Source organism: Zingiber officinale, chromosome 4B (genome assembly GCF_018446385.1).
Source record: "Zingiber officinale cultivar Zhangliang chromosome 4B, Zo_v1.1, whole genome shotgun sequence".
Classification (NCBI taxonomy): Eukaryota; Viridiplantae; Streptophyta; class Magnoliopsida; order Zingiberales; family Zingiberaceae; genus Zingiber; species Zingiber officinale.
This window is the reverse complement of record NC_055993.1, coordinates 119759041-119902444: the sequence shown is the minus strand read 5'-3', so window position 1 is coordinate 119902444 and position 143404 is coordinate 119759041. Positions and strand designations below refer to the sequence as shown.

The 143404-nt window shown below is 38.1% G+C and overlaps 10 protein-coding genes, 1 long non-coding RNA gene and 1 pseudogene across 15 annotated transcripts; 8 read left to right on the top strand and 4 right to left on the bottom strand.

Moving 5' to 3' along the window:
* Positions 1–38264: 38264 nt before the first annotated feature.
* LOC121976270 (NADPH--cytochrome P450 reductase 3-like) lies at positions 38265–48750 on the top strand. Its single transcript, XM_042528366.1, has 18 exons — positions 38265–38684; positions 38776–38835; positions 38918–38994; positions 39068–39125; positions 39220–39303; positions 39401–39437; positions 40745–40814; positions 40938–41132; positions 41220–41312; positions 43438–43666; positions 43749–43832; positions 45794–45945; positions 46017–46113; positions 47349–47498; positions 47601–47678; positions 47772–47894; positions 48041–48154; positions 48424–48750. Exons 1-18 carry the CDS (start codon positions 38391–38393, stop codon positions 48502–48504), a joined length of 2076 nt encoding a protein of 691 aa, XP_042384300.1. The 5' UTR covers positions 38265–38390; the 3' UTR covers positions 48505–48750.
* Positions 48751–50425: 1675 nt separating this feature from the next.
* On the top strand, positions 50426–53307 carry LOC121976269 (ubiquitin-like). 2 transcript variants are annotated; one of them, XM_042528365.1, is made up of 4 exons: positions 50426–50573; positions 51640–51825; positions 51953–51995; positions 53060–53307. In XM_042528365.1, the coding sequence occupies exons 2-4, from the start codon at positions 51643–51645 to the stop codon at positions 53119–53121; spliced, it is 288 nt and encodes a 95-aa protein (XP_042384299.1). In that variant the 5' UTR covers positions 50426–50573; positions 51640–51642; the 3' UTR covers positions 53122–53307. The 2 variants fall into 2 exon arrangements, with proteins under 2 accessions (XP_042384299.1, XP_042384298.1); XM_042528364.1 differs by having other exon boundaries at positions 53057–53307.
* Positions 53308–55210: 1903 nt separating this feature from the next.
* Positions 55211–63205, top strand: LOC121976268 (sorting nexin 2A-like). 3 transcript variants are annotated; one of them, XR_006110585.1, is made up of 6 exons: positions 55211–56170; positions 58002–58211; positions 58307–58561; positions 59732–59823; positions 62013–62099; positions 62764–63039. XR_006110585.1 is itself a non-coding variant. In XM_042528363.1 (5 exons), exons 1-5 carry the CDS (start codon positions 55241–55243, stop codon positions 62845–62847), a joined length of 1566 nt encoding a protein of 521 aa, XP_042384297.1. In that variant the 5' UTR covers positions 55212–55240; the 3' UTR covers positions 62848–63039. The 3 variants fall into 3 exon arrangements, 1 of the variants encoding a protein (XP_042384297.1); XR_006110584.1 differs by lacking the exon at positions 59732–59823 and adding an exon at positions 63076–63205 and having other exon boundaries at positions 55212–56170; positions 62764–62924; XM_042528363.1 differs by lacking the exon at positions 59732–59823 and having other exon boundaries at positions 55212–56170.
* A 1433-nt stretch (positions 63206–64638) lies between these two features.
* Positions 64639–68946, bottom strand: LOC121976267 (selT-like protein). Its single transcript, XM_042528362.1, has 4 exons — positions 68692–68946; positions 68525–68595; positions 67526–67841; positions 64639–64902 (listed from the first exon to the last, which is right to left on the bottom strand). Exons 1-4 carry the CDS (start codon positions 68875–68877, stop codon positions 64786–64788), a joined length of 690 nt encoding a protein of 229 aa, XP_042384296.1. The 5' UTR covers positions 68878–68946; the 3' UTR covers positions 64639–64785.
* Positions 68947–70007: 1061 nt separating this feature from the next.
* Positions 70008–70392, bottom strand: LOC121976266. Its single transcript, XR_006110582.1, has 2 exons — positions 70348–70392; positions 70008–70277 (listed from the first exon to the last, which is right to left on the bottom strand). It is a non-coding gene; the product is annotated as an uncharacterized LOC121976266 (long non-coding RNA).
* A 1333-nt stretch (positions 70393–71725) lies between these two features.
* On the top strand, positions 71726–74581 carry LOC121976265 (ubiquitin-like). Of its 2 annotated transcripts, none has more exons than XM_042528360.1 (4): positions 71726–71890; positions 72939–73124; positions 73252–73294; positions 74352–74581. In XM_042528360.1, the coding sequence occupies exons 2-4, from the start codon at positions 72942–72944 to the stop codon at positions 74414–74416; spliced, it is 291 nt and encodes a 96-aa protein (XP_042384294.1). In that variant the 5' UTR covers positions 71726–71890; positions 72939–72941; the 3' UTR covers positions 74417–74581. The 2 variants fall into 2 exon arrangements, with proteins under 2 accessions (XP_042384294.1, XP_042384295.1); XM_042528361.1 differs by having other exon boundaries at positions 71729–71890; positions 74355–74581.
* Positions 74531–77545, top strand: LOC121978604 (annotated as a pseudogene).
* Positions 77546–77970: 425 nt separating this feature from the next.
* LOC121976262 (sorting nexin 2A-like) lies at positions 77971–86006 on the top strand. The gene is made up of 5 exons (XM_042528357.1): positions 77971–78940; positions 80772–80981; positions 81077–81331; positions 84956–85042; positions 85729–86006. Exons 1-5 carry the CDS (start codon positions 78011–78013, stop codon positions 85810–85812), a joined length of 1566 nt encoding a protein of 521 aa, XP_042384291.1. The 5' UTR covers positions 77971–78010; the 3' UTR covers positions 85813–86006.
* Positions 86007–87290: 1284 nt separating this feature from the next.
* Positions 87291–91829, bottom strand: LOC121976264 (selT-like protein). Its single transcript, XM_042528359.1, has 4 exons — positions 91562–91829; positions 91396–91466; positions 90398–90713; positions 87291–87782 (listed from the first exon to the last, which is right to left on the bottom strand). Exons 1-4 carry the CDS (start codon positions 91751–91753, stop codon positions 87666–87668), a joined length of 696 nt encoding a protein of 231 aa, XP_042384293.1. The 5' UTR covers positions 91754–91829; the 3' UTR covers positions 87291–87665.
* Positions 91830–92854: 1025 nt separating this feature from the next.
* On the bottom strand, positions 92855–97978 carry LOC121976263 (protein RETARDED ROOT GROWTH-LIKE-like). Its single transcript, XM_042528358.1, has 7 exons — positions 97512–97978; positions 97294–97417; positions 95991–96153; positions 94229–94377; positions 93997–94148; positions 93195–93309; positions 92855–93124 (listed from the first exon to the last, which is right to left on the bottom strand). The coding sequence occupies exons 1-7, from the start codon at positions 97835–97837 to the stop codon at positions 93005–93007; spliced, it is 1149 nt and encodes a 382-aa protein (XP_042384292.1). The 5' UTR covers positions 97838–97978; the 3' UTR covers positions 92855–93004.
* A 13737-nt stretch (positions 97979–111715) lies between these two features.
* On the top strand, positions 111716–114295 carry LOC121976261 (pentatricopeptide repeat-containing protein At3g09650, chloroplastic-like). Its single transcript, XM_042528356.1, has one exon. It carries the CDS (start codon positions 111822–111824, stop codon positions 113976–113978), a length of 2157 nt encoding a protein of 718 aa, XP_042384290.1. The 5' UTR covers positions 111716–111821; the 3' UTR covers positions 113979–114295.
* An 8168-nt stretch (positions 114296–122463) lies between these two features.
* On the top strand, positions 122464–126447 carry LOC121976260 (probable serine/threonine-protein kinase PBL26). The gene is made up of 5 exons (XM_042528355.1): positions 122464–123133; positions 125220–125386; positions 125449–125632; positions 125729–126099; positions 126163–126447. The coding sequence occupies exons 1-5, from the start codon at positions 123058–123060 to the stop codon at positions 126376–126378; spliced, it is 1014 nt and encodes a 337-aa protein (XP_042384289.1). The 5' UTR covers positions 122464–123057; the 3' UTR covers positions 126379–126447.
* The last annotated feature ends 16957 nt before the right edge of the window (positions 126448–143404 follow it).

Below are 143404 nucleotides of genomic sequence, written 5' to 3'. Positions count from 1 at the left end.
TGGGTGTGGCCGGCCCTTTCTTTCCTCTCCTCTCCTTTGTGTGGCCGAAACCTTCTCATGGTGGAGATAGCTTTGGTGGCCGGATCTAAGAAGGAGAAGAAGGAGAGAAAACAAGCCTCTTTTCTAGCATCCCTTGGAGCATGGTGGTGGTGGCCGAACCTCTTCATCCTAGGAGAAGTTTTGATGGCCGAAACTTGTAAGGAAGAAGAAGGTGCTTGGTGGTTCTCATCTCGGAAGATCGTTGCCCACACAACGTCCGAGGTTAGAAGAGGAATACGGTAGAAGATCAAGAGGTTTTTCTAAAAGGTATAACTAGTATTTTTTCTTTCCGCATCATACTAGTTATTTTTGGAAATAATACTAAATACAAGAGGCATACGATTCTAGAGTTTCGAATTTGTTTTCGATATAGTGTTTTTTTGTTTTTCTTTTCCTTGTGATTTGATTGTTCTTTTCGGTTAACCTAAAGTTATTTTAGGAAATTAAATATTAGCTTTCCATAAAAGGTTTTGTCTAGTCGGTGGTGGTTGCTCCCATATCCAAGAAGGTCATGTGCCTCGCCACATCAGTACTAGGAACCAATTATGGAAATTAATATTTAATGGAATTAATAACTTAAGGTGACTTGGGTCGAACGTGTTAAGTTCCGCAGGAGATCCAAGTCAAAACCTAAAAGAACAAATAGATTAAGTTTTGGAGCAAACGTGTTAAGTTCCGCAGGCGATCCAAAATTTAATTTAAAAGAACACATGGTAGCTAGGAAAATGTTCAGACCTTTGTACAAATTTTTGTACAATGGAATCTCTAGGTTTTCCGAGTATCAACCAACAGGTTGGAGGCGCCTTAAACATTGTTGGAGGCACCTTGGACCCTCGGGATAGACTTTTCAAGAGCTATATAAAGCCCCCTGGAGCTAGGAAATATTCATTCATTCAAGCATTCAACTCTGTAATCAATTCCTAGCAGCTTGTGAGCTTTCTCAGTGTAAAAATGCTTCTCCGCCTACAGTAAAGGAGACTTTCTCAGTGCATTTTTTCCCACTGCCTTGGATTAACAACCTTCTTGGTTGTAACCAAGTTAATCGCTGAGTCTTCTTGCTTTTCTTTTATTTTATTTATTGTTTATTGTTGTTGCTATATTTTTGAGTTGAAAGTTCTTAAGGAGGGTATACTTTTTAGTTGCAGTCAATTCACCCCCCCCCCCTCTTGCCGGTTCCGCTACACCTATAAGTGGTATCAGAGCCCGACAGCCTCAAAAGGACTAACCGCCGACTGAAGCACAAAAGATCAAGACGATGGTCGGCGCGAACATTCATCCCCCAAAATTTGAAGGAGACTTCGCTACATGGATGCGAAAAATGGAGGTATTTTTTAAGACTGAATTTGATATTATTTTAATAATGAAATATGGATATGCAGTGCTAAAAGATAAAGAGGAATATAACTAGATAAAGAAGGAGCAGGCCGATTTCGTAGCTAACAGAAAGGCGGAATTCCACTTGCTCAGTGTTCTGTCGCCCCAGGAGGTAAGTCGGATTGGGAGCTACAATTCCGCTAAAGACCTCTGGGATAAATTCCTAGAGCTTCATGAAGGTACCTCGGAAGCTAAGCTAGCGAGGCGCGACATCCTCCGGACCTAGTTAACGAACCTCCGGATGAACAACGGCGAGAAGGTAGCGCAACTCCAAGCGAGGATCAAGGAGCTGATAACGCAACTGATGAATCTCGGAGAATCGATAATGAACCAAGATTCCATCCGGTATGTGCTCAACGCCTTCCCCATAACTCCGGAATGAGCTTCCTTAGTAGATGCTTACTACATCTCTAAGGACTTTGAGGTAAGTAGTTTAGAGAGTTTATTCTCTACCTTCGAACTTCACGAGTCTCGAATTGCAGAGCTTAAAGAAACAGTGAAGTCAAACCTCAACATCGCCTTACAAGCCAAGTTAGACGATCTCGACTCCGAAGCTTCAATCGACAAAATCGAAGCAGCGCTACTGGTAAGACGTTTTAATAAATTTCTTAAAACTAATAAATTTCGGTCACAGTCGAGAAAGCATCAGCGCAACAGAAGGACGGTCCGGTGCTACAATTGCAACGAAGAAGGGCACATCAAGGATGACTGCTAAAAAATAAAGGAAAAGACAAAAGATAAGGAGAAGGTAAAGCACAAGTCAAACACCTCCAAGCACAAAATCCTGAAGGCCACGTGGGACGATTCAACGTCCTCCGAATCTGAAGTCGAAGACTTCTCGGGACTAGCGCTGATGACGAACCACCAGGTAGAAGAAGAGTTAAGTTCAGAAATGAGCATAGATGAAGGGGGATGAACATCAGAAGAGGAAAGCTATGATGAAGGGGGAGCATCACAAAGTAAGGCAAGTAAGGTACGTGAGCTAAACCCTAAACAGTCGTTTCAATTTATTAAAGCTCTTTCTAAAGACTTAGCTGAATCAGAAAAAGAAATTGCTAACTTAAATAAAATGTTAGATAATTTAAAATCTGAAAATGATAAATTGAAACTTCAAATTGAAAGTTTAAAATCTGATGCATGTTTAAACACTAATGTTTTTTAAAAATCAAAAATTAAAGTTTATGAAAAATTAAACTGGTATATAAGAAAGCATCAGGGACAACTTAGACGAATTCCAAGAAATTATATACCCCCTAAGTTCTTAAACAATCCTGTAGAAAGGAACCTATACTGGGTTCCAAAATCTTTGCTAGTTTAAATTATTTTTAAGTTAGGGCTTACAGCGAGAAAATTAAACATTACAATTTTTTTATGAGGTTTTGTCTAAGGAAGTGGTTGTTGCTCCAATAACCAAGAAGACCTAGTGCCTCGCCACGACCTGGAAATCAAAATATTGAAATAAAATATTTAATTAACTTTCTGGTAAAACATTAAAATTGAAATTAAATAATACTTTAGAAAGTTTTTCTTTAAACATCTCTTTAAGTCAATAAAAATATTTCTTGCATAATTTTTTTTTTACTTAGGAAAATTCTCTATAATATTTTTTTTCCTAAGTTAAACATTTCTTCTAAATTAGAACTAAATCTAATATCTTGCCTAAGTTTTAACATAGAAAATTCTTTCAAAAGTCTCAGAAATTTGTTTTCCATTACTTAGAATTTTTTTTTACCCCGTTTTTGCTATGATCAAAGGGGGAGAGTTAGGTAACAAGTTTAGGGGGAGTTAGCAAAATTAAATTTTTTTTTTGTTATTCTAACTTATGAAAATTCTATTATTGCAATTTATGTGCTTAAAATGTTAGTTTAGTAATTTTCTTAAAATTATTATTTGTTTGTTAATTTTAGTCATTTTCTTAAAATTATTATTTGTTTATTTTTACCCTAACTTGAACTTGGGTTGATGCACATCAAAACGGGGAGATTGTTGGACCCTGTGGTTGTTTTGATGTGATCAACTAAGTTAGTTAGGTCCTGTTTATTTTTGTTCCCTGTGTCTAAGTGTGCAGGAGCTTAGGAGCACAGGAAGTCGAGCGGAAGACGCAGCTAGCGAGAAGGACGACACGGGAAGGGAGTCGACGGGCTCGGTGCGTCTGAAGGATGAGAGAGTTGCGGAAGAGTACACCGGTGGGCGAGAAGAACGTGCGCGACGTTCGAGGGACGTAAAGCCGGGACGAAAGACTGCTCGAGGAGAAGGTCGGAAATTGGGTTCGGGTGAGCCCTATTTCGGTTGGCCGAAATCACCCAAGCAAACGGAGCTTCGGAAGCCAAAGCAAAGGAGAAAGCGAGCTGGAAATGCAGCTCAAGGCGCCTTCATCAAGATTGGAGGCGCCTCCACCTTTGAGGTGCCATAATCAAGCATTGGAGGCGCCTCAAACCTTTGAGGCGCCTTCAAGCTTGTTTGAGGCGCCTCAGCCCGGGTCAACTCGACCGTTTGTGTGCGGATAGAACTTTATCCGCTTGACTTTGTTGAAGGCGCCTTGGACCTTGTTCGAGATGCGTTGGACCCTCGGGATAGACTTTCTATGAGCTATATAAAGGCCCTTAGAGTTAGGAAATATTTATTCATTCAAGCATTCAACTCTGTAATCAATTCCTAGCAGCTTGTGAGCTTTCTCAGTGTAAAAAGGCTTCTCCGCCTACAATAAAGGAGACTTTCTCAGTGTGCTTTTTCCCACCGTCTTGGATTAACAACCTTCTTGGTTGTAACCAAGTTAATCGCTGAGTCTTCCTGCTTTTCTTTTATTTTATTTACTATTTATTATTGTTGTTATATTTTTGAGTTGAAAGTTCTTAAGGAGGGTATACTTTTTAGTTGCAGTCAATTCACCCCCCCTCTTGCCGGTCCCGCTGCACCTACAATCTCGACTTAGATATCCGAAATGGGTCTAAGTCGGATCGATACCTAATGTTCCCTTCCCAGGAACGCGTCCTCACAGTCACTCCCCTCCAGTGACTTATCTCCACTTACCTACCAGACGTCTGGTCAGCCCTTCGACCCGGCTGGGCTTCGTGCCAGCTATCCGGTCAGCCCGTCGACCTAACTGGACTTCGTGCCAAACGTCCGGTCAACCCGTCGACCCATTTGGACTTCATGTCAGACATCAAGTCAGCTCGTCGACCTATCTGGGCTTCTCCTGTACACTTGGTCAGAATGTTAGATAACAACAAAACTAACTTAACTTATTTTATCATTTATCAAAACTTGAGTTAGACCGTTAGTTCTAACCGCACCAATAGTAACCTTAGGCAGAAATTCTAGGCAGGTCGAAGGCTTCGGACAAAAATCCTAGAGTCGAGGACTCTAGGTTGAAATCCTGGTGTCGTAAACTGGGTGGAAGTCTGGACGGGTAATGGAGCGGATGTCCAGCATGAAGACTGGAAGATTCAGACGCTGAGCAAAAGTCCAGTCGGTCTAAAGGATCGATCTGTCAACAAGTAAACTCTCTTGTGAGGAGTAGGTAATAACGCGTTCCCCGGTGAGGGAATAGTAGACGTCGGTTCGACCTAGGGTTTCCGGAGGAAATCCAAAGTCAGAATCAGATAGTCCGATGACTATCAAGTACTTATATTTATCTTATATTATTGTGCTAACTTGGTTTTGCAACATATACTTTATTGTGAACTAATATGCCTTGCAAGAATAAAGTTGGCCAAAGGAAGCCTTGGATGAACAGTACCTGAGGTGCCCTCCATGGAGCTTGGATGAAAGCCTCGCAGCAAGGAGAGAAGGCGCCTTCCAAGGAGATGGGAGGCGCCTCGAACGCTGGATGGAGGGCACCCTTAATGGAGCTTGGAGGCGCCTCCTATGGAGGTTGAAGGCGCCCTCAACAACTTATATAAGGCTGGTCCGAGCATATGCCAAAAAATAACTCGTACTCGCAATACTTCTTATGTGTGCTGCTAACAAAATGATCCGAATAAGCTATAGAATTGCTCCGACAACCTAAAGTCCATATTTTCTCATTCTTAGTTGTTGGTATATTTTTTCTGCACTTAAATTATATACTTGTAATTAATCTTGTAAAGATTCTCGAGCTTATAGTGATTGCCCACCGAAAGCGATCAACGATTGCGGGCTTTGGAGTAAGAGTCGGCACAGACTCCAAACCAAGTAACCAAAAGTGTTAGCATTGCTTCCGTGTCTTTACTTTTCCGTTGCGTATTTACTTAAAGTTTTCTGAAATGAACGAATTAGCCATGAGTGTTATTCATCCCCCCCCCACCCAAGCACTTTTTGATCCTACAACATGGGGGTTAAGGGTTTGGAATGAGAAATGAAGAAGAAAAAACTATATTAGATTTTACAATAACATATGACCTTATATTAACTAGTACATTTTTCAAGAAAAGAGAATAACACTTATTCATGTTCAAAAGTGAGAATAATAAATCGCTAATTCACTTTCTTATGGTTAGGAAGAAAAATATAAAAATTTGTAAAGATTGTAAGGTCATTATTGGAAAAAACTTAACTACCCAGTACTCGACATAAATTAGTAGTGTTGGATATACACCTCAAGTATGATATCAATAGAAAGAAAATATATACTGTTGGTCCCTTTGGAGGCAGGCAAGAGGGGAGGGGTGAATTGCCCTGAAAAATTAAACCAACCTTTCTCGGATTTTCAACTAAATAAAAGTACTTGTAATCAAAACAAAAAGAGACTAATTAAATGAAATCAGACACAGAGGATTTACTTGGTTTGCAATCAGAGGATTGCTAATCCAAGGAAAATATGACGCACTATATGATAATATCCTTTGGGCGGAGTAGCCTCTTACAACATTGACAGCACAAGAAAAAGCAGAAATGAAAGAACTGGAATACAAGTTGTTGTTCTAATCTGTGGAAATCAGTGCTCTATTTATAGCACAAATTTAAAAATAATTTGAAATGATTTTTAAAAGTTTTTAAAAGAATTTTTAAAATGATTTTTAAAGTTTTTAAAAGAATTTTTAAAATGATTTTAAATTTTTTAAAAGAATTATTAAATATTTTTTTAAATTGAATTAATTTTAATTTTATTTAATTGAATTAATTTTAATTTTATTTAATTGAATTAATTTTAATTTTATTTTAATTTAATTTTATTAATTTTAATTTAATTTAATTTAATTTTATTAATTTTAATTTTAGTTTATTAATTTTAATTTAATTTAATTAATTTTAATTTAATTGAATTAATTTTAATTTCATTTAATTTCATTAATTTTAATTTAATTTTATTTAATTGAATTAATTTTAATCTAATTTAATTTTATTTAGCTGAGTCCTTAGTCATTTCACCCGATTTATGTTTTCAATCAAGAAATCCTATAATTTTGTGAGATGAATTAGGTTCAGTTTTAGGGTTTGGTTTAACTTTGTGTTAGATTTAGGTTTAGCTTTGGGCTCAACAAATAGGCATTTTTCGGATAAATTTCTGGGCTATGGTGAGTCACTTGGACATCATTAGAGTAAACAGGTCTTCGAGATTTTCCAAATAGTCCTATCCACTGAACTTAATACAAAACCTTGGTCTAACTGGTTAGGATCCATAAAGGGTAGCTTCGGTTAGTTCCACTTAGCCAAATGCACCAGATCAAAGTCATATCTTCCTAGACATGCATAGACTAAGCTTTTCTAACGCACTATCATCCAAAACTTCACTAGTACCATATGTCTAGTTAAACTTGGTCCCTTTCTAACTAGTCCTAGCTAATTATCCTGTCGGGTAGGTTGGTTTTGGTTACCCTGTCGGGTAGATTAATTTTGGAGGTGCCAGCTATTCTGGAGCCTCCCCTTGAATTATTGGTCTGTTATTTTCAAATTTTAGTTAAGATTTAATGTTTAATTTTGAATTTAAATTCAAGTTTTAAGTTTTAATTCAATTTATGTTTTAATTTAATTTTGAATTATATCCGTTGATTAATTTCATAATAAAAATATATACTTGATTATATCTTAGATTTAGTTTAGACTTGTAATTCAAGTCTAGATTTAATGATTTAATTATCTGTTCTTGTTTATTTTTTAAAAGATTAATTTATTTTTCTAATTTCCTAAACCTTGAATAAAAGATTAAAGAATTACATTCTAAATTATTGCTTAGATTTTATTTGTTAATTTATTTGGTTGAGCATGCACATCTAATTGTTGAGGTACATCCAACGTAGAGCAATGATAATTATCTAATTTACTATCATGTGTAGAAAAAAATGGATTGTCATGTGTAGTAAACTTACTAACCTTTGCTCCCCCTGGATCCTTGAGTCTTCTTTCTGGGCATTGAAGTTTATAGTGACCCATCTTTATGCAATTGAAGCATTGGATATGCTCCTTCCCTTTTTGAATTTTAGGTGTCGACTTCTCCTTTACCTCTAGTTATGTGGTTCGAGTCTTATAGGTGGGACACTTACTTTTGTAATGCCCTCTTTCACTGCATTTAAAACATATTAAATGATATTTAAATATTGAATTTTCAAATTTACCTTTAGAATCCTTGCTAAGATTCTCCTCCTTGTCCACCGTCGTCTCATATTCAACTTCTGAATTTTGTTCTAACTCTGATTCAGATCCTTCCATCTCTTCTTGTGTCATTAAGGCCATAAAGCTTGTTTGGTCTAATTCTGATGATGACTCTGGGAATTCGGACTCAAATCCGAACTCTAGTTCGACTTGATCCTCTAGCTCCATCGGCTCCTCATGAAGTTTGGTCAGGTAGGTCCAGAACTCGTGGGCATCCTTGACCTTCCCTATCCTACAAGTAACTTCGTTAGGTAATAAATCTGAAACTAACTTTATTACCTTTTGGTTTGCTTCTGAGTTTTGTGTTGGTCTTCTCAGTGTCATGCCACCATCGAGATCATTTATAAGAATAAAGGTTTCCATCTGCATCCTCCACATATTGAATTCATGTCTCTCGTATATCTCATATGGAGGTAGTTCATCGACGCTCCGTCCTTCCAGAAGAGACATTAGTTTTGCACACAAGGAAACAAAAGAAAGATCCCAAGACTTGGTCTTGGATTAGCAGTGCTGGAGGAAAAAAAATATGTGTAAATTTTTTTAATAAAATATTAAAAAAATATTATTACAATTTTTTTTTTGAAAATATGATATTTCACTAATACCGACCAATGGTGAAAAGATGAAAATGAAGTTTTCAAAAAATGGTTTCAGAGGGAAAAACGAAAGGATATTTTTTAAACCGAAACGATATCTAATTTTTTTAAAAAAAGACCCTCCTTTGCCTGATTGGTGGTTGCACCAAATCAGAGCAGTACCTGCTCTGATACCACTTGTTGGATCGAAGAGTTTAGCTAGGAGGGGGGGTGAATAGCGACTAAAAAAAATTGTAGAACGCACAGCGGAAAAGTAAAGACATAGGTGTAAAGCAATGCTAACAAAGGTCATTTTTTTACTTGGTTTAGAGTCATTGTCGACTCCTACTCCAAGGCCCGCACACAAGGGTGCTTTCGATGGGTAATTACTAATTATTCGAAAGGTAATTACAGAATTGAAGTACAAGAATTAATTAGAAATGGAAAACCGATAATAATTAAAAAGAAACAGAAAAGTAGAACTTGTTGGAGAGCCTTCGCAGCGTCGCAGGAGCACAGAGGAGTAGATCTTTCATTGTTGGGATGACTCCAGCCTTTACCCTCCTTATATAGGAGGTTCGGGGTGCCTGGAACCTCCAGGGCGCCTTGAATATGACATAGTCGAGCCAACCAAGGTGCTCCACGTGGCGAAATAACGTTGGGGATAAAATTCACCTCCGGGTGCTCGGACCACTCTTCTCCAGAAAATCCTTCTCCTACAAGAAACAGTTAGTCCGAGGTAAAATGCAAATAATATTATCCTACAAAACAAAGTGTTAGCACAGTTTAAAGTTAAACAAAATATTAATTAGATTCCGTCTCCTCGAGACCGGAATCTAGTTACGATCTCGACTTAGATATCCGAAATGGGTCTAAGTCGGATCGACGCCTAATGTTCCCTTCCCGGGAACACGTCTTCACAGTCACTCCCCTCCAATGACTTACCTCCACTTACCTGCCAGACGTCCGGTCAGCCCTTCGACCCGTCTGGACTTTGTGTCAACTACGTGGTCATCCCATCGACCTAACTGATTTTCCCTACAACACTGAGTTAGCACAGTATTAACAGAATTCAAGTATAACCTAGGGTTACCTCTTAGGGTTGTCTAGCTTCACTCACTAGGACTTCCATTGTCTGACTTCACTCACCAGGACTTCCTCCATCTAGCTTCACTCACTAGGGTCTGACTTCACTCACCGGGACTTCCACCACCTAGCTTCACTCACTAGAGCCCAACTTCACTCATCGAGACTTCCACCACCTAGCTTCACTCACCAAGATTTCCACCACCTAGAAAATATCCAGGTCTGGGCGCTCGAACCAGGAAAGTCAACAGGGTTGACTTTTCTCTGTCCAGGACCTTTGCTCCAGTTCAGCTCGTCTTGGTCCGGGTTTCTCACTCCGGCTCCACTAGCTTGGGTGATCTCGGCCATCCGGAATAGGGCTCACTCGAACCCAAGTTCCGGCCTTCTCCTTGAGCAGTCTTCCTCTCCGGCTTCTCGTCCCTCAGAGTCATTGCGTGGTTCCTTCTCATCCGCCAGCGCACTCATCCGCAGCTCTCCGTCCCTCAGACGCACCGTGCCCGTTGGCTCTATCTCCCGTGTCGTCCTTATCGCTAGCTGCGTCTCTTGCTCCCGAGTAATCTTCCGCTTCAACTTCTCGTCCCTCGGAACCAGCGCACGCCTCCTTCTCGTCCGCTGGGGTACTCTTCCGCGGCACCTCGTCCCTCGGATGCACCGAGCCCGTCGGCTCTCTCCCCGTGCCGTCCTTCTCACTAGCCGCGTCTTCCGCTCGACTTTCTGTGCTCCTAAGTTCCTGCACACTTAGACACAGGGTCAAAATACCATAGAACCTATCTTAGCTTGTTTGATCACATCAAAACAACCTTGGGATTCCAATAATCTCCCCCTTTTTGATGTGAGCAACCCAAGTTAAGCTAGGGTAATAAGACATAATAATAAAACAATTAATATTGCAATAAAGTGCAAAAAGATAGGAAAATTTTAAAAATAACAATCTCTCTATCTCCCCCTAGACTTATACTTTTTCTTCTCTCCCTTTGATCACATAAAAAATGGGGTTAAAAAAAATCTAAGGGTTAAAACTTAGAAAATATTTTTAAAAAATTATTTCACTGATTTTCTAGAAAGACATTTCTAAGTCAAAATTCTAAATTAGATATTTTGTAACAAAAGTTTCCAATTTAAATCTTTTGAGAATTTTCTAAGTATAAAAATATTTTTGAAGATTTTAAAAAAAATTTGATAAACTTAAAGCATTAATTAAGTCTAATTTTAATACTTTACCAGAAAGTTAATTAAATATTTTATTTCAATATTTTGACTTTCAGGTAGTGGCGAGACACTAGGCCTTCTTGGTTATTAGAGCAACAACCATTTTCTTAGACAAAATCTCATAAAGAAACTAACTGTTTAATTTTCTCGCTGAAAGCGCTAAGTCTAAAGTTTTAATTTAGATCAAATGCTCTAATTTTTACACTATGATATTTAAATTTTCATTTTATTCTATCATAATTTTTCAAATCACAATTTTTCAGATTTGAAGTAAATAATATTAAGCATGCAGAAAATTGTATAATGTTATTTACTATTATTAGTTTGTCAAGATTCTTTGATAATTTTTCTAATTCACAAGAACGTTTTGACAACTTAATTTCTGATTTGCAAAAATATTTTCACAATATATTTCTTAATTCGAAAAAAAATCTTTTGAAAAAATAATTTCTAATTTGCAGAAATCTTGCGGCAACGTTTTGATTGAATCAATCAACTGGTCAGGAGGTGGAGAGTATACCTGACTTACCTTGTCGGTCGTTGATTCTCCCCATGTTGAATTGCTTTCTTCTAAAGATCCTCCCCCTTCATCATCTGGGATGAGCTTTCTGTGTCCTCAGGATGGAATTCGGCTGTCTTGGCAGTTTCCTCATTCTCGGACTGTTCTGATGGTGACTTGGTGTCCATCGAGGAGTTGGATTTGACTTCAGTTGTTTCATCGTAAATCTTCAAGAACTTTTCCCAAAGTTCTTTTGTGTTTTTGTATTCTCCGATTCTGTCGAGATCTTCATCTGGTATTATGCTTAGAAGGTGAAATTCTGCCCAAGCGTTTGCCATATACTCGTTACGTTGCTTATCGGTCCAGAGATATTCCTCGAGTTCTTCTCCATTCGTTGTCTTTGGTGCTTCATAACCAAATTTCATAATTAATGAAATATCAAAATCTGTGTTAAGATATACCTTCATTCGTTGCTTCCAAAAATTAAACTCCCCCTCGAATGTTGGTGGGTAGACATTAGCTCCGACCATCATTTTGTTGCTTCAGTCAGCGGCTAGTCCTTCTGAGGCTTCCTGTCCCTAAACCCTAGAAAGAAACAGAAACAAGAATAGCACTTTTTGTCAGAGAGATTTTCGCAGCGTCGTAGGAGCACAGAGGAGTAGATCTTTCGTTGTTGTGATGACTCCAGCCTTTACCCTCCTTATATAGGAGGTTTGGGGCGCCTAGAACCTCCAGGGCGCCCTGAATATGACGTAGTCGAGCCAACCAAGGAGCTCCACGTGATGAAATGATGTTGCGGATAAAATTTACCTCCGAGCGCCAGGACCTCCGAACGCCTGGACCACTCTTCTCCAAAAAAATCCTTCTCCTGTAAGAAAGAGTTAGTCCGAGGCAAAATGCAAATAATATTATCCTGCAAAATAAAGTGTTAGCACAGTTTAAAGTTAAACAAAATATTAATTAGATTTCGTCTCCTCGAGACCGGAATCTAGTCACGATCTCGACTTAGATATCTGAAATGGGTCTAAGTCGGATCGACGCCTAATGTTCCCTTCCCGGGAATGCGTCCTCACAGTCAATCCCCTCCAATAGTTTATCTCCACTTACCTGCCAGACGTCCGGTCAGCCCTTCGACCCGTCTGGACTTCGTGTCATCTACCTGGTCAGCTCGTCGACCTTGCTGATTTTCCCTGCAACATTGAGTTAGCACAGTATTAACAAAATTCAAGTATAACCTAGGGTTACCTAGCTTCACTCACTAGAACTTACCTTGTCTGTCTTCACTCACCAGGGCTTCCTCCACCTAGCTTCACTCACTAGGGCCTAACTTCACTCACCAGGACTTCCTCCACCTAGCTGCACTCACTAGGGCCCGACTTCACTCACCGGGACTTCCACCACCTAGCTGCACTCACTAGGACCCGACTTCACTCACCGGGACTTCCACCACCTAGCTTCACTCACTAGGGCTCAGCTTCACTCACCAGGACTTCCACCACCTAGCTTCAATCACTAGGGCTCTGCTTCACTCACCGGGACTTCTACTTTACCTAACCTTTGGTTAGGACTTACCTTTGCTAGTCATCTAGTCCTGACTAGACTTCTCTCTCCCAAACATCAAGTTCTGTTTGGGTCAACCCTTGCTCATACTGTCAAACATCGAAACCCTAGAGGTCGATTGCACCAACAATCTCCCCCTTTTTGATGTTTGACAATTTTCTTAAGTTAGGTTTGAGTCTTTAAGAGTTAATTCTCAAAATTTGAGAAATTCGAAAAAGTTTGAGAGAGGTTAGGAATGTAATATGGGATTGGTGTGGTAGTTCAATAATAACTCTTTAGTGGTATGAGTTATTATTGATGAACTTGAGTTGAGTGTTCGGGTCGAACACAAGAAGCTCAAGTTCATCAGGAGACCATAACTAATTCCTCCTCTAGGTCCCTGTTGTAGCCTCTATGTATAAAGCCTCGCATCCACCCAAGCCCCACTTCTTACCCAAGTAATGGGTCGGCCACATCCTTGCTTGGTGCCCAAGCAAGGGGCCGAGCACAAGGAATTAAAAGATAGTTTTAATTTTAAAATCTTTTCTTTTTTGTAGTCATCTACAATTGTTTACAAGACAAATTTTAATTTTAAAACTTTTCTTTTATAGCCATCCACAAGGAATTAAAAGAGATATTTTAATTTTAAAATCTTTCCTTTTTTGTATTCATCTACAATGGTTTAAGAGAGAGATTTTAATTTTAAAACTTTCCTTTTATAACCATCCACAAAGGGATTTAAAAGAAAATTTTTAATTTTAAAATATTTCCTTTTATAGCTATCCACAAAGGGATTTAAAAGAGAGATTTTAATTTTAAAGTTTTTCCTTAAATGTTGCCCAAGCTATTGTTGGAGTGTATACTGAAAGCCTAAGCTTTGTAAACATTCATTATGTATAAAGAATCACATTTGGTCAAAATTGTCTACATTTGTTTGTAGTTGTTCATTTAATTTATATTGTAGATAACATAGTATGTGGTGTCACATACAGAAGATGATGCTATCAGTACTTTATAAATTATAAACAGTAGCTCACGACCAAAATGGAAAGGAACAAACCATTAGAAGGTCGTACTGTAATTAGGTATTAGTTTATCTTGACTATATAATTACACTAGTACACTCAGAGTGTATTGAGTAGGATCATTTGAGGTCGTTTCTTTTATACTGATTTTATAAAGGAACAAAGACCTCGGTTATTATGGAAGTGTGTGCTCTTAATCCTAATATAATAACAAGCATATATATTTGATATTTATTTCTTTAATTTATCAATGGGTGAGATTTAGTTCGATGAATCAATAAGCCCGATAAGTTGGGAAATGGTATCACTTATAGTGTGTGTTGTTGATTATAGAAGGAAACTGTGTCCTAGAGATACTAGGTTGATAATGTCCTCAAGAGGAGCTCATAAGGATTGTCATGTTAAACCCTGCAGGTGGACCTAGTCCGACATGACAATAAGGTTGAGTGGTACTACTCTTGGATTTAGATATTAATTAAATGAGTTGTCAGTAACTCACTTAATTAGTGGACATTCGATATCTTAAACACAGGGAGACTAACACACTCATAATAAGAAGGAGCCCAAAAATGTAATTTGGGATTGGTGCGGTAGTTCAATAATAGTTCTCTAGTGGAATGAATTATTATTGATAAAATTAAGTTGTGTGTTCGGGGCGAACACGGGATGCTTAATTTTATCGGGAGACCAAAACCAATTCCTCCTCTCGGTCCCTATCGTAGCCTCTTATTTATAAAGTACTATATGTTAGGACCAAAAGTAGCTAGAGGGGGGGGGAGGGGGGTGAATAGCTCGTCGCGTGCCCGTTGTTGGGCGTTGCTTGTTTCTTCGAAGATGTGCAGCGGAAAATACAGAAACAAATCACACAACGCTAACACGGTTGGTTTACTTGGTATCCACCTCACAAGAGGTGACTAGTCCAAGGATCCACACCTACACACACACCCTCCACTAATAAAACTCTCCTTTATGGTAACTACCAAGGGCGGAGAAGCCCTACAAGACTCAATACAAGAAGAAAGGGAAAGGTAATGAAATACAAGCTTACAAGCTTACAATGAGTGCACAAACCCTAACCCTAGTTTCTTCTTCTTGCTTTGATCCGCCTCTTGACTTGGAAGAGCCTCCAAGAACCTTCAAGAACTGGCGATCTCAAGCTTGAGAAGAGCTATGGAGGAGCTGGTGAAGATCTGAAATGAATCTGTGAAGAAGTTGCTGAAGGAGACGCCCGCCTGCAGCTCAAATACGACGCAACGGTCGGATCCCGATCGATTCGAAAACTCCCAATCGATCGGGGAGGCTTTGGATCGATTCACGGATCGATCTAGAGCGCCTCTGTGCTCTAGAAAAATGCCTGGATCGATCCACGGATCGATCCAGCGCTTATCGTGCGAAGCAGTAGCGTCCCAATCGATCGGCTGATCGATTGGGACCTCTGGATCGATCCACTGATCGATTCAGAGGCTCTCTGTTCGCTAGGAAAGGCCTGGATCGATCCACTGATTGATCCAGCTCTTGGTTTTTTGCCGAAAACCAAGTCCCAAGCCTCTCAAACCAACATCCGGTCAACTTTGACCTGTTGGTCCATCATGCCTAGCATCTGGTCACTCCCTTGACCTGCTAGGACTCCCTCACCAAGTGTCCGGTCAATCCCTTTGACCCACTTGGACTTTTCTTTCATGCCAAGTATCCGGTCACTCTCTTGACCTACTTGGACTTTCACCTAGCTTTACTCACTAGGGTTTTCAATCTGCCTAGCTTCACTCACTAGGACTTTCACCTGGCTTCACTCACCAGGATTTCCATATGCCTAGCTTCACTCACTAGGACTTTCACCTGGCTTCATTCACTAGGACTTTCACCTGGCTTCACTCACCAGGATTTCCATCTGCCTAGCTTCACTCACTAGGACTTTCACCTGGCTTCACTCACCAGGATTTCCACCTGCCTAGCTTCACTCACTAGGACTTTCACCTGGCTTCACTCACCAGGATTTCTATCTGCCTAGCTTCACTCACTAGGGATTTCACCTGGCTTCACTCACCAGGGTTTCCTTCCAGTCAGGTATACCCACTTGACTCTTCTTCATTCACACTGATCAGTCCCTGATCAGAATCTCCCCATATGAACAACTGCACCTGCATTGTCCATGTGTCTACATGTATTGTCAAACATCGAAACTATGACCAAGACTCAAGCTTGGTCAAACCAGTCAACCTTGACCTAAGGGATGTTGCACCAACAATCTCCCCCTTTTTGATGTTTGACAATACCTTTAAGTTTGGACCATTCTGAGTTAAGCTAATCTCATAGCCTTAACTCCATTCATGCCAAAGTATGAATGTTGGTTCCCTTCATTCTCCCCCTATGACCTCCCCCATAGGTAATGAAGGCCTAACTTAAACCACACATTCTCCCCCTATTGGCACACATCAATCCATCTTTGAGCACACATCAACCCGTGCCTCAATTTTGGGCACACTTCAACAAATGCCCCATTGTTGAAAAACTCTCCCCCTGAAGAGTTGCTCATCGTTGTTCACAACTTCACTCGTTGTGACCAACATGATAATGAAGGACTCATTCCCTTCATTTTCAAATAATGCTCGCTCTGGAGCATTAACATGGTCTAATGACCCAAATGAAGGTCCCATACCCTTCATTTATCCTTAACCCTACATTTTTCCTCAATGTAGGCAAATGCCCATCCTTGAGAATTATCCACTTAACGGAAGGTTAACCACCTTCCAAAGTTCATGAAAAATAATTTTCATGCCTTTAAAGAGTCCCTCCCCCTAAAGACATGGTGGTAACTTCTGTCATTGCACCAACAATGACTTGGAATCCCTAATCCTTTAGGAAACCCAAATTTAGAAGCTTTGAGGTTCAAATATTCAAAATTTGAAACAAACCTCACCCTAGACTTCAATATAGTCTTCCTTAACCAATCCATCCTTGTTTTCAACACGAAAACACTCTTTTTATGTATACAAATGTATTTTGAGGGGTTGGAAAGGTTACCTAGACTAACATAGGTTCAAAATGCTGAAATCAGGCCTTCCCAGCCAAAAACAGCAACTTGGATAGATTGGAGTTGGGTTCCAATCGATTGAACCTTTCTGAATCGATCCACTAATTGATTCAGTCCTTGTGGATCGATCGGCTGATCGATCTAGCAAGCTTATGTTCGCGAGAAGCTTGCTCCCAATCGATTCACTGATCGATTGAGACCCTCAATCGATCGGTGGATCGATTGAGGTCTGATAGTTGCTGAAAAATGATTTCAGTCACCTACAGAGACCCCTACAAAATTCTACAAAAATTTAAAAATCATGAAATTTCGTGTAGACATTGTTTAGGGTATACTATATCATGGAAAAATAGTTTTCTATGAAAACACATCATATTTTCAAAGATTTACACAAGCTTGAAAACTTGCTAAAACTTTAGCGTATTCTTCAAGTTTATGTCTAACTATTCAATGGTGAGTACTATCAAAAGATAGCCTTCACCAAGGTTTTCCAAAATCATTTTGAAAACATTTTCAAAACCAATTTCCCACCATGTTCCTTGGGCTTAATGCACATGACTTGTACATTAGCTTTCCCAATGATGGGAAAACACATAACTATGTGTTTTGATGAACTTAAAACTCAAAAGAATGCACTAAATCAACATATTGAGTTTTGTTCATCATCCTAACATCTCACTTGTATCTAATGTGCACTAAAACACATACAAGTCATCTTATAGGTCTTTGTGAGATGTGAGATTTTGGTTTTGCCCTATTCTAGGGATCATGCATATCTATCTAGGCATTTTAGAGATATTAGGCATCCACCTAGGATATCACTTGTTAATAAGTGTTGTTAAATGTCATTTGTCCTTAATTACAAGGAATTAACCTTAATGTATGATTATGTTATGGCATACATCAAAAGGAAATAATTTTTCAAAAGAAAATATCCTATAACTACATGATGTATGAATGTCATGATATGGTATTTTTTTTTGGATTTTTCATAATAAAACATGAATGCAAAAATAGACATGATGTCATGGCATATGATGGGCAAACAATCATGGCAAGGTTTAGCATAAATAAAATATGCCTAGATTTCCTATCTAAGTATCCTTAACCACTTAGCTATTTCCACTTGTTTTAACTTATAACGTTAAACCTAGATTTGCCCTAAATGCTTCAAAGAAGTGCCAAAACCTAAATTGGCATTTCTATTTCTCTTGATTTGTTTATGCCACTTAAAAATTTTACATATCCTCAAATGTTGGCATATTCCATTTTTCATCAAGAGTAATCACATAAACCAAGGCTCGGATTGCCTTAAATTTCCAAGAGAATACCAAAATCCCAACTTGGTATTTCTCAAGGTTTTCCCAATTTGTGCCATTTTAGATAGAATCAATCTTTCCACCATTAGGCACATTTTACTCTTTCAAGGAGTAAATAATCATTTCATTTCATTTTCAAAGGTTAACAAAAACCTTGAAAATGCTCCTTGAGTGTCAATTTCCTCAAAGTTGGGTTAACTACCCTTCTAATCAGAGTTGACACTCTCTAACTCATCTATGGGGTAGAGAAGATGCTCCTAGGAACCCAACACCTATTGGTGCTCCTTGGATGCTCTAGGTACTCACTAGGGATTACTTCCCTAGATACCTTCCTAGTGACCTTGTTGGGCTTCTTAGAAGCCTTGGTCACATTTTCTAGGTCAACTCTAGGGATAGCCTCCCTTGTGACCTTGTTAGTGACTTTCTTAGACTTCTTAGAAGTCTTAGTCACATTTATCACAAAAATACTCTTAGGGATGACTTCCCTAGTATTCTTGGCTTGACCACTGTGTTGGTGCAATATCCCTTAGGTCAAGGTTGACTGGTTTGACCAAGCTTGAGTCCTGGTCATAGTTTCGATGTTTGACAATACATGTAGACACATGGACAATGCAGGTGTAGTTGTTCATATGGGGAGATTCTGATCAGGGACTGATCAGTGTGAATGAAAAAGAGTCAAGTAGGTATACTTGACTGGAAGGAAACCCTGGTGAGTGAAGCCAGGTGAAAGTCCTAGTGAGTGAAGCTAGGCAGATAGAAATCCTGGTGAGTGAAGCCAGGTGAAAGTCCTAGTGAGTGAAGCTAGGCAGTATGGAAGTCCTGGTGAGTGAAGCCAGGCAGAAGGAAAATCCTAGTGAGTGAAGCCAGGTGAAAAACCTAGTGAGTGAAGCTAGGCAGATTGAAAATCCTAGTGAGTGAAGCTAGGTGAAAGTCCAAGTAGGTCAAGAGAGTGACCGGATACTTGGCATGAAAGAAAAGCCCAAGTGGGTCAAAGGGATTGACCGGACACTTGGTAAGGGAGTTCTAGCAGGTCAAGGGAGTGACTAGATGCTAGGCATGACGTACCAACAGGTTAAGGTTGACCGGATGTTGGTTTGGGAGGTTTGGGACTTGGTTTTGGGCAAAAACCAAGTGCTGGATCGATCAGTGGATCGATCCAGGCTCTGGATCGATCAGTGGATCGATCCAGACCTTTCCCAGCGAACAGAAAGCCTCTGGATCGATCAGTGGATCGATCCAGAGGTCCCAATCGATCAGTGGATCGATTGGGACGCTGCTGCTTCGCACGATAAGCGCTGGATCGATCCGTGGATCGATCTAGGCATTTTTCCAGAGCACAGAGGCGCTCTGGATCGATCCGTGGATCGATCCAAAGCCTCCCCGATCGATTGGGAATAATCGAATCGATTGGGATCCGACCGTTGCGTCGTATTTGAGCCGCAGGCGAGCGTTGTCTTCGGCATCTCTTCACAGATTCATTTCAGATCTTCACCAGCTCCTCCACAGCTCTTCTCAAGCTCGAGATCGCCAGTTCTTGAAGGTTCTTGGAGGCTCTTCCAAGTCAAGAGGCGGATCAAAGCAAGAAGAAGAAACTAGGGTTAGGGTGTGTGCACTCATTGTAAGCTTGTATTTCTTTACTACCCTTTCTTCTTCTTGTATTGAGTCTTATAGGGCTTCTCCGCCCTTGGTAGTTACCATAAAGGAGAGTTTCATTAGTGGAGGGTGCATGCATTGTGTGGATCCTTGGACTAGTCACCTCTTGTGAGGTGGATACCAAGTAAACCAACCGTGTTAGCGTTGTGTGATTTGTTTCTGTATTTTTCGCTGCACATCTTCGAAGAAACAAGCAACGCCGAACACCGGGCACGCGACGAGCTATTCACCCCCCCCTCTAGCTACTTTTGGCAGATGGTTGACGATTAGCGCTAGTCCCGAGAAGGCTTCGATTTCAGATTCGAAGGACGTCGAATCGTCCTACGTGGCCTTCAAGATTTTGTGCTTGGAGGAATTTGACTTGTACTTTACCTACTCCTTGTCTTTTGTCTTTTGCTTTATTTTTGGGCAGCCATCCTTGATATGCCCTTCTTCATTGCAATTGTAGCACTGGACAGTTCTTCTGTTGCACTGATGCTTCCTCGACTGCGATTTAAATTTATTAATTTTAAGAAATTTATTGAAGCGTCTTACCAGTAGCACCGCTTTGGTTTCGTCGATCAACGCTTCAGAGTCAGGATCGTCCTTTTCGGCTTGTAGGGCAATATTGAGGTTCGACTTTTCTACTTGTTTAGGCTCTACAAGTCGAGACTCATGAAGTTCGAAGGTAGAAAATAGACTTTCTAAACTACTTACCTCATAGTCCTTAAAGATGTAATAAGCATCTACTAAGGAAGCCCACTCTGGAGTCCTTGGGAAGGCGTTGAGTGCATACCGGATGGAATTTCGGTTTGTTACTGATTCGTCGAGATTTGTTAGTTGCGTTATCAGCTCCTTGATTCTCGCTTGGAGTTGCGCTACCTTCTCGCCGGTGTTCATCCGGAGATCCGTCAGCTGAGTCCGGAGGATGTCACGCCTCGCTAACTTTGCTTCTGAGGTGCCTTCGTGGAGCTCCAGGAATTTATCCCAGAGGTCTTTGGCGGAGTCGTAGCTTCCGATCCGACTTATCTCCTGGGGCGGCAGAACACTGAGCAGGTGAAATTCCACCTTTCTATTGGCCACGAAATCGGTCTGCTCCTTTTTCATCCAGTTGCATTCTTCTTTGTCTTTTGGCGCTATATATCCATATTTCATTATTAACAGAATATCTAATTCCATCTTAAAAAATACATCCATTTTGCGTTTCCACGTAGCGAAGTCTCCGTCGAACTTCGGGGGATGAATGTTCGCTCCGACCATCGTCTTGATCTTTGTGCTTCAGTTGGCGGTTAGTCCTTCTGAGACTGTCAGGCTTTAATACTACTTGTTGGCGCAGCGGGGCCGGCAAAAGGGGGGTGAATTGCTTATAAAATGAAAGTATACCCTCCTTGGATTTTCAACTCAAAATAAATAGCAATAATTAAAGTAAAGGCAGAATTAAAGTAAGAAACACGAAATTAACTTGATTACAACCATGACGGTTGTTAATCTAAGGCGGTTGAACAGCTCCACTAGAATATCTCCTTCACTGTAGGCGGAGAAGCCTTTTTACACACTAAACGAGTTCACAAGTTGCTAGGAATTGAATACTTGATTGAATTATCATTTCCTAGCTCCAGGGGCCTTTAAATAGCTCCTGAAAATTCTATCTCGAAGGTCTAAGGCGTCTCTAACAAAAGTCCAAGGCGCCTCTAACCAAGTCAAGCGGATAAAACTCTATTCGCGCTCAAACGGTCGAGTTGACCAGCTTGGAGGCGCCTCAAACAGTGTTGAAGGCGCCTCAAACAGTGTTGAAGGCGCCTCCATTGTTGAAGGCGCCTTCAACTCTTGTTGGAGGCGCCTCCAAGATTGAGGACAGCGCAGGTGCATCCATTACTTCATTGAGGGCGCCTCCAGCTAGCGTTCTAGCTCATTTACACTTCCTTTTGGCTTCCGATGCTCCGATAGCTTGGGTGATCGCGGCCAACCGGAATAGGGCTCACTCGAACCCAATTCTCGATCTTTTCCTCGAGCAGTCTTCCGTCCCGGCTTTACGTCCCTCGAACGTCGCGCACGTTCTTCTCGCCCACCGGTGTACTCTTCCGCAGCTCTCTCATCCTTCGGACACACCGAGCCCATCGGCTCCCTTCCCGTGCCGTCCTTCTCTATAGTTGCATCTTCCGCTTGACTTCCTGCGCTCCTAAGCTCCTGCACACTTAGACACATGAATCAAAAACAAACAAGACCTAACTAAGTTGGTTGATCACATCAAAATAACCACGGGGTCCAACAAGACTCACCAATAAGTAAAAAATATTGAGGTCAACGCCAAGGCAATTCAGACTCTCTAATGCGGCTAACCAAAGAGGAGCTAAACCGAGTCGGTCCATTTATAAATGCAAAGGACCTATGGGAAAAACTAATCGAGTTGCACGAGGAAACCTTCGATATAAAGGTAAGTTAACGTGAATTAATTTTAAACAAATTATATAATATTAAAATGTAAGATGGTGAATTGGTGAGCCAATTACACGCTCAGATCTAAAACTTACTTAACGGTCTCCACGCGATCGGACAAAAGGTGGAGAACCATAATATCATAAGATACACGTTAAATGCTTTTCTAGAAAATACTTTATGGGCATCGATGGTAGATGCTTACAAAATATCCAAGAATCTTTCAAATATTAGACTAGATGAAATGTTTTCTGAATTCAAATTAGATGAATAGACTAATGCACTTCCGGTCGAAAAATGTATTGCCTTGGTTGCAGGTACAAGCAAGACGAAGGAATTAAAGAACAAGTACCAAACTGAACCTAAGTCCGAAGGTGAATCAGATTTAGAAGACAACGATGAAATCACTGCAGAGCTCGTGAACCTAGTTTGAAAATTGTACAAAAAGAAGAAGGATTCACCAAACAATGGATCAAGAAGGTGATCCAAACGAAGATGAAGCAATTGAGTCCAAATTCGAGCACGAAGGCCAAGTTAGAAATCACCTGTTATGGATGCAATAAGAAATGACACATCAAATCAAACTATCCGAATATGAAGGAAGCCAATAAGCAACAGAAAAAGAAGATGCTACAAGCAACGTGGGACGAATCTTCATTAGAAGACTTTGATGAAGAACACGAGTAAGCAAGCTTCCTCGCACTTCCGACCCAAGAATGAGTTGTCAAAATCGAGTCCGAGAACGAATTGGAAGCTGATTCCGAGCAAAGTCATGAATCCATATCTGGTTCAGACGATTCCAACTCCATTGTAAGTCTGTCGTCAATTAGATTACACAATTTAATTTCTTACTTATCTAGAAAATTAGTCAAGCCTAATATTCGGGTTAAGTCACTCTAAAAGAAGGTCCAAGCCCTCAAGGAGAAGATTAACCCAAGTCCTTTGACTGAGCCAATTTAAATTGGAATTTCAACTCAAGTCCAACAACTTAAGGAAGAAAATTCTAATTTGAAAATTCAAGTCAAAGAACATAAGGACATGTTAGAATGATTCTCTTTAGGTTTCAAGAACCTTGAGTTGATTTTTGGAAAATAAAAGACCATATACAACCGATTCAGACTTGGATGCAAGGCTAAATGTTGATTTAGATCTTACTTGTCTTTAGTAAATCGAACCAATAGAAATCTATTCCAAGCATGAGTCTTTAAGTCTAAATTGACTAATTAAGTTGGACTTAATCAATATAAGATTTCCAAGATCAAATCCATTACCTTGATAAACCTTATCGATGTTATGATTCAGGGGGAGTCAATAAAAAAATCATCTTTATTGTTAGATAGATTTGCTTGATTGCTTGATTTTATGCTTTCCTTATTTCTGCTTAGATTAGGATGGTTAGATAATGACTTAGGATTGATCGACACTTAACTAGTTAAATAAAAGATTTTTATAAAGAAAGTTAAATATTTAATTTCCTTTAAAGGCTTGTCTAGAAGTGGTCGTTGCTCTAATACTCAAGAAGATTCCAGTACCTCGCCATAGCCTGAAAGCCGATTATGGAAATGGATATTTAACCGACTAACTGTTAAATCTAAGTCTAACTTAAATATAAATCAATCCTTAAATTTCAAATTAAATTGAAGAATATATATATACATCTCACAAAAACCTATAAGGCTTCATTAAAAATCTAGAAATGGGTGAGATGTTAGGATTAATTAATTTAGACTTACTTAACTTAACTCAAACTAATCTATTAATTTACTTAATCTAACTTGATCCTGTACGAATACTGAACCAACGGACGCTGGGCACGGGGCGCTCTCCGGCTGTCGACGTGGATCTTCGACTGGTAACACAGCTCCGGCGAACCTGCACAGAAGTCGGGCCGGGAAGGGGTTCCCGGCGGCGACCCTCCGACGCTCAAGTCAGGCGAAGCTCAAGAGAGAAAAAGTGGCTCCAGAACTCCTCCAAAACGTACCTCTGGCGAAGAATAAGGGTCTTTATATAGGGCAGCGAAGAAGTGAGTGTACGCCTTCCGAGGTGTACACGTGCCCATAGCCCATACTCCAGTAAGGACTTGTCAGTGAGCTTCCCTAACACATACTGCTACAATCTTAGCATGTCCTCGATGGGACAGCGGAATCCCCTGTCACAATATTTGGAGCATGGCCCCCACGTGAAACATACCTGCTGTCAGAAAAAGACGTTCCTTGTCCTTTTCCTCTTTGCTCCAAATCTAGCTTCCGGACGGACAGCTCTCTCAACATCCGGCCGGACATATGCGATGGTTTACTTGGGGAGATCCTCCATCACGTGCTTTATGGGGACTATTAGCAGTGTTACCTTATGGCCTTGGCCGAGCGTGAGGTCCGCTCGGCCCATGACCTTTTCCACTGAACGCCGGAACCCTGATTTCGACAGGGCGCCTTTAACCATCAGCCGTATATCGTCCGGTCGGCAAGCCGATCGGACCCATCCCTCTCCGGGCGTTCGATTCCATTGGCCGGCCGGACGTCCGGTCGGACCCTGCCCTCTCGGGCCGTCCGGTCGGACCCGACCCTCTCCGGATGGACGATTGCCACTGTGGCTTCCACGTGCGCGTTGACTTCACAGGGCGGGGCCCCCTGCCCTTACTACCGGATCACTTGCCTCCCCTTCAAGTCTAGTCGAAGGAGGCAGATAGTCCGACTGACTGGACTAAGAATCCGGCCGAGCGGTTCCTCCGTGCTTGTATCATACGCTCGGCCGACCATAGAGGCAGCCTTAAGCGAATCAACAATGGTCTTCACCGGATCTCCTCGTATTCTGGGCCAATCTTCGACATTAAGGTTGAGCATGCTTTCATTAAATGCTCCGAATGATTGAATGCCACGTGGAGCAATGCCATCGGTGTACGGCGGCGGTGGCGTGGTGTTTTGATGTGATCGAAGCGATTCGAAATGGACGGCTCGATGCATGCTTTGATTCCCGTGACTTGGATCCAATGGTGGAGGCCGGCCGGCCTCAGCCCTATAAAGCCTTCGTTTCCTTCTCTCCCTCATTTGCTTCCGCGATCTCGACCACTGCCTCCAGTGCTTTGGAGCTCCGGCGATCCTGTTTCTGCTCTCCGACGCTCTCCGGCTCCTTTTTCGCGATCCCTTTCCTCGCAGTAAGATTTTATATCTTTCTTTCCTCCTTTCCGGTGTTTCCTCCGCATTTTTTCCTCAGTTTCGATCCTTGAAACCTCCTTTCGTTTGTTGTCGTTTTTCTCCTGCCTTTTTGCCTTTTGATTCCTTCCGATCGGCCAATGGCTAGTTCTTCAAATCCCGAAGACTAGTCGCTCGGCCCATGGTACACCACCATGCAGTCCCGATTCGAACAGCGGGACTTTGATATTTTGACAGACAATTTCGAAATCCCAGAGGATTTCGAAATTCGTTTAGCCGGTCCTTCCGCTCGGCCCCATAGGCCACCGCGCGGAGCTTTCTGTGTCTTCCGAGACCAGTTTACCGCCGGTCTTCGCTTCCCTATACATCCTTTCATCATAGATGTCTATAATTTTTTCGGTGTGCCGCTCGGCAGTCTAGTACCCAATACCTTCCGTCTCCTTTGCGGTGTTGTCGTTTTGTTTAAGATTCACAACATCCCCCTCGGACCGGAGGTCTTCTTTTATTTCTATTACCCCAAGCAAGCCGAGCCGGGCACCTTCATGTTCCAAGCTCGACCCGGCTTGGTCTTTTTCAACAAACTCCCTTCTTCCAATAAATATTGGAAGGATTATTTTTTCTACATCCGCATGCCCGATCAGGCCACCTTCCCGACAAAGTGGCAAGTCAGCTTGCCCCCTACTCCCGAGCTGAAGAAGTTCAAGACCCGACCGGACTACCTCCACGCTGCAAACATACTAGCCGGTCTGCGACTCGACATCAATAAGCCCCTTCATGAAGGAGTGATGTATATCTTCGGTCTGAGTCCTATACGGACTCCTCTTCCGGCCAGCTTCGGTAAGAACTTTACTTGGACATTTGCTTTGATCGCTAACTGATTTCCTTTCTTTCTTTTGCAGCGGACATCGTCATGGATTCAATGATGGCCGGCGTTTTGAAAAGAAAGGCGGCCGCTCTGGAAGCCGCGGTGGCCAGAGAAATGGAAGCTTTGGGTATCCATCCGGTTGGATCCCACGAAGGTGAGAGCGGGACTCAGGCTGAGTCGGCCGCTCAGGCCTCTCAACAAAATGTGGCCAGCGGAGCCACCCCTCCCCAAGAGCGAACTGCACCCGAGGAAGGTTCCGCTCGGGAGGAGGAGCAGCCTCTACAAAAGAGGCACCGAGTGGAGACTCCTCTGCGCTCGACCACGTCAACGGTCCAACCGTCCGAGCGAGCAACCGCCGCCGCTCGAGGCAAGGCGCCAGAGGTCGAAGCCATTTCGTCCGACCGGACTCCTTCTGAATGGGACGAGCCGAAAGCCCCCATTGAGGCTATTCCGGTCAGCACCCGCCCACCCGCTCGGCACCCGGTCAAGAGCTCAACTATCCATTCGCAGTTTTCTGCGCCGGCTTCTGATCCCGATCGGACAATCCCTGGTCACGACCGCACAGTACGGGTCACCCTTCATCTCCCGACTGAAGAATTGCTGCCAGAGGCAGACCGGCCAACCGCGCCCGAGCATACCATCACCTTGAAAGGGCCCCTGGCCGAGATGTGGGCCGACGCTCGGGCGCGCATTGCAATGATCCCCCTCCGGAACTTGGCCAATAGCCATATGCAGGAGTCCACGGGGGTAAGTTTTCTTTTATTAAGCTTCACTTGCATTTTTCCGCTCGGCCTTTGACAATTTCGCCTTTTTGCATCAGCGATGGGTGGAAGAGATAGCCGTCTCCAACCGCCTGACTATGGTGGACGATGAGCTGAGGCAACTGAAGGCGGCAGGCGGTCCGTCCGGCTCTCAGGGCCCGTCTTACTCCGAGCTGCAAAAGGAGCTGAAGAAAGCTCAAGATCTTTTGGCGACCGAGCAGAAGAAAACGGCCGATCAGGCCCACGCCCTGGCCGAGTCCGAGCGACAAGTCAAGTCGCTCGACACAAAATTAACCCTGGCCACCACCCGAAAAAATACGGCCATCTCCGATTTGGAGAAAAAGAACGTGGAGGCTCGGGGCCTGGAGCTTAAGGTAAAAGAGCTGATGGAGCAGCTCGACAGAGAGAAGGTGGGTCGCTCGGCCGACGCGGCAAAGCTTCAGAGTCTGAATGAGGCCCTCACTGGCTCCCAGGCGGCCTTTAAAGAATATCAAGATGCCGAGCCGAGTCGAGTTGCTGCCTTAAGACAGGGCTACATCCGCTCGCCTGAATTCTCGGAGAAAATCTGCGAGCGGATGTACACAGCCTTCGACTTGGCTATGACCGCGACCACCAACTATCTGAAGTCCAAGGGTCTTCTTCCAGAGTCCACTACCATTCCGGCCGGCGATCAAGTGGCGCTCCTGGAAAGCATTCCCAAGACCCTTTACGATTACATAGAGTAACTTTTGTAATTCGGCCACTCGGCTAGATATGATCCCTTTTGTACTTAGGCTGCCCGGCCTAAAGTTTTAATTTGAATGCAGTGTTTTCCTTTTGCACGCTGTCCTTTTAAGTTAGCATGTGTGTCGTCCACTCGCCTATTATCACTCTTCTGGCATTCGAAAGGGAGTGTAGCGAAGTACTTGGAGTTACCTTTCCGCTCGGCTATTTATTTCGAGTGCATAACCTTCCGCTTAGGTAGCAGAGATCGCTCACTAGAAGCCGACAAGTACCTTTGTGCTCTGAGCCGAGCAGGACGTGGAGTCGGTTTTATCGATATTGAAGGCGATTTTCCGGAGGAATTGCATCCTTCTTATTGGCCTCACCCACACGACGATCTTCCAATCGGGCGTTTATAGACGTCGGCTCGTCTCTCGATATTTAACGTCGGAGCTCGACGGTCTTCCGCTCGGAGGGTTTATAGACGCCGGCTCGTCTCTCGATATTTAACGTCGGAGCTCGACGGTCTTCCGCTCGGAGGGTTTATAGACGCCGGCTCTCGATATTTAACGCCGGAGCTCGACGGTCTTCCGCCGGACGGTTTAGACGCCGCCTCGTCTCGATATTTAACGCCGGAGCTCGACGGTCTTCCACCCGGACGTATAGACGCCGGCTCGCCTCTCGATATTTAACGCCGGAGCTCGACGGTCTTCCGCCGGAGGGTTTATAGACGCCGGCTCGTCTCTCGATATTTAACGCCGGAGCTCGACGGTCTTCCGCTCGGACGTTTATAGCCGACTCGTCTCTCGATATTTAACGCCGGAGCTCGGCGGTCTTCCGCCGGACGCTTTATAGACGCCGGCTCGTCTCGATATTTAACGCCGGAGCTCGACGATCTTCCGCCGGAGGGTTTATAGACGCCGCTCGTCTCGATATTTAACGCCGGAGCTCGACGGTCTTCCGCCGGAAGTTCGCCAGCTCCTCTCTCGATATTTAACGCCGGAGCTCGACGGTCTTCCGCCGGAAGTTTATAGACGCCGGCTCGTCTCGATATTTAACGCCGGAGCTCGACGGTCTTCCGCCGGAAGTTTATAGACGCCGGCTCGCCTCTCGATATTTAACGCCGGAGCTCGGCGGTCTTCCGCCGGAGGGTTTATAGACGCCGCTCGTCTCGATATTTAACGCCGAGCTCGACGGCCTTCCGCCGAGGGTTTATAGACGCGTCTCTCGATATTTAACGCCCGAGCTCGACGGTCTTCCGCCGACGGTCTTCCGCTCCTCTCTCGATATTTAACGCCGGAGCTCGACGGTCTTCCGCGGACGCTTATAGACGCCGGCTCGTCTCGATATTTAACGTCGAGCTCGGCGGTCTTCCGCCGGAAGTTTATAGACGCTGCTCGTCTCGATATTTAACCTGAGCTCGACGGTCTTCCGCCGGAGGGTTTATAGACGCCGCCTCTCGATATTTAACGCCGGAGCTCGACGATCTTCCGCCGGAGGGTTTATAGACGCCGCCTCTCGATATTTAACGTCGGAGCTCGACGGTCTTCCGCTCGGAGGGTTTATAGACGCCGGCTCGTCTCTCGATATTTAACGTCGGAGCTCGACGATCTTCCGCTCGGAGGGTTTATAGACGCCGGCTCGTCTCTCGATATTTAACGTCGGAGCTTGACGGTCTTCAGCTTCGAAGTTTATAGACACCAGCTCGTCTCTCGATATTTAACGTCGGAGCTCGACGGTCTTCAGCTCCGAAGTTTATAGACACCAGCTCGTCTCTCGATATTTAACGTCGGAGCTCGACGGCCTTTACGGCTAACTTTAACTGATTATATATGCCCTGTCGAGGGGCGAGGCGCCTTCGTTATCGAGCGTGCGGCTCATATATTTATATGCCCCGGCCGAACGGCCAGGGGTCTTCACGCAGTAAGCCGTTCGGCGGAGAATGCTCAATGTGTTTTCATCTTTTTGCTTCCTGCATTACAAGTACATAGGCGACTAGCATATACAGAAAAATGAATTACATTCGTGCACCTTTCATCCAACTCGATAAGGCTGGAGATGATTTGCACTCCACGGTCGATCCAACTGCCGTCCGGCTTCATCCTCCAAATAATATGCTCCTGAGCGGAGCTTTTCAATAACCTTGAAGGGGCCCGCCCACGGTGCCTCCAATTTGCCGACGTCGCCGACCAGCTTGACTTTCTTCCAAACAAGATCGCCGACCTGGAATGATCTGGGGATTACGCGGCGATTGTAATTTTGCTTCATCCGTTGTAGGTACGCCATCAGCCGGACGGACGCCTTGGCTCTTTCCTCTTCGACCAGATCCAACTCTGTGTTCCTCCGCTCGGCGTTGCCCTCATCATAGCTTTGGATCCTAGCGGATTCGACTCCGACTTCAACAGGAATGACTGCTTCGCCACCATACACCAAGTGGAAAGGCGTGACACCCGTCCCTTCCTTTGGAGCCGTTCGGATGGCCCATAGGACGCCCGGCACTTCATCTGGCCAACTTCCTCCCAAATGGTCGAGCCGAGCGCGCAAGATACGAAGAATTCCCCGATTGGCCACTTCGGCTTGACCGTTGCTTTGGGGATAAGCCACGGACGTGAAGTGTTGCTCGATGTCGTAGCTTTTGCATCAATCCTCTAGCATCTTCCCTGTGAATTGCCGCCCATTGTCTGAGACCAAGCGGCGAGGGATGCCGAACCGACAGATGATGTGTTGCCAGATAAATTTTTTGACCATCTGTTCGGTGATCTTGGCTAGCGGCTCGGCCTCCACCCATTTGGAGAAATAATCAACCGCCACTAGCAAAAATTTTCGCTGCCCGGTCGCCATCGGGAATGGACCAACAATATCCATTCTCCATTGATCGAACGGACAGGAAACTGTTGATGCCTTCATTTCTTCTGCCGGTCGGTGGTTGAAGTTATGGTACTTTTGGCATGAAAGGCACGTCGACACTGTCCGAGCGACATCTGCTTGTAAAGTCGGCCAAAAGTATCCAGCTAGCAGGATCTTCTTAGCTAGTGCTCGTCCGCCCGGATGTCCTCCGCACGATCCTTGATGTACTTCTTGGAGGATGTAAGCCGAGTCCTCCGAGCTCACGCATTTCAACAACGGGCGTGAGAAAGCCTTTTTATAAAGCTGATCGCCGATGAGTGTGAACCGCCCGGCTCTCCTCCTTAGCAGCTAGGCTTCATACTCATTGGATGGTGTGGCGCCCGAGCGGAGGAACTCTATGATGGGCGCCCGCCAGTCGCTTGGAAATGTGAGGCCTTCTATCCGGTCGACGTGCGCCACCAACAATACTTTTTCAATTGGCTGTTGAATGGCGACCGACGTTATTGAGCTCGCGAGCTTGGCTAACTCATCGGCCGCTTGATTTTCTGCTCTGGGTATCTTCTGAACAATAACTTCTCGAAAATCAGCTTTGAGCTTCTCGAAGGCTTCAGCGTAGAGCTTGAGCCGAGCGCTATTGATTTCGAAGGTACCAGAGAGCTGCTGAGCGGCCAACTGCGAGTCCGAGTGGAGTGTTACCCGTCCGGCTCCCACATATCGTGCTGCCTGCAAACCAGCTATGAGGGCCTCATACTCTGCCTCATTGTTTGTAGCTTTATAATCCAGCAGGACGGACAGGTGCATTTTTTCTTCTTGTGGGGAGAGCAGCAATATTCCAATCCCGCTTCCGAGCCGGGTGGACGATCCATCCACATATATTCTCCACATAGCTTCCGGCTCCGGCATTTGCACCTCAGTCACAAAATCGGCCAAGGATTGCGCTTTGATCGCCGAACGGGGCTGGTATTGGATATCAAATTCACTTAACTCCGTCGTCCATTTAATGAGCCGTCCGGATGCCTCCGGATTTAGTAGGACACGTCCGAGCGGGCTGTTGGTTTTGACAATAATGGTATGCGCCAGGAAATATGGACGAAGGCGCCGAGCGGCGAGGACCAGAGCGAAGGCTAGCTTTTCGAGCCCAGTGTAGCGAGATTCAGCATCTTTTAAAATGTGGCTCAGAAAATACACCGGCTGCTCATCGCCGCTAGACCTCACCAGTGCTGAGCCTACAGCATGCTCAGTTGAAGACAGATAAATATAAAGTGACTCACCCCCGATCGGCTTGGCAAGTACAGGCAGAGAATTAAGATATGTCTTCAATTCTTCGAACGCCCGATCGCATTCTTCGTCCCAGTGAAATTTTGTAGCTTTGCGTAAGATCTTGAAAAAAGGAAGGCTCCGGTCGGCCGTTTTGGAGATGAATCTGGATAGAGCGGTTATCCGACCGGTCAAACGCTGTACTTCCCTTGTATTTCTTGGGGGCGGCATGTCTTGTAGGGCTTTCACCTTGCTGGGATTTGCTTCGATTCCCCGCTCGGTCACTATGTACCCCAGAAAACGCCCCCCTTTTGCTCCGAACAGGCACTTCTGAGGATTTAGCTTGACTCCATATTTGCGCAGCGTTCGGAAGGTTTCCTCCATGTCTTTGAAGAGATCTGCCGCTCGGACGGATTTGATGAGAATGTCGTCCACATAAACTTCTAGGTTCCGCCCGATCTGCTCTCTGAATACTTTATTCATTAAGCACTGATATGTGACTCCCGCATTTTTCAATCCGAACGACATCACATTGTAGCAATAAGTGCCGTCGGCCGTCACGAAGCTGACCTTTTCTTGATCTTCACGGGCAAGCGGCACTTGGTGATAGCCCTAGTAGGCATCGATCATACAGATTAATTCGCAGCCGGCCGTAGAGTCCACCAGCTGATCTATCCGGGGCAGAGGGTAAAAGTCTTTCGGGCAAGCTTTGTTGAGATCCCTGAAATCTATGCACACTCTCCATTTGTTGCCCGGCTTGGAGACTAATACTACGTTCGCCAGCCAGCTCGGGAACTAAACCTCGCGAATATGGCCGGCTTCCAGAAGCTTCTCCACCTCCGCCCGGATGATGACGTTCTGCTCGGCGCTGAAATCTCTTTTTCTCTGCTTTACCGGCCGAGCGTCCGGTCGGACATGTAACTCGTGCTGCACTATGCTCGGCGAAATTCCGGGCAGCTCATGTGTCGACCAGACGAAGACATCGTGATTTCTTCGGAGGCATTGGATCAACTCCTCTTTCTGCTTCTCCTCCAGATCGGACGCAATAAAAGTCGTGGCCTCCGATCGGATTGGGTGAATCTGTACCTCCTCTTTTTCTTCATAAATTAAAGAAGGTGACTTCTCAGTGATGGTGTTTACCTCGATCCGGGGCGTCTTCCGAGCGGAGTTGGCTTCTGCTCGGACCATCTCGATGTAGCATCGCCGAGCTGCTAGCTGATCTCCCCGTACTTCTCCCACTTTGTCCTCCACTGGGAACTTGATCTTCTGATGGAAGGTTGAGACAACCGCTCGGAATTCGCTGAGCGCCGGTCGTCCCAAAATGACGTTGTAGGACGAGGGAGAGTCGACCACCACAAAATTTGTTGTCCTTGTCCTTCTGAGGGGCTCTTCTCCCAGCGAGGTAGCCAGCCGGATCTGTCCGACCGGCTGAACTTCGTTACCCGTAAACCCATAGAGCGGAGTTGTCATGGGTACCAGCTCGGCTCGATCAATTTGCAGCTGATCGAACGCCTTCTTGAATAAGATGTTGACTGAGCTCCCTGTGTCAACAAATACGCGATGAATTGTGTAATTAGCTATTACCGCTTTGATGAGCAGAGCATCGTCATGGGGTACTTCAACTCCTTCCAAGTCCCCTGGCCCGAAACTGATTTCCGGTCCGCTCGCCCGTTCTTGGCTGCAGCCAACGGCATGGATTTGGAGCTGGCGGACGCTTGCCTTTCTAGCTCGGTTGGAGTCTCCTCCGGTCGGTCCGCCAGCAATAACGTTGATCTCGCCTCGGAAAGTATTGCTTCTATTTTCCTCTTCCCGAGCGGACGGTCGGGACCGTTCTCTAGATGCTCGGCGATTCTCCTGCCTTGGAGAACGATGCCGATCGGGAGTCTGTTGCTGCTGTGGCCTATCAGCTTGCGTCCGACCGGCTTCATGAGCTCTTTGTCTCCTGTCGACGGAGGGAGATCGTCGTCTGGTATTCCGGGGGACGGGGTGAGCCACGAAGGGGAGACTTCGACAATCCCTTGTATTGTGCGTATCCGTCCGGTGGAAGGAGCAGAACATCGGGGTCTATTTCTTCTTTGGCTTTGGCCGAACGGCAGCTACCTCTTGCACATGGGATCGGACATGGAGGGATCGAATTACTTCGGCCCTTGGTCGTCTGGGCGGCTGATGAGTGGCGTGTGGTTTCCGCTCGGCCGGGGGATCCCGCTCGGTTGGAGCTTCTTTTTTCCTAACCGCTTGTGCTTCTTCCACGTTGATGTATTCGTTAGCCCGGTGTAGCATGTGATCATAGTCTCGGGGCGGCTTTCGGATGAGCGATCGGAAGAAATCCCCATCCACCAGGCCTTGTGTGAAGGCGTTCATCATGGTTTCTGAGGTGGCCGTTGGGATGTCCATCGCCACTTGGTTGAACCGCTGGATGTAAGCTCTAAGCGATTCACGGGCTTCTTGCTTGATGGCGAACAGGCTCACGCTCGTTTTCTGGTAGCGTCGACTGCTTGCAAAATGGTGGAGGAAGGCCGTTCGGAAATCTTTGAAGCTTGTGATGGATCCGTCCGGTAATCTCCGAAACCACCGTTGAGCCGAGCCCGAGAGAGTGGTAAGAAAAACTCGGCACTTTACTCCATCTGTGTATTGATGGAGAGTAGCTGTGTTATTGAACTTACCCAGATGATCATCCGGGTCGGTTGTTCCATTGTACTCGCCGATCGTCGGAGGCGCGTAGTGCTTTGGCAGAGGGTCTCATAGGATAGCCTCCGAAAATTGGCGATTGATCCGCTCGGGCGATACGTCCGCTCGGGGGGCTTTCCCCTTTCTGTTATCTCGTCTAGGCATTTCATCCGAAGAAGATCCCCTATCCCGGTGGGCTGCCACGGCATCAGGGGTGCGGAACAGAGCCCGATGAAATGCGACGGTGGCAGGTGGTGCTTCCGCTCGGCCGCCAGACGCTGAAGTTGCTTGCTGCTCCGGCCACTCGGCTGATGCCTTCTGTTTTTGCTCCACAAGCTTGGCGGCCCTTATCTCGATCAGAGCGTCGAGTTCCTCAGTCGAAAGTGTCACCGCGTGTTGTCGTCCAGCCTCGTCCATTGTTTCCGATCGGATGCAGGAGCGTTCCCACAGACGGCGCCAAATTGATCCTGTCCGAATGCTGAACCAATGGACGCTGGGCACGGGGCGCTCTCCGGCTGTCGACGTGGATCTTCGACTGGTAACACAGCTCCGGCGAACCTGCACAGAAGTCGGGCCGGGAAGGGGTTCCCGGCGGCGACCCTCCGACGCTCAAGTCAGGCGAAGCTCAAGAGAGAAAAAGTGGCTCCAGAACTCCTCCAAAACGTACCTCCGGCGAAGAATAAGGGCCTTTATATAGGGCAGCGAAGAAGTGAGTGTACGCCTTCCGAGGTGTACACGTGTCCATAGCTCATACTCCAGTAAGGACTTGTCAGTGAGCTTCCCTAACCCATACTGCTACAATCTTAGCATGTCCTCGATGGGATAGCGGAATCCCCTGTTACAAGATTTGGAGCATGGCCCCCACGTGAAACATACCTGCTGTCAGAAAAAGACGTTCCTTGTCCTTTTCCTCTTTGCTCCAAATCTAGCTTCCGGACGGACAGCTCTCTCAACATCCGGCCGGACATATGCGATGGTTTACTTGGGGAGATCCTCCATCACGTGCTTTATGGGGACTATTAGCAGTGTTACCTTATGCCTTTGGCCGAGCGTGAGGTCCGCTCGGCCCATGACCTTTTCCACTGAGCGCCGGAACCCTGATTTCGACAGGGCGCCTTTAACCATCAGTCGTATATCGTCCGGTCGGCAAGCCGATCGGACCCATCCCTCTCCGGGCGTTCGATTCCATTGGCCGGCCGAACATCCGGTCGGACCCTGCCCTCTCCGGCCGTCCGGTCGGACCCGACCCTCTCCGGATGGACGATTGCCACTGTGGCTTCCACGTGCGCGTTGACTTCACAGGGCGGGGCCCCCTGCCCTTACTACCGGATCATAACTCAAACTAATCATTTACTTAACCTAACTCAAACTAATTAATTTAATTAATCAATTGACTCAATCTAACCTAAGCCTAATTAATTGAATTGATCTAATTCAAACTTAAATATTTTTTAAAATTTAAATTTAAATATTTCTCAAAATTCAAATTTAATTTTTTTTCAAAATTTAAAACTTTAGTTAATTTTCAAAACTTAAATTAATTTTCAAATTTTAATTAAATTTTAAAATGTCAAAACTTAAATTAATTTTCAAAATTTTAAATTAATTTTCAAAATTTTAAATTAATTTTCAAGACTTTAATTAATTTTCAAAATTTTAAATTAATTTTCAAAACTTTAATTAAATTTTAAAAACTTTAAATTAATTAATTCTTAACCAATTTAAATTTTCAAAACCAAATTAATTTTTTCAAATTACATTTATGTTGGGATTCTAGGGTTATACTCATGTTATTAACTTTATCTAATTTTTATTTTTAAAATTTTTTCCCATTGAACAATTATGTAAGTACTTTTATCTTCAAAATTTTTAGTTTTTCAAATCTCTTTTCAACTAAGGCATTAATTGAGGGGGAGTTTTTTATATTTCTTTTGTAAATTATTTTTAATATATGTCAAAGGGAGAAAAAAAAATTAAAAGTTAAGTTGCTACTTTTCAAAAGCTAAAATTTTTCAAAAAAAAAGTGCTATTTTTGAGGGGTGCTTAAAATAAAAAAAAATTTAAGGAAATTTAACTTAGAAATTTTAACTTTGAAAGTACCAACCTATACTTAGAATTTTTTTAAAGAAAAAGATAGTTGAAAATTCTTACTTGTATAGGTTTTTAGTTATTCTTAACTAATTATATTTTACTTAACTTTGAATTGTGTTATCATAACTAAAAACGCGAAGATTGTTGGTGTAAAAAGTACTAGATAATCGAACCCAAGTTTTGATAATGTAAAGAATTCAAAGTTAAGGATTATTGTGGTTCTAATAAGTCTGATTGAGTGTGTAGAAAAGTCTTAAGTGAGTTTAGGGAAGGTAAAAGTTCTAGTGAATAATAAGTAGATGGAAAGCCCTAGTTTGGGCTAGGCAAGGAAGTCCTAGCCCGAAATACTGGACAAAAGTCTTAGCAGGTTGAGGACATTGGGTAAAAAATTCTACTGGTCGAGGACGGTAGGTGAAAGTCCTGAGGTCGCAAACATCAAGCAGAAAGAGATCAGAGATCAGACGTCCAACAGAAAGTCTTGAAGTCTCGGATGCTGAGTAAAAATTTAAACGATCTGGAGGATCGATTTGACATCAGGTAAACTCTCATGAGAGGAGTAGGTGACAACGCATTTCTCTTTGAGGGAACAGTAGACGTTAGTTCGATCTAGAGTTTTATTCGAAATCCAAAAGTAGAATTAGACAGTCCCGAGAATGCCCAAATTATTATATTATGCCTGTTTTTTTTTTTAAAAAAAACTTTGTAGTACAGGAAATCGAAGTTGGAAGTTAGCCAAAAAAAGGATCTTCAAGCATCCGGGAAAGGTTTAGGCGCTCGGTGGTCCGGGCGCTCAGACAGGGTCCAGGTGCCTGGATTGACCCGAACCCAGGGAGGCACCCAGCTAAGGTGGCAGACGCTGATTGGTCAGCATATGTCAGAGTCCAGATACTCGGACGGGTCCAGGCGTATGGAGAGAGATAAATTGTGGTGGATAGAGTTTCGTCGAGGTTACGCCACATCAACTTGATGGGGACACCCGGGATTGGTTCACGCGCCCGAACAAGGTTATAAATGGAGGGTTCGACCAACACCTCAAGAACAACAACTCCAACGATTTACTCTCTTGCACTGCTCCAAAGACGACTCGACGACTCTGTAACGTAACGCTGCTCCAACGATGGAAAATACGAATCTTCGAATCTTTAGTTGTCAGTATAATTTCGTTTATACCACTTAAATTATTATCACTTTGTATTTGTACTTATTTGAAATTATTAGTAGATTGTCCAACGAAAGTGATCAACGATCGCAAACTTTGAAATAGGAGTCGCCACAAACTTCGAACCAAATAAAATTAAAAGTGTTAGTATCAATTTTTATCTTTCTTATTTTCATTGCATACTCTCGACTATTTTAGAAAAAAGTGAAAAATGACTATTCACTCCCCTACTTTTAACACTTTTGATCTTATAATTAAAAACATCCATATTTAATATGGAAATCTAAAAGTTAATGGTTATTGTTGAATGTAATAACCCAAATTAATGATCACTCTTAAATATGATCATTCATTTTCATTCAAAAGGTGACCTCCATAATTTGAAGATTCTAATAATTAAAGGGTGGATTTTCGATTTTTGCCCACACCTTTTAAGCAAGGCTACCGGCGGTGGTAGGTGATCGCACAGCGCGAAGAGTTGGTGAAGGAGCGCCTCGTTAAATTCCGAGCCCTTTTCCCCAACTACCTCGCAGGATCTGAAGGGCGACGACGACGACTATGGAAACGGCGCCGGAGAAGCCGTCGCCATTCGGTATCCTCTCGTCCTTCCTCCTCAGCGCCGACGGCTCGCCGCCGGAGACCCGGATCGGCATCGCCCTTGCCACCTCGGTCGCGCTCCTCCTCAGCTTCGTCTTCTTCGTCTTCGTCCGGAGGAGCCCGGGAGAAAAGGTCGAGCCGCCGAAGCACTTGTCAGTGAAGACGGACCGCGACGCGGATGCGGAGGACGACGGGAAGAAGAAGGTCGTCGTGTTCTTCGGCACGCAGACCGGCACCGCCGAGGGGTTCGCCAAGGTTAGGTTTGTTTTTGGCTCATGAGAATCTTTGGGAATTTCGCATCTCCTTTAACCCTCTTGTCTTGTTCTTTTGTTTGTTTATGAGATAGGCGCTTGCGGAGGAAGCCAAGGCGCGTTATGTGAAAGCAACCTTTAAAGTCGTCGATCTCGTAAGATTATTCCTACGATATTCAAATAATGAAGCGGTTTTTTGAATTAACGGCATCATTTGAGTATTGGGATGTCTGCCAGGATGATTATGCCGCCGATGACTATGAGTATGAAGAGAAGATAAAGAAAGAGAATTTTGCATTGTTTTTCTTAGCTACGTATGTACGCTCTATACCACGATGTGTTCCTTTCCTGGATGTTCTTTGACCATGTTCTGTTTGAAAACTACAGGTATGGAGATGGGGAACCTACTGATAATGCTGCTCGCTTCTACAAATGGTTTACAGAGGTCAAAACTTAATTTAAGTAGAGAAAAGCAATTCTTTGGTTATCTTCTGGCTGCTAATGTCTGATGTTGTGCTTGATGGTTTGCCGATTGATAGGGTGAAGAGAAGGGCAAGTGGCTCAATAATCTTCAATACGCTGTTTTTGGCTTGGGCAACAGGCAGTATGAGCATTTCAATAAGGTTTTGTATTTTTTTATTTTTATAAGCTGTTTGATTTCAGCATGTTAAATCTGAACTGTCACACCCCTTTTCTTTTCATCATAATGACTGACAAAAGGTTGCCAAGGTTGTGGATGAGATTCTTGCCGATCAGGGTATTTTTTCCCCCCCTCAATTAACTGATCTTTTCATTTTGCAATCTGCCATTTTCATCCGTTCTCCTTTTGTGCTGTAATTTTTTTATCTCAATGGCTTATGGTTCTTCATTTGCGTTTATTATCCAATTTATACACTGCATGTGCTCAGATTAGGAAGTTTGGATGCTAAAATTATGTCCAAATTGTTTGTGGTACCACTGGTACTAGTATTCTGGTTGCCGTTGCTTAAACTTTCTATTTGTGGTCATAAACCATATGGCTTCAAAGCAAGTATGCATGTCTTGCAGCCCCCATGGCGTAGTGCAGACAATGGGCGCATGACATCTCTGGCGTAATAGCCAGGGGGCGATTCTAAGGAACTGACGACCTGGGGTTTACCCCACCATGTGCACATGACTTGTGTATCTGCATGTACTTCCCTCCATATCCGTGGGGCCGACACTAGGGGGGCCGCTAAGATAGCGGATCTAAGTATGCATGTCGTGTAGTATAATCTATATGAGTATTATGATGGTCATCACTTCAATTCTCATATCTGGTTTGTACATAGCTGTAGAGATGTTTGCTATTCTACACAACAGTAGGTGGGTTCACAATGTTATTATGTTTTCTCTATATCTTGCTTACTAAATGGTTGATGTTTTGTTTGCATTAAAAGCTGTTGTACTAATAACAGTTGTTTTTAATAACAGTAGATCGACTGAGAAATCCTAGTTTCTTGATAGCTGGTAGATATGGCTTCTCTCTATGGATCTACTGTTGACTGCTATATGGTTCAATTATATAAATGAGCCACATCTTTTTAATCATGTATTCTATCTGATGGTCTATGAGCCACTGACTGGAATTTAATAGGTTCTGTACAGTGGATCATGTTGGCATTCACCTCTTTCATGTATAGTTGTAGGATCAGCTTGTAGCAAACAAAAACAATTTTATCGTAGCACTTTAGGACCTTATATAGGTACATGGAGCTGTTTCATATAATTGAATGGATATATATGTGTAGCCAATCACATGCAGTTGCTAGACTTGGTTTTGCTTTTATTCTAGTTTGTTCATACACAAATCCTTGTATCTTAGCATCATTTTGTTTATTTTGTTTTATATCTATCTTCACAGCAAGAAGAGAGTGGCTTTGTACTTATCCTCAGACAATATTACCCATAAGCTTTGATTTTAGAAAAAACTAAAAAATTTCATCTTATTCTTATCATGATGATCATGATGATCTTTTTTTAGCTTTGAGAATTTTCATAAATTAATAGAATGCGCTGTAAACTTGCTTGTAAGCTAATATTCAGGTGCAAAGTGTCTTATTCCTGTGGGTCTTGGAGATGATGATCAGTCTATTGAGGATGACTTTAATTCATGGTACATAGTATACCAACCACATCTCTAAGCGATTCATGATTATTTGCTATCTAAAAGTTTCTTTCTCTGAGATTTTTGGTTTGGGTTATGTCCTCTTGTTCATGATGGCTTATCTAACTTTAGGAAAGAGCTTCTATGGCCAGAGTTAGATCAGTTGCTTCGAGGCGATGATGATGCTTCCGGTGCAACTACTCCATATGTTGCTGTTATTCCTGAATACCGGGTTGTTTTTATCAACCATGAAGATGCTACTCACCTGGAGAAGAGTTGGAGTCTTGCAAATGGTCATGCCATTCATGATATTCACCATCCATGCAGGTAACTTTATCTTTATTGCCCTGCTGTTTTCTACTTCAAATTGTGATCAAAATCAAAGCTGACTTTTGCATCTTTTCAACATTTAAGAGCTAATGTGGCTGTGCGCCGAGAGCTTCATGCCCCAGCTTCAGATCGGTCTTGCATCCACATTGAGTTGGAAATTGCCGGCGCCAGTCTTACGTATGTCTTCTCTCTTAAGTTCTTGATCTTCTAGTGTGCTTGATGTCAGTTACATTTGCTGTTTTGGCAAGATATATCCAAATTTATGTTCCAAAAGAGATGCTAATTTCTACTATGTAACATTATTTTTATAAATTTATAATTATCTATTGTGTGTAGAGAACTCTTCTACTAAGATGCTACTGTTTTCAACAAAAGATTGCTTTGAGAGATCATACTTGCGAAGAAATTTGTTTTGTAACAAAAAGGAAAATTGTCTTCCATTTTTCTTTTCATTTGTGTTCTTAGAGTTGACTAGTTATAGATAGGCATTTAAATTTTTGGGCATCTGTTCATTTTTGTGTTGTGTGCTCATCATATAGCGTCTCATTTATTTTAGTTTAATGTAGAGGTCAGTCTTACTCTAAAGAGACTAAAATCTTAGCTATATCTATAAAGTAAAATTAAAATTTCATTCTTTTTCTGCTATTGCACTAGCATTCAAACTTTCCAAACCAACAGAATGATAGTTGGTATTTTGCTTTCATTTTATCAAAATTACTTGTTTTTCCTCTATTGATTGAAGCACTCATTGTAAGATCGACAGCGCTAGAGGAGGGGACTTGTTTTTCCTCTATTGACTGAAGCACTCATTGTAGGATCGAAAGCGCTAGAGGATGAATAATGCTTATGACTTTTTTACATTTTCGCAAAACACAGAATAAATGCAATGGAAATAGAAAGTAAAATATAAAAAGCAATCGCTAATACTTTGATTTACTTGGTTCGGATCCTATGATGACTCCTACTCCAAGGCCCACACTTGTTAAGTGTTTACGTTGGACAATTCACTATCAATCCGTAGAATTACAAAGACAAGTACATCTACAATATAATTATAGATTAAGTGCTATAAATGAAAATTATACCGATGACTTGGACAATTGAGTTGCGAGTTTTCAGTCGTCAGAGTAGCGTTACAGCTTCGTAGACTTGTTTTTGGAGCGTGCAGGAGCAGAAGATGTTTGAAATGAATTGTTGGATCAAGCAGCTGGTCGAACCCTCTTTTTATAGCCGAGTTGAACCTAATCCAATCCACTGATCTCGGGATCACTGACTGATCCTCCCTAATTGGTCTCGTTCTGAATCCACCCCAGCTTTTCGTTCAGATGTTTCCGCTTCAGATAAAAGTCTTGATTGATCCAGTCGGTCAGTCGACTGAACCTTCGACGCTCTCCGGCTTATCTGGTCCAATCAACTCGGTCCAATCAGCCTACTGTTTATCCACTGATCAGCTGACTGAACCCGACTAAGGTTCGGTCGACCGATCCCTTGGTTGAAACCTCATTGTGAGCTGATATGATCTCTGAGGTTCGATCAACTGATCCAGACGTTCAGTCGACCGAACAAGACAAAAACCTTAACTTGCAAAATGTTAGTCTTCTTGCAAAACAGAGTTAGAATAATAGGCAAATAAGGTATTTTCACAGTCTCTGGACTGTCCGGTTCTAACTTTTAGATTTCTCGGAAATCCTAGGTCGAACCGACGTCTACAGTTCCCTCAACGGGGAACGCGTCCTCACCTATTCTTCTTAGCAGAATTTACCTTTTGCCAAACCTATCCTCCAGATCGTTTGAATTTTTGCTCAATGCCCGAGACATCAGGACTTTCCGTTGGACGTCCGATCCTGACCCGTCCAGTCTTCCACCTGGTGTCCGCGACCCCAGGATTTTCACCTAGCGTCCTCGACCCTAGGATTTCGCCCAACGTTCTCAACCCGCTAAGACTTTGCCCAGCCCCTCGGACCAGGACTTCGTTGCCAAACCGCAGGTAGGACTTTCCATCTGCCTAGACTCAACTAGTACTTTCCTTTGCCTAAGATCAGTTAGGACTTTTCTGCACACTTAGTTCAACTTCGTTAGATCAATAATTAACCTTAACTTTGAACCTTTGCCAATCATCAAAATCAGGTTCGATTATCTGGTATTTCATGCACCAACACTCATTACTAATTAAAATGTTAAATTTTTAGCCTGGTTTGTGTATCGTTAACCTATATTGGTTATCTTGGTTCCACTTATGTTTAAGACATTTCTTCTTGACTAATTTTCTCTTCTAACCACTAAATTTATTCTGATGGAGCAGGTACGAAACTGGAGATCATGTAGGTGTATTTTCAGAAAATTCCATAGAGACTGTTGAAGCGGCAGAAAGACTGTTAGGCTATCCATTAGATACTTATTTCTCCATCCATGTTGACAAAGAGGATGGTACACCAATTACTGGTGTCTCTTTGCCATCTCCTTTTCCATCTCCGTGCACCTTGCGAACTGCACTTATTCGATATGCTGACCTTCTCAATTCACCCAAAAAGGTATAATTTTATTGACTTAAGTCACGTGTGAACTTTTAAGTTGTACTTTATACTAATTTCTAGTGGTGTTGTATGTTCTCAGAGTGCTTTACTTGCATTAGCTAAGTATGCATCGGACCCCAATGAAGCAGATCGTCTTAGATTTTTGGCATCTCCTGCTGGAAAGGTTTGTTTTTCCTGGGAATTCATACATGGTCATCCATTTCAGAAAAAATAAGAAAAACTCTTCAATTTGTAAAAATTGAGTCTTTATAAATAAGTCTCCCCAATTGACTAATATTGCTTTGATCTAATTCCTATCATTACCTATTCTTTCTTGGAGATGAATTTCTGATGTGATTGTGCGAGTTGCCTTGTCTTGACAATATGATTCTGTTGAGAATATAAAAGAATTGATAAACCCGTTTCCTACATGCATAAGTTTTGTAATAGCTGATAGATTTATGTAACTTTGTGTAAAGGTGATTGAGAGAAGCATAAGAGAGTAAACATACGTTTATAAAAGTTAATTTGGTTATATGTTCAGAATCAACTAGATTACTTATTTAATAAGATAACTAACAGAGTGTGTATATGTGTGTGTGTGTGTGTCTCTCTCTCTCTCTATATATATATATATATATTGAGAGTACTAAATGATTCTTCTATATTTGTGGATTTACATGAGGGTCTTGTTAGGATTTCAGTTGTATGAGATGAACTTAATTGTCATTATTCAAGATAAATATCTTTGGTAAATGCTATTTGTTTATTTTGCTAGTGCTGCAGTGTAATTAGAATAAAAATTGAAGCTTCAAGAGAACTTAGCTAAAGTTTCGAGTGGAACTTCAACTGAATATATGAAATTTTATTTCCACACTATGAGAAGATGTGGGAAAATAGTTGAGATGGAAAATCTTGCAATTAAGTGTTATTGTATCTTTGATCTATTATTCGATAGGATATTAATGAAAATACCATTAATATGATAATTTAAATAGCATTACAATTAAATATATGAAATGTAGTTTCAACAATACGACAGAAGCAAGATAATAATTAAGATGTATAAAAATAATTGTGGACAAGAATTTAGCGTACCTTCAATCTTTTATTCAACAATGAATAATGTCAACAATTTAAGTAGATTTACAATCAAATATATGAAGTGTAGTTTCAACAATTTGAAAGAAGCAAGAGAATAATTAAGATGCATAAAAATAATTATGCGGGCGATAATTTAATGTACCTTCAATCTGTTATCCAAGAATGAGGAGATATTGATGAAGAATTATAAATAGGATAAAGAGCAAATGGTTGAACTGTAGAGGTGTTTGTGACTGTCGTGCCTAGCAGACAAAGAATTTTATAATTACTATGATATGACTAGCTACATTTTGTGAGTCCATGGCGTTTGGTAGCTAGAGAGTAACACATAAAAAAAGAGTGTAAAGGACGAAGATGCTAATATTGATGTGTAGTTGATAGAAAAGATAAAGGTAAAAAAAAAAAAAAACTATTCTCCAAAATTAAGTGTATGTTACAATAGATTGACAAAATGGGAGAATATAGGTTATTATCATCTAGGCATGTTAAAATAAGACTAATATTAAACTAGTTGAATCAATTAGATTTGGAGTTGTTAGAGGAAGTGGGAGATCAAAGAAAAATCTCATTTAACATAGTAAAATTGACTTAAAAGGTCTCAATACAAAAATTTGCACAGAGTGCAATGGTGGAATAAAATTCATATAGTTAATTCTTGTTTGCCAGACAGCTAAGATTATTTAGTCGTTTTATTCTGCTTGGACAGTGTACCTACTCACATTTATTTTTTAGATTATAAAAAGTTAAATAGTTTTTTTTTAAAAAAAATACCTTGTTTATGACAAAGTAATTTAGTTCACATTGGACTTCCTTAGCACGTGTTGTAGGTTATCGAGTCTTGTAATACATTAACATCACCTTCAACAAGGCACATGGATGGATGTTAAGCTGGCATTTGGTTCAAAGATTGGTTGAATGAATTTACTATTGGAAAAATAATATTTTGATGAACCAATTGAAATTCACAGGAAATGCAATGAGTATTTTTGTAGCTTAGCCATTTTCAGCTTTTACTTAAGTTTCATGCTTACTATTGTGCAGGATGAGTATTCTCAATGGATTGTGGGTAGTCAGAGGAGCCTTCTTGAAATTATGGCTGAGTTCCCTTCGGCAAAACCTCCACTGGGAGTTTTCTTTGCTGCAATAGCACCCCGCTTGCAGCCAAGATATTATTCAATATCATCATCTCCGAGGTACCTAACTGTATGTTGGATCAGTTTCCTCGTTTGAAATTTTAACTTACAAATAGTTTGGGTGTTTTTAGGATTGCACCAACTAGAATTCATGTGACATGTGCATTAGTGTATGAGAAAACACCAACAGGAAGAATTCATAAAGGTGTCTGTTCAACTTGGATGAAGGTACTTTTCCTACATTACTTGGAAGCTATGGATCTCCCTTAATGAGTTAGCAGTGTCTAAAATCTAAATTATGAAAACAAATTAGTTTCTACTGGAAATCTAGGTAAATGATGCTTTGGTAACATACTGTTACAATTTCCTTAACCATATCGAGTATGTGCAAGAAAACATACTTAAAGCATATTTTCCTTGGACGTATATTGGCCCTTTCTTCGATTCATTATTGTTATGTCTATATTCTATTGTAGTTAATCAAATGCTTAAACAATATTCTTGGATGATTCTCACATTAAGTTTGTCCAAAAATTTGATGATTTTGGATGAGATGTTTATATCCTTCGATTTTTTGGCAAGTGTAAACCATGATAAATGGAATTAAGGTATAGCCTCCTTCAGTCATCAAAAAGCTACATTATTCTCCATAAAATCTTACCATACTGTCCCTTTATAATAATTTTTCTATGTTGATTTGTTAAGAGCGACTACATCTAAATACAGGAAATTTTCTTGTTGTAACATTTAAAGCAAAAAATATTTGCGTGAGCTTCATATGAATTACTATTATATGCATGTATTTTCAAAATGTGCTGTATCTTTGTGTTTACATCATATTATATTGGCATATTAATATGAAAAGAGAGACTGATTGCTGGTTTGGAGTTAAGCAAATTATATTCCAGATTCCTTGAAAACAATTGCTTATTTGTTGCAACATAACCTATTAAGGATCTTTGACTATTTCTTGTTCTTGTAAAGTCTTGTTTCTTTAACTGCTCCACCTATTTGTTAGAGATCAAATTGTTTGTTGTATTTTCTGGTTTGATCGTTTCTATTTTATTCAGTATCCTAGAACTTATCTACACTTTATCTTTTAGTGTTAAATGATTAACCAGCCTGGGTAACGTCGAGCTTGGGGTGACTGGCCCGGCCCCACGGAAGTTTTCCACCGGCCACTAGGATAAATCGGAAAGTGCTCACTGTCGGCAGCCCAGGAGCCCAGCATCTTTTAGTGTTAAAAACACTTAGTAACAGAAGTCTAATTGTGACAGACAATTGCAAAAATTGTATGACTTGTAAATTTCTCCAAATCACTTGATGATGCCCAAACCACCAACCTTCCTGTCACCAAAGAACATGTTAATCTGATCTTGATGTTTATTTAATTTATAGTAGACTTAGCTTGTCCACCTTCTGCCAGTATCTTTTCGTATTGACGCATAACTACTTATTGACAGCACTCCGTGCCAATAGAAGAGACTCAAGAATGCAGCTGGGCTCCGATCTTTGTTAGACAATCAAACTTCAAGCTTCCTACAGATGCTTCTGTTCCAATCATTATGATTGGCCCTGGGACAGGGTTGGCACCATTCAGGGGGTTCTTACAGGTTTTATTTTATTTTACTTTCGTTCTACCTTTTTATGTTTTGCAAATAAAACACATTCAGCTATTTATAATTCTTACAATACTTCTATTTGTTAATTTTCAGGAAAGACTGGCCCTCAAGGAGACTGGAATTCAACTTGGACGTTCTATTCTCTTCTTTGGATGCAGGAATCGTAAGATGGTAAACAGACAGACCCATCACAGTGAATCAAATACTTGTAGCCATTAGTCTGTATCGATGTATTCTTACATTATCGAGAGTCTGTTTTTTTAGGATTACATCTACGAGGATGAACTGAAACACTTTGTTGAAACTGGCGCACTTTCTGAACTTATTGTTGCATTCTCCCGTGAGGGTCCAACAAAGGAATATGTCCAGCATAAGATGGCTGAAAAGGTTTTGCATAGTTTATGCTACTCGTATTTACTTATTTGGTACAATAGATCCTTTTCCGGGGCCCGCATAATGGGAGCTTCGTGCACCGGGTTGTCCTTTTACTTTCTTGTCTCTGTCAGTAATCATTTTAACTTCATTTATTTCAGGCTTCCGACATCTGGAATATCATCACTCAGGGTGGCTATATTTATGTCTGTGGTGATGCTAAGGGCATGGCTAGAGATGTTCACAGATCTCTTCATAATATTGTCCAGCAACAGGTAAGCATTACTTTCCATAGCTTCATCATCCCAGGATTCATTTTTTTTTTAATCTAATCTAATCCACGTCAAAAACAAGATAAAACTAGTGATTCTACTACTATCGCATTGTTTCAGATGCTAGAGATTTGTGAGAAATCTATAGGAGTTCAGTTCTCAAATCTCAACTTTTTTAGTTTCAGCTCTCACATTCTGAAATATTGTCGCTTTAGTATTATCTCGCAAGATAAACACTAGCATCGCCTGATTCCTTCTTATCTTTCTCTCAGGGATCTCTTGTTAGCTCAAAGACTGAAAGTATGGTTAAGAGCCTGCAAATGGATGGACGATATCTAAGGGACGTCTGGTGAAAACACTTGGGTAGTTGGGTTGTTTTTCTTTTCCTTCCATTCGAAATTATCGTCATGCAGCAGTCCCAGTTTTGATAGCTTTCTTTTTCACTAGTAGTTAATACAAAGATTTACCTATCCCTTTTCCCAGTCTCAGTTTACTACATAAGCTCTCCTATTCTATGCTTTAACCATCTGGCATGGAAATTGTGTTTCATGTAATATATAAATAATAACTTAGTGAAGGATATGAACACTTTGATGCTTTGTACTGTTCTTCGTTCGTGTTAAATTTTATATAGTTTAACTATCATATAAATCGAGATATTTCTCAAAAGTTGTGTTTTCTGATCAGAAGTTATTTTGTAGAGGATAATTTGCATTCTATCGATTTATTTCATGAAACAGCACTGTTTTTATGTTAAGCTGAATGAGGCCAATCCTCCGAGAGTATTTTGGTGAATTTGTACCCTAATATTGATTGATTGTCACCTGTTAGCAGAGTTAATCTGATCATTTTTTCCCTCTTTTTCTCATCTATTATCTATTGCTGAATGAGACAAAGGTGACAAAACAAATCTTTCATGATTTTTTTTACATATTATTATTTTCGTCAAAAAGATAATATTAAACTTTTTTATTTTAAAAAATATTTTTTTAAAAATATTAAAATACTGCTTTATTATATTTTTATTTTAAAAAAATATTTTCATTATAGTATCGTTGCAACAAATATGGTTTAGCTATTATATATTGTATCGATTAAACAGTCAAACTTACTATTTATATTAAAATATTTTTATCAATTTAGTTAAAAATTATTCAATTCGATTAAAATGATATATCATAACTAAAACTGTTATAATCTGAATTATAATAATTAGGGCATTTACATCCTACTATTTATCATCTGATTAAAGAAATAAAGGTTCACTATCACATATTCATTTAATTATTTTAAAATTATATTATATTAAATAAATATATTTTAAACTATTAAAATTATTATTATTATTTTTAATAGTATTCTTAATTTTTAAAAAGTAATTTTACTATTTTTTAAAAAAATAATATTAAAAAAATGTTTTTTTAATAAATAAAATTTTAAAAAAATACACACATGGGCTGGCCTGTTTGCTTATGATACTATGATATTAACACTAAAGAGGTGTTATAACATTCTATTAATATATCTATTTAGGATATCCATAACGTTACATTGTTATATCCACCATCTCATAAAAAAATATGAGTTTCATCGTCACATACTCATTATAACAACATCCTTTTAACATTTACATAGGTCCCACAATCCATTTAATTATCTTAAAATTATATTATATTAAATAAATATATTTAGATATATTTTTAAATATTAAATTATTATTATTACTTTTACTAATAATTTTACTTTTAAAAATTTATAATTTTTTAATAAATAAAATTTAAAAATTAAAAAAGATATACACATGGCGTGAGAACTGACCCACCTCACATTTGCTTGAACGCGTTCAAAGTCTTGAATACTTTCAAGCAAAGAGTATTATAACACCTCCTTCTCAATACTTTTAATAGCAAAAAAAAAAAAATTATTATAAACACCTTTTAATATTTGTATTTTAGATGCTCTTATGAATGCTTTAATAAGTATAATTGTTAAAGTTATAATCGTTATGATGTAATAAAATTATTTTAACTTATTAAAATTATGATAGATAGAACACTTATTTATTAAGATATTTTTGACTAATTTTATCAAAAAAATTAAATTTGATTAAAATCGTTGTAAGACGTGTAGCTGGCGCAAAACGAATATTTTAGATTGTTTTGATAATTTTAAAAAGTTCATAATACAGTATTGTTGATAAATGACGAATCTTGTTAACAAAAAATAGTAAAATTTTCCTTATATTATCCATCACCACCTGTTGATCATAATCAGACGGCTGTAGAAAGAAGCCCCAAACTACAACTTCGCCGCTGGCCCTCTCCCACAGACCACCGATCGGTCCGCCAACCGCCGGAAACTTCGCCAGCCTCCCTCCGCATCTCACCAATCCATAGGCGGATTTGCTGCTTCAATTGTCAAGGTTCTTCCTCCTCTTGTTTGCTTTCTTCTTTTCTAGCCCGTGTTTGCGTGGATCGTTTAGCTATGTGATCCATTATCGCATCCTCTCCTTGATCACTGTGTCATCTGATGCGATCATCACGATTGCTTTCTAGGACAATTTCTTGTGTAGTATTTGGTTATACTGATCTTTGAGCATGCTTCCTTGTTTGCTATAAGAATTCTGCTATAGTTTTCCCACAAAGCCGACCTCCAAGTTCATTATGAACTACACTCATAGTGAAGCCTAGCTAAGAGCGCGTTTTAGAAGAGAAAAAAAAAGAATGGAAAATAAAGGCAGGAAGGATGCCCAAGTGACTGGATAGTAAATCAGTTCCCTGCATTACATCTGGAACAAACACTTGATGGCCCAAATATAATCCATTTTCATACCTTAGAAGTATGAATGACCATTGGGTGCTGTTCACTTTGTTGGTAGATGATAAATTTATGCTTGAAGATCTTCATTGCTGATATATTTATTTTCTATTCCTTATGTCGTAGAGATGATCTTTGAACGTGTTGGACTAGATTTTTAGTCTTGTTTTTTTGGCTAATGCTAGGAGAAAAGTAGAGTTTTTTACTGTTATTGTTAGGCAATGACAGTCGTGTCTCTAGTTAGATAAATGAAACTGTCATTAGCTGACAAATGGGACTTAAGCTATAGTTGAATTTTCTGATTTATAGTGGACCTTTTGAATTATGATAAAGGTCTAAATAATTATTTGTTCCATCTTGGCTCCTAGATTCTTCTTGGGGTACCACATGATCAGGTTCACGGACAGTAAATCATTCTCCAATCTAGTCAATTCAGTAAAGAATTGTCTATGATGTCATAGGAGCTTTTATAGGATTATTTCGCTTTGGTTAGAAAGATAGTTAATGAACAACTCTGAAGTACAACATAAAAAATTCCTTAATGAATTATATATGAGCATATTGGTTCAGCGTCCAAACAGAATTATTTGAGATGGTTATCTGTCAACAAACAGATTTAAAATATCTTTGTGATGTATATTGATGTCAATTCAATATTTTATTGGCTTCAGGCAATGTATATTAGGGTTAAGCGCCACAAGACAACATACTTTATGCAATGTGATCCAACAGATACAGCCTTGGATATAAAGCAGAAACTGCAAAGCTTGGTCGATCAACCTACAGATAGTCAACGACTAACCTTATTGACAAGCAATACCATATTGGAAGATTCAAAGACATTGGCAGAGCAAAGGGTAATACATTTGACTGGCATTTAGAATCCAATAGCCCCATATTTGGCTGCAGTCCCACTTCTCAATCAAGTATAACGAGGAAAAAAGGCAATTTTAAGCCACAAGTTTCTTGGTTGTTCTTTCACAGGTTGAAAATGATGCTGTTGTGGCTTTGACCCTTAGAAAACCAGGTATTTTATTTCTCTGAGTTTTTCAACTCTTCATATTCCTTTCTGCATGCATTTTATATTCTTACATATATTCAAGTATCTGTTTGCCTTCATTCAGTGTTTTGAACAAAAAATGGTTCTTATGTAGACAGTCAAGGAAGCATATCGATCTAATTATCATTTTATAAAGATAGTTAAGTGTTTAAGAAACATTCTTGTTTTCTGAATGAAAATCAATGGGATAATATCCATCTAACCGATCCCCAATAGTTAAAACATATAGCTTGCTAGAATGGAAGTTATAGCAAAAGCTGAGTTATTTGGACAGTGAGGATTGACAAATTTGGTGATTGGCTAGGCAAGATAAGAAGACAAAAGGCAAAGGGTATAATAGCTGATCCCCCGGGCATGGTGCAACAACAAAGCGTGTTCAACAAAATCCCAAGCACCCACGGTTCAAATCCAAGCTATGACCTACTGTAGGACATTTTCATCCTGTGGAATGAAAAATCTTGGAAATTGGTTGTCGGGCAAGGACCCGCTTGTGCTTCCCCCGCTCGTGCTTCCAAATTTACTCGGTGGGCGAATAGGGGGAATGTTGCCCACCTCCAAGTTTAGTTGAGCCCAAAAGCCCAGACACCTGGATTAAAAAAAAAAAGGCAAAGAGGGAAGAGGATGAGTCTAAAAGATTGAAGTGTGTTCATGAGTAGTTAGTTACAGTGAAAGCAAATATGGGAAAAATGGCTATAGCTCTACCATTATGTTACCTCAATGCGGATTATGTTCCTATGTCACTAAAGGAGAAATCATTCGTACTGCCTTGTGATTGTTTGTTGGAAGGGCACTCTTCCTTTGTTGAACAATTATGCAGGAAAGAGTTGCAAAATACTATAGGTTCGCTCGACTGAGGCATGTGCCTATGCAATAACATAAATGATAAATACATCTTTACTAGTAGTATCCGTTTGCTGTGCTTTCCTAATTCTGTTTGATTTGTAACCTAGAGCTTCGGTTCTACACATGATTAATCATAAACACTTGAGTTACACTTGCGAGTTCTCAAAATTTTGAATACCTTTTAGCAGACGACAATGAGTTCGAAGAGGTCTACATTGCGCGCCTCGAAGATTTCACCTCATTCTCTTGATCCAGACGAAGTCTTAAATTTCTAAACTGTGATTGAATGTAGAACTGTCCACTTGCTTATATCAATCAATTGCTTCTGATCTGTGTAGTACTATAATTGCTTGATGTACGTTGAATGCATGTGCCAATCCTCATTTCTGAGATGAACACTTTTTGCATGTTTTCAAGTTAGAGATTTCCAGAGCAAGCTTTGGTTTGCTGTAGCATTATGTGTTCTAAGTAGCCCTTACCGAAGTGTAATATATAGTTACACTGAGAGAAGATAAAAGACTACAATATTGTTCATCTATGTGCATACTTTGTAGAATATCAGTAAGGTAGTTCGGTGCATGAATTCCTATTAATATAGGATCTTGGATAAGAGTTTAGTATACGTAGTCTTATCTTACATTGTTGAAGGTTATTTTGCGACTCGAATTCATGATTTCGATGTCATACGGTAATAATTTTATCATTCAGTAACCGTTTTATTTTTATATTTTATTTTATTTTATAGAATATAAATAAAAAATAAACAATATTCTTATTTATTTATATATATCATAGGGTTTTTTATTTTTCAAAAATTATTAAAAAGATATCTGAAATATATATATATATTTTTTTTACATCTAGGTATTTGATTTTTTACTTTATTCGCTTTTACTCTCAATTTTAGCGTGGTTTTAATTAAAGATATATTATTTTGGAGCAATTTTAGTAGCTTTTTAAATTGAAGTTATATCATCTTAGTGTTACTTTGATTAAAATTGTATCATTGGAGTAGTAGCTTTTATTAAGGTTCCATTATGAAAAATAAAGAGGTATTTTAGATATTAAATTATGAGTGCGGTGTTAATTTGATATATATATATATATAATTATATATTTTTTATTATATGAATAATTAAGAATGTTTTTAAATTTGTTTATTTGAAATTTGAGTTTAATTTCAAACTTCACCAAGTACTCATATAATTTTATGATAAAATTAATCAATTATTATGATATGCTTAGGAGTGGTATATGTGACGTATCTAAAATTTTATATTATACCATAAAAACAATTTAAGTATTTAAAATATATATATTAAAATTGTATTGAAATTTGTATAGGAATGTTAAAAATAAATCCGGCCTAATAATCCGACTTGAGTCGGCATGAAAAAAAAATTAGATTTGGGTTAACAATTTTTTGGGCTTCGGTTTCGATTGGAAGAATTTTGGGTTGAAATATTTCAGTTCAGATCGGATTTGGATGGATCCGATTTGATCTGAATTTAGGGTTTAATCATGAGTTTTTTTAGTTTAAATCAAATTTATTTTAAAAATTAGAATGATTTTATGTATAGTAATACTGTTAGTATGATAATAATAAAATATTGAGATAAAAATCATTTTGAATTAGATTTTTGGGTTATTTAGATTTGGGTTAAGTTAGTCAGGTTTAAAAATTTTGGGTTGAATTTGAGTTTGGGTTAGACTTTAAAAAAAATTCCAATATGAATCTGATCCATTTGAATTGATACTTCTAAATTTTTTTATATTAAAATTATGATACATTAAAATTTTCATATTTTATTTTTTTTAAATATCAAAATTATAATCAAGTACTGCCAGTACTAAATAATCTATAAAAGAATTATTTGAAATATGCTTAAAAATAATAAATTTCATATCGATATTAAAAAAAAATCGATATGATATTATCAAAATTTTTGTTATATTAAAATTTTAATATAATGGTATGTATGGATAATAAGATGCGCAAATCTTGGTAATATCTATAATGAAAATTTATTTTCATCCATTACAAAATAAAATAATTTAGTATTTACGTATTAAATTTTAAGTAAAGATTTGATATTTAAGAGATGTCTTTAACGCTCAATGACTTAACAAGTTTTATTTAGTTATCTTTAATAAATAATAAAATAGATAATTATAATGTACAATTAAGCACCTAGTTGAGTCATGAGTGTTGAGACAGGATGTATCTCTTTCTAACTGGCTTACACCCGCAACCCGAATCCGATTACTCATCCTCCGCATCCGCTAGCCGCAGCGAACGCCGCCACGACGCCGTACTCTCCCCGGTTAATATAGAGGCAGAAGACAATGAATAAATAGAGACTGCAAAAATGGAAGCCCTAACCCTCGCCGGCGACAGCGAAGGCGAAGGCCTCCTATCGTCGGTACCCGCCGAGGTCAACGGAGGCGATCCTCTTCTCCACCCTCCTCCGGCCCCTGATTCCCCACCGCTCGCCTCCTCCACTCCCGTCGCCATCCAACCGGACGCCGCCTTCTCCCTATTCGACCCCAGCGAGGACGGTAGTTACGACGCTTTCGATTTGGCCCCCTCTCCTCGCGTCCACGAAGCGCCCTCTCGAGCCGGCCTATCCTTGGCCTCCGAGTGCTTCAAGATCTCTGTCTCCGACCCCCAGAAGGAGCAGGAAGCTGGCTCCTCCATCGTCCCTGGCTCCGGATCCTTCGTCTCCTACCTCATCACCACTCGGATCGTCGGCGGCCATTCCGAGCTTCACGTCCGCAGGAGGTTCAAGGATGTCGTCGCCCTTGCTGACCGCCTCGCTGAGGCTTACCGGGGGTACTTCATCCCTCAGCGGCCTGACAAGAGTGTGGTCGAGGGACAGGTAATGCAGAAGCACGAATTCGTTGAGCAGCGCCGCTCTGCCATGGAGAAGTACCTCAATCGACTGGCTGCCCATCCAGTGATCGGGAGGAGCAACGAGTTCAGGATATTTCTTAGGCTGCCTGGAAATTCGCCTTTACCCGTGAGTACAGAGGTGGTGCCAAGATCAGGAGGAATGGGGACGCTGCCGAATCATGTCTTTGGTGAGGCAGGAGGGAGTGAGGGTATGGTGACCCAAAAAATTGGCCAACCGGCAAAGGGAGGAAGGGATTTCATGAAGATATTCAGAGAGTTCAAGCAGTCGGTAACAAATGACTGGGGAGGCGCAAAGCCATTGGTGGTAGAGGAGGACAAGGAGTTCCTGGATAGGAAAGTGAAGATGCAAGATTTAGAACAGCAGCTTACAACTTCTTCCAGGCAGGTATGTGTTGTTTGCTTACAATTAGAGTAAATTTTGATTCTCTGTGCTCATATGGGTGCTCAATTTTTTAGATAATTTTTCAAATTTAACTTGATTAGATTGGCAAATTGATTATCTGCTATGAAATATACAATTTGAAGAAAACTAGGTAGAGGGTGGGCAACTGATTATACTATCTACTATCGAATTGGTGATCAAAACACTAGCTTCCTATATTGGGGCAAGTTACAAATTTATCAGTGTTAAAAGCTTAATTTGAATTTATTGGTAATCCAGTGTTCTAAGTGTAAGGGCATGGAATCAATGTAACAATAAAGGATTGCAGACTTTGATTTTGCAAGTGCGACCAAATAAAAAACATATCTTCATTAACAAAAGAAGCAAACAATAATTCAGTTTGTCCTTATTCTAAAACTTCCATCTTTGTGAAAATTCAGGTTTGCATTCCTTTATTTAGAAATCAGTATAAGCTTTCGAAATTAAAATGACTCTGTCCATTTTCAAGAAGTCTGGAATAAAAAGCCCACATAACACCTTTTTGCTTCCTTGGCAACATCTGTCAGCTGGCATCTCACGTTGCCTCAAAAAGAGTGAAATCAATTCTATGACTAATTATCTTGAACATTGCGACAAATCCCATATGTTATGGGTTCAGTTGCACACATTATCTTATAAATTCCATTGACATAGTAATGCTCTGCCAAACTCCACACAACTCCAATCCTCCAATTCATAAATTGAAGTGCCTCAACCTTCAAGTAACTTGAGCCTCACTTTAGTACTTGTATTACAAATGACAAGGTTCTATTGTCCTCAACTCAATGGACATGCACTTCAGATTTTTGTGAAGGAGGTGTGCCCAAGATTTCAAAATGAAAGGATCAAGGATGAGGTTTCTTGTGGTTTGTTGAGCAAGTTTACTTGGGTGGTTGGATAGACAACAAACCAGCAAAAAGGAGGGGAAGGGAAACGAACAAGAAAGCTTGTAAAATCTAGTTTAACATTATTAGATTCCTTGTCCTTTTTCCTCTTCCTTGTCTTCTTCCTTTGTACTCATCCACACAAGCGAATTTTCTATTTATAAATTTCGTAAATCAGCTATTGAGTATCTTATGACATGAGGAAATGATTCTACAAACAAAAGTTTGCCGATTCTATCAGTATTTATTATTTTCCTGCAATTATTAGATCACATGCACAGTGGCTTTCTTGGGTGGAATTTGATATTCTTTGTGAAGTAACCTCAAAAGTTTTTCCTTAGTCATGTAATGCTTAATTTCAAAGAGTGATTTAGATTACAAGGAAAGTATACTGATTGCTTACAGTGGAAGTAATTTCTTTCCAACCCAAACTTATTTTGTTGCAGAATATTGAGTTGGGAGACTTAGTTTAAATTGTTTAACTAATTTTTGTGAAATATCCTTTATTTTATTCACATATGCATTTAAATACAAAGTTCACAAACTTGGTTGAACAAGTATAATCAACTTGAAACTAAATTTAATTTTGAGTTTAATTCTTGGATTGGGTTTTGGAACTTATTTTTAATCATGAAATAGCTTAATCTGACCGGACTTAATTATTCCTATTTAGATCACATAAATTACTTTGGAGATGCATGTTTAAATTACCTCAAAAGATATCTTAAAATCCTTTACCAATGCCCTTCATTTTCATCTCGAGATGTTTCATCAGTTTGATCTGAAACATGAGAACTATCTATGTTTTGCTGTTTACCTGATATTTGATGTATACCATGCATGTGACCATCTTGCAGATTCTTTTACTAATATGAAAGATTCTCTTTTTTTTTTTTCTTTTCCTTCTGCAGGCTGAGGTGCTTGTCAATGCACAGCAGGATATTGGAGACACATTGGGCCAACTGGGGTTGACATTTGTGAAGCTTGCTAAATTTGAAACAGAAAATGCCACTTTTCTATCACAGAGACGAAGAGCTGCTGAAATCAAACAGTTTGCAACTGCACTTTTGAGAATAAGTAGATTCTATCGAGAATCAAATGGACACACAGTCAAACATCTGGTTCTAGTCCTTATACACTGATATAACAATGTCATTATTTGAAGTGGATTCTCTTATTGTTTATGCTCTCAAGTGCCTGTTCATCATTTTCACAGGATATTCTTCATGAATATCTAGGATTGATGCTAGCTGTTCACGGTGCATTCTCAGATCGTTCTACTGCGCTTTTGACAGTCCAAACACTTACCACCGATTTGTCTTCCTTGCATGCAAGGAGAGAGAAATTGGAAGCGTCTTCAATACAATCGGGGGACAAGTCTAAACTTCAAAGGATAGATGAGCTGAAAGAAACAATAAGAAACACAGAAGATGCTAAAGTCTGTGCGATTAAAGACTATGAGTGTATAAAGGTAAATACTGAACAATGAACTGCTTAGCAACTTTTGAGACTGCAATAATGGATTAAAGCATTTGCAGAGTTAAGGGTACATGAAGTAGATTGTTGGATTGCATGTTAGAGATGTGATATTTTTTTTCCTTGGCTGCAATTTGTATTATATTCTAACGTAACATGAAACCTAATCAAGAATCAGTACAAAACATCATAATTCAGATAACACTTACAGTCCTATAATTCAAGGTGACTTAACTCTGACTTTTATAGTTTCTTGGTGTTTGAATATGGCTACCATGTTGTTCAATTCTAATCATGCTACACTGCATATAATAATAATATTAATAATAGTCATATTTATGCCTCAATCTTTGGTATTGTCTGTGATTTTGTTACATATTTTGTGATGCTCTTCTTTTTTAATATTGCTCAGAATCAGATGGTAAGTGCACTCATATAACTTTTTAAGTTGGGAAGATTCACAAATGGGCACTACTGTCATGACTTGCTAATTGTTTTGGTCATTTCATCTCCAATCAAATCAGATTACATCAATTTTAGATAACGGTTCCCTTATTTTGATCTGATGTTTTTATATTAAAATTCATGTGTTTTCACTTTTGATAATGCTACCTAGATGTGTTGAATAGACGCTATCTGCTCATTTTAGTTACGGATGTGTATAACTCCTGCCAATTTCATTTTCTTGGTGTCAGCTGGACCTTAAGTCATGTTTGTCCATTTATCTTTGAAACTCCATTAGTCCAGTTACCAGCAAATCATTCCAGACCAAATATATTGAAGTGAATTACTCACCCACTTACCTACCATTCTGCAATATGCAATCATGTCATGTTTTGTTTTTCTCTAATCACTACAGTTTTGTAATGTCTTCCAATTGCATCTGAACAAGTCAAACATAGCACATGATCATGTTTTTGCCGGCCAGGCAGCAAGGTTGTTTTCATGCATTGCAGGAAAAATTTGATGCAGAAAAGAGAGATCAATATGAAAATAATAAGGCAATTGCGGGATAATGTATGCCATGCCCCACTTCATTGAGAGCTCCCAAATGCATGTTTTATCTCACCTAAAGGAATGCCCATGTGGCTCCACCATACTATGTGAAACGTCCTGGTTTTTTTTTATATCTGGGAAATTTTATTTTTTGATTGTACTAACCAAGGACGCAGAAGAACTTTATTCAGCAGTGAGGATGCTTGGGCAACAAAAGGTTCAGGAGTGGACTGGAGCACAGAGTGGAAGGCAGATGATTAGGTTAGATTGATTTGGTTGATATATGAAATCCATGAAAGTCCTTTGGCAGTAGGAACATTCAGAATTAGGAGTGTAATCGAATCGAGCTGAGTTGAACAGAGGCTCGAGCTCAAGCTCAAGCTCAGTTCGTTATCCCTAAGCTTGGGCTCAGCTCGAATTCGATTGGAGCTTTAGTTCTTAAGCTCGAGTTCAGCGCATAACAAAATTAATAGCTTCAGCTCAGTTAAAAAAAATTGGTTTAAAAATTAAACGAGCTTAGTTCGAGCTCGTTTAAGATAATTTGTTATAATAATTAATAAAATATTATTATATTTTTGGAAACAACCTCTTGCAAAAAAGCAGGGTAAGGCTGCGTACAATGGATCTTTTTCCGGGACCCTGCATGGCGGGAGCTTTGTGCACCGTGCTATCCTTTTTTTATATTATTATATTTATTATTTACATTATATATATATATATATATATATATATATATACGAGACTCTTAATGAATATGTTCGCGAGTCTTTGAACGAACACGTTCACGGGTCTCTAGATGAACATGTTCGCGAGCTTACGAACCAAATACTGTTGAGATCTACTCGATAATATTTTTGATCTCGAGCTTGTCTCGTTAAATTTAATTGAACAATCTCGAACGAATTTTTTTTCGAGCCGAGGCCCGAATAGCTCACGAGCAGCTTGACCCATTTATACCCATACTCAAAATAGACTCTCAGAATAGACTACCTGGAAACCAACCTAGACTCGGTGACAACTGAAAGCCTATCTCATGTTCCAGCCACTTGTAGGGTTGGGTGATTCTAGTGAAGCAGATGATCCCTCCCAAAATTTAGGGTATAAGTGGTAGCTCCAAGCGAAATTATGACAAATATGCATATTAAATGAGGAAGACAAAAAAAAGAAGACTTGGTTAGTGATAATAAAATAAGATAAAATTTATTTAAATATAAATGATGATATAGTAGAGATAGAGTCCGATGACGTAGAGGATCTATATAGCTGACCCCACCTAGTGTGATAAAGTTTGGTTGTTGTTGTTGTTGCAAGTGGTAGCTCCAAGCATGCAATAACATTCTTGAATCAATTTAGATATGATTAAACATTTTGAGGGAAAAATGCATAGATCAGCAACTCTGTTTTGGATGTTTTTATTATCATGCACTGAAAATTGATGCGTTTATGGAACTCTTATGAAAGACCAAGATCCTCTTATCTAGGTAAGGAAAGAACTTGGACCTGTTCAAGTTTTATTACAATAAACTTTCTCAATCGATCCAATGAATTCTCATATACTCTTTTTAGCTAGAGCCTATCACTTATGGCAAATTAAATAGGTTAAGGATTAAGTGTTGGCTAGTCACATCTCTCCCAAATTAACAGCCATTTGTGAGGAGCTTAGAATGGGAGTTAAAAAACATAAGGAATTATTCTGTGCCCTTCATGTTTTTCTATCTTCTGTTTCTCTAGTTCTTCAAGACCTCTTCGATTCTTGCATTTGGTCTCTTCTATTTATTCGATTTTATTAGTCGTGCTTTGCTATGCAAATTCATTCTTTTTCTACTATTTTTTTTACCTTATTGATGGAAACTTATGATCTTTTCTCTGCTTCGCGATTCTTTACTCATCTTAATTGTTCTTCCTTGTTGGACTTTTAACTGTTGGTTTGATTGGCAAAATTGTTTCAGATAGTATATAGCATGTTTAGAATACTTAATGTAAATCTTTATGTTTAATGTCCATTTGATTTGATAAAATTCTGAATCTCATATAGTTGATAACTAGCCCCCATTGGATCTCCTCCCTACGTTGGGATTCCAAGTTGCATCAAATTCAGTCCTTATTTGTAACCAATTCAAGATATCTATGCACACAACACAACTTCCATTATTTTTCAAGCCAAACTAACGACAAAGGCAACTAAGCTCTATGCCTGACTATTGAGTTCAGCTTTCTGGATCTCCTCATTTTTATTGTCAAACTTGATTGTGAAAATGGGCATAGGAAATGCCTATTCTGCTTTTAGATTTATACATAATTTTTAAATAGTATGGTTGTGAATGCAATAGGATGATCTGATTAAGGGATCAATATTCTTTTCTTTCTTTAGAACCGATTAGATTGTATTCAATCTAATCTTTCAGAGCCTCATGGGAATTGACCAACTGCTACCTGAACATCAAATGCAGGAAAACAACAGGAGTGAACTCGAGAGGCTAGACAAGGAGAGACACGAGGATTTTCTATTGATGCTCAAAGGATTCGTCAGTAATCAGGTATGCTCCAAAGAAAAAAAAACACTATAGAACAACTCCTTTTCATTTAGACATATGCATTCCAAGATGGTTTGAAGCGTGTTGTTTACTAGTTAAGCATCCTAATGTATTTTGCCTAGCGAGATAAAGACACTACGACAGTATATTTGTTCCTTTGCATTGGGATAATTATCTGGTACAAATATTCTTATGATCACTTTATCGGAATTTTATAAGGAATAATCTTCACAATGATAAAATAGCCTCTAAAATCAAAATTGACTCATCTAGGACACACGATATACTCACAGTTTGGTACGACTAGTCCGCCTGCATGTCTTTACTTTTCTAGCTCAACCTATCTCAGCCGCATGTTCAATTTGTTCAGTCTGCTTGCTTGACTGGTCCGTTTGGTCTAATCAATTCATTTGGCCAATCCTACATGAATTGGCCATTTTCCTGCTAAGCCTGATAGGATCATTCAACCATCTCTGTTTGACCAGCTGGCTTAGTTTGTTCAAGTCGCTTGGCTTGCTCACCTTGATTGGCCTGTCTTGCTTGATTGACATGGCTTGCCTGTCCGACTGGTCCAATCTGCCCATCCGATCTGATTGTTTCAATTGGCATGTCAATCTTTTGTTCTAAATTTTTGTTACTAACAAGCCGATATCCTCGTGACATTCAGATCATCTATGCGGATAAGATGGCAAACGTGTGGGCGAATATCGCAGAAGAAACAAAGGGCTGTTACACAAGTCAGGATAAGTAAAGTGGAAATCACACATGTATATTTGAGAATTGCCCCTATTCTGCACTCCTTTTTTCAGAGTCAGCAAGCCCCAATAAGTATTTTTCTCTCTGTAGATTTATTTACGCAATTTTGTTTGTGTTTTTTACTCTCCAGATTTTGTAGAATTTTGATTACTATAATTTTAAGTCTAATATTTTTGCTTCTTTTTCATGAACTGCATTTCACGGTGGATACACATATGTTAAGGTCTGAAAATTCGATGTTAGATGTCTGAAAAATTAAGAAGACACACTCACCTTACCTTTGCTCTTTGCTACTGGGGGTCCTCGTATCAGCCGTCATTTAACTTGTCTGCGAGTTTGCTTGTGCTTCCTGTTATCATTCAAGTTGTTCACAAGTTTGCTTATGTTGAGTAATTTTGTTTTTCAGAAAATGTTTTACATAAACAATATTTTTTTACTCTCCTAAAATCATCACCTCACCACAAGTTTGATTGGGTTGGAATTGACAGATCGAACGCGAAAGATTCAAACTCATAGAATAGATCGAGACAAAAAATCACTGTTTTGTGGGTTACTCTGTTCTGGTCCATTTGATCTGAAGATTTGAAAGCCAAACGAAATGAGTTAACTCCTAGAATCTCAGCTAAGATGTTGACAAGTTGAAGATACCGCCAAGAGAATTGCCAGTCAGTAGTGAAGATCTACCTTTGCATCCCTGTTTCAGGACTTGATACGACCAATCGTGCCCGAGCCAAGAGACTCACAATACATTTGGTACAAACCAAGAGACAAAAATTGCCATCCTAAGTAATTAAGATGTACACAACTTAAATGAGAATGATTCGTGAGTAGTTAAGATAAACACGACTTAAACGAGAATGATGACGATACTATAAGACTGGAATTACTAGTGATATAGTTTAAAGTTTTGAATTTCTATACTTGTTTTCTAAAAATTTTAAGGAAAAAACTACATAGGAAGCAAACTAGAAGCACAAACCAGAGGAGATATCTTGAAGTAGACAAATGTGTAGGCGAGAAGTAAACAAATATTATAACAGTTATGATTTTGTAACTGCTATTATAATTATAGCAGCTACAGATATGTAATTACTATAACGTAAATGGTATTGAACATAATCAATTCAAGCTGTAACAGCTATGGATTGTAATTGTACAACATGAATGTTGTTGAAGATGATAAATTTGAGTTGTAACAACTAAAATTTTGTGTTACAATATAAATGTTAGATGAATAAATCAAATTTAAATTATAACTATAAAATCGTAATTACTACAACCAACATGTTATAGCAATTATGAAATTAGTTTTCATGTTATTGAACATGTCAAATCTGCTCGAACGGTTTTCAGGGTCAAAAAGTCAAAATCAATCAAACAGTACACTTAAGGCAATTGTGTAATTTTATAGGGAGTTGGTGAGGTGGGGCAGGGCGCCCTTTTAATATACAAAAATAAAAAAAGAATGCCTTTTGATGATTTTTATAAAAAACAGGATGCCCATTATTGCCCAACTATATATGAAGCAAACTAGAAGCACAAACAAGAGAAGTCTAGAAGTAAACAAATAAATGATAACCCTAGAAGGGATATGTTAATAGCAGGAAAATAACACCACATGAGGTAGACCAGACTAGACCTTATTGGCTACACCACATGAGGTAGACCAGACTAGACCTGATTAGCTCCTTTCCGGTCCATCGGTCAGATCTATCCGGTTTGACACAGTCCATGGGTTTTAACCTAAGCTTTAATCACTTGTAAGCATGGAAGATGATGCATTTTCTAAACAATTATTCCAGAATAGAAACAAGTGTAAGAAACTAACATTATGCAGTAGCGTGATAAATCTCTGAAGTCGAGAATTTATGTTACATCCACATTAGTGAGTTTTGGCCCTTCTCGATCAGGCGGTTATTGTATGCAAGAATCATTACAATACAACTCTTCCGGGGTTGCTTCCAAATGAAGAACCAGGTAGTCTCTTTTCAATTAAGTCCTTCAGCTCATACTCGCTGGGGAATCTCTGCTCTTGCAGTTTCGAGAAGACCTGCAAGGTTAAAAAGTTCATGTTTGTTGGCTCCAAAAGCATACATACAGAAGAAAGAGTAACAAAAGCATTAATAACTTGAATCAAAGTGATAAACAGGTTCGTGAATTGTTCTATGAAAAAATGGATGATCTTGTGGTTTCAAAATTACTGGAAATGGAATAGAAGGCTTGGAAGTAGTTACTAATTTGTCAAGGTTAACTCTGAATTTAATCAATTCATTGAGTTAGGAGGATAGTAAGAATCAGTTCAAGTAAATGACTTCTCTCAAGAACAATTTTCTCTCTCCAGTTTTAAGCTATCTTTCTAGTCTCACCAAAAAAACTTGAAATTATCAATTTTCTATTTTAACACCAAATCAATCTACGAAACAAAGAGATCAAAAGTAAAATAAAATAAAAATACAAGTTAAAAAAAATTAACGAAATCTGACAGCATATAAACAAGGCAAATTCAAGCTCCTGATAACTAAGAAAATGCAGAAATAACATGCTTCTGGTAATCATCATAAATGTGCAAGTGACTAGAATGGCAAATAAGTCATAAATGTCAATTATCCAAAAATAAAGGTAAAAAAGTAACTTCTAAACTAAATTGATCATGCTGTAGTTTAATAAATAAAACTATTATTTTTTTTTTTCAAAAAACATGAATAGGATATTGAAATATATGATGAACAAATATATAGCAGCTAAATTTAACATGAATAAAAGTTGCATGGATTACAAAATTCATTGTCCGTATTAAATTTCTGTAGCAACCCCAGAACAGGAAACCTATGCAAGTAAAAAGTTATGCTAAAAAAGGAAATCGACAAAGATAATATAAGCGGCTTTTGGAGTCTCCTAAAAATATATGAGACATTTTTGTTGAATTTATTTCGTAAGATTGAGGATGACTAACCATAACACAAAAAGGGATGAGAATGCTTAAATGATGCCTAGTGTTACTTGGATAAACAAAATAAAAGCTCATATTCATAAGCAATTTAGGTGATTCCTAACTAACGATGAAATCTAAGCAAATCAATTAGTATGGGCACGTTCAAGACAAAGGAAGATAAGGTTTGTTGGGGCAGATGGATCAATTAGAACTGAAGAAACATGCTAAGTCTAGGCTCAATAGACAAGATTAACTAACCTAGCATAGTTAGGAACAAAACTCATAGTTGGGGCAGAGTATATGAATATGTTACGAGATGTAATCAAATATATAATCTCCAAAGTGTAAACATAGCTCTTGTTTCTCATGCCACCAATACCTAAGGACATGTCACAATAATATTAAATACAACAACCAAGTTTTCTCTCATTAGGTGAGCTCGGCTATATAGATCCTTTTACGCCAACATTTTATCCCCTACTATATCATCATCTATATTTAAATAAATTGTATCATATTTTATCGCTGCTATCTAATTTTTCTTTGGTATTTTTCTTCCTCGTTTAATGTGTTTATTTATTATATTTTCACATAGTCTAATTAGAACATTTATTGATTATCTAAGTATACATCCATATTATCTTAAACGTGTCTTCTGGAGTTTTTCCTCACTAGATGCAACCTCAACTTTCTCTTTAATATTCTCATTTCTTATCCTGTCCATCCTCATATGTCTACACATCCAACTTAATATCCTTATCTTTGTGACTCTCATCTTTTGCTCTTGTACTCGAGTTATAGTTTAACATTTAATTTCATATAATATAGCAAGTCTAACCGCCATTTTATAGAACTTCTCTTTAAGTTTTAGAGGTACTTTACAATTACAAAAAACATCTAATGCTTTGCTCTATTTTAACCATCCTGCTTGTATTCTATATCAACCTCTGTTTCACAATATTGTTAAATGGTGAAAAAAAAATTGAACAATGCACTTAGATTGATGAATGTGAAATTTAGAGTAGGGATGATAGGTTATTCTGCACCATTCAACCTACATCTGCAAAGACTTGCCTCGACCCAACCAAACTCAGATCATCCTACCACACCCCAAAACAAAAAACAAGGCAAGAATGAGATTAAAAATCTAGCCCACATATGTGAGGGGCATGTATGGGAGAGAATTTTTATGTCCCACCCTATCCTGTCCTGTTTATCCACTTAAATTTAATTTATATATTTCATAGAAAGGGGAGGGAGCAACGGTAAAATTATTGTTGTGTGACCTAGTGGTCACGAGTTCAAGTCGTGAAAACAATTTCTTGCAATACATGTTAAGACTATATACAATAGACCCTTCCCTAGGACTCCGCATTGACAAGAATTTCATGCACCAAACTGCCCTTTTATTTCATAGATAAAATATATTTTATATTATATGATATTATCTCACCCACAAACCACACTGCTTCCTATATAGGGCAAGGATGGAAATTAGAAACCGCCTTGCCCTACTACATAGCCATCCCTAGTTTAGAAGGGGTGGGGAGTCAAAGACAATTTTCTACATTGCATTAAGTCCAAGTTTTATCCCAAAAAAAAAAAAGAAGTCAAGCATAACAATAAGATGTGAAATGCATCAGAAATGCATTGATTTGAGTGGCAAATGCACACACACAATGAAGAATTTGTTTAAGGCAAGTTAATTGGTCAAAACAACACATGTTAAATATTTTCTTACCAATGCACCATCACAATAAACTTCAAATGCACCAGAACTCTGCAGAGAGGATTGCAAGAAATTGCCAAGTAGCCATGCTGACGCCATGGAGCCAAATCTATTGGCACGCAAAGTATAGTACCATGGTGGTGGAACCATGCCTAATCTAGGGAATATCTGATCACCTGCTGCTATAACTGCAACAACTCCTATTTGAAGAACAGGAACAACTTTGCTCAGCACGCGCTTTGGGAAAGCTGGTGGGTAATTAGATAATACTACGTCAATCCCAGGAAAAAAGGTTTCCAGCATTTTCTTCATTGTCATTGCAGTACCCCTGAAACAGAGTATTGTATATATCACGAATTTATCATAAATGAAAATTTCAAATTCTCCTGTGGATTAAATGATGATCCAATGAAAAATAGCTTGTCAGTGGAAATCCTTTGGTTGAAAACAAGTAAAAAGAAGCAAAGTTTTGTTACATCTAGAATGTTAGTTTAAGAGCATAAAAGAAAATTTGCATCCTCCTCCATAAGCAAAGTCGGCAAGGAAATTTATATAAAAGACAGCATTTCAAGCAAGTAAGGTATTGTTATATTCTTTGTGAAAGGAAATAGAGGAACATTAACATGAAATCTTTGTGACTTGGCTCAGAGAAGTGCATATAACACATGTAGCCAAAAATTCTGCTTGATTACTTAATGCTTTTTGATTGCTATCAAGCACCAACAACTATCATGAAAGTGATCCACCAAAATAATGAATACAACAACTCTTACATACAATGTTCTGAACTTTTCCACCAAGGATGTGTCATGTATGTCTATCAATGCGCAACATTTCTCACTAGTTGAAACATATAAAAAAAACTGATACTAAGTCTAGTTTTCTGATTAATAATGGGTAATAAATGCATCAATTTTTTCAGGATATGGAAAACAATTGTGCTATTTTTTTGGAGAACATAGTTCAAACAATCGAAAAGAAGATAAAAAATAGAAGGACAAGAATCGTTACTTGTAAGAACAGGAAACACAGAACTTCAGGTCAACCCTAGTGCCATAACCAAGCCCGCCGATCAGGGGAGTCTGCATATATGAAGCAAAACGCAGATCAATCAGTCGACGCACACGATTATTTAGGTTCCAAACAAAAAAAAAAAGGCAACTGATGGGAACATTTACCTGCGAGTTGGTGGGGAAATCGGGGATCTGGGTATGGACGTGAGGCGGGTGTTGATGGTGGTGGTGGTGGAGGCGCGAGGAGTGTTTGGGAGGAGGCGGTGGAGGCGGGGCGGAGAAGAGATTGACGACGTCGGAGAAGAAGAGGAGGATGGGAAAACCTACGAGGAGAAGTTGGAGCCGATCCATCGATGGCGATCCGCGCGAGAGAGCGAGCGACGACTTGTTTCGGCGAAGAACGGGAGAAAAATCAGAGAGGGGCCCTTGCATTATAAAGGAGGAATGTTAATATCAATGAGCACCTCAAATTTTGAACTATCGCAATTTTGTTGATTTCTCCTAAATATTGGAGGAAAATGTAAAGTGATCAAAATGAAAATATTTTTTTTTGAAAGTATGATATCCGAAAAGAAAGTTCGGATTAAATACATTTTCCTAAGAACACTCTTATTATTATTGAAAGACCTCTCCGTTTAAAAAAATATAGTCAAAAAATACTTTATATCTCGAAAATATTTTTATTTCAATTTGGCTCGCCCCCGCGGATGTAATGCATCTATGAAGCACTCAAAAGGAGCCGTAACAGAATTACGTTTCAAATCTCAAACAGGATGACAATCTTAAAAATCGACTTTTAAATGTGCACACGCTATGCTCCAAATTTATCCAAATACTTGTAGAAGATGAATACTTTCACCAACAGAAATTAATTGCCATCATTTAAAAACAAAAACACTTTTCATCCTATCTTTGTTTTGCACCCGGAGTTATGATGTCTCAATAGAACATCTAAATTATCATATAAATATTCATGATTCAAACTTCAACTATGATAAATTTATAAAAAAATTTCTTCCAAATGGAACACACAACTAAAGAATACTGAGCTCTTAAACTGCCCGCTGCGAACGCTTCCCAATTTACCCTGATAACCAGTAAAAAAAATCCGTGAAACTGGACCAATTATCTCAGACTCGACGTTATCCAATTTGATTAATCATTTTTGCCCCTAAGACTATGATACAATGGTAGGGCATCCAAATTGTCATCCAAATACCCGCGATTCGAACCCCAGCTATGACAAAAATTACAAGAATTTTTCTTCCGAATGAGGTACGCAACTAAATGATGTTGGACTCCTGAATTGCCCGCTGCGTGCACTTCTTAATTTATCTAAGTGATCGGTAGAAAATTTCTATGGAACTAGACCGATCACCCCAAGTTCAATATTATCCTGCCTGATTAATCTTTTTTGTTTGTTTTGATTTCGTTATTAAAAACGAATGTCAATATTTCAACAGTGGACAACAGAAGCCCAATAAACAAAAACCTGAACTCTATCAAACTCCAGAGTTTGGTTTTTACATAAATTTAACTATCAAAATTGAAGATGTTTTCCTTGAACAACTTCATATCAAAGATAGAGGGCCCACTCTCTTCCTGGTTTCTGCCTTGTGGTTGCGAAAAGTTTACATTCCATTACGATATATCGACATCAAGATCTCCACGACGAGTAAAGTAACTATGAGAGAGTCCAAGAAATGCATTTTCCTGTTCTGCAGGATGTTCCTGAAGAACGAAATGTTGCGCTGCAAACCGATAATAAGATCAGAGCAGACCAAAACCAGCATGAGAATGAAAAAAGGAATCAAGTCATACCTCAACAAACTCCAGCTTAAAATGGAGGCTACCAAATCTAAAAAAGTATTTTTAAAAAATATTAAAATACTGCTTTATTATATTTTTATTTTCGTTGCAACAAATATGGTTTAGCTATTATATATTGTATCGATTAAACAGTCAAACTTACTATTTATATTAAAATATTTTTATCAATTTAGTTAAAAATTATTCAATTCAATTAAAATGATTTATCATAACTAAAACTGTTATAATCTGAATTTTAATAATTAGGACATTTACATCCGACGCTCATTATAATATTTATCATCTCATTAAAAAAGATAGATCCGTTATTTTAACGGTTCCTTCTAGTATCCTCACAAATTTATCATCTCATTAAAGAAATAAAAATTATTGTCACATACTCATTTAATTATTTTAAAATTATATTATATTAAGTAAATATATTTTAAATTATTATTATTATTATTATTAATATTCTTATTTTTTAAAAAATAATTTTACTATTTTTTAAAAAATAATATTTAAAAAAATATTTTTTTAATAAATAAAATTAAAAAAAAACACATATGGGCTGACCCGTTTGCTTATGATACTATGATATTAATACTAAAGGGGTGTTATAACATTCTATTAATATATATATTAGGATATCCACAACATTATGTTGTTATATCTACCATCTTATAAAAAAGCATGAGATTCACCGTCACATACTTATTATAACAATATTTTTCTTTCATCCATATTCCTTTTAATATTAACATGGATCCCACAATCCATTCAATTATCTTAAAATTATATTATATTAAATAAATATATTTAAATATGTTTTAAAATATTAAATTATTATTATTATTTTTACTAATAATCTTACTTTTTAAAATTTATAATTTTTTAATAAATAAAATTTAAATTTTTTAAAAAATATACCCCCAAAGGTGGAAGCGCCCAGCTCACCTTTGCTTTGCTTGAACACGTTCAAAATTTTGAATGCCTTCCAGCAAAGAGTATTATAACAACTCCTTCTCAATACTTTTAATAGCAAAAGAAAATTTGTTATAAACACCTTTTAATATTTGGATTGTAGATGCTCTTATTGATGCTTTAATAAGTATAATTGTTAAAGTTATAATCGTTATGATGTAATAAAATTATTTTAACTTATTAAAATTATGATGGATAGAACACTTATTTATTAAGATATTTTTGACTAATTTTATCAAAAAAAATTAAATTTGATTAAAATCGTTGTAAGACGTGTAGCGCTGGCGCAAAAGAATATTTTAGATTGTTTTGATAATTTTAAAAAGTTTATAATACAGTATTGTTGATAAATGACGAATCTTGTTAACAAAAAATAGTAAAATTTTCCTTATATATCCATCGCCACCTGTTGATCATAATCAGACGGCTGTAGAAAGAAGCCCCAAACTACAACTTCGCCGCTGGCCCTCTCCCACAGGCCAACCATCGGTCCGCCAACCGCCGGAAACTTCGCCAGCCTCCCTCCGCATCTCACCAATCCATAGGCGGATTTGCTGCTTCAATTGTCAAGGTTCTTCCTCCTCTTGTTTGCTTTCTTCTTTTCTAGCCCGTGTTTGCGTGGATCGTTTAGCTATGTGATCCATTATCGCATCCTCTCCTTGATCACTGTGTCATCTGATGCGATCATCACGATTGCTTTCGAGGACAATTTCTTGTGTAGTATTTGGTTATACTGATCTTTGAGCATGCTTCCTTGTTTGCTATAAGAATTCTGCTATAGTTTTCCCACAAAGCCAACCTCCAAGTTCATTATGAACTACATTCATAGTGAAGCCTAGCTAAGAGCGCGTTTTAGAAGAGAAAAAAAAAAAGAATGGAAAATAAAGGCAGGAAGGATGCCCAAGTGACTGGATAGTAAATCAGTTCCCTGCATTACATCTGGAACAAACACTTGATGGCCCAAATATAATCCATTTTCATACCTTAGAAGTATGAATGACCATTGGGTGCTGTTCACTTTGTTGGTAGATGATAAATTTATGCTTGAAGATCTTCATTGCTGATATATTTTTTTTCTATTCCTTATGTCGTAGAGATGATCTTTGAACGTGTTGGACTAGATTTTTAGTCTTGTTTTTTTGGCTAATGCTAGGAGAAAAGTGGAGTTTTTTACTGTTATTCTTAGGCAATGACAGTCGTGTCTCTAGTTAGATAAATGAAAATGTCATTAGCTGACAAATGGGACTTAAGCTCTAGTTGAATTTTCTGATTTATAGTGGACCTTTTGAATTATGATAAAGGTCTAAATAATTATTTGTTCCATCTTGGCTCCTAGATTCTTCTTGGGGTACCACATGATCAGGTTCACGGACAGTAAATCATTCTCCAATCTAGTCAATTCAGTAAAGAATTGTCTATGATGTCATAGGAGCTTTTATAGGATTATTTCTCTTTGGTTAGAAAGATAGTTAATGAACAACTCTGAAGTACAACATAAAAAATTCCTTAATGAATTATATATGAGCATATTTGTTCAGCGTCGGTTATCTGTCAACAAACAGATTTAAAATATCTTTGTGATGTACATTGATGTCAATTCAATATTTTATTGGCTTCAGGCAATGTATATTAGGGTTAAGCGCCACAAGACAACATACTTTATGCAATGTGATCCAACAGACACAGCCTTGGATATAAAGCAGAAACTGCAAAGCTTGGTCGATCAACCTACAGATAGTCAACGACTAACCTTATTGACAAGCAATACCATATTGGAAGATTCAAAGACATTGGCAGAGCAAAGGGTAATACATTTGACTGGCATTTAGAATCCAATAGCCCCATATTTGGCTGCAGTCCCACTTCTCAATCAAGTATAACGAGGAAAAAAGGCAATTTTAAGCCACAAGTTTCTTGGTTGTTCTTTCACAGGTTGAAAATGATGCTGTTGTGGCTTTGACCCTTAGAAAACCAGGTATTTTATTTCTCAGAGTTTTTCAACTCTTCATATTCCTTTCTGCATGCATTTTATATTCTTATATATATTCAAGTATCTGTTTGCCTTCATTCAGTGTTTTGAACAAAAAATGGTTCTTATGTAGACAGTCAAGGAAGCATATCGATCTAATTATCATTTTATAAAGATAGTTTAGTGTTTAAGAAACATTCTTGTTTTCTGAATGAAAATCAATGGGATAATATCCATCTAACCGATCCCCAATAGTTAAAACATATAGCTTGCTAGAATGGAAGTTATAGCAAAAGCTGAGTTATTTGGACAGTGAGGATTGACAAATTTGGTGATTGGCTAGGCAAGATAAGAAGACAAAAGGCAAAGGGTATAATAGCTGATCCCCCGGGCATGGTGCAACAGCAAAGCGTGTTCAACAAAATCCCAAGCACCCACGGTTCAAATCCAAGCTATGACCTACTGTAGGACATTTTCCTCCCGTGGAATGAAAAATCTTGGAAATTGGTTGTCGGGCAAGGACCCGCTTGTGCTTCCCCCGCTCGTGCTTCCAAATTTACTCGGTGGGCGAATAGGGGGAATGTTGCCCACCTCCAAGTTTAGTTGAGCCCAAAAGCCCAGACACCTGGATTAAAAAAAAAAAGGCAAAGAGGGAAGAATGGCTAAAAGATTGAAGTGTGTTCATGAGTAGTTAGTTACAGTGAAAGCAAATATGGGAAAAATGGCTATAGCTCTACCATTATGTTACCTCAATGCGGATTATGTTCCTATGTCACTAAAGGAGAAATCATTCGTACTGCCTTGTGATTGTTTGTTGGAAGGACACTCTTCCTTTGTTGAACAATTATGCAGGAAAGAGTTGCAAAATACTATAGGTTCGCTCGACTGAGGCATCTGCCTATGCAATAACATAAATGATAAATACATCTTTACTAGTAGTATCCGTTTGCTGTGCTTTCCTAATTCTGTTTGATTTGTAACCTAGAGCTTCAGTTCTACACATGATTAATCATAAACACTTGAGTTACACTTGCGAGTTCTCAAAATTTTGAATACCTTTTAGCAGACGACAATGAGTTCGAAGAGGTCTACATTGCGCGCCTCGAAGATTTCACCTCATTCTCTTGATCCAGACGAAGTCTTAAATTTCTAAACTGTGATTGAATGTAGAACTGTCCACTTGCTTATATCAATCAATTGCTTCTGATCTGTGTAGTACTATAATTGCTTGATGTACGTTGAATGCATGTGCCAATCCTCATTTCTGAGATGAACACTTTTGCATGTTTTCAAGTTAGAGATTTCCAGAGCAAGCTTTGGTTTGCTGTAGCATTATGTGTTCTAAGTAGCCCTTACCGAAGTGTAATATATAGTTACACTGAGAGAAGATAAAAGACTACAATATTGTTCATCTATGTGCATACTTTGTAGAATATCAGTCAAGGTCAGTTCGGTGCATGAATTCCTATTAATATAGGATCTTGGATAAGAGTTTAGTATACGGAGTCTTATCTTACATTGTTGAAGGTTATTTTGCGACTCGAATTCATGATTTCGATGTCATACGGTAATAATTTTATCATTCAGTTACAGTTTTATTTTTATATTTTATTTTATTTTATAGAATATAAATAAAAAATAAAAAATATTCTTATTTATTTATATATATCATAGGGTTTTTTATTTTTTAAAAATTATTAAAAAGATATCTGAAATATTTTTTTTTGACATCTAGGTATTTGATTTTTTACTTTATTGGCTTTTACTCTCAATTTTAGCGTGGTTTTAATTAAAGATATATTATTTTGGAGCAATTTTAGTAGCTTTTTAAATTGAAGTTATATCATCTTAGAGTTACTTTGATTAAAATTGTATCATTCGAGTAGTAGCTTTTATTAAGGTTCCATTATGAAAAATAAAGAGGTATTTTAGATATTAAATTATGAGTGCGGTGTTAATTTGATATATATATATATATAATTATATATTTTTTATTATATGAATAATTAAGAATGTTTTTAAATTTTTTTATTTGAAATTTGAGTTTAATTTCAAAACTTCACCAAGTACTCATATAATTTTGTGATAAAATTAATCAATTATTATGATATGTTTAGGGGTGGAATATGTGTAGTATCTAAAATTTTATATTATACCGTAAAAACAATTTAAGTATTTAAAAAATATATATTAAAATTGTATTGAAATTTGTATAGGAGTGTTAAAAATAAATCCGACTTGATAATCCGATTTGGATCAACATGAAAAAAAAATTAGATTTGGGTTAACAAATTTTTGGGGTTCGGGTTTCGATTGGATGAATTTTGGGTTGAAATATTTCGGTTCAGATTGGATTTGGATTGATCCGATTTGATCTGAATTTAGGGTTTAATCATTTAGTGGGATTTTTTTTAGTTTAAATCAAATTTATTTTAAAAATTAAAATGATTTTATGTATAGTAATATCATTGTTAGTATGATAATAATGAAATATTGAGATAAAAATGAATAATTATAAGAAAAATAGTAAAAAAAGTTATTTTGAATTTGATTTTTGGATTATTTAGGTTGGGGTTAGGTTAGTAGATTTAAGAATTTTGGGTTGAATTTGAGTTTGGGTTAGATTTAAAAAAAAAATCAATCTAAATCTGATCCATTTGAATTGATACTTCTAAATTTTTGTATATTAAAATTATGATATATCAAAATTTTCATATTTTAATTTTTTTAAATATCAAAATTATAATCAAGTACTGGCAGTACTAAATAATTTATAAAAGAATTATTTGAAATATGCTTAAAAATAATAAATTTCATATCAATATTAAAAAAAATTCGATATGATATTATCAAAAATTTTAATATAATGGTATATATGGAGAATAAGATACGTAAATCTTGCTAATATCTATGATGAAAATATTTTCATCCATTACAAAATAAAATAATTTAGGGGGCGTTTGGTTAGGGAATAGAAGTAAGGAATGAGAATAACAATCAATGTTAATATTTGGATTACAACAATAGAAATATAAATGAGGGAATGATTCTTTATTAGTGGGTAATGACTTATTCCGGTGTCCTACCCCTTCAATCACCCATTCCTGTATTTTGTAGCAATCACAATTTCTCATTAATACCAAAAATACTCTTAACCTAATTTCCCATCGCATTTCTCTCCTCCTCTCCTCTTTGCAACCTATTCTCGAACGACGCCAACGTCGAATGTCGCCACCTCGTCAAACGCCCCACCTCCGATCACGTCCGCTCGCCAACTCGACCTCGACCTCGATCCTTTATTATCCGTCGAGCCTGCCAAGCCGTGGGCCGCCGACCTCCTCCGGCACTGCGCCCGCGCCTTCGCAGACAAGGACTCTGCTAACCTGCACCGCCTCCTCTGGATGCTCAACAAGCTTGCCTCCCCCTACGGCGACCACTGCTACAACACCTCCCTCGCTGTCGCCGAACGCACCGTCTCCTTCGCCTCCACCCGCCGCCTCGCCCTCAAATGACAGGAGGCTGCCCCGTGGTCCACTTTCGGCCACGTCGCCGCCAACGGCGCCCTCCTCCAGGCCCTCGACGACGAGCCTGCTCTCCACATCGTCGACGTCAGCAACACCTTCTGCACCCAGTGGCCCATGCTCCTCGAGGCCCTCGCCTCGCGCGCCGATGCAGACGCCCCGCGCGTCTGGCTCACCGTCGTCTCCTCCACTGCCGCTGGCGTCGTGCTACGGCGTGATCGTCGAGTATCTCGACCTGATCGCCGACGCCTACGGCCGCCGGGGCGGGACTCGCCGACGGGCTGTGGCGGCGCTGCGGGCAAGGGTATTGACCGTAGTGGAGGACGAGGCGGACTTCGGCGCCGCGGGCGAGTTCATGGAGTCCTTCGAGGAGTGCCTGCAGTTCTACGGCTCCTATTTCGAGATGCTGGAGGAGAGCTTCCCGACAAGGTGCAACGAGCGGCTTGCTCTAGAGAGGGAGTGCTTTCGGAGCCTCGTCGGACTGCTGGCGTACGAGGGCGGCGTAGACGCAGTGGTGGTCGGTGAGCGAAGGGAGTGAGGGAGGTAGTGGTGCCGACGGTTGGAGCGGTGGGGCTTCGAGACGTTCGGCGTCAGCGATGACATCATCGATGACGTGACGGCATTGCTGAAGCGGTACCGACCGGGATGGTCGCTGCTGCCGGCGGAGGGGGAGACGTCGGGCATGTACCTAACGTGGAAGAGTAAAATTGGAAATTTATTTGATTCCTATTACTAATGTTGATTCGAAATAAACATCATCAATTATAATCATATTCATTCCAGATTTTGAACCAAACGCTTATAATACAATCTTGATTCTCATTCCCATTGACTCCATAATCAAACTCATTATCATTCCGATTAATAAATTTAAACCAAACGCCCCCTTCGTATTTACGTATTAAATTTTAAGTAAAAATTTGATATTTAAGAGATGTGTTTAACGCTCAATGACTTAACAAGTTTTATTTAGTTATCTTTAATAAATAATAAAATAGATAATTATAATGTACAATTAAGCACCTAGTTGAGTCATGAGTGTTGAGACAGGATGTATCTCTTTCTAACTGGCTTACACCCGCAACCCGCATCCGATTACTCATCCTCCGCATCCGCTAGCCGCAGCGAACGCCGCCACGACGCCGTACTCTCCCCGGTTAATATAGAGGCAGAAGACAATGAATAAATAGAGACTGCAAAAATGGAAGCCCTAACCCTCGCCGGCGACAGCGAAGGCGAAGGCCTCCTATCGTCGGTACCCGCCGAGGTCAACGGAGGCGATCCTCTTCTCCACCCTCCTCCGGCCCCTGATTCCCCACCGCTCGCCTCCACCACTCCCTTCGCCATCCAACCGGACGCCGCCTTCTCCCTATTCGACCCCAGCGAGGACGGTAGTTACGACGCTTTCGATTCGGCCCCCTCTCCTCGCGTCCACGAAGCGCCCTCTCGAGCCGGCCTATCCTTGGCCTCCGAGTGCTTCAAGATCTCTGTCTCCGACCCCCAGAAGGAGCAGGAAGCTGGCTCCTCCATCGTCCCTGGCTCCGGATCCTTCGTCTCCTACCTCATCACCACTCGGATCGTCGGCGGCCATTCCGAGCTTCGCGTCCGCAGGAGGTTCAAGGATGTCGTCGCCCTTGCTGACCGCTTCGCTGAGGCTTACCGGGGGTACTTCATCCCTCAGCGGCCTGACAAGAGTGTGGTCGAGGGACAGGTAATGCAGAAACACGAATTCGTTGAGCAGCGCCGCTCTGCCATGGAGAAGTACCTCAATCGACTGGCTGCCCATCCAGTGATCGGGAGGAGCAACGAGTTCAGGATATTTCTTAGGCTGCCTGGCAATTCTCCTTTACCCGTGAGTACAGAGGCGGTGTCAAGATCAGGAGGAATGGGGACGCTGCCGAATCATGTCTTTGGTGAGGCAGGAGGGAGTGAGGGTATGGTGACCCAAAAAATTGGCCAACCGGCAAAGGGAGGAAGGGATTTCATGAAGATATTCAGAGAGTTCAAGCAGTCGGTAACAAATGACTGGGGAGGCGCAAAGCCCTTGGTGGTAGAGGAGGACAAGGAGTTCCTGGATAGGAAAGTGAAGATGCAAGATTTAGAACAGCAGCTCACAACTTCTTCCAGGCAGGTATGTGTTGTTTGCTTACAATTAGAGTAAATTTTGATTCTCTGTGCTCATATGGGTGCTCAATTTTTTAGATAATTTTTCAAATTTAACTTGATTAGATTGGCAAATTGATTATCTGCTATGAAATATACAATTTGAAGAAAACTAGGTAGAGGGTGGGCAACTGATTATACTATCTACTATCGAATTGGTGATCAAAACACTAGCTTCCTATATTGGGGCAAGTTACAAATTTATCAGTGTTAAAAGCTTAATTTGAATTTGTTGGTAATCCAGTGTTCTAAGTGTAAGGGCATGGAATCAATGTAGCAATAAAGGATTGCAGACTTTGATTTTGCAAGTGTGACCAAATAAAAAACACATCTCCATTAACAAAAGAAGCAAACAATAATTCAGTTTGTCCTTATTCTAAAACTTCCATCTTTGTGAAAATTCAGGTTTGCATTCCTTTATTTAGAAATCAGTATAAGCTTTCGAAATTAAAATGACTCTTTCCATTTCAAGAAGTCTAGAATAAAAGGCCCACATAACACCTTTTTGCATCCTTGGCAACATCTGTCAGCTGGCATCTCACGTTGCCTCAAAAAGAGTGAAATCAATTCTATGACTAATTATCTTGAACATTGCGACAAATCCCATATGTTATGGGTTCAGTTGCACACATTATCTTATAAATTCCATTGACATAGTAATGGTCTGCCAAACTCCACACACCTCCAATCCTCCAATTCATAAATTGAAGTGCCTCAACCTTCAAGTAACTTGAGCCTCACTTTAGTACTTGTATTACAAATGACAAGGTTCTATTGTCCTCAACTCAATGGACATGCACTTCAGATTTTTGTGAAGGAGGTGTGCCCAAGATTTCAAAATGAAAGGATCAAGGATGAGGTTTCTTGTGGTTTGTTGAGCAAGTTTACTTGGGTGGTTGGATAGGCAACAAACCAGCAAAAAGGAGGGGAAGGGAAACGAACAAGAAAGCTTGTAAAATCTAGTTTAACATTATTAGATTCCTTGTCCTTTTCCCTCTTCCTTGTCTTCTTCCTTTGTACTCATCCACACAAGCGAACTTTCTATTTATAAATTTTGTAAATCAGCTATTGAGTATCTTATGACATGAGGAAATGATTCTACAAACAAAAGTTTGCCGATTCTATTAGTATTTATTATTTTCCTGCAATTATTAGATCACATGCACAGTGGTTTTCTTGGGTGGAATTTGATATTCTTTGTGAAGTAACCTCAAAAGTTTTTCCTTAGTCATGTAATGTTTTAATTTCAAAGAGTGATTTAGATTACAAGGAAAGTATACTGATTGCTTACAGTGGAAGTAATTTCTTTCCAACCCAAACTTATTTTGTCGCAGAATATTGAGTTGGGAGACTTAGTTTAAATTGTTTAACTAATTTTTGTGAAATATCCTTTATTTTATTCACATATGCATTTAAATACAAAGTTCACAAACTTGGTTGAACAAGTATAATCAACTTGAAACTAAATTTAATTTTGAGTTTAATTCTTGGATTGGGTTTTGGAACTTATTTTTAATCATGAAATAGCTTAATCTGACCGGACTTAATTATTCCTATTTAGATCACATAAATTACTTTGGAGATGCATGTTTAAATTACCTCAAAAGATATCTTAAAATCCTTTACCAGTGCCCTTCATTTTCATCTCGAGATGTTTCATCAGTTTGATCTGAAACATGAGAACTATCTATGTTTTGCTGTTTACCTGATATTTGATGTATACCATGCATGTGACCATCTTGCAGATTCTTTTACTAATATGAAAGATTCTCTTTTTTTTTTTTCTTTTCCTTCTGCAGGCTGAGGTGCTTGTCAATGCACAGCAGGATATTGGAGACACATTGGGCCAACTGGGGTTGACATTTGTGAAGCTTGCTAAATTTGAAACAGAAAATGCCACTTATCTATCACAGAGACGAAGAGCTGCTGAAATCAAACAGTTTGCAACTGCACTTTTGAGAATAAGTAGATTCTATCGAGAATCAAATGGACACACAGTCAAACATCTGGTTCTAGTCCTTATACACTGATATAACAATGTCATTATTTGAAGTGGATTCTCTTATTGTTTATGCTCTCAAGTACCTGTTCATGATTTTCACAGGATATTCTTCATGAATATCTAGGATTGATGCTAGCTGTTCACGGTGCATTCTCAGATCGTTCTACTGCGCTTTTGACAGTCCAAACACTTACCACCGATTTGTCTTCCTTGCATGCAAGGAGAGAGAAATTGGAAGCGTCTTCAATACAATCGGGGGACAAGTCTAAACTTCAAAGGATAGATGAGCTGAAAGAAACAATAAGAAACACAGAAGATGCTAAAGTCTGTGCGATTAAAGACTATGAGTGTATAAAGGTAAATACTGAACAATGAACTGCTTAGCAACTTTTGAGACTGCAATAATGGATTAAAGCATTTGCAGAGTTAAGGGTACATGAAGTAGATTGTTGGATTGCATGTTAGAGATGTGATATTTTTTTTCCTTGGCTGCAATTTGTATTATATTCTAACATAACATGAAACCTAATCAAGAATCAGTACAAAACATCATAATTCAGATAACACTTACAGTCCTATAATTCAAGGTGACTTAACTCTGACTTTTATAGTTTCTTGGTGTTTGAATATGGCTACCATGTTGTTCAATTCTAATCATGCTACACTGCATATAATAATAATATTAATAATAGTCATATTTATGCCTCAATCTTTGGTATTGTCTGTGATTTTGTTACATATTTTGTGATGCTCTTCTATTTTAATATTGCTCAGAATCAGATGGTAAGTGCACTCATATAACTTTTTAAGTTGGGAAGATTCACAAATTGGCACTACTGTCATGACTTGCTAATTGTTGTGGTCATTTCATCTCCAATCAAATCAGATTACATCAATTTTAGATAACGGTTCCCTTATTTTGATCTGATGTTTTTATATTAAAATTCATGTGTTTTCACTTTTGATAATGCTACCTAGATGTGTTGAATAGACGCTATCTGCTCATTTTAGTTAAGGATGTGTATAACTCCTGCCAATTTCATTTTCTTGGTGTCAGCTGGACCTTAAGTCATGTTTGTCCATTTATCTTTGAAACTCCATTAGTCCAGTTACCAGCAAATCATTCCAGACCAAATATATTGAAGTGAATTACTCTCCCACTTACCTACCATTCTGCAATATGCAATCATGTCATGTTTTGTTTTTCTCTAATCACTACAGTTTTGTAATGTCTTCCTATTGCATCTGAACAAGTCAAACATAGCACATGATCATGTTTTTGCCGGCCAGGCAGCAAGGTTGTTTTCATGCATTGCAGGAAAAATTTGATGCAGAAAAGAGAGATCAATATGAAAATAATAAGGCAATTGCGGGATAATGTATGCCATGCCCCACTTCATTGAGAGCTCCCAAATGCATGTTTTATCTCATCTAAAGGAATGCCCATGTGTCTCCACCATACTATGTGAAACGTCCTGGTTTTTTTTATATCTGGGAAATTTTATTTTTTGATTGTACTAACCAAGGACGCAGAAGAACTTTATTCAGCAGTGAGGAGGCTTGGGCAACAAAAGGTTCAGGAGTGGACTGGAGCACAGAGTGGAAGGCAGATGATTAGGTTAGACTGGTTTGGTTGATATATGAAATCCATGAAAGTTCTTTGGCAGCAGGAACACTCAGAATTAGGGGTGTAATCGAATCGAGCCGAGCTGAACAGAGGCTCAAGCTCAAGCTCAAGCTCAGTTCGTTATCCCTAAGCTTGGGCTCAACTCGAATTCGATTGGAGCTTTAGTTCTTAAGCTCTAGTTCAGCGCATAACAAAATTAATAGCTTCAGCTCAGTTAAAAAAATTGGTTTAAAAATTAAACGAGCTTAGTTCGAGCTCGTTTAAGATAATTAGCTATAATAATTAATAAGATATTATTATATTTCTAGAAACAGGCTCTTGCAAAAAAGCAGGGTAAGGCTGCGTACAATAGATCTTTCTTCGGCACCTTGCATGGCGGGAGCTTCATGCACCGGGCTGTCCTTTTTTTTATATATTATTATATTTATTATTTACGTTATATATATATATATATATACACACACACACGAGACTCTTAATGAATATGTTCGCGAGTCTTTGAACGAACACGTTCACGAGTATCTAGATGAACATATTCGTGAGCTTACGAATCAAATACTGTTGAGCTCTACTCGATAATATTTTTGATCTCGAGCTTGTCTCGTTAAACTTAATCGAACGATCTCGAACGAACTTTTTTTCGAGCCGAGGCCCCAATAGCCCACGAGCGGCTTGACTCGTTTATACCCGTACTCAGAATAGACTCTCAGAATAGACTACCTGGAAACCAACCTAGACTTGGTGACAACTGAAAGCCTATCTCATGTTCCAGCCACTTGTAGGGTTGGGTGATTCTAGTGAAGCCGATGATCCCTCCCAAAATTTAGGGTATAAGTGGTAGCTCCAAGCGAAATTATGACAAATATGCATATCAAATGAGGAAGACAAAAAAGACTTGGTTAGTAATAATAAAATAAGATAAAATTTATTTAAATATAAATGATGATATAATAGGGATAGAGCCCAATGGCGTAGAGTATCTATATAGCCGACCCCACCTAGTGTGATAAGGCTTGGTTGTTGTTGTTATTGTTGTTATTGTAAGTGGTAGCTCCTAGCATGCAATAACATTCTTGAATCAATTTAGATATGATTAAATATTTTGAGGGAAAAATGCATAGATCAGCAATTCTGTTTTGGATCTTTTTATTACCATGCACTGAAAATTGATGTGTTTATGGAACTCTTATGAAAGACCAAGATCCTCTTATCTTGGTAAGGAAAGAACTTGGACCTGTTTAAGTTTTATTACAATAAACTTTCTCAATCGATCCAATGAATTCTCATATGCTCTTTTTAGCTAGAGCCTATCACTTATGGCAAATTAAATAGGTTAAGGATTAAGTGTTGGCTAGTCACATCTCTCCCAAATTAACAGCCATTTGTGAGGAGCTTAGAATGGGAGTTAAAAAACATAAGGAATTATTCTGTGCCCTTCATGTTTTTCTATCTTCTGTTTGTCTAGTTCTTCAAGGCCTCTTCGATTCTTGCATTTGGTCTCTTCTAATCATTCGATTTTATGAGTCGTGCTTTGCTATGCAAATTCATTCTTTTTCTACTATTTTTTTTACCTTATTGATGGAAACTTGTGATCTTTTCTCTGCTTCGCGATTCTTTACTTATCTTAATTGTTCTTCCTTGTTGGACTTTTAAGTGTTGGTTTGATTGGAAAAATTGTTTCAGATAGTATATAGCATGTTTAGAAGTGGGGAATGGGAATGGGGGGTTTCCCATTCCCCTCCTTTTGCTAGGGAATGGTTCATTCCCATGTTTGGGGTAATGAATCCATGGGACCCACCACTAATCCTCCTAACCAAACATCCACTTTCAATCCCTTTCCCATTCCCCACTCTCATTCCCTCCAACCAAGCACCCCTTAATGTAAATCTTTATGTTTAATGCCCATTTGATTTGATAAAATTCTGAATCTCATATAGTTTGATAACTAGCCCCCATTGGATCTCCTCCCTATGTTGGGATTCCAAGTTGCATCAAATTCAGTCCTTATTTGTAACCAATTCAAGATATCTATGCACACAACACAACTTCCATTATTTTTCAAGCCAAACTAACGACAAAGGCAACTAAGCTCTATGCCTGACTATTGAGTTCAGCTTTCTGGATCTCCTCATTTTTATTGTCAAACTTGATTGTGAAAATTGGCATAGGAAATGCCTATTCTGCTTTTAGATTTATACATAATTTTTAAATAGTATTGTTGTGAATGCAATAGGATGATCTGATTAAGGGATCAATATTCTTTTCTTTCTTTAGAACCGATTAGATTGTATTCAATCTGATCTTTCAGAGCCTCATGGGAATTGACCTAACTGCTACCTGAACATCAAATGCAGGAAAACAACAGGAGTGAACTCGAGAGGCTAGACAAGGAGAGACACGAGGATTTTCTATTGATGCTTAAAGGATTCGTCAGTAATCAGGTATGCTCCAAAGAAAAAAAACACTATAGAACAACTCCTTTTCATTTAGACATATGCATTCCAAGATGGTTTGAAGCGTGTTGTTTACTAGTTAAGCATCCTAATGTATTTTGCCTAGCGAGATAAAGACACTACGACAGTATATTTGTTCCTTTGCATTGGGATAATTATCTGGTACAAATATTCTTATGATCACTTTATCAGAATTTTATAAGGAATAATCTTCACAATGATAAAATAGCCTCTGAAATCAAAATTGACTCATCTAGGACACACGATATACTCAGTCTGGTACGACTAGTCCGCCTGCATGTCTTTACTTTTCTAGCTCAACCTATCGCAGCTGCTTGTTCAATTTGTTCAGTCTGCTTCCTAGACTGGTCCGTTTGGTCTAATCAATTCATTTGGCCAATCCTACATGAATTGGCCATTTGCCTGCTAAGCCTGATAGGATCATTCAACCATCTCTGCTTGACCAGCTGGCTTAGTTTGTTCAAGTCGCTTGGCTTGCTCACCTTGATTGGCCTACTTGGCTACTCGACCTGATGGGCCTGTCTTGCTTGATTGACATGGCTGCCTGTCCGACTGGTCCAATCTGCCCATCCGATCTGATTGTTTCAATTGGCATGTCAATCTTTTGTTCTAAATTTTTGTTACTAACAATCCGAAATCCTCATGACATTCAGATCATCTATGCGGAAAAGATGGCAAACGTGTGGGCGAATATCGCAGAAGAAACAAAGGGCTGTTACACAAGTCAGGACAAGTAAAGTGGAAATCACACATGTATATTTGAGAATTGCCCCTATTCTGCACTCCTTTTTTCAGAGTCAGCAAGCCTCAATAAGTATTTTTCTCTCTGTAGATTTATTTACGCAATTTTGTTTGTGTTTTTTTCTCTCCAGATTTTGTAGAATTTTGATTACTATAATTTTAAGTCTAATCTTTGCTTCTTTTTCATGAACTACATTTCACGGTGGATACACATATGTTAAGGTCTGAAAATTCGATGTTAGATGTCTGAAAAATTAAGAAGACACACTCACCTTTGCTCTTTGCTACTGGGGGCCCTCGTATCAGCCGTCATTTAACTTGTCTGCGAGTTTGCTTGTGCTTCCTGTTATCATTCAAGTTGTTCACAAGTTTGCTTGTGTTGAGTAATTTTTTTTTTTTTCAGAAAATGTTTTACATAAACAATATTTTTTTACTCTCCTAAAATCATCACCTCACCACAAGTTTGATTGGGTTGGAATTGACACATCGAACGCGAAAGATTCAAACTCATAGAATAGATCCAGACAAAAAATCACTGGTTTGTGGGTTACTCTGTTCTGGTCCATTTGATCTGAAGATTTGAAAGCCAAACGAAATGAGTTAACTCCTAGAATCTCAGCTAAGATGTTGACAAGTTGAAGGATACTGCCAAGAGAATTGCCAGTCAGTAGTAATGATCTACCTTTGCATCCCTGTTTCAGGACTCGATATGACCAATCGTGCCCGAGCCAAGAGGCTCACAATACATTTGGTACAAACCAAGAGAGATAAAAATTATGTCATCGTAAGTAGTTAAGATATACACAACTTAAATGAGAACGATTCGTAAGTAGTTAAGATAAACACAACTTAAACGAGAATGATGACGATACTATAAGACTGGAATTACTAGTGATATAGTTTAAAGTTTTGAATTTCTATACTTGTCTTCTAAAAATTTTAAGGAAAAAACAACATAGGAAGCAGCTACAATTACATAATTACTATAACATAATGGTATTGAACATAACCAATTCAAACTGTAACAGCTATGGATTGTAATTGTACAACATGAATGTTGTTGAAGATGACAAATTTGAGTTGTAACAACTAAAATTTTGTAAGTGTTACAATATGAATGTTAAATGAATAAATCAAATCTAAGTTACCCCAGCTACAAAATCATAATTGCTACGACAGATTAGTAGGTGTTATAGCAATTACGAAATTGTTACAATATGAATATTATTGAACATGTCAAATCTGCTCGAACGGTTCAAGGTCAAAAGGTCAAAAAGTCAAAATCAATCAAACAGTACACTTAAGGCAATTGCGTAATTTTATAGGGAGTTGGTGAGGTGGGGCAGGGCGCCCTTTTAATATACAAAAATAAAAAAAGGATGCCTTTTGATGATTTTTATAAAAAAAGGGATGCCCATTATTGCCCAACTATATATGAAGCAAACTAGAAGGACAAACAAGAGACGTTTAGAAGTAAACAAATAAATGATAACCCTAGAAGGGATATGTTAATAGCAGGAAAATAACACCACATGAGGTAGACCAGACTAGACCTGATTAACTACACCACATGAGGTAGACCAGACTAGACCTGATTAGCTCCTTTCCGGTCCATCGGTCAGATCTATCCGGTTTGACACAGTCCATGGGTTTTAACCAAAGCTTTAATCACTTGTAAGCATGAAAGACGATGCATTTTCTAAACAATTATTCCAGAATAGTAACAAGTGTAAGAAACTAACATTATGCAGTAGCGTGATAAATCTCTGAAGTCGAGAATTTATGTTACATCCACATTAGTGAGTTTTGGCCCTTCTCGATCAGGCGGTTGTTGTGTATGCAAGAATCATTACAATACAACTCTTCCGGGGTTGCTTCCAAATGAAGAACCAGGTAGTCTCTTTTCAATTAAGTCCTTCAGCTCATACTCGCTGGGGAATCTCTGCTCTTGCAGTTTCGAGAAGACCTGCAAGGTTAAAAAGTTCATGTTTGTTGGCTCCAAAAGCATACATACAGAAGAAAGAGTAACAAAAGCATTAATAACTTGAATCAAAGTGATAAACAGGTTCGTGAATTGTTCTATGAAAAAATGGATGATCTTGTGGTTTCAAAATTACTGGAAATGGAATAGAAGGCTTGGAAGTAGTTTCTAATTTGTCAAGGTTTAACTCTGAATTTAATCAATTCATTGAGTTAGGAGGATAGTAAGAATCAGTTCCAAGTAAATGAATTCTCTCAAGAACAATTTTTTCTCTCCAGTTTGAAGCTATCTTTTCTAGTCTCACCAAAAAAACTTGAAATTATCATTTTTCTATTTTAACACCAAATCAATCGACGAAACAAAGAGATTAAAAGTAAAATAAAATAAAAATACAAATTAAAAAAAAAATTAACGAAATCTGACAGCATGTAAACAAGGCAAATTCAAGCTCCTGATAACTAAGAAAATGCAGAAATAACATGCTTCTGGTAATCGTCATAAATGTGCAAGTGACTAGAATGGCAAATAAGTCATAAATGTCAAGACAATTATCCAAAAATAAAGGTAAAAAAGTAACTTCTAAACTAAATTGATCATGCTGTAGTTTAATAAATAAAACTATTACCTTTTTTTTTCAAAAAAAACATGAATAAGATATTGAAATATATGATGAACAAATATATAGCAGCTAAATTTAACATGAATAAAAGTTGCATGGATTACAAAATTCATTGTCCGTATTAAATCTCTGTAGCAACCCTAGAACAGGAAACCAATACAAGTAAAAAGTTATACTAAAAAAGGAAATCGACAAAGATAATATAAGCGGCTTTTGGAGTCTCCTAAAAATCTATGAGATATTTTTGTTGAATTTATTTTGTAAGATTGAGGAAAACTAACCATAACACAAAAAGGGATGAGAATGCTTAAATGATGCCTAGTGTTACTTGGATAAACAAAATAAAAGCTCATATTCATAAGCAATTTAGGTGATTCCTAACTAACGATGAAATTTAACATTAAATCAATTAGTATGGGCACGTTCAAGACAAAGGAAGATAAGGTTTGTTGGGGCAGATGGATCAATTAGAACTGAAGAAACATGCTTAGTCTAGGCTCAATAGACAAGATTAACTAACCTAGCATAGTTAGGAACAAAACTCATAGTTGGGGCAGAGTCTATGAATATGTTACGAGATGCAATCAAATATATAATCTCCAAAGTGTAAATATAGCCCTTGCTTCTCATGCCACCAATACCTAAGGACATGTCACAATAATATTAAATACAACAACAAAGTTTTATCTTATTAGGTGAGCTCGGCTATATAGATCCTTTTATGCCAACATTTTATCCCCTACTATATCATCGTCTATATTTAAATAAATTGTATCATATTTTATCGTTGCTATCTAGTTTTTCTTTGGTATTTTTCTTCCTCGTTTGATGTGTTTATTTATTATTTTTCACATCGTCTAATTAGAACATTTATTGATTATCTAAGTATACATCCATATTATCTTAAATGTGTCTCCTGGAGTTTTTCCTCACTAGATGCAACCCCAACTTTCTCTTTAATATTCTCATTTCTTATCTTGTCCATCCTCATATGTCTACACATCCACCTTAATATCCTTATCTCTGTGACTCTCATCTTTTGCTCTTGTACTCGAGTTATAGTTTAACATTTAATTTCATATAATATAGCAAGTCTAACCGCTATTTTATAGAATTTCTCTTTAAGTTTTAGAGGTACTTTATAATTACAAAAAACATCTAATGCTTTGCTCTATTTTAACCATCCTGCTTGTATTCTATATCAACCTTTGTTTTACAATATTGTTAAATGGTGAAAAAAAATTGAACAATGCACTTAGATTGATGAATGTGAAATTTAGAGTAGGGATGATAGGTTATTTTGCACCATTCAACCTGCATCTGCCAAGACTTGCCTCGACCCAACCAGACTCAGATCATCCTACCACACCCCAAAACAAAAAACAAGGCAAAAATGAGATTAAAAATCTAGCCCACATATGCGAGGGGCATGTATGGGAGAGAATTTTTATGTCCCACCCTATCCTGTCCTGTTTGTCCACTTAAATTTAATTTATATATTTCATAGAAAGGGGAGGGAGCAACGGTAAAATTATTGTTGTGTGACTCACGAGTTCAAGTCGTGGAAACAATTTCTTGCAATACAGGTTAAGACTACATACAATAGACCCTTCCTTGGGACTCCGCATTGACAAGAATTTCATGCACCAAAGTGCCCTTTTATTTCATAGATAAAATATATTTTATATTATATGATATTATCTCACCCACAAACCACACTGCTTCCTATATAGGGCAAGGATGGAAATTAGAAACCGCCTTGCCCTACTACATAGCCATCCCTAGTTTAGAAGGGGTGGGGAGTCGAAGACAATTTTCTACATTGCATAAGTCCAAGTTTTATCCAAAAAAAAAAAAGAAGTCAAGCATAACAATAAGATGTGAAATGCATTGACTTGAGTGTCAAATGCACACACACAATGAAGAATTTGTTTAAGGCAAGTTAATTGGTCAAAACAACACATGTGAAATATTTTCTTACCAATGCACCATCACAATAAACTTCAAATGCACCAGAACTCTGCAGAGAGGATTGCAAGAAATTGCCAAGTAGCCATGCTGACGCCATGGAGCCAAATCTATTGGCACGCAAAGTATAGTACCATGGTGGTGGAACCATGCCTAATCTAGGGAATATCTGATCACCTGCTGTTATAACTGCAACAACTCCTATTTGAAGAACAGGAACAACTTTGCTCAGCACACGCTTTGGGAAAGCTGGTGGGTAATTAGATAATACTACGTCAATCCCAGGATAAAAGGTTTCCAGCATTTTCTTCATTGTCATTGCAGTACCCCTGAAACAGAGTATTGTATATATCACGAATTTATCACAAATGAAAATTTCAAATTCTCCTGTGGATTAAATGATGATCCAATGAAAAATAGCTTGTCAGTGGAAATCCTTTGGTCGAAAACAAGTAAAAAGAAGCAAAGTTTTGTTACATCTAGAATGTTAGTTTAAGAGCATAAAAGAAAATTTGCATCCTCCTCCATAAGCAAAGTCAGCAAGGAAATTTATATAAAAGAGAGGATTTCAAGCAAGTAGGGTATTGTTATATTCTTTGTGAAAGGAAATAGAGGAACATTAACATGAATCTTTGTGATTTGGCTCAGAGAAGTGCATATAACACATGTAGCCAAAAATTCTGCTTGATTACTTAATGCTTTTTGATTGCTATCAAGCACCAACAACTATCATGAAAGTGATCCACCAAAATAATGAATACAACAACTCTTACATACAATGTTCTGAACTTTTCCACTAAGGATGTGTCATGTATGTCTATCAATGCGCAACATTTCTCACTAGTTGAAACATATAAAAAAACTGATACTAAGTCTAGTTTTCCGATTAATAATGGGTAATAAATGCATCAATTTTTTTCAGGATATGGAAAACAATTGTGCTATTTTTTTGGAGAGCATAGTTCAAACAATCGAAAAGAAGATAACAAATACAAGGACAAGAATCGTTACTTGTAAGAACAGGAAACACAGAACTTCAGGTCAACCCTAGTGCCATAACCAAGCCCGCCGATCAGGGGACTCTGCATATATGAAGCAAAACGCAGATCAATCAGTCGACGCACACGATTATTTAGGTTCCAAACAAAAAAAAAAGGCAACTGATGGGAACATTTACCTGCGAGTTGGTGGGGAAATCGGGGATCTGGGTATGGACGTGAGGCGGGTGTTGATGGTGATGGTGGTGGTGGTGGAGGCGCGAGGAGTGTTTGGGAGGAGGCGGCGGAGGCGGGGCGGAGAAGAGATTGACGACGTCGGAGAAGAAGAGGAGGATGGGAAAACCTACGAGGAGAAGTTGGAGCCGATCCATCGATGGCGATCCGCGCGAGAGAGCGAGCGAGCGACGACTTGTTTCGGCGAAGAACGGGAGAAAAATCAGAGAGGGGCCCTTGCATTATAAAGGAGGAATGTAAATATCAATGAGCACCTCAAATTTTGAACTATAGCAATTTTGTTGATTTCTCCTAAATATTGGAGCAAAATGTAAAGTGATCAAAATGAAAATATTTTTTTTTAAAGTATGATATCCGAAAAGAAAGTTCGGATTAAATACATTTTCCTAAGGACACTCTTATTATTATTATTGAAAGACCTCTCCGTTTAAAAAAATATAGTCAAAAAATACTTTATATCTCGAAAATATTTTTATTTCAATTTTGCTCGCCCCCGCGGATGTAATGCAACTTTGAGGAGCCGTAAAGAATTACGATTCAAATCTCAAACAGGATGACAATCTTAAAAATCGACTTTTAAATGTGCACACGCTATCTCCAAATTTATCCAAATACTTGTAGAAGATGAATACTTTCACCAACAGAAATTAATTGCCATCATTAAAAAACAAAAACACTTTTCATCCGATATTTGTTTTACCCCCGAAACTTTAGTGTCGCAGTAGAACATTTAAATTATCATCTAAATATCCACGATTCAAATCTCAATTATGATAAATTTATAAAAAAATTTCCTCCAAATGTGACACATAACTAAAGAATGTTAAGCTCCTAAACTGCTCGCTGCGAGCGCTTCCCGATTTATCCTGGTAGCCGGTAAAAAAATCCGTGAAACTGGACCGATTATCCCAAGTTTGACGTTATCCAATCTGATTAATCATTTTTGCCCCCGAGACTATGATGCAATGATAGGGCATCCAGATTGTCACCAAGACACCCACAGTTCGAGCTCTAGCTATGACAAATTTACAAGAGTTTTTCTTCCTAATGAGGTACGCAACTAAATGATGTTGGACTCCTGAATTACCCATTGCATGCACTTCTCAATTTATCCAGGTGATCGATGGATCGATCACCCCAGGTTCGACGTTACCCTGCCTGATTAATCTTTTTTGTTTGTTTTGATTTCGTTATTAAAACGAATGTCAATATTTCAACAGTGGACAACAGAAGCCCAATAAACAAAAACCTGAACTCTATCAAACTCAAGAGTTTGGTTTTTACATAAATTTAACTATCAAAATTGAAGATGTTTTCCTTGAACAACTTCATATCAAAGATAGAGGGCTCACTCTCTTCCTGGTTTCTGCCTTGTGGTTGCGAAAAGTTTACATTCCATTACGATATATCGACATCAAGATCTCCACGACGAGTAAAGTAACTATGAGAGAGTCCAAGAAATGCATTTTCCTGTTCTGAAGGATGTTCCTGAAGAACGAAATGTTGCGCTGCAAACCGATAATAAGATCAGAGCAGACCAAAACCACCATGAGAATGAAAAAAGGAATCAAGTCATACCTCAACAAACTCCAGCTTAAAATGGAGGCTACCAAATCTATTAGTCAACTCAAAATCATCACGAAGGTACTCCCATATCTGCGCGTAATTAGCATTCTTCCATGCAATCTCCGGCCTGTAGAAAGCACATGATCATATACATGATAAAAACAATTGTCCGATATATATAACGAAGGTATTAATATCCTTTGATTAGTGAATGTGAACAGTGAACAACTGATGTTGTTTATGAGTAAAACAAAATAATTGTAGGATATCGACCAAAATTCAAAGAAAATGTTCAAGGTTGACTATGTACACATGTATGGATATTGTTCCCATTAGTTTTGATCGCAGTCTAAGTATATCAGGGCCTAATATCTAATCGTAACAAAGATTGATGTCATGGGAGCAAAAAAATTTTTGTCATCGACCACCATTTTTCCTACTAGAAACAGAAAATTATATACACAGAAATCGACTAAGCGTGTAAAGCATGTAAGCTGGCATACATTAGTAACAAAATCTATACAAGCTTGTGTATGCACTGACATAATGTGTTAGGATGCATTGCCCCTCGTCCCTTGGATTCCAATCATTAAATGCTTATCGTGACTGCTTTAGAAGCATGCCTAGGAAAAAGTACAATCTTTCACAAATTATTGTTTTCAACAAACATGGTCTAGCAAAGAGAAGCTTTCTATCACCATGCTAGTACAGGCTTAATCACCTTAGGCTGAACTATACAATATTGATTTTAAATTAGCTATTCTACATTGCGATTTCTAAATTTTTCAGAATATGTGCTAAAGGAAAATTTGACCTGTCAAAAAGCTTGAGTTTCAGAATAACTGCCTCCAGAATAGAATTTGCTTTTCCGACTAATTGCAGAAGCATTTTGTTCTTCAGCCGAAAATAACCTGTTTTCTCCATTTCATGATTAATGTTGCTAAACAGTTCAACCATTCCATCAACCTAACCAAGTCAAGGTTGATATCAGTTCTTCATAAGACTTAAAGATGATAATTTGACAGATCCATATGCAGCTGATGTACCTGCCGAATAAAGTAATCTAAGGCAATGCTTTGACCAAGAACACTTGCAATGGTGAGGATGCCATCGACGCTCAAACTTTTAAGCATAATGTGGTCAAGACCACCTTCCATCCACGTCTTTAGAGTTGGAATTTCAACTACTGAATAGTCTATAATCATACCCAATGAAATCACTCTGTTAGTAAAACTAAACCTCATTAGCTACAGGAAAAACATCAAGTATGGCACGGTACAATATAGCATTGTGCCCTTATATGGAAAAACAAGGGTATGGCATGAACAATAGCATATGCAAAACATAGTCCTTAGGTTTCATAAATAATGACTCTTGGTCTAAGAATAAGAACCATGTGTTGATACATATAACTTGAGGGGAAGACAGCACTAAAGATGCAATTGCAGCATTGAGTACCAATGTTCAAGTTAATGGCGAGATGCAGTAACTTGCGCTCACTCATTTATGATTTCAGTGATTGCTTATTCATGTCTACAATCTGCTTAGAAATATTTAATCAACAATTGTTCATATTGGCAAATGTTGTTAGGTAGCTTAAATGCAATCGGTTAAACCCTATATGCAACCAATAAGTATTTGGATCTTATTTAACTATTGTTCCAGAAAACAAGCTATTGAGTCGGCATTTGTAGAAGTCCAAGTCCACATGGCAGGGTTAACAGAATCTGGATATGCCACTCGCATAGTATGATGAGAAAAAAAAAAACTCCTGGCAATTGCAAATATTTGTAGTTGAACATTGCTTCTTGGTGATTAACAGATTTAGTTATTTTGAAGGTCAACCGTTCAACCACAATAAAAGCAGGAGTCATGTTCCACCTATGTTCCAAATCCACTTCTCTAAAACAATTATGCTATTAATAACCCTGCAGATTATTTTATAGCACAAGTTTATTAATATCTTATTGGATCCAGCTACACTTAAAATATTGCAAGACAAAATTACAAAATAACACCAACTGCCCACAACCTATTGCTTTGTAAGCAACTTCAAAACTTATTATCAATATATGGCTTGTTATCTCATTTAGAGTAAGTCTCATACAGTAAGAGAGTGGTATATCATCAAGCAAGACAGTGGTAAATGAACAAGCAACAGAATCAGTTGTTACAAATTTATTTCTGCTGCTCTTTTGGATTGGACGAGTACAATCTGGAATCCAACTTATGTGAGAATTGAAACTTCAACCATCAAATATAAGGAAAAATTACAACCCATAAATACTATAAAATATAATATATAAAAATTGAATGAGAACTGGAACACATCAAAGAAGACTTGGCTGATAGAATTCAAACACCATAGATATTAATTTCAAAGGAAAAGTTATTCCCAACACAGATGTATAAATATCATTCCAGATAACATAAAAGCTATTCTAACTTCAGATTATATTGTAAACAATGTATACTTTTATTCTATGAAGATTAACTGTAAAATATATTCCTAGAGGCAAGTACTGACAATATATGGCACAGAAGAGATGACAATATGTCATATTTATTAAACTGTCGTAAATCATTTGTATTCTAGGACCTATATAGTTGAGTTTGATTGAGCATTCAACATTTATATAGAAAGTTGGATGTACAAATCTAGATAAGACATCAGCTTCTAGGGTGCACTAAGCAACGAATAGGACTATAAGCATGGTGTGTTTCAAATTCCCTTTTTATATTTGGATTATTACAGAATATACAACAAGACAAGTTTGGAAAAAAATAGCAAAGATCCTGCATGCATACCATCTTTTGCCCTCTCTGGCAACATAATTAATGCATGGTTTTCGACAATCTTCAGGTAGCCATCAGCTTTTTGTTCAGAAACATTAAACAACACGACAGAGCCATATTGAAAAACCACCACATAGTGACAATTACTTTCATTTGAGAAATCAAACTCAATAACCTAAAATAAGGAGGTAACAAACAACATTAGATGGTAACTTTTAAGAGCACAAAAACTAAAAACAAAAGGATGGAAAAAAAAAGAGATGTTGGTATTAAACAAGATCATTAATTCCACATGAGTAGTCTGATTACGAAAGATCTTGTTAACTATGTCATTCACTGAAGCCCAAGGAGCTATACAATGATAGAACTCGTGTATGAAAATAAAAATTTTGAACGATAATTGCCCAAACATATGATCCGTGTTAGACGCTACAAGACGTGCTACTAATACTTTAAGAAAAAGAGGTTGTTCCCCACCAATGGAAGCATGGATAGTTTATTTGAAGCTGCCAGAAAGACAATTATACATCAGTAATGATTTAATTATTAGTTATAACTATATAGGATTAACATGAAAGCTTTATATGTCTCAGGAAGTACCTGAGTATAGGAATGTTTATGGTATTATGCATAAATAAGATTTAATCGTTTATAAAAGTAGTTGCAGGTAGATAATAACAATGCAGCAAACAGCATTTTTTTGGGTGGCTGCAAGCATGCAACAGAATCATGGACCTCAAAAAGACTGATTCTGCAAAAATTCCCACGGTGCAGCTTCCAGATCGTGTCATGTACCAACTAGATACTACTATATCTCGTTATTAGATTTGATAATACAACAATCATAAGTTTGGGAATCATTTTTGTTCATAATACTAGAACAAATGAGGTTAAAGAAAATTTTTAAATGAATGTGTGTTAAAATGTGAATACCCCTATTGAAGATTGGCAATGTTTTGGGGATCACTTTCAGAAAACATATTTTAATCAATTTTTTTAATAGAGTCCGCCCCTACCTTCTCTCATCTTTCTCGAATAACAAAGTCAACAAAGGTTGATAGAAGTTTTGTTGTAAATAACAGCATGAGACATTCTTTTTTTTACAACATATTTTGAAGTAAATTACGTAAATAATAGAAATTACCAAGGAGCAGTTTGTTAAGATAATGAACTATAAGAGTTTCATGTATCATCTGTTAGTGGTTTCAACAGCGTATAAGAAAATGCATGGAGTAAACAAGGCCAAAACACTATCAAATGTGAGTAATATCGCATAAATACATGAATTTTAACTTTGATAACCAAACAAATTTACCTGAGGATCATTCTCGAACTTGAAGTTATTATCATAGAATCTAAGAATAACACAGTCACTGACACGAGAAGCCGGAGAAATGACGTTGAACGCATTGTGCGCCCGCAAGCTTTTCAAATCAATACTGCAATTTGGATCAAGAAACCGATCAATCCATCATAAATTACAGAAAGCAAGAAGCTGAAAGCCAACAGCAGTTACAGAAAAGCCAGAGCGACCTGGTAGACAGAAAATAGGCATTCACGGGGACTAATCGGCCCTTCTTCGCGTCCTCGGAATATCTCGAAGAGACGTAGCCCTGCTTCTCGTCTTGGAAGAAGCGAGATTGGGAAGCCACAGCTGAGAAGTACTTTGGCAAGCAATCGCCTTGGCGGAACCATAATTGAAGACCCCTAAAGAAAGGAAAACCGCCCAAATGTCTGGATACAGCGGTTGTGGAGAAGGAACAGCCGCCCGGGAAGGCAGTAGGAGGAGCGGCTAGGGTTCGCGAGTGGCGGAGTAGGGTTTTCCTTGAGAAAGATGAAAGCAAAAGCTTGAGCCGCATCGCAGAGACGCGAGTCCTGTGAGCAGAAGCGCGCGTAGGGCTCGAGGGCGGCGGAAGCGGGTCGGCCGGCGGCGAAAGGAGGGCAGAAGTGGCAACGAATTTGCGCCGAATCACATTTCGGAGAATTATCGAAATATTTCCTTTTGCAAAATGCTCTTCAACATTTTTTCAATATTTATAGTTTTAAGTCAAAACCCTGCCCATTTTTCAAAACAAATAATAAATAAATAAAATAAACTGATATAATCCTCATTATACATTTTATATTAGAAAGTATCTAACGCGAAATATTTACATCAGTTAGGCATTTCTAGAACGGTAAATGAATCCAATCGCCCTGAAATGTTCAACTAAGAATTTATTTATTTATATACATATTTGTTTACGAGATTAATAAAATGAATAATTTTAAATAACACATTAAATTAAATAAATAAGTGGTAAAATAATGATATGCTCACCCCTGACATCCACGTGAGATCACTCCAGAACCAACATGAAGGGGATAAATTACGATGACTGAGAAGGTGTTAAACTAAATAAATAAGTTTGAATACAGTATTCAACTTGTTGATGTTCGTGAACAACGTTCGTGAACATATTCATGTACAATATTCATCAACAATATTTATCAATAGAACTCTTATAAAAAGGTTAAATAAAAAAAGTTTTAAAACGCATAAAAGAGTTAGTATTATCAAACTATAACTAACCAAATAATCTTAAAATATAAAAGTTTCAAACAAATTTGAATTAAGAGCTCGATAATATTTAAACAAATTAAGCTAAAAAAAATTATTAAACCAGATAATACCAAATCTGGGGTGACAGACTCAGTCCTATGAAAATTTTCCATCGGTCGCTATGATAATCAGGAAGTGCTCATTGTTGAGTGGCCCAGAAGCTCAGCATCTCATACTTGCACACTACATTTGGAGGAAAAATCTCTATAAATGCACTTAAACAAATCAAGCTCAAGCCAAACTTGAAGTTGTAGGACTAGTGCACGTTAATAGAAGAGGGGATGAATATATATCGATATATTTGTTTTGTCTTTTTGTTGTGTTCATTTGACCTATTAGATGAGTAGTAGCGAAATATACAAAAGAAAATAATGAAAAATTCACAGAATTTACTTGGTTCTCAACTTCCATGGTCAATACATCCAAGACCTACGCACTTAAACATACCTCCTTTCCGGAAGCTTTATATAGACGGAGAAAACCATATTATAGTTTTAGCACAAACACAAAGAAAATTAAAATATAATACAACTTGAAAAGTAAATACAAACAAATATTGCGGTTGATATAGAAGTCTTGAGCGCAGTGCATCCCTTGTGGAGCTTCCTCAGTCATAGAGTTTCATAGGATGTTCGTTTGAGTGTAGAGACAGAGAATATAATGAAAGAAGTGTTCTTGAAAGTAGAGCCTTTGTCTCCTTTTATAAAGTTAGATCAAATCCTTATATGGATCAGCTCTTATCTGGATCAAGTTTTATCTTTATCCATATCATCTGACTTATCCTTATCCTTATTCATATCATAGAGTTAAACCTGATCTTTTTCAACATTAGCTTCCATGTCAACTTGCCATGACAACATCTCTTTTTCTACATTAGCTTCCATGTCAACTTGCCAATGACAACATCTCTTATAACTCAGCAATTTGGTCAACCTAATCCAGTCAGTCGACTAGAGAATTTCCAGTCAACTAAACCAAGCCAAGTCATCAATCCAAGTCCAAACTCAAACTTAGTCAATTGAACTTGATCGATCTACTGATCCTTGGGATCAGTCTATTGAATCTATTTGGTTTACTGAACCGATTTGGGTCTGGTACGACCCGGCTCAAGTCTGGTTTACTCCAGACTTGGTATGGCTGCGTCTAGTTTATGTTTGTTTGCTTTTTCAATCTTGCTTCCAGCTCCAAGTTCCTGCCAAATATAGATACAAATACAAACAAGCAACTTGACATAATCCTATAAGTCTACATGACTTACTAGTCTTACCTTTCGCTTGGGGTCAACTCTTTCAAGACTTTACCACCTAAAGTTTACTCCTTAGGATTTCACCTTGCCAAGCCTCCAATTCTCCAAACTTGTTTGGACTTTTGCTCAGCTTGATCTTTACCCTCGAGACTTTCCGTTAAACCTCCAATCCTTTACCTATCTTGACTTCCTACCTGGTGTCTTTGACCCCCAAGACTTCCTACCCGATGTTCTCGATCTACTAAGACTTGCTGCCCAATCCCTCCGACCAAGATTTTCTTGCCCAATCCTTCTGACCAGGACTTCCTTGCCTAGTTCTTTCGACTAAGACTTTCTTGTCCAACATCCAGTTAAGACTAGTCACTGGATAGACTTCTCACCTGCCTAACCTCTAGTTATGATTTTCCCTTCCCTAACTTCCAGTAATGACTTCCCTTATTAGTCATCTTGTCTTGACTAGACTTCTCTCTTTTAAATATCAAGTCTTGTTTGGATTATCCTTTAGTCAATCTGACCAAATTTAGGTATATTGTCAAATATCGAAATCCTAAAGGCTGATTGCACCAATAATTTTTTCTTTTTTGATGTTGGGTGATTTTCTTAAGTTAGGTATTGGTCTTTAGGGTTTTATACCAAATGTAGGATATTTGAAATATTTCTAATTTAAAGTTACTTTCCCCCTTTGACATATTAAAATTATTACCTAAGATTCCCTTAAGTTTTGCACCAATAATACGTTTTATTTTTGAAAATACTTAGAATAATTTTAGCTAAAACATTTACTTTCAAAAACTATTTTTGAATAAAGATTATTTTTTAAAATATCCTTTTTGAAATTTCCTTTCAAAATATTTCCAAAAAAGCATTTAAAGAATTTTTGAAAAACTATTTCAAAGTATTTTTTAAAAAGTTTACAAAAAAAAATTCAAAAGATTTTCAAACATTTACAAAATTAATTTTAAAAATTATATTTAATTTTTTAATTAAAATTCTCCCTCAATCAAATATACTTTTAGAATCCTTGTTAACTTTAAAAAAAACTCCACATGTATCTTAGGAGTTGATCCAAATCAAAACCCTAAAATATTTTTTTCAAAAAATATTTTCAAGAGTTTTCAAAAGTATTTGCAAGAATTTTTAAAATATTTAAAAAACAATTTTTTAAAAAAAGTATTTTCTAAAGACTTTTCAAAATTGTTCATCAAGACTTTTTTTTTAGACAAACATTTACACAAATTTTCAAAAAGTCTAGATTTTTCAAAGCCTTTAAGGAACTTCCCTTTTCAAATAATTTTTAAAAACATTTGAATAATTTTCAAAGTTTTCTCCCACATACATTGATTATCCTTCTTAGCCATAAAGAACTCTACTTAAGTGTATAGGGGACTTAGTTCTAATGTTAACCTAGGAATTATTGTGTTTAAATGTTGGTCAACTAATTTTAAAAGAAATATAAATTTTTGAAAAATCTATCTATAATTACATTAAAACATAAATATGTTGAATCACTATTTTAAAAATAATTTTTAGAAAATAATCTATACATTTTGAAAACTTTTTCAAAGTATTTTCAATTTAAATGTCATTATCATCTCACCAATTCTAAGTATCTCAATATAACCAAACATGGTATCCTTATAAATTTTATGAGATACTTGTTAATTTTATCTTTATGAATTTAATTTAGGATTAATTGATATTTGAGTTAAATTCAGATTTAACAATTAGTCAGTTAAGTGCACATTTTAAAAATTAGCTTCTAGGTTATAACGAGGCACAAGGACTTTCTTGAGTATCGAAGTAACTACCATTTATAGATAAAATCTTTTAAAGAAAAATTATACACTTAACCTTCTTCTTGAAAATCCTAATTTAACTAATTTAGGATGTGACAAAGTAGTTTCGGTTAGTTCCACTTGTCTAAGTAAATTAAGTAAAGTGCGTCTTACCCCACTTGACTCCCTGGACCAAGCTTTCCTAATGTACTATCATCTTGCTTGACCTTGGTACTAGGTTGGGCAAGTGTCAAGCAAGGTTAAGTCCTTTGTTGGGAAATGCTCGATGCGGTGTATGCTAAAAATACGTTTTATAAACATGTATAACGAAAGACTTAACGATAAATAAATTAATTTATTATATCACACGCATGCAAGATACAATCGTGCAAACAAGATCATCAAATAAAACGAAATTGAATAACAATTATTCTAGGTATACCTTATGGATGACCTGTAACAAGAAGAGCATTAACCTTTTGCAGCATTATCGAATCTCGCCTCTATTCGTATCTACGTCGAGCTCTTTAAGACAACTTCAAGAGAACAAGCTTCGCCTTCGGAAGGTACTATCCACAAGCGAGGAAAAGGATCGAGAAGAGGAAGAAGAAGTAAAAGGAAGATCTTTTTCCTTTGGGTGGCTCACAGCAACAAGAGAAGATCCTCTTGTTATGGTCGACGACAAGAGAGAGGGAGAGGGAGAGAGAGGTATTGGGTTTAGGTTTCCAAAATCTAATCAAGCCAATAATAAATTATCTGTTAATTCTCTCTTAACCATATCAATATATAGTCCTCTTTAATGAGTTGAATTAGAAAGTCCAAATCCAATCCATTATGCCTTAACCAAAAATTAGCACATTAACCCCTTGGTTTGGTTCATAACTAAATCAAGTTGGTTCATGGTTAAATCAAATTGGTTCATGATTACACCAAATAAGGTTCAACTCTTTCATAAGAGATGTGGCTTATTCATGCTTCTATTCAGACAAATATTTTCATATTTGTCTTATATATGGTCCAACCAAACATTTATCTCTTGATCTGAGAATCCTATTCTCTAACTTATTTTACGTCTTTTAGAGACTCATAGTGCATGTGATCCAATAGATTTCTGATTTATCTTGATCGTCTATAATTAACTACTTAATTATGGAACATCATGAGTGACACCTAATAGTACATCATGATCTCTAATTAACTGAAAAATCACAGTTAATCTCAAAACTAATTTTGAACCCTTTAGTAACTAAGTGAGTCGTGTTTCGTTTCTTTCACTCGTCTTATATCCACTTGGTTCAGGACATGGTCTATGTGTTTACCCCCACTAAGCTAACTACGTTATACCTAGTGCAAGTAATACTTCCTCGTTCTGCGGATTCAAATTACTCGTACATGTGTACAAGAGTCGCATACTCTTAACATGTGATGTTTTGGCCAAAGACTTTGAGTAATAATCCTAACAAGTGGTCATACGATGTACGTCTCCTCGCAAGAAGCGGTGAATCCTATGTGGGCTATCCAAATACCTTTGGGCACTTCGAGTTATACCCAATCATCTCGGGTCCATACCTCCAAAAGATGTTTGTTTAAGTATAAATCTTCATGACCAAGATGACTTGTATACCTCAAATCGAAGGAAACTTACACTCGAGCTGCATTAAGAACTTCACAGACATACCCATATATGTAGAAAATCATTTGAAGTCTTACAACAAGTCACTCCAATGAACTAGTTACCATAAATAGCATCCACATTTAACTATCGATATCCCAATGTCTCCAACTAGTGAGCAACAGTTGCTTGGTTAAACTAAGAAGTATAATCCGTGCTAATCTTATAGAATTGATTATGTCCAAATGTATCAATTTGACGATTAGAAAAATTCTAATATGTTTATAATTGCACATCTAGAGATAATCACAAGTTGTGATCCAATCATAAATTCTCTCATACTATGAATTATATTACAGATATTTAGTAAATGAGTTTAAAACTATTCAAACATATAATATGCACTTAAATAATAAATCTATATTTATTAAATAAATAATAAACCATAAGGCATTGCCTTAGGACATTCATCAAAATATAACATCCTTAAGTAACCATTCTAAGTAAAGCCAAGTCACTGATCCTAGTCGAAACTTGAACTTAGTCAATCGAATCTGATCGATCTATTGATCCTTAGGATCGGTCTACTGAATCCATTAGGTCTACTAAACTAATTTAGGTTCGGTTCAACCCAAGCCAAGTTCAATTGACTCCAAACTTGGTCTGGCTGGGTCTAGTTTGCGTCTGTTTGCTTCTTCAGTCTTGCTTCCAACTTCAGGTTCTTGCAAGACATACATATAAATACAAACAAGTAACCTAATCTAATCTTATAAGTCTACCTGACTTACTAGACTTACCTTTTACCTGTGATTAACTCCTCTAAGACTTTACCACCTAAGATCTACTCTTTAGGATTTCACCTTCCCAAGCCTCCAGTTTACTAGACTTGCTTGGACTTTTGCTCAACTTGATCTTTACCCTCAGGACTTTCAACTAAACCTTTAGTCCTTGACCTACTTAGACTTTCTACCTGGTGTCCTATGTAGGATTCATATAGAATGTGAGGGGGTGGGTGAATCATGTTTTAAAAATCTTTCTTTTCATTTTTGAAAATCCTCGTCGAAAGTTTGAGTACGTAGTGGAAGAAAATAGAATAAGTAAGAAAAAACAAAACATAGAATAATACACTTTTGGTTTTACTTGGCTAGAAGTCTTCGACGACTCTTACTCTAAGGCCCACAATTTCTTGGACTGTATCGATTGGGCAATCCACTAGCAATCATCAAATAAATACAGAGATATAACAAGTGTAACAAACTACACTTTCTGATGCACTAAGAAAAATTAACTTTAAATTATTACCAACGCTTTAGTATATTGCAATTCATAGCTCGAGGTTGGTGTCGCTCTGACTGTAGTAGTTGGACGTAGCAACGATGTAGCAGAGCGATAGCAGGAGGACAACGCAACAGAATGATCAAGGAAGCTTATATATGAGTTGTACTTGAAGAGTTGGTTGAATCCTCCATATATATAGATCATTGGAGGCACCTCCAATGACTGAGAGGCCTCCAATAGACATTATTTGATACAAAAGAGATAAAATTTCTGATCCAAGGTGCCTCCAATCCATTAGAGGTGTCTTCAATCCATCTGAGACATCTCCAATTTATCCAAAGTACCTCTAATCCATAAGTTCGACATAATAATCTTTCAGAGGTCATAACTTTTAACTCCGGACATAGAATCAGGCTTTGCCAGTGGTCACACATGCATGATTCGAAGATCTATGTATGTCTTTACAACATATAGTTAGAAAAATATATGCATGAGTCATTTATATATATTTTTGAGTTAGATTTTGTCTTACCAAGAACATAATCTAGTCTTAGTCTCAACCTAGATTTTTAAAATAGATCTAAGTTGGACCAGCACCTATATTCCCACTAAGACTCATCTTAATTGGATCTCTCTCCTCTAGTACATACCTTCACTTACTATTTACAGACTTACTTGACTCTGATATCTTGACCCACCAGGTCTTCTTGCCAGATGCACCATTTGAATTTCAGCCAGTCATCTGGTTCTTCTTGACCTGACTGGACTTCCTAATAGTTGTTTAGTTCTCTCTAACCTAATTGAACTTCCTGTTAGTAGTCTGGTCCTCCTTGACCAGACTAGACTTTAGCTTGGTATCTAGTCCTCTAGATCCATTAAGTCTATTAGCTTGCACATTTAGCTCAAGAGGTTAAATCACAAGTCTAACTTTAACCCAATGACATACATCAAAATCTGAGTTAGATCATTAGTGCAAGCTGCACTAACATCCTTGATCCCTAGGACTTCTTGCTCGATGTCCTCAATCTATTAAGACTTCTTGCTCAATCCCTTCGACAAAGACTTCCTTACCCAATCCTTCTAACTAGGACTTTCTTGGCTAACCTCTAGTTATGATTAGTCACTAGGTAGACTTCTTACCTGTCTAACCTTTATTTAGAACTTCCCCTTATCTGACTTCCAGTTAGGACTTCCCTTGTAGTCATCTGGTTCTGACTAGACTTCTCTCTTCCAAACATCATTTCCTATTTGGATTAACCCTTGATCAATCTAACCAGACTTAGGTATATTGTTAAACATTGAAACCCTGGAAACTGATTGCACCAACAAAACCAAGCTTAAGCTTATAAAAAAATGAACCAAGCTAAACTTGAACAATCATTTTAACAACTTGGATCATTTTTAGGTTCGACTTAGCTTGGCTTAGTTACCTTATCAAATAATTTTGAACACCACAAAGCTTGGCTCGGCTTGACTCATTTACAACCCTAGGCATTTCGTTATTTATAGCTTAGAGCATCCACATTCACTTTAATATGTGAGTGTTATAACACCTACACATTCAATTCTTTGAATGTCGTTAATGAGTAGATTTTGTAAAAAAAAAAAATCAAACAAAAAAAATTGAATATAAAAAATAAAGATGAATAAGTGGACAGTGAGATCCACAAATAATAGGTGTTAATATTAAAATAGATGTGTCCTTGGGGTCATGGTGTCGCGATAGGACATTTAAGTTGTCCCTCAGGTACCCGCGGTTCGAATCCCAGCTACGGCGTATTTGTAGGAATTTTTCCTCCAAATGGGGGACGTAATCAAAGGATGATGGACTTCTGAGCTTACTGCCTCGCGCACTTCCCGATTTACCCTGGTGGTCGATGGAAAATTTCCGTGGAACCAGACCGGTCACCCCAGAATATGTTAATATAATGAGTATATGATTTTTTTAAAAGATGTGACATATATTAAGGTTGAAATCAATATGGATGTCCTTAGGCTTAATGACTCAAACACTATGGTAAATATAGAACACAACTTATGCATATTTAGAGGTCTACCTTTAAATTATTCATCCATAATAGGATTTGAACTTTGATGATTTTATTTATTCTCTTAAGTATTTTATTATTGGAGTTAAAAGTGATATCATCCATCTTAAATGACACAATATCGTCGGTGTTAGAGTAAAATATAGACAGATAAATCATAGAAATATTTTGTCCTTGTGTAATGACCATTTGCATGGAAAAGATCAGACATCCAATAAAATATTTTACACTCATTAAAAATTGAATCCAAAAATAATTAGAATAAATACTCATATAAATATCAATTACGTCAATCTAGGAGTATTTTATTATTTCACCATACCATACGGGCACACATATTTTTTCCTTCTTATGATTCTTATGTTATCAAACTAGTCGATCGAGCCTTCTTCCTGAGAATCTCTCGAACCAAATAAGTTGACAAAGGAGCCCTCTATTTTTCAACAATATCTATGTGGCTTGGGTTCTAGCACCAATCTAATAATGTTAAATCATGCATATATATCTGATTTCGTTTGTCGACGATTGACGATTGTTGAAGAAATTGTGAGTAATTGGATGTTTGTTTATAATTCCAGGTGTACAAAGCCCCAAACAGAATGACTCGGAGTGCCCATCTTCTCTAAGGCAAACACGAGTTGACATAACGACCCTCCATATTCTAGAAATGGAATAGTTGAATATGCAATAGATAGCAATCTGGCAAGATTGGTAGATTGAAATAATGACAATCATTAGGGGGGAAATTGAATGATATCGATTATTGACCAAATGACTGGTCAATTCAGCTCAGATCCTCTAACCCGCAACATACGAATCAGAGGATAGATCATTCTCCATTATTGATAGAAAGTGATGGATTCATATATAAAATAAGTGAAAGTCATCACTCTCCACTAATGATGAAAAATAACTCATCTTCTAAATTACATTTACGGATCAAAGGATCCGCGCTCCTGATCAATTACCGTCAAAAGATAAACAATATTGCTAACCAACTAAACTATATGTCGACTTGCACCACAAAAAATCTATTTCCATAAAAAAAAAATGCACACTACTCATAGATCTGGAATATCACGAAAGGTTCTCTAACGAAAATTCTAAATAAAAAACTCAATAACCACACGACTCATAGCTTCAACCAACGACCCTAATTCAGATTCAACCCGATCCGACGATCGAAAGTCATCGGAAAGGAACGGTAGAAAGAATTTCTGAAGGAGGAACTTAAATTTTCATTCCAAGGTATAAGCCATCACATCCAGATATAGAAAGGAAAGGCCCCATTCCCTCAACGTAGTCAACCCTGTTACCATGCACCCCGACTTCACACCCTCCAACCAAATATGCTTATCACAATTTAGATAAATTGAACTTTTCCCCTCTTACCCAAATTATATACACAAGGGATGATATTCTGTTCGTGAGCACCCCATAAATATCTAATATTATTTTTTAATTTTAACTTCCTTTAATTATATCCTAAATTCTGAATCTTAAAAAAATAAAAATAAATACTAGATACTCATAGATAGATGTGGAAGATAATATTTCCATATATATTCAATCTAAATATTATACCTTAAACTTTAAATCGTAAACTTTAAAAAAATTAATACTAAATGTTCACGGATACTTAAATAAACCTGCAACATAATATTTTCATATATATATATAAAATCCAAGAGCACTTAGTATTATTTTTTTAAAAAGAAATCACTTCTTTAACCTAAAGACTAAACCATAAATCCTAAATCTTAAAAATTTTAACGCTAAATACTCATATGTTGTCCATCGAATAAACTATATAGAGAGAGTCATATTATCCTATACATCCATTTGCCAGCAACCCATGGACGCTTGCTATTAATTTTTTTTAAAACATTCTAACTTCTTTCCCATGAGAATTGGAAGCCCAAATCTCATCTCTAAATCTAAAAATCCTAAAAACAAAATTTAATAGATGTCTGATCCTGCTGAAAGCAAAGAAGATGATGCACTGGCGGAGTCATTCCACTATTGACCATGAAGAGACTGTAAGCTAGAAGGACCAGGAGTTGATGGAGGAAAAACTTTGAGTTAGGAGCCGCGAATTTAGAGTTAGGAGCTGTAGACCTATGCACACCATAGACAAAGTCAACAGGAACGTTAGAGCGAGAACCATGGAGGGAGTTTCTAGCACAGACACTTAGACATTCAAGTCAGGATAGATCAAAAAATAGAGAAAGAATTGAATAACAGAACCCTAGTGTGGATGCATCCGTGTGAGTATGCGTAGCTGAGTGTGTAAAACATACTTGACCAATGGAGAGAGCTTATTTTTATACCGCCTCTCATAATCTCTGTAATAATGAGGCTACAGAGAATATCTAGTGTCAGAATATGTCCAGTAATGGAGGATGTGCAACAATCCTCCTTCAGGAAGAGGAAAGTTTCAGTACATGTATATGTCAAAATAAGAAAATATTCTCTTATGAGTAGTTGTTATTATCTGACATGTGATTGTAATTCTCTGATAATATTGTCTCCTGAAGAGAGTCCGACCAGCTCTAGAGTCGACTCAGTTTTTATGCTAAGAGTCTTGCCCAAGAGAAGTGAAGAGTTGAGCTCCGTAAGTTTGACCGATTCTAAGACCAACTGACTGTATGCTGGGAGCCTTGCTTATATGAAGTGAGGAGTTGAGCTCCATACGTCCGACCTGCTCTGAGGCCGACTGACAATATGCCGGGAGCCTTGCTTATGAGAAATGAGGAGCTACACCCTATAAATCCGATCGGATCTAGGACCGACCAATTGAATGCTCGGAGCCTTGCTTATGAGAAGTGAGAAGTTATGCCTCATAAGTCTGACGGCTCTAAGGTCACTTGGCCATTAAGTCTGATTGGCTAAAGAACCTTCGGACATCTTGACTTGACCTTTTGAAGATTGGGTATATTAATGGCCAGGTAGTCCGACTGACTAGAGATTTGCTCAGACGTTGAGCCCAATTGAACTGTGTCACCATGCTAACCCCTAGTATTACCTCTTCTTGACTTTAACCATCTCATCAACCGATCTTTTTAAGACCTCTATTATCTCCAAAACTACTCATAACATGCCATATCAATACCCATAAATTACTTATGAATGGCTAAGTAAGATAACTTCTACGTGGGTATCTATGGATATAGACATCTTCGGCTTAAAATCATCCTTGTACTAAGTATCCTAAATTCTGAATCTTAAAAAAATAAAAATAAATACTAAGTACTCATAGATAGATGTGGAAGATAATATTTTCATATATATTCAGTCTAAATACTATACGTCTATACCTTAAACTTTAAAACGTAAACTTTAAAAAAATTAACACTAAATGTTCACGGGATACTTACGAATAAACCTACAACATAACATTTATATATATATATATATATATATATATATATATATATATATATATATATATATATATATATATATATATATATATATATAATCCATGAACACTTGGTATTATTTTTTTTAAAAAAAAATTACTTCTTAACCGAAACACTAAATCATAAATCCTAAATCCTAAATCTTACAAATTTTAACGCTAAATACCCATATGTTGTCCATCGAATAAACTATATAGATAGGGTCAGCCTATGCCTCCATTTGCCAGCAACCCATGGACGCTTGCTATTAATTTTTTTAAAAAAAATTCTAACTTCTTTCACATGAGAATTGGAAGCTCAAATCTCATCTCTAAATCTAAAAATCCTAAAAACAAAATTTAATAGATGTCTGATCCTACTGAAAGCAAGGAAGATAATGCACTGGTGGAGTCACTCCGTTGTTGACCGTGAAGAGACTGTAAGCTAGAAGGACCAGGAGTTGATGGAGAAAAGACCTGCAGACCTATACACACTATAGACAAAGTCAACAGGAATATTAGAGCGATAATCATGGAAGGAGTTTCTAGCACAGACACTCAAACATTCAAGTCAGGATATACCAAAATAGAGAAAGAATTGAATAACAGAACCCTAGTATGGATGCATCTGTGTGAGTATGCGTAGCTGAGTGTGTAAAACATACTTGGCCAACGAAGAGGACTTATTTTTATACCATCTCTCATAACCTCCGTAATAATGAGGCGACAGAGAATATCTAGTATCAGAATATGTCCAGTAATGGAGGATGTACAACAATCCTCCTTCAGACAGAGGAAGGTTCCAGTACATGTATATGTCAGAATAAGAAAATATTCTCTTATGAGTAATTATTATTATCTGACATGTGATTGTAATTCTCTGACAATATTGTCTCCTGAATGAAGTCCGACCAGCTCTAGAGCCGACTTGATTTTTATGCTAAGAGTTTTGCCCAGAAGAAGTGAGAAGTTGAGCCCCGTAAGCTTGACCGATTCTAAGACCGACTAATTGTATGTTGGGAGTCTTACTTATATGAAGTGAGGAGTTGGGCTCCGTACGTCCGACCTACTCTAAGGCCGACCGACTATATGTCGGGAGCCTTACTTATGATAAATGAGGAACTACATCCCGTAAATCCGATCAGATATAGGACCGACCAATTGAATGCTCAGAGTCTTGCTTATGAGAAGTGAGAAGTTAAGCTCCATAAGTCTGACGGCTCTAAGGTCACTTGGCCATTAAGTCCGATTGGCTAAAGAACCTTTGGACATCTTGACTTGACCTTTTCAAGATTGGGTATATTACTAGTCCGACCGACTAGAGATTTGCTCAGATGTTGAGCCCAGTTGAACTATGCCACCGTACTAACCCCTAGTATTACCTCTTCTTGACTTTAACCATCTCATCAACTGATCTTCTTAACTTCGACCTCTATTATCTCCAAAACTACTCATAACACGCCATATCAATACCCATAAATTACTTATGAATGGGTAAGTAAGATAACTTCTACGTGGGTATCTATAGATATAGACCTCTTCGGCTTAAAATCATCCTTGTATGGAGTTATGGAGTGAATTGAAATAGATTTAGGTCTCATGTGTGGGGCATGATAAAATATAAAAAAAAACAAATTTTAAATAAAATAAATATTTTAAAAATCAGCTTATGTATATAAATTATGATCCGAATTTACCCGACCGGATGAAATTCTGACATAATAAAAAAATAAAATAAAATAAAATTAGAAATCCCTTGTATGGGAGGCGAATTGGCATTTGTTAAAGTTTAGGAGGTAAATTGAAAATCCTTATCCCTCGCTCTCGCTTCTTCCTGCCCACTCAACTCGCCCGCCGTCTCAAAACCTGTAGCTTTTGGAGAATGTTGCAGCACGCCGCTGCTCCAGTTCCTCCGCCTTTCAGGCTCAGACCGTCGACAAAACAATTAGACCCGGTTCAGATTCCGGCTCCAAAGATACGAACCCACCTCGCTGCCGCCGGCTCCTCCTCCTCCTCCTCTTCCCTGCCCGTCGCCAGTAGCTCCTTCCAAGACGCAGCACTGCTCTTCCTCCTCCGCCAGCGTAAGACCGAAGAGGCATACCAGGTGTACGCCAGCAGCCCCGTCCTCCCCGGCCCCACCTGCCTCAGCCGCCTCCTCGCCCAGCTCTCGTACCAGAACACCCCCACCGCCCTCACCCGCGCCCGCGCGCTCGTCCGCCGCCTACGCGACGAGGGCAAGCTCCACTGCCTCGACGCCAACTCCCTCGGTCTCCTCGCCGTCTCCGCCGCCAGGTCCGGCTCTACCGCCTACGCCCTTGCCCTCCTCCGCACCATGCTCCGCTCCGGATACCTCCCCCACGTCAAAGCCTGGAGCGCCGTCGTCAGCCGCCTCTCCGCCTCCGAGGATGGCCCCGCCGAGGCCCTCAGCCTCTTCGACTCCGTCCTCCGCCGCCTGCGCCGCGTCCCTGCCATCACCGCCGCCGACGCCCGCCCCGACGCTGCCGCCTTCAACGCCGCCCTCAACGCCTGCGCCAACCTGGGCGACGTCCGCAGGTTCGCTCACCTGTTCAACGAAATGCCGCAGTACCAAGTCGCCCCCGACGTGCTCACCCACAACGTCCTCATCAAGATGTGCGCTAGGGCGGGCCGCAAGGACCTCCTCGTCTTCGCTCTCCGGCGCATCATCGCTGCCGACCTCGTCCCCTGCATCACCACCCTGCACTCCCTCGTCGCCGCCTACGTGGGCTTCGACGACCTGGTAACCGCTGAGAAGTTAGTACAAGCAATGAGGGACGGCCGACGAGACCTCTGCTCCATCCTCATGCACCCACCAGCACACGACTCCTCCATCGGCAGACGCGACGAGGAAGCTGACGCCCTGCTCGAAAAGCTAGTGATGTATCACCATTCGACTGAGGAAGAAGGCGACCAGCCGCTGCTGCCGAAGACCTACAAGCCCGACACCAGAATGTACACGACATTGATGAAGGGATACATGAAAGAAGGCCGAGTGGAGGACGTAGTGCGCATGATCCGAGCAATGCAGCAGGAAGAAGACCCTGCAAGCCATCCCGACCATGTCACCTACACCACCGTCATCACCACCCTCATCAAAGCCGGCGAAATGGACCGCGCGCGGAGTGTTCTCGCGGAGATGGCGCGCGCAGGAGTGCCTGCTAACCTAGTCACCTACAATGTGCTCCTCAAAGGCTACTGCCAGCAGCTGCAGCTCGACAAGGCAAAGGAGCTCATTCGCGAGATCCCAGAGCAGGCGGGCATCGAACCCAACGTCGTCTCCTACAACATCTTGATCGACGGGTGCATACTCATCGACGACAGTGCTGGAGCTTTGGCCTACTTCAATGAGATGCGCGCGCAGGGGATCGCCCCGTCCAAGGTCAGCTACACCACTCTGATGAAAGCTTTTGCTTTGTCCGGCCAGCCGAAGCTTGCTCACAAGGTGTTCGACGAGATGGAGAAGGACCCGAGGGTGAAGCTGGACAGGGTGGCCTATAACATGTTAACTGAAGGATATTGCAGACTGGGGCTGTTAGAAGAAGGTAAGAAAATTGTTGAGAAGATGAGGCAGAATGGTTTCGAACCTGATGTAGCAACCTATGGATGCCTTGCCAATGGGATAGCACTGGCAAGAAAGCCAGGGGAGGCCCTTCTGTTGTGGAATGAGGTGAAGGAGAGGTGCGCCTCATTGCCGCCACTTCGGCCCGACGAAGGATTGCTCGATGCCTTGGCTGATGTTTGTGTCAGGGCAGCCTTCTTCAAGAAGGCACTGGAGATTGTAGCTTGCATGGAGGAGAATGGCATATCCCCAAACAAGACCAAGTACAAGAGGATCTATGTGGAGATGCATTCAAGGATGTTTACTAGTAAGCACGCATCGCAGGCGAGGCAGGATCGGAGAAAAGGGAGGAAGAGGGCGGCTGAGGCTTTCAAGTTCTGGCTTGGACTTCCCAACTCCTACTATGGCAGTGAGTGGAGGCTTGAGCCATCTATCGTGGAGGATGAATACGGAGACATCTAGTTGCTCTGCTCCAATGTGGTTTCACTGCAGAAAGCTTAGTATCAAAACATCAGATTACTCACTTGAAAGGTTTAGCTGTTGAACAAACATATGAAAGGGAAAAATGACTAGATAGGGAACCAATTATCCATACGATAGATGCTGATTCAGTACATTCATATACATATACATCGCTATAGCTGAATTCATAGAAAAGTTCATCAAAGGAAGTCACCTGGCAAAACGTATTCGAGTATGAATCTTGCTGTATGTTGTGTTTATAAGCTGAAATGGCATTAGAAATAAAAAGGTAATGAGCCATAATCTCTGTTGATTCATGAGTCTTTGTTCATGTGTAAATTGCACTAGCACATGATTATTCATTCTGTTATCTTCAGCAACTTTGCTGATGTGAGGAATGCAAGAACCCTAAAACAAGGATTAACTTCTTGGGCTTTATAGACCCTAGAGACCTTTAACACCTAAAACTGCATTTGCCATCTAAGTTTCTCAAGAAAAACTGATATTTGTGTTGACATGATATTACTTGATGTGAAGGTAATGCTATAGGTGTGAATGGTCATAAATCTTGCGTGAACTATGATTTGAGTAGTAGAAAGCAAGTATAATGCACAATTACTCCAATCTCAGACTCATCAGGAATCACCCAATACGACCTATTAACAGCTCAACGTTTTTCAGTTTCAGATATATCTACACTTGATATGAGGTAGATTGATAAACTAAATAAGAGATAAAAGATTCTTTTTTTTATAATCCAGGTATCAATCTCTGAACCAACTAATTTTAAAAGTGACTAGTCCAATCCAATTTTCCATCGATCATCAAAGTAAATCGAGAAGCATGCATGGAGACTCATCCAAGCAGCTAGCGATGTTAGATTTGTCATCCCATTGAAGGAAAATCTCTAGAATGAGCTGTGATTAAAATTCGAACCTTAGATATTTCATTAATCATTTGGAGAGCCTAACCACTGTACCTGTAACCTGGGGGCAAAAAGGAGACATTCTCACTCGTGGAAATAACATCACTTCCCCCAATGCTATATGATCTCTACATAAACCAACAATTTGAAATCTAAAGTCATTAAATGGTATACCGTATTCTTCATCCTCTTAAGACACGAATACCGCTTTTGGCGTTTCATCAGAAAGACAAATGTCCAAGCGACATGAGAATCAATACTTTACCCGGTAAATCTTCATTCCTCTTTTAAACTGATATCCTACGCAATTCAAATTATCCACGACAGTATCTGACTGGAGCTCGCAAACTGATTTTATCGGCCAACTGGCCAAGCTATATATCTCCCGAGTCCTGACATAAAAATATATAAAGGATATCATGTCCATGAAAAGATAAGAAACAAGAACCAATTGAATTTTATGTTATGGCTGCTGAAATTGAAAAAGAATCTTTTTGTTGGAACTCAGATTGTTTGTTTAGGGCACTAGGAAATCCATTTTTCCATGCAAAATCAACAAAATTATCATCGACGACTTAGTTATTGTATAGTATCTTTCACGTCTCAACCACATCCTGCAACCATGTGGAAATACTGGGAAATGAAATATATACCGAATGACAAATGAAGATATATAGCATTGATGTTTTCGAAACAAACTTAGCATACTGATATGCAGGAGCAGCAGGTACCTCTTTGCACTTTGATGAAATTTGTGTATCTTGACAATAAACTTAACTAATTAGCAAAGAACAATACAGTTGGCCTAATTTTGATGATTGATAACTCAACAATATGATAGAGTTGAGTAAAATTATATCACAACTGACGATGCATTCTTCAAATGCAAAATTGAGCAAGTCAAATTTATATATTTGTCTTTGCGATAGGCAATCTAAAGTTATAAATATACATGACTGCATGAATTCAACATGTGTTATAATGACAATGTCTATGATATAAATGGCGAAATCCATTATGCCTACAATACTGTCAAACTAGTTGTGCGATCAACGAATATGTTAAAAGATTAAGAAGGTTTCATATAATCCGATGCAAACTGCAGCTCACTTATTTGATAATTCTTGCTTAAGGAATAATCCGTTTGTGTTTCTGAGTTGGTGGAGAATGAATTTAGAAGATCTTCTGCTGCAATTCTCTTGCATAGTGCATCGCAATTGCTTATCACCTCTGTAAGCCTGCCTTTGAGTTCACCAACATCTACCTGTAATTGATTCATTGCAATATTGATCATTTAGTTCTTCAAAGGGCAAAAAGTATGTAGTCAGACGGCAACAACAACCATCTTCTCCATAGCTGTGAAAATGGAAAAATACTAAATCCTTGAGAATCTAATTCCATAAAAAAAAAAGTGCAATAAGATACTAGAAGGTGGAGAAAGTAAACCTTCAGCCAGACTATTAGCAGTTGATCTCATGTTGGAAACTGAATAATTGAATTGCTTAAGAAGCTTAATTGCCAAAGCTTTGGCAGTATCAATCTTGTTCTCGATCTCTTCCTGCAACATTTGATAGTCAAACTCAAAACATTAACATACTCCATTGTGTACTGACTTTAATCATTATCATTCACAAGGGTATGTTTATGTCATTATACTTGTAGCATTTAAACCATGCAGTAGCTCTACTTTTAGTCATTACATAGTGCCAAAAAATAGAACAATAAGAAAATTCATGGTAATCAAGGAAACATATAGGGTTGGTAATACGAGATATTATGGTAATCGAAGAAAAATGTAGGAGTCAGCTACTAAATGCACTAAATGGTACCTAATTATTGTTGTCAATTATTTTCAAATTGAAAATACCAAAATATATAACAAAGGGGAACCTAGAATTAGCCTTTTTTTGTGATTTGTTCTATCATAGCCAAATTACAACAGACCAAAAAATTCTGCCAACATGTTTCATTTAGCTCAGACCATGATCAAGTAAAGTTGGCTGGAATAGACTGAACTGAAAGAATTTCAATTGGACCGAAATCATGTTTGAGACAACTCAGTTGAGATACAAGGAGCTTGGCCAATGCGAGCCTGGATATGTCAAAATGAATGGAATTCTGAGTGAGTCATCTTCGGAGAAGTCTCAGCTACATAGGCTCACCCTGCATCTCTAAAGGTACTGTAGCAATTCGCCTGTCACTCCCCTAATAACATTGCGCCTGACCCCCTTTCACAGGCCTTAGAGTAAGTGCCCATTCAAAGCTACATGGTTGGAGTCCGGTAATGAGATCCACAGATGTCATATCAACTACCATACATTGTTTTCTCACATAACAAATTACTCTATCACAATTTACAGATGAAACGGCCTCTATACTTCAGTACTTCTCCATAATCCATTGAAGTTAATTCAAGCGAAAAATGTAATATCTTGTTCATACAGAAAGCTATGTTAGCTCAACAATGCATTTACTATCCATTTTATCAGATTGAACCAATAGTAATTTCCATGAGTCTGGATGAAATGGTAGTATAGTACAATGAAGGACTAGATAAATTGTCGAATACGCAGTGCGAACACAATTTAATAATTAAAGAAGTTTGAATAAACAGGATACTAACCGCTTCTTACTGATTTTACTAGCCTTCTCTTCCTGCGACTTGCAGTACACGGAGAAGAGCTCTGACAGAACCTTCGGATTCAAAGTGCCTAATATGAAGAGACCAGCTAAGCATCCAGCAATAACAATGGCAAAAATTAACTGAGAAAGATTAAAATTACTCGTACCTAAATACCATACAGGTACACATTTTACAATGTTTGAACAATTTTAGAAAACGTAAATTAAATGATAAACAAGATCTCTTGATCGAAAATTTGTTAGGGGCCGTTCAGCAACCCTTGAAGTGCAACCAATCAAAACAGTAATCTTTCTCGGACTGTGAATGAACAATTGCGATGGAAAACTATATACAACATTAATGGAGGAAAGAAGCATGGTCACCATACCGAGGACGATGAGGAGAGTTTTCTAACAAGAATATCTGATAAGCCGGATTCCGTTGAAGGCAGCGAGTTCAGAAGCGGTGGCGCCTGCAACAATCGACATCGATAATATGAATCAAATTAAGTATTCCAAATAAATAAGAACACGAAAAGGGGATGGAGGAGTAGTCCTACGATCTTGAGGGCCCTGACGCGCTCCAGAAGGGGACCTACGGCCTCGTTCCTCTCGGAATCGATATGCTGCGAACGAGAGAAAGGGAACATTGAATCAAGGAGAAAAATCCACAGATCGAATCGAAGATAAAGGGACTTAGGGTTCCGAATCGGAATTAACCTGGCCGTAGGTAGAGAAACAGCACAAGGGCCACCTGTTACTCGCCGGCGACGGTGGACTGGTGTGGTGGCTACTACAAACAGCGGAAACGCGGTCGATTGATCGTAGTCCGGCGAACGCCCTTGCCAAGCATGTGCGTCCCACGTGACTGAAATCCGATCCACATTTGAAATGGCGGACTTAAATGGAATTTAGATAGCGGTTAATTATTTGACAGAAAATCGAAGAAAAACATCACATAGTTCTCCTGGATGGATCTAGTGACTAACACATGAAATATTGTCATTAATAAGGTCTGAGATTCGAATCTCGACAAAGTCAAGATAAATAACTCTCTTATGTTAAAAATTTACCCTTTTTTTTTTCGCCACCAATATATCGAAAATTTAAACAAATCATTCATTATATTAAATTTGGATAATGAATATGTACTTTTTATTATCCAATCTATTTCTTTTATTATTATTTTCTTTTTTAAATAATATTTTAATATTTAAATAACGAATTTCATTCCTAAATTTTAAAAAATACTATTTATAAATTTAAAATTTAAAAAATAAATAGAATAATATGTTTTTTTATGTAAAATATAAAATTTAAAATAAATTATCTATTTAGTGATACTCTTAAAATTTTATTAAAGCAACAACTTATCTATAATTCAATATCTATAATACTTAAAATAATTTTAATCAAACGATTAAAGTTGCTTCAAGTGCAGCAGGAAGGGTGATTGACAGATTAACCCAGCATCTTAATTTTGATATTTAATTCTTCGAATTAATTAATTCTGAAATTGACCTAATGTTATAAAAAATTTTCATTGATCTATCTTTATAGAAATTTTTTATCTACCATTGAGACAAATCTAGAAGTACAAATGAAAAATAATCAGCTCAACATCGTGAGTATTTTATTTTATCATAAGTAAATATTCTATCGTATTTGGTAATCAAATCATAACGGTTTGGGAGACTTAGTTCCCAAAAGATATAATAGATATTAAATATTCGAATAGATTAGATTATAACTTTAAATAGGTCATTCACAGGGGCGTAACTAGGTGAAGCTTTGGGGGTGCGACCGCACCCCCTGAAATTTGAGGGGAAAAATATACATTGGGAAGAAAAAAAAACATTTAATTATAAATTTTTAAATTTTATGAACTTTTATAAAAAAATTCAATGAAAACCAACCATATTTTTTTCTCTCCCAGGATTCCCCCTCCATCTGTTCCATTTTTTTTTTCTTCAATATTATATTTTATTTTTTTCCTTAATTTTTCTTTTTTTTTCCTCTCTCACTGTATTTTCCTTTTTTCTCCTCTAACCCCCTTATTATTTTTTTTCCTAACCCTAATTTTATCCTCAAAATTTTTCATCTCATGTCGTTGCCATTACCATACACATTATTGTCACCGCAGCATATTGTTACTAGCGCCGCCATTGTTTGCTACCAGTGTCATCGTTGTCGCTACACCAATGCTCCACAACAAACACCTTTTGATTGAAGTTTTCTTATTTGTTCTTTTTCGTTACAGATATAAGTGTCAAAAAATATATAGTGTCAAATTTTCATATTCATGTTTATTTGTTTACTATCAATTTTATTATTATTTTTGAATGGTTAAAAAAATAGTGATTATGTGTCTAAAATATTATATTAATGATAAATTAAGTGAAATAACAATGTCGAAGTATTTTAAAAAAAAAAAAAGATATACTTACTTCAAATAGGGCATCCCCCTTCACTACATCCTCCCTTCTCTCTCTCTTCAACCTAAATTGATTCTTAGGCTTTAAGTCATAGATAAGGTCTGACGATCGATCATTGTTTCAACTAAAATCAAGGGCTAAACTAAAAATTTTTAAATTTAAGTTCATTTTTAACTCCTTAAATTTGAAAGTTAGACTTTTGGAGGATAAAAATTGATCTACATTACTATTTAGAATTTTTATAAAATTGCCCCTCCTGATCTAAAATCATGGCTACGCCACTGATCATTCATAAGGATCAAATAGAAAAAAAATACTCTAAATCTTATAGCTATAATGAAATCTAAAAAAACTATAATGAAATCTAAGATAAAAAGTAAAAAAATTAATTTCGAAATTCATAAATTGAGATATATAGATACAAATAATCCGAACAAGAATATATTTCCTTTCTTTCTAAATAGAAAAATCAATTTCAAGTAGTGTTCTATTGGTAAGCAATGTTGGATTGATTAGTATAAGGTGACGTTTGGTTTAAGTTTAGAAATAAAGGAATGGATTCATTCTCAAATCTTGTGTTTGGTTGATGGGAATAGAATCAAGATTTTGTAATGAAATTTAAAAATTTGGGTATGGATGAAACTCACCCCTCCCTTGGGTTTTGATGGAATGAGAATAAGAATTAAGTTTTGAACGAAAATACCTTTAGTATATTTGTTCAATTTTTTTTATTTCACTCTCTCTCCTTGATCTCTCTCATCATATTTTCTCTTTCCTCATTCTATCATCATATTTTTTTCTCTCATAATACATTGTCTATCATTTTCTCTTTGTATTCTCTCTCATCACACATATTCTCTCTCATTATTTTCTCTCTCTTCATTTTCTTCTCATTTTTTTTATCGTACTTTCTCTCTCCTCAATCTCTCCTACCATACTTTTCTCTATATTTTATCTCATCGTACTTTCTCTCTTCATTCTCTTCCATCACACACTCTCTCCTCATTCTCTCTCAATACACATTTTCTACCATTTTATCTTTGTATTCTCTCTCATCACACACTTGCTCTCATTTTTCTCTCTCTCTTCATTCTCTTCTCATTTTTTTCATCATACTTTCTCTCTCCTCAATCTTTCTTACCATACTCTCTCTCCATATTTTTTCTCATCACACTTTCTCTCTCTTCATTCTCTTCCATCACACTCTCTCTTCTCAATTTCTCTCATCATATTTTCCCTCTCTACATTTTTTCCCATCACACTTTTTCTCTCATCACATTTTCTCATCATACTTTCTCTCCGCAATCTCTCATTTTCTCTCATCACACTTTCTCTCTTTTCATTTTTTTCCATTACTCTCTCTCTCTCACCACACTTTCTTTCTCATCATACTTTTTCTCTTCTCAATCTCTCCTATCACGCTCTCTCTCCTCATTTTCTCTCATCACATTTCTCCTCTCTTCATTTTTTCCCATCATACTTTCTCTCTCATCGTATGTTTCTCTCACATTCAACTTTTTCTTCCATCTAATTTTTTCTCTTATTTTTCTCTAAGGGTAAAAAAGAAAATTTAGGTTCATTCCGATTGAAAATATTTAACTAACCAAATATTATTTTTAAGAATGATACCCAAACTTATTCTCATTTTCATTCCACAATACTATAATATCCATTCCCATTCTGATTCTTAGGAAAAAATTAAACACCATCTAAGATTATAGAAAAATAGAATTGTCTGCCACTTCGCTTCTTTACTTTTCTTATTCCAAATAATTTCTCCTTTTCTTGTGTATTGAAACGGTCTCAATCATAGCTATTTCAATATTTTTGGATATAGATAATTAAAGGCATTTTTTTTATTTTTCTATCGAAGCATGCCATTATTATCATTTTCACTTGTTTAAAAAAAAATATCAAAATAACATTTCAATATTTTTTTCATCTTGAAAATACGACTATGATATGGAGTAAAATTATTTTAACTTGGTCAAAATTATTATATATAGAATATTATTATATTAAAATATTTTTTTATTAATTTAATCAAAATTATTTTAACTTGATATTTATACTTATTATCTTTTTTTTAAATACCCTCAATGTTTCATTAATTAATTAACATACTGACAACTTTTCTATTTCTTTTAACAAATTTCCTTGTAATTATTTAGATAATATAACAACGGAAATTAAAAATTTAGAAATATTTTAATATTAAGAAAAATACAAAATATATATATATATATATAATAAAACTAAAAACTATCCAAAGAAAATAGAATTACTAAATCGGGTGGATCGTTCAATTATTAGAAAGGATAATTTTAACAAATCCAACACAAATTTAGATCTTATTGCAAAAATAGTAAGTCTATTTTGAGTACATTAAAGAGGGGTGTTTTTTGATAAAAATAAAAAAAAGAGACGCCTTTATGAATAATTGGAAACTCTGGAGGGCCTTTATGCTTATTGCCCTTTTTTTTTTTTTTCTAATTTTTGAAAGTTGGAAATCCAACCCCGATCGAAACCGCATTTGCCTCGTCGCCGGCTCTCCTTCTTCTCCGCGAGTTCGCACCCTCGTCTGGCTCTCGCGAGGCCCTTCAAATATGTCCCTCTCCTCCGCCCACGTCCCCTCCTCCTTCGAGGCTCCGGACGGAACCGCCGCTCCCTTCCCAAACCAGGGACTCTGGCCCCTCCGCCGGTTCCTCCCCCCTCTTCTCGTCGCTTCCATCCCCTACAAACGAGGGCTGCAATCTTTTTCGCCTAGATCTTGTTTCGATCCCTCGTTCGGAAAGATTGAAACTTGGAAGCCTTTGGGGTTGATCGGAAAGTTTGTTTAAGACCTCCGCCACAGTTCTCCGCCTCCTCGTTCCTTCCATAAAAACCTTATTTTTTTTGTTTCTCATTCTCCTCTTTCGATCCTCTTCGATCCTGCAATTTGTTCCGGTGGTCGGAAAGACTGGAGCTTTGGAGCTTTTGATGCGAATCTGGATGCTCGCCTGGGGCATGCCACCTGTTTGACGGAATGCCGGTGTGGGTGCTTGCTATGTGATTTGAGGTACGATCGAAGGGAAATCCGATCGCGGTTTTCTGAATCATGAGCTGCTTGCCTTGTTTCCAATCTGACTCCAACAACGACCCACCTGAAGCAGCAGCTGGAGGTGGTGCGCCTGGTGAGCTTCTTTTTGTTTTTCTTCTGTTTAGTGTCTGCCATTAGGGTTTCCTTCATGCACGGAATTTAGATTAAAAAATTGGCAAAAATCAAAAGGGCGCCCCTAATTATTGTTATCTGCAAAAGGACACCTTTCAAACATTGTTGTAGCAGTTAGAGCATCCACAATTGTATCAAATATTTTTTCCAAATATTTGTGGTCACCACATTCATATCATCAATCAAATATCTCACTCCTCAAATATTCAAAATCACACCATCAAATATCTCACTCCTCAAATATTCCAAATCACATAATCAAATATCCCACAAATCCATGTATTAAATATCTCACTCTCAAATATCCCAAATTCTACCATTAAATATATATTTTTCTTTATTTTTTGTTAAAAAAACAAAGAGAGAGAGAAATCATCGGGTATAACTCTATGCCCGGTGATTTCAAATCCCCTTTCCAATATTTCGTTCCAATGGGGGATATTTGAGATTAGGAGATATTTGGAGAAATATTCCCTCCAAATATCCCTACTGTGTTTTTTCTTTTAGTTCAACTTTGTCAAAAAAAAAATAATAATAAATAAAACTATATATATCGAATACTTGTGTATATATAAAAAAACTCTTTTTCAACCTGTTCAAAATTGTTCAAATTTGATCAAAATTGCTTGGACATGATCTAAATCACTTAACATTGTTGTAGCAACTATTTAATTGTTGTTACAATATTGTAGCAGCCATTAGATAGCTCCTACAACGATTTTACGGTGATTTTGAAATGTTAAAGCAATTTTGATCAAGTTTAAAATTGTTTTTCATTTTAGTTTAACTTTATCAAAAATGATATATATATTCAAAATTGCTTAAACTTGATCAAAATTGCTTCAACATAATTGAAATCACTTTAAAACTGTTATAGCAGCTATTTAATTGTAGAATGTTGTAGCAACCATTAGATAGCTCCTACAGCAATTTTATGGTGATTTTGACCATGTTGAAGTAATTTTGATCAAATTTAAACAATTTTGATATAAAAGTGCTCTCTATATAATATTTTTGAGATTTATTTTAGCACCTTATAGTAGCTACAAGAGTGCTAGAATAAGATATGTTTAGGTGAGAAATATGTTGAGGCATTGTTTTTGACGTTTTAAAGGCAAGAGGGCGCCCTTTTGATGAAAATGATAATCAGGGGCTCTATTTTGAAAAATTGATTGATGATCAATTTTTATCTTATAATGCAATCACATTTTTATCCCTAGAGATTCATCCTCTTTTTCCAAGGGATTCATAATTAGCAGCTCAACCCATTTCATTTGATGGGGAGTGTAGGAACATTAGGCTCTGCTTTGCTATGCTGGTGCTATAGTTTTCAAAATGCTTTAATCGAAGGCTCGAAGATGGACACGTGTTCTTACTATGGCTTCCTTAATCTTATTGCACCATTGAATTCTATAACAAATCATGTTTGGATCGGCTCCTTATGGCATGATTGAATTGTACGTAAGCTTACTATGTTGTATTAGTAGTATCTATGCCTTTTTTGGATAAGTTCATTACATTTGATTGAATTAGGATTGTTAGTCTTGTTAACTTGTTTTCTCTCATTTTTTTTGTTTATTTGGATTCAAACATATTGAAGGGGAGCCTTGGGCACAACGGTAAAGTTGCTGCCGTGTGATCTAGAGGTCACGGGTTCGAGTCATGGAAACAACCTCTTGCAATGCAGATAAGACTACGTACAATAGACCAATACGGTCTGATTCTATCCTAGGTCCCCGCATTGGTAGAAGCTTTGTGCAGTTGCCCTTTTATTTGATTGTGAGTTATAAAACTTTTACTTTATTTCTCCAACAAACCCTCACTTAGCTATTTCAACTTTCTTGTTTCTATGTTTAGATTTTAAGAATGCTATTTTAGACTTGGTGCTTAAAGATTCAATTGCTATAGCTAACTCAAGGAGATAACAATTCTCTAGTTGCTTAAAATGTCATATGAATAGGGTTTACACCAATGGCGTATCTTGTCTTCCAACAACCAACTTAACCAAATTGACACCGCAGAAAATCACACTAACTCTAATTGTGCAGCCGACAACTCCAATGAAGCAAATGATGCTGGCAATAGTAGTAATGCTGCAAAGACATTCACGTTTCGCGAGCTAGCCACTGCGACAAAGAATTTCCGTCCTGATTGTCTCTTGGGTGAAGGAGGTTTTGGTCGAGTCTACAAAGGTTCCTTAGAGAGCTCCGGGCAGGTAAAACCTTTAAATCATTAGTATTGTTGATATCAATTTTTAACTTCTACTTTTTTCGTTAGACCGTGGCTATTAAGCAACTCGACAGGAATGCTTTAAACAAAGACTTCCTGGTCGAAGTCCAAAAGTTGTGTCTTCTTAATCATCATAATCTTGCCAACTTGATTGGATATTGTGCCGATGGTGATCAACGACTTTTAGTCTACGAGTTTATCCCTTTGGGCTCGCTAGAAAACCATTTGCTAGGTAAACTTTGAAACTTCTTATATATGTTTGTTCTTTTAATGTACGATACACTCAGCAATAAGTAGTTGGTAAATGTCCTCTTCTTTTGGCGAGCAGATCTTTCATCTGATCGAAAACCGCTCAGCTGGCAAGCTAGGATAAAAATAGCTTATGGTACCGGACAGGGTCTGGAATACTTGCACGAGAAAGCGAAACCCCCAGTTATCTATCGAGATCTCAAGGCGTCCAACATTCTGCTTGATGAAGATTTCACCCCAAGACTTTCTGATTTCGGGCTTTCGAGATTGGGGCAAATGGGCGAGCTGATGGGTTCATACGGTTACAGTGCACCCGAATATTCGAGTTCGGGTCAACTAACTGTCAAGTCGGATGTGTACAGCTTCGGAGTACTTATTCTGGAACTAATCACAGGGAGGAGAGTCATGGACACCACTAAACCGACAAATGAACAGAATCTAGTCTCTTGGGTATGTATTCATTGAGCTTATGTCGTTGGCCTATGAACGCTAAGGTTTCACTTGTTGTTGCAGGCGATGCCCATGTTCCGGGACCAAAAACGATACCCCGAGCTGATTGATCCGCTTCTCGACGGAGATTTTAATCTAAAGGAACTGAATCAACTCGTTGCGGTTGCTGCAATGTGCCTTCAAGAAGAATCAACCGTTCGACCATTGATGACCGATGTAGTGATGACGCTAAGCTTCCTTACGACAGGGCCTAGTTCATCGCCACCTGAAGATTGTTGATGTTCCTAATGGATTCATATTTTTTTCTTCCCGCCTAGCGAGAGATTCTCTTCTGTGTTGCCAAATGAATTGGCAACTAAATGAGTGAGATATGAGGCTTTGAAAAGATGACCTTTTTTTGTTTACATATAAAATACATAATATTTATTAAAAAAAAAAGAAAAAAATGCAAAAAAGAATATTTGTTATAATTCTTTGTAACTCATATATATTTTGTATTATTAATTCTTAACTTGCAACTTGTAGGGTCTCCGAATAAAAATTAAAAGAGGGCCTTTTGTTTTATTGAAATTGTTAAAAGACGTTTATTTTTTTTTATTAATCATCGGGTCTCTCACCCTATTTTTAATACTTGAATTACTCTTTCTCATCCAATCAATTTGAATTCATGGAAAATTGATCACATGTTATACCAGCTATGATTCATAGTTATTATAATTAACTATTAATTAACATCTGTGCATATGTTGTAGTAGATACAAATCTAAGCTACTAAAATATGCTATTGATACTGTTGACCTGAGTTGAATAATATTTCATTTGTACACATCTTGTAGTAGTTAGGAAGCATATCTAGTTTTTCCGACGGATAGGTTCTCGGGGATTTTTTTTTTCATATTTTAGTTATTTGATTATTGATTATAAATTTATCCCATGATTTATCTTCTTTTATATAATATGGAAATAGATTAACATAATCATATTTTTATTATAATAAAACATATCTACTATATATTGTGTACATATTATAAATATAATAGATATTATAATAGTTATATCTGTAATTATTACACCATGCTATCTACCACCATATGTGCACATATTATAGTGATTTACATCTTCGTGTTGATATAGAAACATCATATATGCACATGTTGTAACATATATGAATCGTAACTGATAAAAGATGCAAAATATGCTATTGACTATTGTTGTATAAGATCTCATTTGTATACATATTGTAACTAGTTTCGTAGCATACTTGTTGTATGGTGTAGTATATACTATTTATAAGTGCTCCATGATCTGTTGACCAATATTAATATGAGTGGAATAAAATCTCACGTGTATATATATATATTATAATTTTACTATTTAATTAATTAAGAATCTTGGCACGCTCAATTAATTTAATGAAGTCTAAAATTAAGTTCCGTTAATATTTTTTTTATACCGAAAATATTTTAAAGGATTATAAATAATTTTACCTTCTTATTCTCTTAAATTACAAACACATAACCTAATTTCTATTATTTACATCACTTCTTCTCATCACATCAATCCTCATTAATTCTTTATTATTTTCTCCTCCCCTCTTCCTCTCCATTTTTGTTACAACTTTCATTTTCTTATTCTTTTTATATCACAACGAATCAATTTATTTGTTTTGTTCTTCTGCATATTGACGTCAATCCATCTATATCTCATTAATTTTTTTTTAAAATTATAGTCACATCTATCCATCTCTGTATCTCATCAATTCTTCGGATGATATAAGACATTTTCGTTACAAACTTTAGGTATGATTAATAACATAATTTTTATTTTATTTTTAAATTAATATTTTTATAGAATAAATTATACTAGTATTAAATAATATTATTTAATTATTTAACAGTAAATATTTATTTATATATTATACACCTATAGTTATGAATAATAGCTATTATAAATAAAACTAATTCGAGTAATAAAAACAATAAAAAAAAGATTGCTTTTTAAAAAGGGAGCCTTTGATTTTTATCCATATTCTTGTTTTTTTTTTCTTTCTAACTTTCAAGAAAAAGGGAAAGAATCTTCAATTCCTTATAATTTTCAAAAAAAGAAAAAAAAAAACAAAAGGGAAAGAATATTGGTTAAAATTCTTTATACTTCCTGACTTAGAACTTGCCGTGCCTCCGAGTTCCTAACCTACCGTATCAAAATATATATAGAATAAGGGCACCAGGATTAAATGGTTAGGTTTAAAAAAATAAATCTCTATTTTTTAAACCTATTACCATGGGACAGCTTGAGTTTTTAGTTTAAATAAAAAACTTGATTCCAAAATTAAAATGAGATTTTTACCTAATTTTTCTGGGCCCATTAATATCTAGCCACCATGATTGACTCTATATATTTTATTTTTAGTGGGTTAATAAATCTTTTTTTAGGTTTACCCTGATGTTCTTAATGCATTTGTAACTTTTAATGTGAGAATGATGTGGTAAAAATAAATCTATTTTTAGTGTTATCATTAAAGATGGCCTAAATGGTGTATAATAGACTCATTGTCATTGTTTTTTATTCACGAAGAGTGTCTAATAAGAACAATGAGTCACTATCCCATATAAATGCTCGGTTTGGCAAATGCCAAAAATGGTCCATACTTTTGAATTAAAATCATTGATTGCTCAACTTGTACAATTCAAGTTCTTGCCCCAATTGTTTATTTAAACAATAATAAGTGAACAAAATAAATCAAATGATGAGTTTTATTTTGCTTCCTTCACCTATGTTTTTTTGGATTTATATTTACGTAAGAAATTGTCAAAAATAGCTATTAACTATTTAATATTTTATCTCGTTGGATAAATATATATGTGCCCACCAATTAAAAAATATCAATTATATGGATTTGTTTGAATTTTATATAGGTAGTTTATATGGATATATATACATATGAATATTTTTTTCATTATTATTATAGTATTTTTGGTAAAATAAAATTCTTATAATTTGGTCAAAATTAATTGTTTCTGATTATAAATATAGAGGACAACTTATGCAAAAATAAAATGAAAATAAAAGGAAGAGAAAAAAAAAACTAAAGGAAGAAGACCATACCTGTCACTGTGTGGGCCCGGGAGATTGCCGCGTAGGGCTGCTGATTGCAGTTGTGTAGGAACGTTGTCGCCAGTAGCGTGAGACCCGTCGTGAATGGAAAAAAATTGACTTGTACTTTAAAGGGAGAAAATTGATTTTTGTCTGAATTGAGCAGGGAAAAAAAAATATTCACAGATGATAAAGACGAATAAAAAAAAAAATTCACAGATGGATTTATAAATCTATCGATCTATTAGCTACGTAACAGAAGAAGATGATCATGATTCATCTCGTTCAGGAGCTGAATCGGATGAGGGTCGGTCGTATAGTCGTCAGAGTTGACGGAAAGTCGCTATGAAATCTGGTCGATCTGGCACCCGTCGGAAAAGCTTACACGAGCGGATGATAAGGGGTGATGACGAAGCAAGGGTCCTGCGCACACTCGGACGAGCCCACAAGTCGTTAGAGACCAGAAACTAGGGAAAAAGTCCCTGGGCCAGACCCTCCGATGCTCAAGTCATGTACTTTTTTCCCAAAAACACAAAGAAAGGACGAAAAGTGAAAGACGAGTGTGAAAAGACGAGTGAGTTTACCTGCGTAAGGGACAAAACTTCCCTTTTTATACTGCAAAGGATGCTTCTGGAGTTTGATGGGTGTCAGGGAATGTCAGATGTTAGACTTTATCTGGCGGTGAATGACACGTGATGTCCTCCTATAGGTCTAGGAGGGAATCAGCGAGTGGTGAACACCAGACTGTTAGCATATTCTTTGACAGACAGTGATTATTCCTTGACAGGTTGTTACGATTCTCTGGCTTGCTTGTCGTGTAGTGCATGCTTGCCCCAATCTGTTAACCCTGGACTGGGCTCCTGTGCCTACCGGTCTCGCATTGTGGGGTGTAGACCTATATTTCCTAACCTACGTCTGCCACTTCACAAATCTAGATCTGTACACCAGCCTTGTCCTACGTATCCTGTCTTGTGAACTCCTGACCTGCCTTACCTGGTATCTTAACATGTATGTCTTGGTTTGGTTCTACTTATCCTGTGTCCCAACCTGTACACCTCAGTACGATTCTGTCTGTCCCGACCTGTACGCCTTAGTCTGATTCCGTCTGTCCCGACCTGTACGCCTTAGTCTGATTCTCTCTGTCCCGACTTGTACGCCTTAGTCTGATACTGTCTGTCCTGACCTGTATGCCTTAATCCATGTATCCTATGTCAGAAATCCCGATCTGTATCCTTAGCTTGCACCTCCCGACCTGCACGCTGTGATCTAGGTATCCTATGCCGCCAAGCTATAAATCCTAATCTGTATCCTTGGTTGGCACATCCTGACCTGTACGCTTTGGTTCCTACGTTCTGTGCCGCAGGGCTATAAATCCTTACCTATATCCTTGGTTGGCATGTCCCGACCTATACGCTTTGGTCCTTGTGTTCTGTGTCGCAAGGCTATAAACCTTGATCTGTATCCTTGGCTTGCACATTCCGACCTGCACGTTTTGGTGCCTGTGTCCTGTGTCGCAAGGCTATAAGTCCTGATCTGTATCTTTGGTTGGCACATCCCGACCTGTACGCTTTGGTTCCTGCGTTCTGTGCCGCAGGGCTATAAATCCTGACCTGTATCCTTGGTTGGCACGTCCCGACCTATACGCTTTGGTCCTTGTGTTCTGTGCCGTAAGGCAATAAACCTTGACCTGTATCCTTGGCTTGCACATCCCGACCTGCACGTTTTGGTGCCTGTGTCTTGTGCCGTAAGGCTATAAGTCCTGACCTGTATCCTTGATTGACACATCCCGACCTGTACGTTTTGGTGCCCGTATTCTGTGCCGCAAGGCTATAAATCCTGACCTGTATCCTTGGTTGGCGCATCCCGACCTGCACATTTTGGTGCCTGTGTCCTGTGGCGCAAGGCTATAAATCCTGACCTGTATCCTTGATTGACACATCCCGACCTGCACGTTTTGGTGCCTGTGTCCTGTGCCGCAAGACTATAAGTCCTGACCTGCATCCTTGCTTCCGAGTTCCTACTTGACGCGTAGGCTTAACCTCGAATTAGCACTTGTGCTTGACCAGGACCATCTTATAAACCGACCCTTTGATATCCACGTAGGCCGGATTCTTGACCTCCATATTGGCCAGAATCTTGACCACCACGTAGGCCTGACTTTTGACCGCCACGCGAGCTAGACTTTTGACCATCCCAAGGGCTTGACTTCCGACCACGTCATCTCCCTGACCTCGCGATCATGCACCATATCAATGATGATGATCAAGTCTTATTCTATTAAATAGGATCAATTATATAAATCCTTTATTGAGTTCTATCTCTTATTATATCATTATCTATACTTAAATAAATTTTATCTTATTTTATTGTGATAACTAAGTCTTTTTTTGTCTTCCTCTTCCTCATTTGATATGCGTGTTTGTCATAGTTTCACATCACCTAACTAGAGCATTTATTGATCATCTAAGTACATGCTCATACCATCTTAAATGTGTCTCTCAGAATTTTCTCTCAATAGATATAACTCCGACTTACTATCTAATGCTTTCATTTCTTATTCTGTCAATCCTCGTATGTCCACACATTCATCTTAACATCCTCATATTTATAACTTTCATCTTCTACTCGAATGCTCGAGTCATAGCTCAACATTCAGCTCCATATAACATAGCATGTCTAATTACGATTTTGTAGAACTTTTTTTTTTAATTTTTAGAGGTACTTTACGGTCATATAAAACATCCGACACTCTTTTCCATTTCAACCATCCTGCATGTATTCTATGTAAAATATCTCTCTTAATCCCTACATCATTTTACAAACTTGATCCTAAATATTTAAAACTCTCGGTATCGGACAACTTGTCATCTTCTATCTTAACAATTATCTCATTACTTCTAATATTGATAAACTTAAATTCCATATATTCTGTCTATATCTTACTAAACTTAAAACCTTTCTCTTTTAGTATTTTCTGCCAAGATTTTAGGGGGCATTTGGTTCTCTCTCCTAGAAATCGGAATGGGAATGGGTATCATAGTATTATGGAATGGGAATGAGTATGGGCTTGGGTATCATTCTTAAAAATGATGTTTGGTTAGTTAAATATTTTCAATCGGAATGAACCTAAATTTCCTTTTTTACCCTTATAGAAAAATAAGAGAAAAAATTTGATGGGAGAGAAAGTTGAATGTGAGAGAAACATATGATGAGAGAAAATGATGAGAGAGAAAGTGTGATGAGAGAGAAAGTGTGTGGGAAAAAATGAAGAGAGAGAAAGTATGATCAGAGAAAATGAGGAGAGAGTGCATGATAGGAGAGATTGAGAAGAGAAAAAGTATGATGAGAGAGAAAAAGTGATGGGAAAAAATGAAGAGAGAGAAAGTATTATGAGAGAAAATGAAAGAGTGAGGAGAGAGACAGTATGATGAGAGAGAAAGTGGGTTGAGAGAGAAAGAGTGATGGGAAAAAATGAAGAGAGAGAAAGTATGATGAGAGAAAATGAGAGACTGAGAAGAGAGAAAATATGTTGAGAGAGAAAGAGTGATGGAAAAAATGAAGAGAGAGAAGGTATTATGAGAGAAAATGAAAAAGTGAGGAGAGAGAAAGTATGATGAGAGAGAAAGTGGGTTGAGAGAGAAAAAAAATGAAGAGAGAGAAAGTGTGATGAGAGAAAATGCGAGACTGGGAGAGAGAAAATATGATGAGAGAGAAAGTGTGCTTAGAGAAAAGTGTGATTAGAGAAAATGAAGAGAGAGAAAGTGTGATGAGAGAAAATGCGAGACTGGGAGAGAGAAAATATGATGAGAGAGAAAGTGTGCTTAGAGAAAATAAAGAGAGAGAAAGTGTGATGAGAGAAAATGAGGAGAGAGAGTATGCTGAGAGAGATTGAGGAGAGAGAAAGTATGATGAGAGAGAAAGTACGATGAGAGAGAAAATATGATGAAAAAATAAGTAGAAAATGTGTAATAGGAGAGAAAGTGTGATAGAAGAGAATGAAGAGAGAGAAAATAAGGAGAGAGAGTATATGATGGGAGATAATATAGAGAGAGAATTAGGAGAGAGAAAGTATCTTGAGAGAGAAAATATGATGATAAAATAAGGAGAGAGAAAATATGATGAGAGAGTGTGAAATTAAAAAAAATTGAACAAATATACTAAGGATATTTTTGTCTAAAACTTAATTTACAATCCTATTCCATCAAAACCCAAGGGAGGGGGTGGGTTTCATCCATACCCAAATTTTTGGGTTTCATTCCAAAATCTTGATTCTATTCCCATTAACCAAACACAAGGTTTGGGAATGAATCCATTCCCTCATTCCCAAACTCATAAACCAAACGCCACCTTAGTTTAGCATTTACTCCTTCACGAGTCTCATCTACCAAAATAATATCATCTGTAAACAAAATGCACCACAGTACTGTGTCTTGAATGTGTGCAGTGAGTTTGTCCATAATTAGTGTAAAAAAATAAGGACTTAGAGCTGATCTTTGATATAACTCTATCTTTATTGGAAAGACTTTAGTTACTCTGTCTGAAGTATTTACTCTAGTTGTTATATCCTCGTACATATCCTTAATTAATTCAACATATGTTATGCTAACACTTCTCTATTCTAGAATTCTTCATATAATTTCTCTTGAAACTTTATCATAAGTTTTTTCTAAGTCAATGAAATCATGTGTAGATCTTATTTTTACTTATACTATTTTTTAATTAATTGTCTAAGAAAATATATAACTTCTATTGTCGACTTTCTAGTCACGAATCCAAATTAATTTTTGATCACCGAGGTATCCTTCCTTAATCTTTTTTGTATTATGTTTTTTTTCAAAATTTCATGGTATAACTCATTAATTTAATACCCTTATAATTTACATAATTTTGTACATCTCCCTTGTGTTGGTGCAATTTGCACTAATGATCTAATTCAGATTTTTGATAAATAACAAGTGGATTAAAGTTAGAGTATTTGTGCTCTAATTACTTTATCAAGTGTGCAGAAGTTGACGATTTGAAGGACCTGACACTAGGCTGAAATCCAGCTGGTGTGAAGTCTAGATAGGTTCGCCAGACCCGATATTTAGCTAGAAGTCTGGTCGAGTCCGTGGGACCTGACAATCATATAAAGTCTAATTGAGTCCACAAGATATGACAATTGGCGGAAATACCTAATGAGTTAAAGACAAGTCAAGCGACTGTAGTTGGTGAGTGGAGGTAAGCAATTAGAGGAGAGATCCCGTGAGAATGCGTTCCCGGTTGAGGAAATAGTAGACGTCGGTCTAGCTTAGGTCCATTTAGGAAACTTAAGTTGAGACCTTGACTAGATACTGGTCTTGGGGAGACAAGATCTAATTACTACTCATATTTTATTGTATTGTGCTAACTTTATTTTGCATGATAAACATTTTTTATTACATGGACTAACTCTTTTTTACAGGAAAGGAGTTGTTGAAAAAAGAGTGTCTAGGCACTTGGACCAACTTTGGCCGGGCGGCCTAGGCAAACACTCGGGCGGTCCAGGTGCTTGGATCTGGTCTAGGCGCTTGGACTAGAAAAGTTATTCAGAAGCTGAGTTGGAGCGTGATGACTGGCCAAACCCACGTCAATGGTCCAGTCGCCTGGAGGTGGATAAACTTGATGGATTAAGTTTCAACAAAAGATCGTCACGTCAGTAATAGTCCAGACACCCTGAATGAGCCTATATAAAGGCCTTCGACTAGCAGCTTCATAACATCACCTGCTATAAGTTTATTCTTGCACGCTATTCTGAAAAGGCTCCGACAACATCGAAAAACTGATATGAAGTTCGAAGAACGAAAGACTTCAAATTTTCTTTTTGTTTGTCAGTAACAATTAATTCCAGTTTTTGTACTCAAACTTTTTTGTAACTCATTTTTGAACTAATAGTGATTGTCAAACAAAAGTACTTAACGAGTGCGGGTCTTGGAATAAGAGTCGTCAATGTTGGGACTGAAATGTAGCTAGAGGGGGGGTGAATAGCTCGGCGCGATCTCGTGCTCAGCGTTGCTTGCTTCTCGTGAAGATGTGCAGCGGAAATTACAAAAAACAATACACCACAATGCTAACTCATAGATTTACTTGGTATCCACCTCAAGAAGAGGTGACTAGTCCAAGGATCCATACACTCATGTACCCTCCACTATGAAAACACTCATTTACGGTAACTACCGAAGGCAGAGAAGCCTTACAAGCTCTCAGTACAAGAAGAAAGGAAAGGGAAACAAAATACAATAAGATCTTACAAGTTTGCACAAGAAAACCCTAACCCTAACTTCTTCCTCGCCTCTTGACTTGGACGTGCACCAGCACAAGCCTCCAAGAACCTTCAAGAACTGGCGGTGAGAACTTTGTGGAGTCGCTGTGAAGATCGCTGAAGAGAAGGATCGAAGCCGTGGAGTTCTACCGAGAGAAATGCTCGCCAACAGCTATATCTTGCGCCAACGGTCAAATCTAAATCGATTGGATTGCTCCCAATCGATTGGGGAGGCTCTGGATCGATCGGTCGATCGATCCAGAGTGCCTCTGTGCTCCTGGGAATTGCCTGGATCGATCGACCGATCGATCTAGGGCTTATCACGCGAAATCGCAACTCCCAATCGATCGGTCGATCGATTGGAGGCTCCCAATCGATCGACCGATTGATTGGGAGGCTTTCTGTGTGATCGGCGATTCTCCCAATCGATCCACCAATTGATTGGGAGGCTTTCTGTGCGATCGTCGATTCTCCCAATCGATCCACCAATCGATTGGGAGAAGGCTTGTCGTAGAGACTCGCCCAATCGATCAGCCGATCGATTGGGCATGAGCCAATCGATCGGCTGATCGATCCAGCTCCTTGTTTTTGCCCAAAACCAAGTCCAAAGTCCCCAAAACTAACATCCGGTTAACCATGACCTGTTAGTACATCATGCCTAGCATATGGTCACCTTTGACCTGCTAGAACTCCCTTACCAAGTGTCCGGTCAATCCCTTTGACCCACTTGGACTTCCACCAGATGTCTGGTCAACCTTAACCCATCTGGATTTTCTCGTGCCAAGTATCCGGTCAATCCCTTTGACCTACTTGGACTTCCCAATACCAGATGTCCGATCAACCTTGATCCTTCTGGATTTTCCTTGCCTGGCTTCACTCACCAGGACTTCCCTTACTGCTTAGCTTCACTCACTAGATCTTTCACCTAGCTTCACTCACCAGGATTTTCCATACTGCCTAACTTCACTCACTAGGTCTTTCACCTGGCTTCACTCACCAGGATTTTCCACAACTGCCTGGCTTCACTTACCAGGACTTTCCACAACTGTCTGACTTCACTCACCAGGACTTTCCAATCAAGTATCCAGTCAATCTTGACCTACTTGACTCTCCTTCACAATCTCTCCACATGAACAATCGCACCTGCAATCTCCATGTGTTGTCTCCATGTATTGTCAAACATCGAAACCCAAACAGCAAGACTCGAACTTGAACCAATTCAAGCTCAGTTAACCAGGTAAACCTTGACCTAGGGAATATTGCACCAACAATCTCCCCCTTTTTGATGTTCGACAATACCTTTAAGTTAGGCTAATCTCATAGCCTCAACTCTCCTTCATGCCAATGTAAGAATGATGATTTCCTTCATTCTTCTCCTTATCTAGAGGGCAAATTCCCTCTTAGGTAATGAAGGTCTAACTTAACTACACATTCTCCCCCTATTGGCACACATCAAAAACTCTCCCCCTGAAGAGTTACCCAATCGTTGTTTACAACTTCACTCGTTGTTTACAACACAATAACGAAGGTCCCATACCCGTCATTATTCTCAACACTCATCCTTGAGCATATACCACTTAGTATATTCACACACGATTCAAATGAAGGTCCCATACCCTTCATTGTCATCAAATGCTCATCCGTGAGCATAAACCACTTGAATAATGAAGATATTCACTCTCCATTATATTCAAATGCCCAACCTTGAGCATTTTCGCTAAAAAAAAGTTAACCGCCTTCCAAGGTGTATGAAAAATAGATTTTCATGTCCTTAAAGAGTAACTCCTTCTAAAGACATGCACGTAACTTCTGTCATTACACCAACAATGACTTGGAATCCCTAAACATATAGAAAACCCAAATATAGAGTTTTGAGGTTCAAAAATTCAATATTGGAACCAAACCTCAACCTAAACCTTTACTTAGTCTTCCTTAACCAATCCATCCTTGTTTTCATCATGAAAACTCTCCTTAAATGTATACAAATGTGTTTTGAGGGGTTAGGAATGATTTTATAGACTAAAAATGATTCAAGATGCTGAAAATAAGCTTCCCAGCTAAAATCCGCATCCCCAATCGATTGGAGTTGGGTCCCAATCGATTGAACCCTAATGAATCGATCCACTGATCGATTCAGACTACGTGGATCTATCGGCTGATCGATCCAGTGAGCTTCTGCTTGCGGAAAAACTCCTCTCAATCGATCGCCCGATCGATTGAGGCACTCCAATCGATCGGGTGATCGATTGGAGCTCTGAAAAAATGAAAATTTATTTCAGTGAATTTCAGAAACTCCCCTAAAATTCTACAAAATTCAAAAAATCATGAAAATTTATGTAGACATTTCTTAGGGCATATACTATAAAGGAAAAATAGCTTTCTATGACAATACTTCCTATTTTCAAAGATTAACACAAACTTCGAAACTTGTAAAACTTTAGTATTTTTTCCAAGTTTGTGCTCAATTATTCAATGATGATTACTATCAAAAGATAGCCTTCATCAAGGTTTTCCAAAATATATTTAAAATCATTTTCAAAACCAATATCCAACAATGTTATTTGGGCTCAATGCACATGACTTGTACATTAGCTTTCCCAATGATTGGAAAATGCATAACTATGTGTTTTGATGAACCTAAAACTCAAAGGAATGCACTAAATTAACATCTTGAGTTTTGTTCATCATCCTAACACCTCATTGCATCTAATATGTACGAAAACACATACAAGTCACCGTATAGTTCTTTGTGAGATGTAAAATTTTGGTTTTGTCCTAATCTAAGGATCATGCATATCTACCTAGGCATTTTGAGGTTATGAACATCCACCAAGGATGTTACTTGTTAATGAATGTCATTTGTCATTAGTTTTCAAGGAGTTAAAATAATGCATGATGATGTTATGACATACATCAAAAGGAATTAATTTTCAAAAGAAGATTTCCTATAACTACATGATGTATGTATGATATGACATGGTATTTTTGTATTTTTCATAATAAAACATAAGTGCACAAGCATGATGTCATGACATATGATGGGCAAATGAACAAGGTAAATTAGCATAAATAAAATATACCTAGATTATCTATCTAAGTATCCTTAAACCTCAGCTAACTTAAAATTAAAACTTAGATTGCCCAAATATATCAAGAAAATGCCAAAATCCAACTTGACATTTCTTTAATCTCTTGATTTATTTTTGCCAATTAAAATTAAGCACATTCCCCAAATTTTGGCATAATTATCCTTCTGAAGGAGTGATCACTTTAAATTTTAGGCCTGGATTTGCCTTTAGTTCCTTAAGAACATACCAAAGTCCCAACTTGGTAGTTCTTATAATTCTCCCAAATGTGCCAATTTAATTTTAAAATCAAACCTCTCACACTATGGCACATCTTACTCTTTCCAAGAGTAAACCATTAATCCTTATCATTTTCAAAGGTTAGCAATAACCTTGAAAATACTCTTAGAGTGCCAACTTCATCATGATTGGGTTAACTACCCTTTCAATTTGAATTGACACTCTCTAACCCTCCTAAGGGATAGAGAAAATGCTCCTAGGAACCCAAAACCTATTGGAGCTCCTTGGATGCTCTAGGTACTTGCTAGGGATAACCCCCCTAGATACCTTCCTAGTGACCTTGTTAGACTTTTTTGAAACCTTGGTCACATTTCCTAGGTCAACTCTAGGAATTTCTTCCCTTGTGACCTTCTTTGTGACTTTCTTGGACTTCTTAGAAGTCTTAGTCACGTTTGTTGTTATAAAAATACTTCTAGGGATAACTTCCCTAGTATTTTTGACTTGACCATTTGACTTAGGGTTAGTTCCATAATTATATGGAACCATATGATAAGAAGGCACATCCTTTTTAGTTTTAGGTTTGTATCCCAAACCCTTAAGGCCCTTGGATGACCCTTGTTGTGCTAAACCTAGATTTTGCTTATTTTTCCCTTTTAAGATACTTTCCATCCTTTTTAGGGCATTTTCCATTTTATCAAGCCTTGACCTCAAAACTTGATTTTCCTCCCATAACTCCCTAGATTTCGATTTTTCTTTAAATCCTTGAGCATTTTTATTTCTAGGCTTATAACTATGGTCCTTAGTGTTATTGCCTAAACTTTTACCTACCTTCCTAACCCTAGGTGTGGTAGTCTTAGCATGGAGAGCCATATGTTTTTCTTTAAAGCTATCATGCTCCCTATTTTTATGATAAATAGCATTAGAATGATAAAAATTAGAATTAGCATGTTTTTTACCATTATTTAAAGGGGTAGGCTCAATAAATGATACCTTTCGTTTTACCTTGAAGACTCCCCCTTGAGTTGTGCTTCCTCCTTGAGCCTTGACCTCTTTCTTCCCCTTGGGACATTGTCTCCGATAGTGTCCCTTTTGATTGCAAGAGAAGCACACAATGTGCTCCTTGCTCTTCTTTGTTCTGGGAGCGGTCTCTTTGGGCTTCTCCTTGCCCTTAGGTGCCACTTGGCCTTTCTTGTTGGCCAATTTTGGGTACTTGCTCTTGTAGTGCCCATGTTCCCTACATTCAAAACATATGATGTGATTTCTATTTTTAATGGAAATATTTTTACCTTCACATGTAGGGATGACACTTGATCCTCCATTTAATGTTTCTTGATTTTTGGAGGATGTAATGTCTTCTTCTCCATTTGACCCGGACGTAGAAGCTTCTTCTTCTTCCTGATCCGATGCCAACAAAGGTCGCTCCCCCTCAATCTTAGAGGTGGAGGCTTCTTCATCTTCCTCTTGTACATGGAACAAAGAGTATGTTGTCTCTTTGCCCTTTTCATTGTATTCCCTTGAAGATGAAGCTTCTTGGACCTCTTCTTCGGAAGTTGAGTATCTCTCATCTTCGGAATCCTCTTCCTTTTGATCTTGCTCCATTGAATCGCCCTCTTTGGATTTTTCTTGGATTGGTACAGTGGAGGGTTCTTCATAAAGTTTGGCCAACTTGCTCCATAGCTCTTTGACATCCTCAAACTCTCCAATTTGAGCCAATATATTGCTTGGCAACAAATTGACCAAAAGCTTGGTCACTCTATCATTTGCCTTGCTCCTTTGAACTTGCTCTTGACTCCATTTGCTCTTCTTGAGGATCTTGCCTTTTGAATTTCTTGAAGCTTCGAAGCCTTCTATGAGAGCAAACCATTGCTCTATCTCCATCATAAGAAAGTTTTCGATTCTAGATTTCTAAGAATCGAAACTCGTGGATACATATGGTGGAGGCACCCTCGTGTCGAATCCGAATCCATCTCCGAATTCCATTTGAAGTTGAGCTTGATGATGAATTCTTTGACTTGATAGAATTTGCTCCAACTTCTACACCCTCTAGTTTGTTGCCCCTTCCAACGATGATTCCGGTGAAGAGCGACCTTGCTCTGATACCACTTGTTGGGACCGAAATGTAGCTAGAAGGGGGGGTGAATAGCTCGGCGCGATCTCGTGCTCAGCGTTGTTTGCTTCTCGTGAAGATGTACAGTGGAAATTACAAAAACTAATACACGACAACGCTAACTCATAGATTTACTTGGTATCCACCTCAAGAAGAGGTGACTAGTCCAAGGATCCACACACTCACGTACCTTCCACTATAAAAAATACTCCGTTACGGTAACTACCGAAGGTAGAGAAGCCTTACAAACTCTCAGTACAAGAAGAAAGGAAAGGGAAACAAAATACAATAAGATCTTACAAGTTTGCACAAGAAAACCCTAACCCTAACTTCTTCCTCGCCTCTTGACTTGGACGCGCACCAGCACAAGCCTCCAAGAACCTTCAAGAACTGGCGGTGAGAACTTTGTGGAGTCGCTGTGAAGATCGCTGAAGAGAAGGATCGAAGCCGTGGAGTTCTACCAAGAGAAACACTCGCCAACAGCTATATCTTGCGCTAACGGTCAAATCTCAATCGATTGGATTGCTCCCAATAGATTGGGGAGGCTCTGGATCGATCGGTCGATCGATCCAGAGTGCCTCTGTGCTCCTGGAAATTGCCTAGATCGATCGACCGATCGATCCAGGGCTTATCACGCGAAATCGCAGCTCCCAATCGATCGACCGATCGATTGGGAGGCTTTCTATGCGATCGACGATTCTCCCAATCGATTGGGAGAAGGCTTGTCGCAGGGACTCACCCAATCGATCAGCCGATCGATTGGGCATGAGCCAATCGATCGGCTGATCGATCCAGCTCCTTGTTTTTGCCCAAAACCAAGTCCAAAGTCCCCAAAACCAACATCCGGTCAACCATGACCTGTTAGTACATCATGCCTAGCATCTGGTCACCCTTGACCTGCTAGGACTCCCTTACCAAGTGTTCGGTCAATCCCTTTAACCCACTTGGACTTCCACTAGATGTCTGGTCAACCTTGACCCATCTGGATTTTCTCGTGCCAAGTATCCGGTCAATCCCTTTGACCTACTTGGACTTCCCAATACCAGATGTCCGATCAACCTTGATCCTTCTGGATTTTCCTTGCCTGGCTTCACTCACCAGGACTTCCCTTACTGCCTAGCTTCACTCACTAGATCTTTCACCTGGCTTCACTCACCAGGATTTTCTATACTGCCTAACTTCACTCACTAGGTCTTTCACCTGGCTTTACTCACCAGGATTTTTCACAACTGCCTGGCTTCACTCACCAGGACTTTCCACAACTGCCTGGCTTCACTCACCAGGACTTTCCAATCAAGTATCCAGTCAACCTTGACCTACTTGACTCTCCTTCACAATCTCTCCACATGAACAATCGCACCTGCAATCTCCATGTGTTGTCTCTATGTATTGTCAAACATCGAAACCCAAATATCAAGACTCGAGCTTGAACCAATTCAAGTTCAGTCAACTAGGTCAACCTTGACCTAGGGAATATTGTACCAACAGTCAAAGACTCCGAATCAAGTAAAAAACTACTTGTGTTAGCGTTTGTTTTTTTGTTCTCTTTCTTTTTCACTTCATGACGTGTTTTAAATCATAATTTTCGACAAACGCTATTCACCCCTTCTAGCATCTTAACGATCCTACACCTTGTTTTTATATAAGGAAACTAGAGTACTTATCCTCCATTGATTAGATTTTTTATTTTCAATATCATGTTAAATAATTTTATAAGTCATTTAATACTTTATTTCCTTAAGCACTTCCATACCTCTATCGAAATATCATCTGGTCCAACGACTTTTTGATTGTGTATCCCATTTAAACTTGTTTTATTTATAAAATTTGAATTCTATGATAAAAATTTAAATTTATATGCTCATTTTACCTACTTAAATTACCTAAGTTAAGTTGGTCACCTAAATTTTCATTAAAAAGTTGATGAAAATGCCTCTTCCATCGCTCTTTTATTTCTCCATTATTTTCTAGTACCCTATTATATTTATCTTTAATACATTTTATTTAGATAAGATCTTTTGTCTTCCTTTTTTATAACTTTAGCTATTCTATAAATGTCTCTTTCCTATTATTCTGTATCTAATTTTTAATACAATCATTCAAAAGTTTCATTTTTTGTTTCATTCATAACTTTCTTAGTTTATGTCTTGGCTATTGTATATTTGTTTAAGTTTTCCTTGTTCTTATAAATATATAATTCCTTATAAGCTATTCATTTTTACTTCACTTTTTTTTTTTTTTATACTTTCTCATTCTACCACTAAGATTCTTTAGTGGTACATGTTCTTTTGACTCACCGAGTAGACTTCTAGCACTTATTTTCAATTTTGATACAATCTTATCCCATATCGTATTAGAGTCATCGTATATTTCACCTAATGTTTGTACTCCCACATTCTTCTTATATATATTTTACTTATAATCCTTTAACTTTCACTACTTAATTTTAGGAGTCTTGTATATTTTATTTTTATTTATACTATGTTTGAGGTGTATATCTAACACTACTAACTTATATTG

Excerpts from the sequence above, each read along its gene's own strand:
- LOC121976270 (XM_042528366.1), top strand. The coding sequence starts at position 38,391 with ATGGAAACGGCGCCGGAGAAGCCGTCGCCATTCGGTATCCTCTCGTCC. Across the intron at positions 40,815-40,937 it reads GAGGATGACTTTAATTCATG|GAAAGAGCTTCTATGGCCAG; the intron begins GTACATAGTATA and ends ATCTAACTTTAG. Across the intron at positions 41,313-43,437 it reads ATTGCCGGCGCCAGTCTTAC|GTACGAAACTGGAGATCATG; the intron begins GTATGTCTTCTC and ends CTGATGGAGCAG.
- LOC121976269 (XM_042528364.1), top strand. The coding sequence starts at position 51,643 with ATGTATATTAGGGTTAAGCGCCACAAGACAACATACTTTATGCAATGT. Across the intron at positions 51,826-51,952 it reads AGACATTGGCAGAGCAAAGG|GTTGAAAATGATGCTGTTGT; the intron begins GTAATACATTTG and ends GTTCTTTCACAG. Across the intron at positions 51,996-53,056 it reads TTTGACCCTTAGAAAACCAG|CAGACGACAATGAGTTCGAA; the intron begins GTATTTTATTTC and ends AATACCTTTTAG.
- LOC121976268 (XM_042528363.1), top strand. The coding sequence starts at position 55,241 with ATGGAAGCCCTAACCCTCGCCGGCGACAGCGAAGGCGAAGGCCTCCTA. Across the intron at positions 56,171-58,001 it reads TTACAACTTCTTCCAGGCAG|GCTGAGGTGCTTGTCAATGC; the intron begins GTATGTGTTGTT and ends TTCCTTCTGCAG. Across the intron at positions 58,562-62,012 it reads AAGACTATGAGTGTATAAAG|GAAAACAACAGGAGTGAACT; the intron begins GTAAATACTGAA and ends CATCAAATGCAG.
- LOC121976267 (XM_042528362.1), bottom strand. The coding sequence starts at position 68,877 with ATGGATCGGCTCCAACTTCTCCTCGTAGGTTTTCCCATCCTCCTCTTC. Across the intron at positions 67,842-68,524 it reads TGTGTTTCCTGTTCTTACAA|GGGTACTGCAATGACAATGA; the intron begins GTAACGATTCTT and ends ACTCTGTTTCAG. Across the intron at positions 64,903-67,525 it reads TTTATTGTGATGGTGCATTG|GTCTTCTCGAAACTGCAAGA; the intron begins GTAAGAAAATAT and ends TTAACCTTGCAG.
- LOC121976265 (XM_042528360.1), top strand. The coding sequence starts at position 72,942 with ATGTATATTAGGGTTAAGCGCCACAAGACAACATACTTTATGCAATGT. Across the intron at positions 73,125-73,251 it reads AGACATTGGCAGAGCAAAGG|GTTGAAAATGATGCTGTTGT; the intron begins GTAATACATTTG and ends GTTCTTTCACAG. Across the intron at positions 73,295-74,351 it reads TTTGACCCTTAGAAAACCAG|CAGACGACAATGAGTTCGAA; the intron begins GTATTTTATTTC and ends AATACCTTTTAG.
- LOC121976262 (XM_042528357.1), top strand. The coding sequence starts at position 78,011 with ATGGAAGCCCTAACCCTCGCCGGCGACAGCGAAGGCGAAGGCCTCCTA. Across the intron at positions 78,941-80,771 it reads TCACAACTTCTTCCAGGCAG|GCTGAGGTGCTTGTCAATGC; the intron begins GTATGTGTTGTT and ends TTCCTTCTGCAG. Across the intron at positions 85,043-85,728 it reads AAGGATTCGTCAGTAATCAG|ATCATCTATGCGGAAAAGAT; the intron begins GTATGCTCCAAA and ends CATGACATTCAG.
- LOC121976264 (XM_042528359.1), bottom strand. The coding sequence starts at position 91,753 with ATGGATCGGCTCCAACTTCTCCTCGTAGGTTTTCCCATCCTCCTCTTC. Across the intron at positions 91,467-91,561 it reads ATTTCCCCACCAACTCGCAG|AGTCCCCTGATCGGCGGGCT; the intron begins GTAAATGTTCCC and ends TCATATATGCAG. Across the intron at positions 87,783-90,397 it reads TTTATTGTGATGGTGCATTG|GTCTTCTCGAAACTGCAAGA; the intron begins GTAAGAAAATAT and ends TTAACCTTGCAG.
- LOC121976263 (XM_042528358.1), bottom strand. The coding sequence starts at position 97,837 with ATGCGGCTCAAGCTTTTGCTTTCATCTTTCTCAAGGAAAACCCTACTC. Across the intron at positions 96,154-97,293 it reads AGTTCGAGAATGATCCTCAG|GTTATTGAGTTTGATTTCTC; the intron begins GTAAATTTGTTT and ends TCCTTATTTTAG. Across the intron at positions 94,149-94,228 it reads TAGATTACTTTATTCGGCAG|GTTGATGGAATGGTTGAACT; the intron begins GTACATCAGCTG and ends TGACTTGGTTAG.
- LOC121976261 (XM_042528356.1), top strand. The coding sequence starts at position 111,822 with ATGTTGCAGCACGCCGCTGCTCCAGTTCCTCCGCCTTTCAGGCTCAGA.
- LOC121976260 (XM_042528355.1), top strand. The coding sequence starts at position 123,058 with ATGAGCTGCTTGCCTTGTTTCCAATCTGACTCCAACAACGACCCACCT. Across the intron at positions 123,134-125,219 it reads AGCTGGAGGTGGTGCGCCTG|CCGACAACTCCAATGAAGCA; the intron begins GTGAGCTTCTTT and ends CTAATTGTGCAG. Across the intron at positions 125,387-125,448 it reads CCTTAGAGAGCTCCGGGCAG|ACCGTGGCTATTAAGCAACT; the intron begins GTAAAACCTTTA and ends TTTTTTCGTTAG.